The sequence below is a fragment of the Arctopsyche grandis genome, chromosome 2 (genome assembly GCF_051622035.1).
Source record: "Arctopsyche grandis isolate Sample6627 chromosome 2, ASM5162203v2, whole genome shotgun sequence".
Taxonomy (NCBI): Eukaryota; Metazoa; Arthropoda; class Insecta; order Trichoptera; family Hydropsychidae; genus Arctopsyche; species Arctopsyche grandis.
The window spans coordinates 29362739-29505946 of record NC_135356.1 but is presented as its reverse complement, the minus strand read 5'-3'; the positions used below and the strand labels follow the sequence as shown (position 1 = coordinate 29505946).

General features: G+C 34.1%; 7 protein-coding genes across 11 annotated transcripts; 5 read left to right on the top strand and 2 right to left on the bottom strand.

Moving 5' to 3' along the window:
• Positions 1-23075: 23075 nt before the first annotated feature.
• On the top strand, positions 23076-25945 carry LOC143922716 (5-hydroxyisourate hydrolase). Of its 2 annotated transcripts, none has more exons than XM_077446048.1 (3): positions 23076-23166; positions 23459-23724; positions 23907-24762. In XM_077446048.1, the coding sequence occupies exons 2-3, from the start codon at positions 23479-23481 to the stop codon at positions 23991-23993; spliced, it is 333 nt and encodes a 110-aa protein (XP_077302174.1). In that variant the 5' UTR covers positions 23076-23166; positions 23459-23478; the 3' UTR covers positions 23994-24762. The 2 variants fall into 2 exon arrangements, with proteins under 2 accessions (XP_077302174.1, XP_077302173.1); XM_077446047.1 differs by having other exon boundaries at positions 23118-23162; positions 23907-25945.
• Positions 25814-48743, top strand: Drat (Death resistor Adh domain containing target). 2 transcript variants are annotated; one of them, XM_077446042.1, is made up of 5 exons: positions 25814-25945; positions 42864-43606; positions 45775-45922; positions 45999-46151; positions 47239-48743. In XM_077446042.1, the coding sequence occupies exons 2-5, from the start codon at positions 42870-42872 to the stop codon at positions 47353-47355; spliced, it is 1155 nt and encodes a 384-aa protein (XP_077302168.1). In that variant the 5' UTR covers positions 25814-25945; positions 42864-42869; the 3' UTR covers positions 47356-48743. The 2 variants fall into 2 exon arrangements, with proteins under 2 accessions (XP_077302168.1, XP_077302167.1); XM_077446041.1 differs by lacking the exon at positions 25814-25945 and adding an exon at positions 42384-42787.
• Positions 48744-53606: 4863 nt separating this feature from the next.
• LOC143922713 (alpha-tocopherol transfer protein-like) lies at positions 53607-71138 on the top strand. The gene is made up of 7 exons (XM_077446045.1): positions 53607-53693; positions 53977-54151; positions 56044-56203; positions 57816-57877; positions 64202-64395; positions 70111-70227; positions 70309-71138. The coding sequence occupies exons 2-7, from the start codon at positions 54001-54003 to the stop codon at positions 70576-70578; spliced, it is 954 nt and encodes a 317-aa protein (XP_077302171.1). The 5' UTR covers positions 53607-53693; positions 53977-54000; the 3' UTR covers positions 70579-71138.
• Positions 71139-73642: 2504 nt separating this feature from the next.
• Positions 73643-80506, bottom strand: LOC143922714 (peptidoglycan-recognition protein 2-like). Its single transcript, XM_077446046.1, has 6 exons — positions 80305-80506; positions 78249-78437; positions 76768-76952; positions 76539-76692; positions 75516-75697; positions 73643-75067 (listed from the first exon to the last, which is right to left on the bottom strand). Exons 1-5 carry the CDS (start codon positions 80327-80329, stop codon positions 75516-75518), a joined length of 735 nt encoding a protein of 244 aa, XP_077302172.1. The 5' UTR covers positions 80330-80506; the 3' UTR covers positions 73643-75067.
• Positions 80507-83688: 3182 nt separating this feature from the next.
• Positions 83689-92616, top strand: LOC143922756 (sin3 histone deacetylase corepressor complex component SDS3-like). Of its 2 annotated transcripts, none has more exons than XM_077446093.1 (6): positions 83689-84001; positions 87621-87675; positions 87752-88067; positions 89148-89373; positions 89451-89620; positions 89985-92441. In XM_077446093.1, the coding sequence occupies exons 1-6, from the start codon at positions 83863-83865 to the stop codon at positions 90081-90083; spliced, it is 1005 nt and encodes a 334-aa protein (XP_077302219.1). In that variant the 5' UTR covers positions 83689-83862; the 3' UTR covers positions 90084-92441. The 2 variants fall into 2 exon arrangements, with proteins under 2 accessions (XP_077302219.1, XP_077302221.1); XM_077446095.1 differs by having other exon boundaries at positions 83697-84001; positions 89148-89343; positions 89985-92616.
• Positions 91379-99242, bottom strand: LOC143922757 (uncharacterized). Of its 2 annotated transcripts, none has more exons than XM_077446096.1 (3): positions 99130-99242; positions 94945-95281; positions 91379-94181 (listed from the first exon to the last, which is right to left on the bottom strand). In XM_077446096.1, exons 2-3 carry the CDS (start codon positions 95272-95274, stop codon positions 93804-93806), a joined length of 708 nt encoding a protein of 235 aa, XP_077302222.1. In that variant the 5' UTR covers positions 95275-95281; positions 99130-99242; the 3' UTR covers positions 91379-93803. The 2 variants fall into 2 exon arrangements, with proteins under 2 accessions (XP_077302222.1, XP_077302223.1); XM_077446097.1 differs by lacking the exon at positions 99130-99242 and adding an exon at positions 98410-98526 and having other exon boundaries at positions 91380-94181.
• Positions 99243-108248: 9006 nt separating this feature from the next.
• On the top strand, positions 108249-125041 carry Flo1 (flotillin-1). The gene is made up of 9 exons (XM_077444977.1): positions 108249-108392; positions 115132-115298; positions 117545-117724; positions 117807-117890; positions 122812-123030; positions 123101-123261; positions 123513-123747; positions 123824-123988; positions 124071-125041. The coding sequence occupies exons 1-9, from the start codon at positions 108341-108343 to the stop codon at positions 124086-124088; spliced, it is 1281 nt and encodes a 426-aa protein (XP_077301103.1). The 5' UTR covers positions 108249-108340; the 3' UTR covers positions 124089-125041.
• The last annotated feature ends 18167 nt before the right edge of the window (positions 125042-143208 follow it).

Below are 143208 nucleotides of genomic sequence, written 5' to 3'. Positions count from 1 at the left end.
TAAATTCAATTGTTTGATAGTCGAGATTCAAAAAATGTTTTATTTATACTGCTCACTATTGTGTCGCGATCATCATACACGAACAAAATGGAGTGAACAGAACCAGCTCGTAATGAAGCTTGGGGCAGTCGCCTACCTGGCATGATCTCGTGGTCACCATCGTCAATTTGCCTGCTACTCTGACAGTAGCAAATGGTCTGTTTGGTCGGTCATTGGAGGAAAAGAGAAAAGGTCGCTTTTAGTTCGCTGTGTAAAGCTCTCTTTGGGGCAGAAAACGTGTGCCCAGATCGTTTATATTCTCGATTTGATTCCAAAAGTACACGACACTGATAAAGTTTTTCGACATTTTGCAAGGTTTGTTTAATATCCAATCATAATCAAGTCTTCATTTTTATTGTTAAATATTTTTTATTAATCATATTTTTGCTTTTTTAGAACACAATGACCGAAGTCACAGTGAACGAACAAAGAAATGAACGAATTTGTTAAAAAAAAGTCATCTTCCTTTCATAAAATGTTACTAAACATATATTAAGTTCATTTTTTAGGAAAAAATAAATATTTAGGGGGAGAGGGCTTTAGCCCACTCGTGCCCTTACACACACACATTTCGTGACATTCGCATTTGGTGACATTTGATTATAGGATACTAGAGGTTTTACTCGGATTCGCTCGGTATTTGTAATATAAACCGATAAAAATGTTTAATCTTATAGTAAACATTCATTTGATTTTCAGAAATTGATTACACACCTGAACTGATCCGGAAGTAAAAAGGAATCCATATCCGGAAAAGAAACTGAAATCCGGAATCGGAACTGAAACAGGAAGGCGGAACCAGAAATGGAGAATAGAATTTCATTTCATCGTATATACCTACAAAATACAATCAATAAAAATATACTTGTTTATCCGGCCGACAACAGTATACATAAGTATGATTTTAATTTTCAATGTAGAAAATTTGAATAAATTAATTTTATCGATCGAAATGCATTTCATCGTATATACCTACAAAATACAATCGATAAAAATGTACTTGTTTATCCGGCCGACAACAGTAAAAGTATGATTTTAATTTTCAATGTAGAAAATTTGAATAAATGAATTTTATCGATCGAAATGCATTTCATCGTAAATACCTACAAAATACAATCAATAAAAATGTACTAGTTTATTCGGCCGACTGCAGTATAAGTATGATTTTAATTTTCAATGTAGAAAATTTGATTAAATTAATTTTATCGATCGAAATGCATTTCATCATATATACCCACAAAATACAATCGATAAAAATATTCTTGTTTATCCGGCCGACAATAGTATAAGTATGATTTTAATTTTCAATGTAGAAAATTTGAATAAATGAATTTTATCGATGTAGATGCATGTCATCGAATATACCTACAAAATACAATCGATAAAAATGTACTTGTATATCCGGCCGACAACAGTACAAGTATGATTTTAATTTTCAATATAGAAAATTTTAATAAATTAATTTTATCGATCGAAATGCATTTCATCGTATATACCTACATAATACAATCGATAAAAATGTACTTGTTTATCCTGCCGACAACAGTATAAGTATGATTTTTATTTTCAATGTAGAAAATTTGAGTTAATTAATTGTATCGATTGAAATGCATTTCATCATATATACCTACAAAATACAATCTATAAAAATATTCTTGTTTATCCGGCCGACAATAGAATAAGTATGATTTTAATTATCAATGTAGAAAATTTGAATAAATGAATTTTATCGATCGAAATGCATTTCATCGTATATACCCACAAAATACAATCGATAAAAAGGGAATTGTTTATCCGGCCGACGACAGTATAAGTATGATTTTAATATTAAATGAAGAAAACTTGAGTAAATTAATTTTAGCGATCAGATGGCATTTTATCATATATACCGACAAAATACAATCGATAAAAATATTCTGGTTTATCCGGCAGATAAAAGTATAAGTATGATTTTAATTTTCGATGTAGAAAATTTGAATAAATTAATTTTGTCGATCAAAATGCATTTCATCGTGTATACCTACAAAATACAATCAATAAAAATGTACTTGTTTATCCAGCCGACAATAGTATAAGTATGATTTTAATTATCAATGTAGAAAATTTGAATAAATTCATTTTATCGATCGAAATGCATTCATCGTATAAACCAAAAAAAAAAAAAATCGAATATATATTCTTGTTTATCCGGCCGACAATAGTATAAGTATGATTTTAATTTTCAATGTAGAAAACTTGAGAAAATTAATTTTATCGATCGAAATGCATTTCATCGTAAATACCTACATAATACAATCGATAAAAATGTACATGTTTATCCGGCCGACAACAGTATAAGTATGATTTTTATTATCAATGTAGAAAATTTGAGTTAATTAATTGTATCGATCGAAATGCATGTCATCATATATACCTACAAAATACAATCTATAAAAATATTCTGGTTTATCCGGCCGACAATAGTATAAGTATGATTTTAATTGTCAATGTAGAAAATTTGAATAAATGAATTTTATCGATCGAAATGCATTTCATCGTATATACCCACAAAATACAATCGATAAAAAGGGAATTGTTTATCCGGCCGACGACAGTATAAGTATGATTTTAATTTTAAATGAAGAAAACTTGAGTAAATTAATTTTAGCGATCAGACGGCATTTTATCATATATACCGACAAAATACAATCGATAAAAATATTTTGGTTTATCCGGCCGATAAAAGTATAAGTATGATTTTAATTTTCGATGTAGAAAATTTGAATAAATTAATTTTATCGATCGAAATGCATTTCATCGTATAAACCTACAAAATACAATTGATAAAAATATTCTTGTTTATCCGGCCGATAAAAGTATAAGTATGATTTTAATTTTCAATATAGAAAATTTTAATAAATTAATTTTATCGATCGAAATGCATTTCATCGTATATACCTACATAATACAATCGATAAAAATGTACTTGTTTATCCTGCCGACAACAGTATAAGTATGATTTTTATTTTCAATGTAGAAAATTTGAGTTAATTAATTGTATCGATTGAAATGCATTTCATCATATATACCTACAAAATACAATCTATAAAAATATTCTTGTTTATCCGGCCGACAATAGAATAAGTATGATTTTAATTATCAATGTAGAAAATTTGAATAAATGAATTTTATCGATCGAAATGCATTTCATCGTATATACCCACAAAATACAATCGATAAAAAGGGAATTGTTTATCCGGCCGACGACAGTATAAGTATGATTTTAATTTTAAATGAAGAAAACTTGAGTAAATTAATTTTAGCGATCAGACGGCATTTTATCATATATACCGACAAAATACAATCGATAAAAATATTCTGGTTTATCCGGCCGATAAAAGTATAAGTATGATTTTAATTTTCGATGTAGAAAATTTGAATAAATTAATTTTGTCGATCAAAATGCATTTCATCGAATATACCTACAAAATACAATCAATAAAAATGTACTTGTTTATCCAGCCGACAATAGTATAAGTATGATTTTAATTATCAATGTAGAAAATTTGAATAAATTCATTTTATCGATCGAAATGCATTTCATCGTATAAACCAAAAAAAAAAAAAAATCAAATATATATTCTTGTTTATCCGGCCGACAATAGTATAAGTATGATTTTAATTTTCAATGTAGAAAACTTGAGAAAATTAATTTTATCGATCGAAATGCATTTCATCGTAAATACCTACATAATACAATCGATAAAAATCTACATGTTTATCCGGCCGACAACAGTATAAGTATGATTTTTATTATCAATGTAGAAAATTTGAGTTAATTAATTGTATCGATCGAAATGCATGTCATCATATATACCTACAAAATACAATCTATAAAAATATTCTGGTTTATCCGGCCGACAATAGTATAAGTATGATTTTAATTATCAATGAAGAAAACTTGAGTAAATTAATTTTAGCGATCAGACGGCATTTTATCATATATACCGACAAAATACAATCGATAAAAATATTCTGGTTTATCCGGCCGATAAAAGTATAAGTATGATTTTAATTTTCAATATAGAAAATTTTAATAAATTAATTTTATCGATCGAAATGCATTTCATCGTATATACCTACATAATACAATCGATAAAAATATACTTGTTTATCCTGCCGACAACAGTATAAGTATGATTTTTATTTTCAATGTAGAAAATTTGAATAAATTAATTTTATCGATCGAAATGCATTTCATCGTATAAACCTACAAAATACAATTGATAAAAATATTCTTGTTTATCCGGCCGATAATAGTATAAGTATGATTTTAATTTTCGATGTAGAAAATTTGAATAAATTAATTTTGTCGATCAAAATGCATTTCATCGTATATACCTACAAAATACAATCAATAAAAATGTACTTGTTTATCCGGCCGACAATAGTATAAGTATGATTTTAATTATCAATGTAGAAAATTTGAATAAATGAATTTTATCGATCGAAATGCATTTCATCGTATATACCCACAAAATACAGTCGATAAAAATGTACTTGTTTATCCGGCCGACAACAGTATAAGTATGATTTTAATTTTCAATGTAGAAAATTTGAGTAATTTAATTTTATCGATCGAAATGCATTTCATCGTATATACCCACAAAATAAAATTGAAATTCATTTCGATCGATAAAATTAATATATTTAAATTTTCTACATTGAAAATTAAAATCATACTTAAACTGTTGTCGGCCGGATACACAAGTACATTTTTATCGATTGTATGTTGTAGGTATATATATATAAATACAAAATACAATTGATAAAAATATTCTTGTTTATCCGGCCGATAAAAGTATAAGTATGATTTTAATTTTCGATGTAGAAAATTTGAATAAATTAATTTTGTCGATCAAAATGCATTTCATCGTATATACCTACAAAATACAATCAATAAAAATGTACTTGTTTATCCGGCCGACAATTGTATAAGTATGATTTTAATTATCAATGTAGAAAATTTGAATAATATCATTTTATCGATCGAAATGCATTTCATCGTATAAACCAAAAAAAAAAATCGAATATATATTCTTGTTTATCCGGCCGACAATAGTATAAGTATGATTTTAATTTTAAAAGTAGAAAAATTGAGAAAATTAATTTTATCGATCGAAATGCATTTCATCGTAAATACCTACATAATAAAATCGATAAAAATGTACATGTTTATCCGGCCGACAACAGTATAAGTATGATTTTTATTTTCAATGTAGAAAATTTTAATAAATCAATTTTATCGATCGAAATGAATTTCATCGTATATACATACAAAATACAATCGATAAAAATATTCTTGTTTATCCGGCCGACAATAGTATAAGTATGATTTTAATTTTCAATGTAGAAAATTTGAGTAAATTAATTTTATCGATCGAAATGCATTTCATCATATATACCTACATAAAACAATCGATAAAAATATTCTGGTTTATCCGGCCGATAAAAGTATAAGTATGATTTTAATTTTCGATGTAGAAAATTTAAATAAATTAATTTTATCGATCGAAATGCATTTCATCGTATAAACTTACAAAATACAATCGATAAAAATGTACTTGTTTATCCGGCCGACAACAGTATAAGTATGATTTTAATTTTCAATGTAGAAAATTTGAGTAATTTAATTTTATCGATCGAAATGCATTTCATCGTATATACCCACAAAATACAATTGAAATTCATTTCGATCGATAAAATTAATATATTTAAATTTTCTACATTGAAAATTAAAATCATACTTAAACTGTTGTCGGCCGGATAAACAAGTACATTTTTATCGATTGTATGTTGTAGGTATATATGATGAAATGCATTTCGATAAATAAAATTAATTTACTCAAGTTTTCTACATTGGAAATTAAAATCATACTTATACTGTTGTCGGCCGGATAAACAAGAATATTTTAATTGATTGTTATTTGTAGGTATCATGTAGGTATCATTAATGCTCCATAGATGGCGCATTAAGTAGTTTAACTAATCACCCATAGATGGCACTATAAATTGTTTATCGAATCGCCCATAGATGGCGCTTTAAATAGTTTCATTATCCATAGATAGATGGCGCTTTAAATAGTTTCATTATCCATAGATAGATGGCGCTTTAAATAGTTTCATTATCCATAGATAGATGGCGCTTTAAATAGTTTATCTAATCGCCCATAGATGGCGCTTTAAATAGTTTCACTAATCGCCCATAGATGGCGCTTTAAATAGTTTCATTATCCATAGATAGATGGCGCTTTAAATAGTTTATCTAATCGCCCATAGATGGCGCTTTAAATAGTTTCATTATCCATAGATAGATTAAATAGTTTATCTAATCGCCCATAGATGGCGCTTTAAATAGTTTCATTATCCATATATAGATGGCGCTTTAAATAGTTTCACTAATCGCCCATAGATGGCGCTTTAAATAGTTTCACTAATCGCCCATAGATGGCGCTTTAAATAGTTTCACTAATCGCCCATAGATGGCGCTATATATAGTTTCATTATCCATAGATAGATGGCGCTTTAAATAGTTTATCTAATCGCCCATAGATGGCGCTTTAAATAGTTTCACTAATCGCCCATAGATAGCGCTTTAAATAGTTTCATTATCCATAGATAGATTAAATAGTTTATCTAATCGCCCATAGATGGCGCTTTAAATAGTTTCACTAATCGCCCATAGATGGCGCTTTATATAGTTTCATTATCCATAGATAGATGGCGCTTTAAATAGTTTATCTAATCGCCCATAGATGGCGCTTTAAATAGTTTCACTAATCGCCCATAGATAGCGCTTTAAATAGTTTCATTATCCATAGATAGATTAAATAGTTTATCTAATCGCCCATAGATGGCGCTTTAAATAGTTACACTATCCGTCGATACATGGCGCTTTAAATAGTTTCTCTAATCGCCCATAGATGTTGCTATAAATAGTTTCACTAATCGCCCATAGATGGCGCTTTAAATAGTTTCATTATCCATAGATAGATGGCGCTTTAAATAGTTTATCTAATCGCCCATAGATGGCGCTTTAAATAGTTTATCTAATCGCCCACAGATGGTCGCTTTAAATAGTTTCTCTAATCGCCCATAGATGTTGCTATAAATAGTTTCACTAATCGCCCATAGATGGCGCTTTAAATAGTTTCATTATCCATAGATAGATGGCGCTTTGAATAGTTTATCTAATCGCCCATAGATGGCGCTTTAAATAGTTTCATTATCCATAGATAGATGGCGCTTTAAATAGTTTATCTAATCGCCCATAGATGGCGCTTTAAATAGTTTCATTATCCATATATAGATGGCGCTTTAAATAGTTTATCTAATCGCCCATAGATGGCGCTTTAAATAGTTTCACTAATCGCCCATAGATGGCGCTTTAAATAGTTTATCTAATCGCCCACAGATGGTCGCTTTAAATAGTTTCTCTAATCGCCCATAGATGTTGCTATAAATAGTTTCACTAATCGCCCATAGATGGCGCTTTAAATAGTTTCATTATCCATAGATAGATGGCGCTTTGAATAGTTTATCTAATCGCCCATAGATGGCGCTTTAAATAGTTTCATTATCCATAGATAGATGGCGCTTTAAATAGTTTATCTAATCGCCCATAGATGGCGCTTTAAATAGTTTCATTATCCATATATAGATGGCGCTTTAAATAGTTTCACTAATCGCCCATAGATGGCGCTTTAAATAGTTTCACTAATCGCCCATAGATGTTGCAATAAATAGTTTCACTAATCGCCCATAGATGGCGCTTTAAATAGTTTCATTATCCATAGATAGATGGCGCTTTAAATAGTTTATCTAATCGCCCATAGATGGCGCTTTAAATAGTTTCATTATCCATAGATAGATGGCGCTTTAAATAGTTTCTCTAATCGCCCATAGATGTTGCAATAAATAGTTTCACTAATCGCCCATAGATGGCGCTTTAAATAGTTTCATTATCCATAGATAGATGGCGCTTTAAATAGTTTATCTAATCGCCCATAGATGGCGCTTTAAATAGTTTCATTATCCATAGATAGATGGCGCTTTAAATAGTTTCTCTAATCGCCCATAGATGGCGCATTAAGTAGTTTAACTAATCACCCATAGATGGCGCTATAAATTGTTTATCGAATCGCCCATAGGTGGCGCTTTAAATAGTTACACTATCCGTCGATACATGGCGCTTTAAATAGTTTCTCTAATCGCCCATAGATGTTGCTATAAATAGTTTCACTAATCGCCCATAGATGGCGCTTTAAATAGTTTCATTATCCATAGATAGATGGCGCTTTAAATAGTTTATCTAATCGCCCATAGATGGCGCTTTAAATAGTTTATCTAATCGCCCACAGATGGTCGCTTTAAATAGTTTCTCTAATCGCCCATAGATGTTGCTATAAATAGTTTCACTAATCGCCCATAGATGGCGCTTTAAATAGTTTCATTATCCATAGATAGATGGCGCTTTGAATAGTTTATCTAATCGCCCATAGATGGCGCTTTAAATAGTTTCATTATCCATAGATAGATGGCGCTTTAAATAGTTTATCTAATCGCCCATAGATGGCGCTTTAAATAGTTTCATTATCCATATATAGATGGCGCTTTAAATAGTTTATCTAATCGCCCATAGATGGCGCTTTAAATAGTTTCACTAATCGCCCATAGATGGCGCTTTAAATAGTTTCATTATCCATAGATAGATGGCGCTTTAAATAGTTTATCTAATCGCCCATAGATGGCGCTTTAAATAGTTTCACTAATCGCCCATAGATGGCGCTTTAAATAGTTTCATTATCCATAGATAGATGGCGCTTTAAATAGTTTATCTAATCGCCCATAGATGGCGCTTTAAATAGTTTCATTATCCATATATAGATGGCGCTTTAAATAGTTTATCTAATCGCCCATAGATGGCGCTTTAAATAGTTTCACTAATCGCCCATAGATGGCGCTTTAAATAGTTTCTTTATCCATAGATAGATGGCGCTTTAAATAGTTTATCTAATCGCCCATAGATGGCGCTTTAAATAGTTTCACTAATCGCCCATAGATGGCGCTTTAAATAGTTTTATTATCCATAGATAGATGGCGCTTTGAATAGTTTATCTAATCGCCCATAGATGGCGCTTTAAATAGTTTCATTATCCATAGATAGATGGCGCTTTAAATAGTTTATCTAATCGCCCACAGATGGTCGCTTTAAATAGTTTCTCTAATCGCCCATAGATGGCGCTTTAAATAGTTTCACTAATCGCCCATAGATGGCGCTTTAAATAGTTTCATTATCCATAGATAGATGGCGCTTTAAATAGTTTATCTAATCGCCCATAGATGGCGCTTTAAATAGTTTCATTATCCATAGATAGATGGCGTTTTAAATAGTTTCTCTAATCGCCCATAGATGGCGCATTAAGTAGTTTAACTAATCACTCATAGATGGCGCTATAAATAGTTTCTCTAATCGCCCATAGATGGCGCATTAAGTAGTTTAACTAATCACTCATAGATGGCGCTATAAATTGTTTATCGAATCGCCCATAGATGGCGCTTTAAATAGTTTCTCTAATCGCCCATAGATGTTGCTATAAATAGTTTCACTAATCGCCCATAGATGGCGCTTTAAACAGTTTCATTATCCATAGATAGATGGCGCTTTAAATAGTTTATCTTATCGCCCATAGATGGCGCATTGAGTAGTTTAACTAATCACTCATAGATGGCGCTATAAATTGTTTATCGAATCGCCCATAGATGGCGGTTTAAATAGTTTCTCTAATCGCCCATAGATGTTGCTATAAATAGTTTCACTAATCGCCCATAGATGGCGCTTTAAATAGTTTCATTATCCATAGATAGATGGCGCTTTAAATAGTTTATCTAATCGCCCATAGATGGCGCTTTAAATAGTTTCTCTAATCGCCCATAGATGGCGCATTAAGTAGTTTAACTAATCACCCATAGATGGCGCTATAAATTGTTTATCGAATCGCCCATAGATGGCGCTTTAAATAGTTACACTATCCATCAATACATGGCGCTTTAAATAGTTTCTCTAATCGCCCATAGATGGCGCTTTAAATAGTTTCATTATCCGTCGATACATGGCGCTTTAAATAGTTTCTCTAATCGCCCATAGATGGCGCATTAAGTAGTTTCACTAATCGCCCATAGATGGCGCTTTAAATAGTTTCTCTAATCGCCCATAGATGTTGCTATAAATAGTTTCATTAATCGCATATAGTTGGCGCTTTAAATAGTTTCATTATCCATAGATAGATGGCGCTTTAAATAGTTTTTCTAATCGCCCATAGATGGCGCTTTAAATAGTTTATCTAATCGCCCATAGATGGTCGCTTTAAATAGGTTCTCTAATCGCCCATAGATGGCGCTTTAAATAGTTGCACTATCCGTCGATAGAAGGCGCTTTAAATAGGTTCTCTCTTTTAATAGTTGCACTATCCATCGATAGATGGCGCTTTAAATAGTTTCTTTAATCGTTCATAGATGGCGCTATAAATAGTTTCACTAATCTCCCTAAGATGGCGCTTTAAATAGTTTATCTAATCTTCCATAGATGGCGCTTTAAATAGTTTCCTTTAAATAAAAAGGAGCTCCTAAAAAAACTACCTGCTTAGATAAGTATCGATATGGATGTTTCGTTAAAAACACTCGAAATTAAAAACATTCGGGTATATTACCAAGTTCAAGTGTGGCTTGGTTATCAGCTAGACCCAAAAGACTGGGGTTGGAAGTTGGTCAACAATACATTAGATCCAATTCAGACTTTACTCCCACTTGCGCCGGAAAAACTGCTGAACACTATTTTTCTGCAACTGTAAAAAGGGATGCAGTGCTAAATGTGGTTGCAAAAAAATTGGACTGTTTTGTTCTCTCGCATGTACAAATTGTCAAGGCCGGTCGTGTTCTAATGTTGAATCACCAACAGTAGAGGATTCGTTTGATATCAACGAGGAGACATACGATACATCACTTTTTGCGCAATTTACTTACACCCAGAATGAAGAAGAAGGAGAAGAGGAAAATCAAGAACAAGATCACGAAGAAGAACAAGAAGAAGTATTTGAAGGTTATGAATGAGATGAATAAATTTCTCTACCTTTTTTTAATTTCCATCGCTTTTATCATTTCCAACCCTTGCAAATATCTGTTATTATTCAATAGTTTCAAACTAAACAGAGTCACAATAAAGGCCTGTGGAAAAGGCCTACTGGGGAAACCACGTTTAAAAAAACGTGCTAAGTACACTACATCATAGGTGGCGTGGAGACGTGTACATATTATGACACGTCTTTCTTGAATCGTTATATCTCATAAACAATGGCTCTTAAGAAAAAATTATTAATACATTTTTTATATACAATTGTATGATCTACATGTTTTGTCTGAAGTAATTTTATGATTAAACTTACCGTTTTGCTGAAAATCGCGAAAAACGCATATTTTTGACCTTTGTCCTCGAGTTAATTTTTTTCCAAGTACCAGAATGATGACGAGTTTTGAAATGTCATTTATAATTATGTTTTGAACAATTTTACTCACTTTCAGCTTGTTGTAAATTTATGTATATTTGAATGTCTAAATTGACCGGACTATAAAACTACTTCATGAAAAATTCAACTACCATGCTACATATGTAAAACGTACATATGTAGCTGTCTATATAACATATAATATAATACAAGATTTGAATGTTTCTCATTTCAAATTGATCGATTTTGCGATTGCGAATCGGTTTAATTCGGTTTCGGAAAAATAATTCCGCGATGAATTTCGGCACGGACGCCCTTATCGGCTGGAATTTGCGGGGAATAATTGCTCTTGGAGCTTAGCAAACCCAAGAGGTAAACGGTATCAATTTATCAAAAGATCTTTTGTAAATTATTCGTGGATCGTTGGATTTTTAAGCAGCCATCCAATCCAATCTCGGTTAAGGTTTTGATGCTCTTAAAATCTTTTTCAGTCTTATCTTCAATTTCCCACAAAGTACATATGTATGTATGTAGATTATGATCGGATGCCACGTCTGCACCAGGGTAGGTTTTCACCGGTTTTATACTATTTTTAAATCTACTGTTTATCAAAATAAAGTCAATTTGGTTTCGCACAATAGTATCAGGACAGTCCACTGGGGATTTCCATGTGTATAATCTACTTTTAGGTAGCTTAAAGAAACTATTCAAGATAACATACTGCCCCTCCTAGCAAAACTGAACAACTAGTCTGTCTCCTCTCTCATTTCTTTCTCCAAGTCCGAAGCGACCAGTTTTAACCAATTGTTTCTTCGTCTCCAACTTTGGCGTTGAAATCTCCCATTATAATGTTTATATCATGTTTTTTCGTATATGTCATCAATTAGCCAGCAGCATAGCTCGGACGTCAAGCTTCTGCTTACCGTCAAGAAGGTGCCGGGTTCTATCCCTGAATGAAAATGAATTTTTCAGAGTATGCTGTTGGTCAGACCTGGATTTGTGACTCCAGGTTGATCGTTTCCTATCAGAGTTTGCCAATTTTCTCTGATTTCATTGTTGAAACGGTTCCCGGAAAAAAAATTGGCTAAAAATCCTTCCTACCTACTATGTCACCACTATTTGAAAAATTTGATTGATGTACAATAAAAATTTATGTACAATTCATAGATGTCTCGTTAATTTGCGAGTTTTTTCAGTGTCTCGCAATTCAACGACTTATAATAAAAATGCTGTATTTGTATTTGTAATTGGCCAGGAAGGCGCATTGGGATTTACCTGTAAGGCCTTCCTGGTATATATGTAAAAATAAAAATAAATAAATAAATTCTTTGATTTGTTGATAAAATTCTTCAATCTCATTTTCATCTTTAACGAAAGTGGGGGCGGGGCATATACTTGTACTATGTTAACATTTATAGGTTTTCGTGCTAATTGTATCATCATGACTCGTTCAGATAACGGAATAAAGTTTCTCACACTTTTACTGATCACCAGGTCTTCAAGAATCATAGCAACACCATTCTTATGAGTGCCGTCAAGCGATCCCGAGTAGTAAGTCGTATATCCATTGCAATGCGTCGTTTTTCCTGCTCCGGGCCATCTAGCTTCGCTTATGCCGAGCATCTGTATTTGATTTTTTTTTCATTTCTACGAAACTTACCACGGATTCACTCATCACCACTCTTAATAGGCTTTCAATAGGCCGCCAGCCAGCCAGCCAGCCAGTCACTCCATTGAAGTTTGTGAAAATCATGATTTTTACTGATTATCATGAAATTTACACACCCACCACAATAGTAGTTTATTTTTGTGTATTAACCCTTTTAATGTATGTAAACGGGGGGTAATTTCGAAGTAAAAATTCTTACGTGGGATATTTTTTCACATTGTGGTTAGAAAAAAAAAGCTGAAACTTTTTAAGCGCCAGTATCGACGCCTTTCTAACCCATTACCAATGTTCCTTAAACATTGTTTCTAACTTCTATTATTTACACTACCAGTTCCAGCATCTCCTCTCAAATAAATTTCATTAAATCAAGTCCACTTCGAGATCAAGTCACATTTTCGACAAATATGTGAGGAAAGCAAGGACGATTTTGGGTGCCTTCTATTTATTACACACAGAAGTTCGTTGGTTATCGAAGGGTAATTGTCTAAATCGTGTCGTTATATGTACATACTTTGGAACAGTATTGTGTCCCTTATGAGTGACAACCGATTTGGGGAAGAGATGGCTGGTGCAAAATGCGATGTATTTTATATGATCTTTACGTATACATATGTATGTATGTATGTATGTATGTACATATTGAGTATTCGAAGAAGCTTTTCTACATCTTGTCTCGTCGAATCTGGATTTAATCCAGTTCCAGCATCTCCTCTTAAAGGCTCGACTTGATGTTGTATGTAATTAAATATTGAAAAGCCTTGTAATAAAAAGAGACGATATATATATATATATATATATATATATATATATATATATATATATATATATATATATATATATATATGGAGTTCGGTCTTTCGTGTCATGCGGGGAATACGTGCTTTTGCGTACTCCCCGCTATTACTCGCTTAAACCCGGCTATTGCACGAAATTAAATCTAAAAACTTAACCATCTACTCACTTATTTTACTAATTGCATCCTAGTATAATTTAAGTGTAAAAATAAACAGCAAATCGGTCGTTAAAAGCGTTTTTATATCAGTGATTTCGAAAAATTTTGTGTTAATTTTTGTGTCGAATCTGAGCAAAAGCATATACGAACGAGATACATCTCCTTACCTGAATACAAAAAAACGGGTCCTTCGTCAGTCAATGGTCGGTCCCACAGAAGCAAAAAATCTTCCACATAATTGCTTTCAGCCAAAAATTTTTAACGAACTTTACTTAATAGAATAATAGCAAACAGAAACGGTGTTTCCCAACTGTCTATCAGTTCTTTTTCATATTTAAATTATATTAAAGTAATTCGTGTAATTTTATATTCTTTACTAAAGTTATTATTAAAATATTAAATTGCAAACCGCACTCACATATATAAATCCGTTGTCTCCAAAGAGGCGTCTCACGATAAAGATTTGTAAAAGTAGTATAACAATTGCTAATCTATTATTATCATAACTAACTACTTACACTTACAAAGTAACCCTGTTAAATGGCATGTAATAACTCATAAGTGATCCAAGTGATACCTAGGATGAAAATTCGACACCTGACCTGAATACAGAGAAGAGTCTACGGCGGTAATGACTCAATCCTTGAATGGAATTCTCTCTCAAGTACCGCCTTTTTCTCAACACATCTTGGATAAATGCGAGAAAAATAATATCCAAACCTCCAACAAGGTAAGAGTGACGATGGATGATAGCTTAGCTAATAGAAATCTGTATGTAGCTACATACAATGTAAGAACGTTATCGAGTGAAGGAAGTGTGCTTGCATTAGAGAATGAATTAGAAAATATCAAATGGGATATAGTAGGACTTAGTGAAGTAAGACGAAAACAGCAAAACCAAATAATCCTAAAAAGTGGTAACTGTCTCTACTGGAGAGGGCTACCAAATGGTAGAATAGGAGGAGTAGGGTTTCTTATCAATAAGAGAATAGAAAGAAATATTATAGAAATAAGCGACATATCGGAACGTATATGCTATATAATATTAAGAATCTCGAGCAGGTACACTTGTCAAATCTTCCAAGTGTACGCCCCCACATCTAGCCACCCAGACGAGGAAATAGAAGACTTCTACGAAAAAATACAAGGCGCATACGATAATAGCCGCCACCACTTTAAAATAATCATGGGCGACTTTAACGCAAAAATAGGACAAAAGGCAAATACAGAAAGAGCAGTAGGCAATTTTGGTACCGGCCAAAGAAACGACAGAGGCGATCGCCTCATAGAATTCGCAGAACACAACAGGCTCTTTATCACTAATTCATATTTCAGGAAAAACACCAACAATAAGTGGACTTGGGAGAGTCCTAAAGGAGACAGAAACGAAATCGATTTCATCCTAACAAATGCCCTGCACTCCGTTAAAGACGTTAGTGTTTTAAGTAAAGTAGATATAGGTAGCGATCACAGATTAGTCCGTGCCAAGATGGCCATTAATATAAATTGCGAACGTAGGAAATTAATAAAAGGATGCAGTAACTCTCCAGATTTCGCTCAACTAAGGTCTAGGAAAAAGGAATTCGAACTCGAACTTGGAAATCGATACGGGAAATTAAACCCAGAAGCAGACATCGAGGAATTGAACACTGTAATTAATTCGGTTCTAACCTCAACAGGTAAGAAATTAGTTGGACCCAGGAAGCAGATTAAGCTAAGCAAAATTTCAGACGAAACCAAAAATCTAATTAAGCATAAAAGGAAGTTAGATAGGGATAATAATAAGCAAGAATACAATCTAGTAAATAAGGAAATTAAGAAGAGAATAGTCAGGGATGTCAGGGATTTTAACAGCAAGCTAATAGAAAATACCATTAAGAATAACCGTAGCCTGAAAAAGTGCAAACAAGATCTTTTCTTAGGCAAAAACCAAATGATCGCAATCAGATCAGAGAGCGGAGTAATAATTAGGAATAGAGAAGAGATCATAGACAGAGTTTATACGTTCTATGCAAAACTTTACGAGAACAACAACGGTCAATTTCCCGCTCCGGAATCGACACACGGCCAAAGGGTTCCTGCAGTATTGCCTAGCGAAGTAGAGGCCGCGCTAAAAACTGCAAAGAACGGTAGAACCCCAGGGGAAGATAATATTCCCATTGACTTACTAAAATTTGGCGGCCCCCCCCCCCCCCCCTAATTAATATCTTAGCTAGGCTTTTCAGCAAATGCATCCAGAACCAAGCTATACCAGAAGGATGGAATAACGCAACTATCATTTTAATACACAAAAAAGGCGACAAAAGCGATATCAAGAACTACCGACCCATTAGTTTACTTTCAGCGGTCTACAAGCTCTTCACGAAGGTTATTACAGAAAGGCTGAAGAATATCCTCGACGAGAACCAACCTATAGAACAGGCAGGATTTAGGGCAAATTTCAGCACAATGGACCACCTCCAAGTAGTTGGCGAACTAATCGAGCGCGCCAACGAATATCAACGGCCATTGTGCCTAGGTTTCGTCGATTATGAGAAAGCCTTTGATACAGTTAATCGTAATGCAGTTCTTAACGCTCTACAAACACAGGGAGTGCCGGAACCCTATGTGGGACTGTTAGCTGCAATATATAAGAATGCCACAGCTTCGGTTAAAATTGTTTCAGGTACAGATAGATTTAGCATAGGAAAAGGAGTAAGACAAGGAGATACAATCTCGCCCAAGTTATTCAATGCGGTGCTTGAGGGAGTTTTCAGGAACTTGGATTGGGATACAGCCGGAGTAAGCATCAATGGTCGCTTCTTGAGTCACCTTCGGTTCGCAGACGATATAGTTTTAGTAGCTCGTGATTCAGATGACCTACTTATCAGACTAACACAGCTGGACAGGGAAAGTAGAAAAGTAGGATTAAAAATTAACGTAGATAAGACTAAACTAATGTTCAATAGTTATTGCATGCCTGATAGCATCCCCTTAGATGATAAACCAGTAGAAGTAGTAAATAATTATTTATATTTAGGTCAAATAATTGACATGTCTGGTAGTAAAGATGAAGAGATAAAGAGACGTATGAAATTAGGATGGAGTGCATTTGGACGGATGAATGCTGTTTTTAAATCAAAAATGCCACTCTGTCTGAAGAAAAGGATCTTTGATCAATGCGTTTTGCCAGTGATGACGTATGGATGTGAAACTTGGACACTGAACGCCAAGATGATAAATAAAATCCAATGCACTCAAAGAAGTATGGAACGCTGTATGCTTGGCATAACGAGGAAAGACAGAAAGCGGAACACGTGGGTGAGAAGTATGACGAGGGTAGTGGACATAGTGGATAGAGTGAAGAGATTGAAATGGCAATGGGCGGGTCACGTAGCTAGGAGGATGGACGAAAGGTGGACAAAAGAAGTGCTTGAATGGTACCCGAGAGAAGGCAAAAGAGTAAAAGGAAGACCGCAAGGAAGATGGGTGAACGAAATTAGGAAAATATATATATATATATATATATATATATATATATATATATATATATATATATATATATATATTTATATATATTTATATATATATATATATATTATATATATATATATATATATATATATATATATATATATATATATATATATATATATATATATATATATATGTATATGCGCCTACAGCCGACGCTAACGAAGAACAAATTGAAAAATTCTATGAAAATTTGAAAGAGGCAACAACTCATATTAAAAAACAGGAAATTTTATGTATATTGGGTGACTTCAATGCGAAGGTAGGAAACATGTCACTGGGAAATTTGAACAGATGTCACTGGGAAATTTGAATGAAAGAGGAGACCGTTTAATCGCATTTTGCCAAGAAAACAATCTTATCGTAACGAATACGTGGTTCGATCTTCCTAAACGGAGATTATATACGTGGAAGTCACCACAAGACGGTTACAATGACAGGATAATTCGTAACCAAATTGATTATATTACATATTGTTGCGTACGGGTGGGTGGAGGATCCAAGTAAAAGGCCAACCGTCGTTTCACAGCATTTATTGATGATTAAGGATATACAAGCACTCGCAGTGCTCAGTCCAGAATGACCTGATATCGCCTACGTGCCGCCTTATAAAGGGTAGATCTCTCAGGATGTCTTATCTGTTTACCTATTGTATAGTCACGTATTCGGATATGTATTCCCACGACATTGGGTCTCCCCGTACCGATTCTGAGAAAGGACTAATAACGGTCATTGTTTAGCCTAAATGCACTTAGAGTCCAAATATAATCCTGGAAGTAAGTGCAAGCACTTAGTTAATCCGTTAACAGATATCCGTTGGTCCTAAGCGCAAGCACTTAGTTAATCCGTTAACAGATAACCCTTGAACGGTCACATAGTCTCTGGGATTCTATTCGCTTAATCCGCGGCGTACGTAACAATATTATAAATAAAAGATTTCGCAACGCTATACATGCGGTGAAAACGTACCCTGGAGCGGATGCTAATTCAGATCATTGCTTATTGGGAGCAAAAATAAAGTTGCGCCCAAAAAAAAATATATGTACATAAAAAAAGGAAAAAAGGAATAAGCGCTTAAATCTTGAACTACTTAATATGCCAGAGACGTCAAAAAACCTTGCTCGTAATATTAACAACGGAATGAAAAATTTAGATTACAATACAATGACAGAAGACATATTAAAAAGGCTATCGATGAACCTAGTAAGGAAATATTAGTCAAAGATACCAATTTAACAAAAAAACATGAATGGATGACGAAAGAAATTCTAGACTTAATGGACCGCCGAAGAACACTTAAAAATACAAACAACGCTCGATATAAAGTTATCCACCGCTTGATTCGCAAAAAGATAAAAGAAGCGAAAGAGAAGTACTTGGAAGAAAAATGCCATGAAATAGAGACAACGTACTGAACCAGAAATATGGGAAGGATTTCAAACATCAAGTCTGAGTGTATTACAATCGGAGGTTGAAAATGCAATCAAAAAGGCCAAAAATAAAAAAAAAAGATCCAAAGACCCAAAATCAATGGTCATATGTAAAGAAAAGATGGATCCATTAAACCTTAGTGTGCGCGGGCAAATGATTGAACAGGTCGAACAATGCAAATACCTAGGAGCAATGGAGATAAGAAGAAGGATCGAAATAGCAAGAAATGTCTTCGGCAGCATGAAAAATGTTTTGTGTTGTCGAAGGTTGTCTACGAAATTGCGCTCAAGAGTCCTGCACTCGTATGTTTGGTCGGTGTTGCTGTATGGATGCGAAACGTGGACGCTGTTAGTGGCATCCATAAACAGGATAGAGTCCTTTGAAATGTGGTGTTACCGGTGCTAAAGATGTCGTGGAAGGAGTCCTCCAGCTTCTTCATAAAAAGAGAGAGCTTCTTGACACGGTGAAGCGCCGTAAGATGGAATACTTTAGCCACATTAATCGCGGCCCCAATCATAGAAGGCAAACGGTGGCTTGGGAGAAAGAAGCTCTCATGGCTCCTAAATTTAGATCAGGTCATGGATGGGACTCGCACGGGCCATAAACGATGTCTGCCCATGATAGTCGCCCACGTCCGAATACGGATTCGGCATTACATAGAAGAAGAAGAAGAAGAAGAAGAAAAGCTGTACATGTACCTGACTGCTGGAACGAGAACGAACGGTCACTATACGAAATACAAAAGGACAACGTCTCAATTCCAAATACATCAAACTAAAAAAAATAAAAAACGTAAAAAGAAAGCTCAAGCTTGTATATAAGCTTTATGTACATACATTGTATATACCTATGTAACAATTACCTACTGTAATAAAAATGTGAATAAACAAATTTCCGTGAATAATATAAACTGAATTGCTTAAAACAATTTTGATAGAACGATTCATCATCAACCTTCGATTTAAATTTACTTCATACTTTCAAAATAACATTTGATTATACTTCGACGATATAGTAAGATTTAAATATACAATTTAACAACAGTTTCCAAATATAAAATATATTCCTAATTTAGACACATCCATGTATATAGAAATATAGGATAGGGGCCCCCTCTCCAAAATCCCGATTTTCGATTAACATTAATTGAAAATATTATGCATCGTTTTCAGGGACGTAATTTGGGGGGGGGGCATAGGGGGGCACTCACCCCCCCTAAATTAAGGAATAGTGTGAATTTAGAAAATATTATGAATTTAATGATTAATGAGATACGATGGATCTATGAATGATACGTTTATTTCTTATGTATGTCACTTTTAGGTAACTAATAAAATAATCGCTATGTGCTTTGAAAAAAAAAGATTTTATTATTTCGAAGCAAGTATATTTTGGTCTTTAAGTGGTATGCCTTGGGTAAAAGTCTTAGAAATTGTTCATCCTGTGGAGCGAATCGTTAGAAAGGTCCCCTTTACTTTATTTTGTCTCAAAAACAGATGTATAACGTTTATTTTTCCGAAAGTTCGTATATTTTTTGTTTTCAAGAAAGGTTTTAAATTAATATTTTACTGAATCGGTTCAATCACAAATGATTTTATTTCTCGTATTTTTATTTTATTTGCAGACGTCCATTCTCTCACAAAACAACGAATGAGATGGATTTAAACTTCATATGTAACGAATTCGGTCCAAAAATAGTTTTAGTTATTTAATAAAATTGCTTTCTGACCAAAACCTTATCAAATTTGGTACATAAAGAATACAAATATAAATTTTCAGCTTGATACGTTCAGGGGTGTGGTAAAAAAACATTTTTGACTTTTGTAAGAGGAAAAAATCCCACTGGTTAATTAAATTTAATTATATTTTCATCATATTGATAGAAGGAATTATACATGAAATCGTGAAAAGCACACATATTTAAAGGGTCGATTAAATTAATTAAGTGGAAGAAAAATCCGGTAAACTGCCAACAGGAGTAAAATGTCACTTTCGGTTAACGGGTGTTTACAAAATATTATATGTAACTTGGCATTAGGTTTATAATCCTAGATATGAAATGTCAGTACGAAAAGTTTCCGAGAAAAACATAAAAATACCACGATCTTATAGGGTAAAAGTACTACTTCCGGTTGAGATAAAAATAATTTTATATATACATATATGTACATACATATATAAAATAATAAAAAGAGACACAGAAACACACACTCAGACACACAGAACGACACACATTTTTCTATATTATGTAAACGTGATCAGTGATCGATTCTGAGTTCGAATTTTTGCATGATCACAAAACATTTTTTATTGTTATTACGTATGTACATATAATTACGTAAATGGATAAAGTGAAAAAGCAGTCGGTAGAAATTAAGTTAATTGATAGTTTTTTAGTGACAGTTTGATGGTCGAGTTTTGTTGAAGATTTTTGGAAAAAAATTTTCGTCTGCGGCACTTTTTTGACTTTTATATATTTTTTTAATTATTTTTTCAAAAATAAGCTTATTTTTTTCATATTTTATAACTCAAGAAGGTGTATGCACATAATATTTTCCATTTTTATTCCGATATAAAAAAGATTTTTTGAAAAAAAATTCAATTTGACCAATCTTTGCCTGCCCCCCCCAAGAAAAAGCTGAAATAACGTCCCTGATTTTTTTCTATCGAAAGTAAAAGCCGCTTTTATGCCGCATTCTTTTATGATTCATTATATTTACCTAGGAAAAGGGTTAAAACGAAATATACCATATAATTTATGGATATATTTTGCTTTTGCCATTTTTCTAGTACCTAAATGTAATTTTGTAAATGTAAATGTAAATTTATTTATTCCCATTTTTGAAAATTTTATTTACTTTTTACCCTTGAATTTTATTGTGATGGAAAGAAGAAAATTTTGTTATATGGGGGGGGGGGGAGGACAAATTTTTTTAACCCTGGGTGGGCCCCCTTTGACTCCTGGCAAGCACTGATTTCAGTCCCAGTCCGCCACTGAGTGGTTTGTTTTATTCTAGAAATTAATTTTTACATGTGTGGGTGTATTAACTCTTGCTTTTCCGTACACAGGTGTTTGAATCGCGCACTTCTGATGCCAATGTATGCATAATGTGTTCATTGATATCTATGATATATAATGAGTCCATTGACAGCTCGCGAGCTTCACATATAACTGTATTTAAATCGAAATCATTAATAAAATCTTTGATTGCTAATTGTAAAGTATGTGCCACTCATTTTATTCCGATGAGTTGAGGGAAAGAACAATTCTCAATGGAAGGTAGCATATTTGCTTCATTATATCTTTCATAATTAATATTCTGGTTTTCTTCCTCTATTTCGGTTTCTAACAAGTCGACAAATTCGATTATATTAGCTCCATTATCTATTGTGACAAAGTAAATTTGTTTGATATTGTATTTTTCTAAAAGTTTCAAAAACATATTTTTAATATATGTACATTCCTGTTAGTTTGTCCATTAATTCTATCATTCCCAAAGTATATACACACATTTTACTGAACCGAAAAAAAATATCGGTTCGGTTTCGGTTTTCGTTCCGGAAAAAATAACGGTTAATCCGGTTTTTGGTTTTCGGTTCGGGTCACTGTTGAATTGTATAAAACCAAATAAAAAATTTTAATAAAATTTCTGCCATTTCTTAACATATATTTTACTGCCATCTATGAAAATAAATACAAACATTTACCCAATTTTTTATCATTAATAAGCATATGTAGACGTCTATGTTAACAGATGTTTAATTACTTTTAATGTTATTATATAGATGTCACTACACTTTCATAATTGATTTATAAACTCGGAGATATCTATGTTGATATGAACAACAAACAAACTGCTTGCGACTGATAAATGATTATTCATCTCTTTTTTACAAGCAAATTATACCGAAGTGCGAGCGATATGAAACTACTTTTCAAAATGAAATTCCTAACATGTGACAAACAACATTTAGTCTTGAATAGGTTGTTGCCGTACCACGTTGTGACGTCAAACCGGTTGGTAAAGAATTTTGTTATAAATCTATTTATTATTTATAAAATATTCATTCACGCGATTATTACACATAATATATATATTTTTTCATTTTATAGAAATTTCAATTGTATGTAAATTAAATTAAAAATGTTTTCCTCTACAACAATGTTAAATTTATGTGCTCATTTTCCTATGAGTACATAAATCAAGTTTCAATATTGAATATGTAATTCAAGATTGAAACCGTATCTATTAATGTTTTCGTTTAACTTCGTATTTAGATTAATATTAATGTGATTTGATTGACAATTTTCAGAAAAAATTAGAATATCAAAGATGATATCGACCCATGTCCTCGACACGGCAAATGGTGAAGCTGGATACGGAGTCAACGTGTCCCTGTACAGGTTGAGCGACACCAAAGAATGGCAATTCATCAATAAAGGCATCACAGGATCCGACGGTCGGTGTGCCTCATTCATAACGGAGGACAGATTTACAAAAGGGACTTATAAATTTATATTTCAAATCGGCGACTACTTCAGATCCAAACAGCAACATACGATATTTCCAACTGTCGACGTATGTACTAATTTCATATACTTATTATGAACAGTTTGGTTATACCAAAAAAAAAAACATAAAATAATAAGTCAAACGTTAAAATAGATAACTCAATTTTTCGATAAGCGGCACTTCATATAAACACTGTAAAGTTGTATTTCTGAATGCTAATTTTAAATATTACGTTTGGTTTGTTGCAGATAATATTCGAATGTGAAGCCGGTCAACATTATCATATTCCAGTTCTCGTTAGCAATTACAGTTACACCACTTACAAAGGAAAATGATCTCTATTTCTTGTTGTGAATAATATCAGGGCACAAATAAAGTACTATGCATGTTTGAATTGTGACATAATTATGTTTTTAATTTATTTCAATTTCGTATATTTAATACAAGCCTACTTTTGAAACTGATTGCAAAATGCTTACCAACAACCATGTTGACAACAGTTTTTCTTCACATTAAAGACAGGAAATTTTTACTTTGAACGTAGTAATTTGAATTGACATTTAATATGTATTGTTAGAACTTTTATCAATGGACCGGAACCGTTATTTTATTCGTTTTGGTTTAGATTGAAGTTCGGCAAAAAAAAATATATCAGTTCAGTTCCGGTTTTCGTTATTTTCTGGTATATAAATTTTAGCAAGTTAATTTAAATACACCCATACCGTCTGTACCTCTCTTTATACAGCTTTTTTTATAACTTATTGTGATCATATACATACATAATTAAATAGTCAAAGAAGAATATTTCGTAGCGTGTGCAACTTGAATAGAATGTAGATATGATTTAGCTAAAAATACATTTTTATATTCATACTTAATTGACTTTCTGTAGGCTCACCAACTTAAACATCGAGCATTGCTTTTAGGAAAAGTGCGACATTAGTTTAGAAAGAATCTAGTAGTTTGTTTTATTCTTAAAGTTAATTTTTACAGGTATGGGTGTATCTATTTTTAAAGTCTTGTAGTTTCAATTTTGCTTGAATTCAAATCCCGTTAAGATTTTCGTGAAAACTTCATTCGACTAATAAATTGAGTTAAAAAGTCACATCTTTGTTTTGAACATATTCTTAGAGCTATCGTAATAAAGTACTCATTACCTTTATTCGTAACATCGAATATTGAATTCTAAACCCTTCATAAAAGCAATCTGAGCTGTTTAAACTCAACTGTTATATTATAACTGGCGCACATTGTTGAAAGTGTATTTGCACTTGTAGAGATATTATTTACTAGTTGAATTGTATTCGAATATGAATCACCTAAAACGCCAGTTGAAATATATTACAACTGAAAATACACTTTGACTGTAGCATATACATACATTGACTAGTTAGTTTATACACTAACAATTCACACTGAACATATAAATATATTAATTTTACTAGTGAACAATAATTGTAAAAGCATTATGTACTAAATTGACAACATTTTTCCAGAGAAGAAAAAAACAACACTTTTTCCACTGGGAATTGTGAAATAAAATATGCCATCTTGAGATAAAAACAGTGCATATATTAGTCAACATAATAAATCCAGTTATTTTTTAAAGCTGCTGGTTTAATAAATTATTATTAATAATTTTTGACCAAACAAAACTTCATATCATATACATACATATGTAATATCGCTATTCTTTCTGTCTGTGTATCTGTGTAAGATAACGCTCGCCATACTATAATAATAATCGTTTCGATTCGACATACATATGTACGTCACAGCTAAAACACTGCCAAAAAACGTACGAGCGTAAGGTAATTGGATTATTAATCACATCACCAGTGCCCAAAAGACAATTTTTGCCATGAAAATCGCGAATACGGAATATTTTGCACTCGAGTTCACGTTAGTATGATAGTTATCGTTAGTATGATGGACTTTTCGGCTGCCAGATGTTCCGTTATAGAGATTTTAGTGACTTTTGGACGAGCGCTTTGTGACCAATAATCACCATATATATTATTGTAACACTGTCTTACACAGTTTCTCCATTGATTACCTGAATTTTATCTATCCACTTACATACATATGAGTATATGTCAATACTGGACAATTATTATTCGCCTGTCAAAACCATTTGCTGTCAAACGAGTTCGTCAGTCGCGTTTGGACGCCCACGGCAGCTGGTTATACACTCGTATGCTGATTGAATATATGTACATACATAATTGAAATCCTGAAAATCATTACTGCTCCGAATACTGAAGCTTTCAACGACACTGCCAAAGCGGTAAGGAACTCGTTTATTATTTTTCGTTTTTGTAAAAATAAAAAAAAAACAGCTAATGCGCTGTAAATCTTCACAATCAAAACAAAAACACAGGGTATAAATATTTAATCAATGTTCTTTGTATATGCTTAGCAGAATTCCTTTTTTTTTTTGTACACATACATATTGATTACAATTATTCTTTCAACATACTATATCTACATGTGTATAATACATACAATCATATACGTGTAAAGATTCCAAACGCATAGACGTGTATTCATTCCAAATTGACCCTTTTTCATTTAAAATTGACCCTTTTTCACTTAAAATTGACCCTTTTTCATTTAAAATTGACCCTTTTTCATTTAAAATTGTCCCTTTTTCATTTAAAATTGACCCTTTTTCATTTAAAATTGTCCCCTTTTCACATCAAATTGTCCCTTTTTCATTCAAAATTGACCCGTTTTTTATTTCAAATTGTCAATTCGAAATGAAAAAGGGTCAATTTTGAATGAAAAAAGGTCGATTTGAAACGAAAAACCGGTATAACAAGGCAGAGGTACATACTTTGCAATTTGAATACAGTTATTTAAAATTGAATATATTCGATATATTATGTTTCAACGTAATTAATGCGTAGATCTTTATAATTATTATTAATCTATACATGTATTGAAATGAAAATATGCTAAAATTTTAGCATTTTTCCCTTGGAATTTGGTGAATCAATAATCATTAGTAATGATTCATTACCACGTGCTCACTGTACATGGAAAATTATATTTTTATTTGTATTTATTATTTTTTTGTCTCACTATACTGCTTTCTTTTTTATATTTTATTCTGTATGTGTGCCAATTTAAATAAATAGATCACATTGGCGCATTACATTTTCAAATTTAAATTGAGTTATGAATCTCTCATTAAAAATATTTATAAATTTTAAACTAACGCTCACTTAATAAGACATTTTAATCAAAACGAAAAATATTGATATCGAAATTACATACATATGTACATGCATTCATACAAAAATAATGACCAATAAACAAATTTGTGATTTTATATAATTATTATTTTTTGACTACACATTTTATTTATTTTATTTTTACATAGATATATACTAGGAAGGCCTAACAGGTAAACCCCAATGCGCCTTCCTGGCCAATTACAAACAATGCAGCATTTTTATTACACAAGTTATATAAATAAATAAATAAATAAGTCGCTGAATTACGAGACACTGAAAACTCGAAAATTAACGCGACATCTATGAATTGTACATACATTTTATTGTACATTAATCATACTCAAATAGTGGTGACATAGTAGGTAGGAAGGTTTTTAGCCAATTTTAATCGGGAACCGTTTCAACAATGAAATCAGAGAAATTGGCAAACTCTGATAGGAAACGATCGACCTGGAGTCACAAATATCCAGGTCTGACCAGCAGCACTACAGATATACTCAGAAATATTCTTTTCAATCGAGGTCAGCTCATGGGATCGAACCCAGCGCCTCTCGGTGATAGGCAGAAGCTTATCGACCAACAATTTTGCATATGTTTAATATATTTTCAGTTAAATTTCTGTAAGATAACGCTCCCCGTACTATAATATTCGTTTCAATTCGACCCATGTATGTACGTACGACACAGTTAAACATTGCCAACAAAACGTATGAATATAATACGAAGATAACGGATTAACAAAAAACTTCTATATAAACTGTTTGCTACCAATGTTTCCTCTAGGCAAATTAGTCCGATCATTTAGCGCCATCTATTGAAAATTTATTTAATTAATTCATTTTTCTATTGGTGTTTTATATTGTTTATATGTAGGTAGGTAGCTAGTTTTTACCATTTTTTTTTAATATTAAACAATTATATGTATTTGAAAAAGATTCGATCGCGTGCGGAACGAACACAGGTCTGACCCATTTCTTTTAATTGAATAACTAAATATGCAAACACCCATGCGATGATATTTCGTCGGACACAACGGTTCGGTGATTATTGGTCACAAAGCGCTCGCCCAAAAGTCACTAAAATCTGTATAAGGGAACATATGAAAGCTGAAAAGTCCATCATACTAACGATAACTATTGTACTAACGAGAGCTCAAGTGCAAAATATTCCTTATTCGCGATTTTTATGGCAAAAATTGTCTTTTGGGTGATCGCAATGTGACTAATAATCCAATTACCGATTATGATAATCCAATTACGAATTATATACCGATTATAAAAATTATGCTAGTTTTTTTTTTAGTTATTGTAACACTATCTTACACAGTTACTAAACAATTAAATATAAATATTGACTTAAATATATTTAAAAGGTATTGGAAAAAAATACGACCGCATGCGGATCGAACGCAGGACCGACACATTTCTTTTAATTTTTAATTAATAGCTTAATATGCCATAAGCCATGCGATGATATTTCAACGGGTACAACACTAGTAATATAATACTATTAATATTTTTAATAATATCGAAAGCATACGAATATATACAATATCTATATTTACTCTCCGTAGCCGACACTTATTTTCAATTACATTCCATGCTTCACAATGTCTATTTACTGCATCAATTATAAATACACACATGCTATTTTTAAATTAGCAAACTAACTATGTACTTAACTTAAAACCTAGCAGTCGTGTTTTTAATTATATGTATGTACAAGTGTTAATGTTTAAAATAATGCTTAGAAAATAATCATTTTTGCCACATAATTTAAAAATTTTAATTAATGAAAATTTCACATTAAAGTAATTAAAGTAAATCTATATATACATATGTATATATAAAAATCAATGTTTGTCTGTCTGTCTATCTGTCACGTATGCGTTCCTATACCATTCAACCGATTGCCATCAAACTCACATAAGCTATTGTGTGTATGCCCGCGATGGTTTCTGTAAAAGAAATCGCCCCAAAACGGGAATGGAAATAGGAAAACAGGAACGAGTGGCATTGCAACGCTATAATTTCAAATTTGTTCGCGTCACCATCTGCGTTGTTAGTGTAAAATAAACAAACAATTGAATAATTTCAAATGTGTTCGCCGTCTGCGTTTTTCCTACAAATTCAAATTAATACTTAATAATTCAATTTGATTATTAAGTATTAATTTGAAACTGAAACATTTACTTGTTTGTACAAACACATCGAGAAACGGAAATTGGAAATGCGTTATTGCCGCATTTCAGCTAGTGTTTTATATTTTTATTGGAAAACTATTGGTTATTTATGAAATACATACATACATATATCCAGTAAGCTTTCGATTTTCTGTGTTTGTGATGGGAATGGTGGACACTAGAGCATTTTCTATAGGTGCATTCAAACAAGTTATTTGTGAATGGGCTTATAGAAAATGTACTATCGATATTTCCACGTCGTGCGTCTGCGAAAATTCGCTGTATAGATATAAATTGACCTCAATATGTATTATTTTTTATAGAAATCTGTAATGTTTCTTCTACGATATTCCTTCTTGAATGCAAATTTTCCTAAAAGCTATTATACTGCTATATCCAAAGATGCTTTTCGCACAATAAATAGTTCACTATTGTCAATTACTTCTGTCTTGCTTTGAACACTAATGGAGCGATCTATTATTAGTAGAAAAGCATCCATCGAACGCCTATATTTAGTTATACAATATAACTTATATCAACATCATTTACAGGCATTGGCCATCCAAGGCCTCTTCAACACTCTTCCATTCGTCTCGGTTTGGCGCAATTCTCATCCATCTCACCTCAAACATTTTTCTAATTTCGTCCACCCATCTTCCCTGCGGTCTTCCTTTTAACCTTTTGCATTCTCTCGGGTGCCATTCCAGCACTTCCCTTGTCTACCTTTCTTCAATTCTTCTAGCTACATTACCCGCCCATTGACTTTTCAATATATTCTCTCTATCCACTATATCCACTGCTTATGTATGTCATACTTCTCACCCACGTATCCCGTTTCCTATGCACATACATATATATCTTCGTTACGCCGAGCATACAGCGTCCCATCCTTATTTGTAACATTTTTGCGTTCTTTATAAAGGTAGACAAAGCAATGCCCAAGTTTCATATCCATACCTTATCAATGGCAAAACACATCGATCGATCTTTTTCTACAGGCAAAAAGAAAGATTTTTGGCATTGCTTCGCCCAAATACACTCCAGTCTATTTATTTCCTACTATACAATCTAATAAATTTCAATAAAAGTGATTGGTATGATTAGTCTTCGGCATTGGCTGGTTGCTTTTCAAATAACAATAGACCGCTTCATCAGTGTTCAAAGCAAGAGAGCAAAAAAGCATGGTTTACAAGAGCAATTGACACATGGTTGACCAAAGTGAATCATTTTTTGTGCGAAAACCATCGATCGAACACCGATCTTTGGTTATCATTAATTAAATCAATACTTTTTTCTCCATTTATACCAGTTCTCGAAGTTTTCTTAACCCTTTGAATGCTGATCAATTCCATGGGCCTGAAAAGCGCCGATAGGCGCTGTATATTGAGCATGTACCAATTAAACAAGAATACTACCCGCGAAACCTTTCCAGCTAGCATTGAATATGGGTCGTGTAATCCGTGCAATTGCTTTGTCTTTGTCTTATAAAGACTCGCTTACACCGGAATTTCTGAATGTACATATAATTGAATTACTCCATATATGTATGTGCCCAACATCAGTACAATAACGTTTTTTCATTGGAGAAATAAATCCTCAACCTTGGTTTAAATTAAGAATTGGTTATTCGCTCGATGTCAACATGCTTTGAATAAAACAAAAAAAACTGAATTCACGCATACATAGACAATCCGCATTGGAATGATCGAGTGTTTACTGTATTATAAGTATGAAAATTGTACAGCAATAAGAAATAAAAAATATAATAATATTAAACATGAAAGTTTCTCCATATTGCGCTGTACTAATCTAAAATGTATATGTATTATTTTTATCGATCATTATTTTTGAAACGCTATGTGGGTCACAGCTGAGTTACTATGCTGAGTTTACTGTTAGTCAGATATGAAAAACATCTTTTTATTTTAGATAACTGAAAATGTGCTTTGTTATTATTGTTATTGAACGTGCGACTGTTACCTAGCAATAGAACAAATTTTTATATTTGCTGTCTGTTGATCAAACTTTGATTTTTGATTAGGAATGCGTATCTTTTCTATTACACATGAGTATCTTCCAATTAATTAATAATTGCTCAATAACATTTGACAAATATTGATTTATTGGCAATCGAATGTACTACACTTAAACGATTTTTATCTAGTAGATAGTGTAATATTATATTTAGTCGTATTGTGATTTATTTATCTATAAGCGCGGGATTTATAAATTTTGATGTTGACGTTTGGTAGCTTGTAGGCTTATATCTTTGACTTTCCGCCACCCACTCGTCTTGTCAGATGTTAATTGTTTAAACGCCTATAAATCTATCTTTTTCACAGTGTATCCTATAAAATTCTCATTATTGTTACCAATGCATCGATGAGTAGCCGCCCTTTAGCCATAACGCCCTAAAGTAGATTGCCTTAATCATCCCCCGCTGTTTAATTCTATGTCTCGCTTCAATTACCCCCTACTGTGCCCATATAATTCTATTGTTTTGTGTCGTTAAATAAACGAAACATTTTTTTTTCCGAAAGTAAAACTTACATATGTAGTTTTTGACTTTCGTTTTCCTTTATTTTTTGTTCCTTATTATAAAAAAATGCTATAGTCTAAAAACCAACCCATCATTAACCCTTAGGGCCGGGCCGCACCGTGCGACTTGCGAGCGACTTGGTTGAGGACGACCAGACCAATGCAAGCAGGTAGATGGGACATGCCACACCCGTCAACTTGTTTGTCGCTCACATTTCCATACATTTTTTCTGGTCGCGCAACAAGTCGGCCGACAAAGTTGCCCAGTGTGGCCCGGGCTTAGAGTGCTGACGTCTTTTCTGTTGAAAGCCCGCAACGCTGAAAATTTCGCCAACATTTCCAACTAGAATTATTTATAAATCCAATAGAAAGCAGGTATAAAAATTGTAGGTAATCCTAAATCTAAACTAAAAGACTGCCGCCGAGGATTTCGAATTTTGTAAAGGTGTATTTAGACTTTCTAATATATCTTGCAATAATAAAAAATAAACAAAATAAGTCTTTATAAACATTGACACGGATTACACGACCCATGCTCAATGCTACCTGGAAAGGCTTAGCGGGTAGTATTCTTGTTTGTTTACATGCTCAAAATACAACACCCATCGGTGTTTTTCAGGCCCATGGACTTCTGGCAAAACGCCGATCGGCGTTGTTCAGCATTCAAAGGGTTAACCATAATATTCGTTCTATTTAATGGACTGGATATAACTCAAGTTTATAGTGCTAATTTGACACAACACACTTACAAAATATGCGAGCCGCAATCAGCTAGTGAATTGAGAAGAGTTGATTTTGTTACAAACCATAAATCTGGATTCCTTTTGGTCGAAAAACTTTGTTATGACTAGTCTTCGGCTTTGGCTGGTTGCTTGTCAAATAATAATAGACCGCTCCATTAGATTACTAAGCATGGTTGCCAATAGTAATTGAAAATACTGAACCATTTTTTTGTGCAAAAAGCATCGTCCCAACGCCGATCTTTGGTTATGACTAGAGGTTCGGCAAACCTTTAACAATGCATTTACAACCTTTGAACAATATGCGGCACCTTCTGGGTCCGGTGACTAGTTATGACTAGTCTACGGATAGAGACCGTGCTTTTTCCAGGAATCGGGGCGGTTTGGCTCTATTTACAAATCTAGAGTACACAAAAAAGGTTGGGCGAACCTTTTACAACAATGGAACAATAGCATTTATAACATTTGAACAATAAACGGCGCGTTGTGGATCCGGCCACTAGTTATGACTTTCTAACGGCGTTTCCTATTTATTAGTCAGAAAATTTTATCTGACCAAAACAACCGTGAAAAGTCATTTATACATATTGCGCTGCAGCTCGTTCTTAGTCGTATTGATCGGGCTCAGGTATTCAGATGTTTGTTTTTGTATCCTCGCGAATGCATACCACCGTTTTGTTTGGTAAACGGATTATTCAGCAAAAAGCGATCTCGCACAAGTCACTAAAAAACATCTAGCACTCTAGTTATCGTTGGTACAATATTTCGCTTGTATATTTCGAAGTAATTTTTGGGTTCCAGATGTTCCAGATTTAAGTGACTTGCGCGAGATCGCTTTTTGCGGAATAGTCACCGAACCGTTTTGTTTACCACCGAGTGTCATTGACTCTCACGTGAGTGTCGAGTGCTCATTCTTAGTAGACCAAAACAACGTTGTTTTTGTTAGTTTTTTTTTCATCCAAGTCTGTGCCAAACGGAAAACTACTCGATAGTGGATTTTCCCAAGAAAAAAAAAATAGTTTTCATCGTAGCCACGCTAGAGACACAAGTCAGTCTCGTGCCAAGCACGTGTAAAACCACGCGCCAGTACTTCTGGGAACAGAACACTCATCTGTTGCGTGTATAGTCGCAGATTGCACCTGTCCACTGTTTGAGATCGATTCTGCATATATTGTTACAAAAGGTATTTACTAGTTCATATTGTGTAGTGTTTTCACCTCAACAAGATATATTTTATTGTATTGTTACTGTATTGATAATGCTTTACTGTGGATTTGTAAACATGTTTATGTATTCAATACATTTATAGATGAAAAAAAATATGTTACCATTGCAAATCGTAATAATAATACGCCTTTGTGAGATAAAAACAGTTTAGTAAATAATTCCATTGTAGAATGTTAGATATACTCATGCCAAACCAATAACATTACACAACATACGCGAAGGTTCAGATTTTCTTTAAATACAACAGTAGCATAATCTTGAGTGCTGAAGGGGGGAATGTTCACTTCATTTACTATCCTCGAAACAACTTCATTATACAGCTCTAATAACGCTGAACAACAATAAATCTTCTAAATTTTTCATAAAAATCAAAAATTTTTTACCGGAGCTGAAACCAATCAATCTTTACTAAGTTTGATAATTTTTGTCGGTTTGCTCTTGTTTAACCCATTTGAACCCACGCGGTCAGTTATGAACTTACTCGATGTATGCCAGCGCGGTCATTCACGGCATTTTACAATTTTGCGTCGTAAAATAAAGGGATCACTCAGGCCGGCCGTAAAACCTTTCGTTACGCTTGGTTAGATGTTGGTGATGAATTTTAAGAAAGTCACACGAAATTAAATCAGTTCCTTTTGGAGTTTTGAGGGAATAACATCGAGCGCTTTTCGACTTGCAGATATGTCGAAGAGAAAACATACGTAAGTTTTTTATTTTTACATATTTTTTATTTATCTTTATGTTTCTAATACAGTAGGACTTATTGTATAATATGCATAAGAGAAATTGCGTTTATATATCTCATATTCCTGAAAAAAAAAATCAAAAGTCGACGGAGTCGTATATGACTCCTTGGGATAATGACACATATTTTTTTCCAGAGAATGCAATTTTACTACTGCAGAGATACGGGAAGAAATTGATAATTGGGACGAGTCTCAACTTCCGGATTCCACATACATACATATTACCACCCCTGGAAACTGATATTCGGTTAAAGAAAAAAGTAGGGTGGAAATCAATCAACCATTTGTATAAATATGTATAATAAATATATGGGTGGGGTTGATCAAATGGATAACCATATTTCTAACTATAACATAAGTATTAGAGGGAAAAAATGGTACATGCCTATTCTGTTTTGGAACATCGATGTAGCTGTGAATAACGCTTGGATTCTAAGCAAAAGTTTTGGTTGTAAATTTGATAAATTAGGATTTATCAGACAGGTAACAGAGACGTTGTGCAAGTGTTATGGTCAAAAACGAAAACAATTGGTCCCATTCAGACCCGGCAAAGTTAATCAAAATCAAAAGGAAGTTGGAAGACATTTGATATTGGTCAAACAGAAAAGGAGAAATTGTGGACACTGTAAAAATAAAACGTTTTCCGCTTGTGATAACTGTGAAATTCCATTGCATGACAAATGTTTTGTACCGTATCATAATAATTAATTATTTTGTCTTCTTGTATTTTGTTTTTACGACTTTTGAACCCAAAATCTCGTTTATGACATTTCTTCTTTTAAAAGGGTGCACCCTTTTTTTTGTTGACGATGTGTATATGTCACAATATATGTACCTACGTGTGTTATGTTATGCGATTTGAAAATATCATTTTATCGAAGAGATGCGTGTTTGTTATTTTTAAAATTAATTTTATAAATTTCTTAACAATAAAATTACAAATAACCAGTGAGAAAGTATTATAACTGATTATGTGACTCCATTGTGATTTTTGTTTTATTTTAAAAAACATGTTTCATTAGCCCCAAAGGTCGTTCACGACACCACCTTGAAAAAAATTAAAAATGTTGAAAAATCAATTAATTATCCATCCCTATCCTATAAAAAATATTTCCCATGAAATAACTCAAAGATTTTGGAAAATAAACGAAAAAATAGTCCTGGGCACATGGGACATGTGTTTTCACGCGAGCTCTGGGTTCAAATGGGTTAAAAGATACAGGTTTTTGTATTCTAAATTTACCCCTTTTCATTTCAAACTGACCCTTTTTGACTGGCACACTTGGGTCGAGTGTATATTTAAGGGCGAAATCACACAGCGGTGCATGTGGCACATGAGTTTTTTTTTTTTGCACAGTGATCTATACCAAAACGACCCTTTGGACCATTTTCGGTAAAATTGTATCCTTGCTTGACAGTGATCGATGACGGTGTATCCCAAATATGGGATATCGTTTTGGTATAGATCACTGTCAAGCAGGGATAAATACTACCATACAATTTCAACGAAATCGGTCGAAAGTGTCGTTTTGAGACGACGCATATCATGCATGTGTGCCATGAACGTTATATTTTTTCTAAATGTTTAAAACTATCTAAAAAAAAAACCCACGTGCCACATGCACCGCTGTGTCATTTCGCCCGAAGTTAGTATGCTGCGTGACGCCGCGACCAAACGAGAGTTCGTTTCGGCGCATTCAGAAACAAACATGTCTATACCGAGTTGACACGATGCGAGTAGCTTGGACGAAAGTGTAAACGTAGTCGACACGCAATCGTCAGTAGAACAATTTTAAAATGACGGATCTTGTACTGCAAGGTACATATATGTAGGAGCTGTCGCGAACATGTTGATAAATAACCAGAAATTTATCAAACTCTCTCCCGTTCAGCGAACAGAAAAATCTGGGCCCGCAAATGGATTTAAAGGCGCGATGAATTGTGTGCGTGTAATCATTTTCTTCGCAAGGTTCAGCAGGAAAATAAAGATACATCAAGATACTGCTCCACAACTTCTACTATGGGGCGAAAACACACAGCGATGCACGTGGCACGTGGTCTTTTTTTAGATACTTTTAAACGGGTGACCGTGAAAAAGTCGAAAATATTCGTTTATCATGCATACATATGAAAAGCGGTTAGTAAATATATCAGTGGCGTGCGGTAAAACTCTCTATCTCCCCGTCGTACATCCTCACTTCATTTGCACGAACAGGATACAACAGGAACAAGAGGAACAGGCTTTTCCTCCCGTATCCTGCGCGCACACATTAAACAAGGCTGTATGACAAAAAGAGAGATAATTACACCGCATCCCACTGATATATATATTATATGTATATACATAGTACCGTTTACCATGCACCCTTTTTTTGATCTTTCAAGATCTTTGCCTGCCGATATTTGCTTTTTCAACCTTTTCACTTTCGGTCCCGTGAGGTAGACCCCTTTTAAACATCCTAAAAAAAGGTCCGCGCCTTGTACATATTTATAGAACGCCCAGAACGCCCCGCCCCCCAAAATGACCCTCTGGAGTGTTTTCGGTAAAATCGTATCCTTGTATTTATCCTTTCTTGACAGTGATCGATAATGGTGTATCCCATATTTGAAGAAATGTATGAGACCACCCACAGCGGGGAGCCATACACCATGCACACGACGTGCAGTTCTTCCGTGTGTTTTCGCTCATATACATACTTCGACGGTCCGCTCTCCGCGGTCGTTTTGGAACGTTACTTGTAGACAGTTAAAATTGGCAAAGTTGAGCGTGGTGCAACTTACTTGGGCTGGATGTCAGCGTTGAAAAACGGTTAGATCACCTGTTGCCAGGCTGCGAGTAACGTTCAAGCTACTAGCATCGTGTCAAACTGGTATCAAAGCACTGAACGAGTCCATTAATCACCCGTCCCTTTACGAATTGAACAAAAACGATAACGTGTCATACATACATACATGTACATATATTCCACTGGTGTTTTTTGACGCTTATGATTTTCGGCCATAATTACAATATTATTAGGGTTGTCAGGCGTCCCGATTAATCGGGATTGTCACCAGTTTTAAGCCTCGTATCCCGGTGTCCCGAAAAAACCTCTCGGGACGCCCAAATGTCCCGGTTTACTACTTTTTAAATTCCTGCAGAAGTTTTTAACTCAGAATTAACATAAACTATAAACAATAAGTCGATGTCTGGACCAGACAGTCCGGTACAACACTGCAGCAATATTCAACAATGAACTATTTTTCTGTCTTATACTTTCTGGAGAACTATGTGTATGTGTAAAAAATATGTATCGGACATCAATCAATTTAACTTGAATCGATAATTTTCTCACACTCAGAATGATTTATCACACGCAGACGCGGAATAGACACTGTCAGAACAGAAAGACTAAGTGATTTTGCTATGTTATGTAGTGAATATCTTACAATCTATGTTCATATGTACTTATATTACTCTTTATTCTCGTTTGTTGTTTGATCTTGATTGTTTGAGCGCACGCTTAATTGATATTTTCCTTTAATTTTATTTATGAGACTTTCAAAATCTTTATTGCTTTAGCTGCATTTTTCTCACGAATTGTGTGTATCTACCCAACCATTTCTTGATACACTCAAGGTATACATATGCAAACACTAAATCTTAAAATATTGTTTTTAATTGATTTTATGGCTTTGCTACATTTTTCTCACGAATTGTGTTTCCCTCAAAATCTCTTTTAATCTGCGTGACCAATTGTGTGTATCCACGAAACCATTTCTTGATACACTCAAGGGATACATATGTCAAATACTAAAACTACCTTACGCATGAATGGCACTGTTAATCACCAGTTGTTTTACCAAACTGTGATTGGTCGAAATTGTTATCCTTATTGAATATATACTCATGTTAAATATATTTAAGACCACTTTGAGACTAGTAACTTGTAATACAAACTTGTACATTAATCTCGTGTATACTTACTGCTATTTAAAGAATATAACAATCTGATAAAATCTGTGACTATAACATTTTTACACCATCTCCTACTCGTCCCCATAACAGCTAATATTGAATAATAATAAAAATCTACTCTCACATTCAAAAACTAGGTGGGTCTCACTATTACCTGCAATAGAACGCACTCTAAGGCTATTAAGCTATAAAAGCTTTTTTTCAACTGAAGAAAAAGCACCAAAAACCTTATTAGATTTTTTCACAAATCCTCTCAGTGAAGTCTATCTTTGGTTTCTTCGTTGTAATTGTAGCACTTTTCATTTACATATGTATATTAAAAATAGATGTGACAAAAAATAAATTATAGATATTCTAAATATTATCACTTCGATTGAAAATATATCTATAGAAAAGGCAAAGATCTGATTTTTTTATAGTGGGGGGGGGGGGTGTCCCGGTTTGACTTGCATGCAATCTGACAACCCTAAATATTATTCATATGTATTTACTGCATGGGGGAAGGACAACGTGCTTCTAAATTAAGAATCGTTTTATTCTAGGTTGCAATAACTTACGCTTATTTACGATTCATCTCAAGGCGTCCCAAATTCAAAATCGCGTTCTAAACTGCATATGTGTGTGTTCAGAATGCTAATTGCGAGCCCAAAATACCCACTGTTTGTGACAAGAGCGTGCAAATCGATTTATACATCCGTGTATATAATGTTTTATGTACGTATAAGCGGGCTATTGTTTTCCCATTACAACAATGCAACCCTCGAGCTTTGTAAATTTTGCACCTGAATGAATTTCGCGTGCATTTGCATTGGCGATTCCTTGTCACTTTGCCACCGAGCGCATTTCGTGGTATGCTGCACGTCATCGTCATCGTCACATCTTGAAAAATAATCACGTCTATTACTGTCTCATCGTTGAAAATTAACCTTCAGTGACGTTGTCGTGTTCCGCAATTTCATACAATGTTGTTTACGCTTATTGAAAATATACATACATACATAAAGCTTTTACATTCAGCGGTGTCATCTGATTTCCGTAACAACAACGGGCTATGCAACAATACAAAAAAAATATTTCAATCCGATGTAGCATGAGACTTACGAGAACCGAGCATGCTATCACATTCTTGGAATGTGTTGTAACATTGAAAAGACATAAAATAGTTTCTTTATTTTTTTTTTCATTATTTCTTATTTAACTATATAATATTATTATAATATAATTCAATGCAAGGTCTTAAATAATGTTACTGTATGCTTTGCTGTCCATAACATGACGTTGACAATTACTTTTATCGTCTAAAAAATATAAATTTCCATTAATATAAAATATATACGTATTCCATAAATAAATTAATAAAATCAACAACTTGCGTATTTTATATTAATGTAAATATTTCAAAATATGAAACACGCACTCAAAACAAAAAATAAAAGTCAAATTCTAATGACCGCTATATGCACGAACAATGTTCTATTTCTTGTCCAAAATGAATTGCGAAACTGAAACGAAATGTAATTGGCCATTGCGAGTCGAGTGAGGGGTGAATACGATAGCATGTATGTACATACATTTTTCATAAGTGTCATCCTACATAGATCGGTTCGACCAAAGCTCCAGTGCAAATCAGTATAGAAAGCTACACATATTCTTGGCATTTGTTATTATTTTTTAAAAACTTTTTTGGTAACATATATTTATTTTAATTTCCATGATGTCAATTACGGGTTTTGCCCCTGGGTGACATATATTATATTAAACTTGTACATATATACATATGTATAAATTCACAGATTATAAATTTTTGAAATCATATTCAAATAGTGGTGACATAGTGGGTTGGATGGTTTTGGCCAATTTGATGGAGGAACCGTTTCAACAATGAAATCAGATAAATTGGCAATAAATTGATATGGAACGATTGACTTTCTCAAATATCTAATATCTAAGAGAGTCTCAAATATCTAAGTCTGACCAGCAGCACTACTGATTATACTCAGAATAAATTATTTTCAATCGAGGTCAGCTTACGGAATCGAACCCGGTGACCTATCAGTGCTTAGCATTAACGCAACCACCAAGCCATGCTGCTGGCTAATGTAATAATTCTGTTTTTAAAAATAAATATCGAGAAGATATATAATATAAATGACAAAGGGGGTTGATATAATGGTAAGAGTAAAAAGATTGAAAGTGAAATATAAAAAAAAAATCTGGTTTAAGTGCTAAAATAATAGCATATATGAAATGTTATTATTTTAGCACTTAAACCAGCTTGTTTTAAACATATCACTTATACCAGTCTGGTTTTCAGCCCGTCATATGTAGCCATGTAGTAGAACGGACGATAGAAGTGCTCGAATGGTACCCGAGGGAATGTAAAAGGTTGCAAGGATGGCAAAAGGGGAGATGGGTAGAAGAATTCAGAAAAATGAATGGGATGAGGTGGATGAAAGTTGCTCATAATAGAGACGAATGGAGGTGTGTTGGAGAGGTCTTCATCCAGCAATGGATGAATGGAAGAATGGCTGTGAATGATGATGATGATGAAGCTATGTAGCTACATAGATATGTTAAACTACGATCTATTCTCGTTTTACGAAAAATCATCATAAGAACTACACGAAGAGACAGACGATATGAATTTGAAGAAGTTTTCCATTTTGAAAAATCGTGTTAGATCACATTGTTTGATACACAAAAACGAGATACGGCACAGTAGCTAATTTTTGTTAACACATTATTAATAAAAAAACGATTGAAATATGTAGGTTTTGACTTTGTTAAAACTCATTTAGGTGCTTAAATTACTAAATTAAATCCCTCTATGCACTCCCACGCCGTTGCTTAGCTGGACGACTCATGTCAAAAGCGTAAACAAACCTTGAAGTAAAAATTAAAAATAAATGATTTTGACATTAGTGCAACTCCAAGAAAATATCGATTTGCACATTTCTGACCAGTTTTCATAAAAAAAATGCCATTACAAAGTAATTGTTATAAAATTTTGTATGCCTCCTTTACTGAGCGATGTTTAGTCTTCCAGGTTTATATAATACAACTTTGAAACGTCCTTGAAGTATATGTACATGCATATATACATAAAGTACGTCAGTCCGTTTAAAAAAAATACACTGCTTTAAAGTGCCTTTGAGAACGATTTGTTCATTCAACACCAGAATCAACATATTCGCCAAGTGAGACAAATATGTACATACATAAATGAAATTAGATTCTTTTGATAACATAAGTTATTGTGTCCGGTTCTAAGGATTGTCTTCAAAGCTAATAATTTACGACCATGTGCTATTGAATATTTTATTTACACACATATGTATATTTGGCATCGCGGAAATAAACAGTTTCCTTGCCCATGTGAACTACAGATAAAATTAGAAGACATGAAGTAATAAATGTAGGCACGGATGAAAATATTTATCAGCTGATAAGTCAACAAAATTTTCTGCCGTAGTAGTTTCTCATTGACCAGCAGCTTGTTAAATAAGATAGTCAAGTTCACAACAAAATATAATCAGTTATTTGTCTTCGTATCTGTCTTTGCTTGAGTCCTCAAAATATATAATACGTACAGGTCTTTCATTCCAAAGTACATACATTTCAAACATATTTTGCAAGATTTGTTTTATATCCAATCATAATCAAGTCTTCATTTTCATCATTAAATATTTTTTATTAATCACAGTCGATATCTTCCTTGCATAAAATGTTACTGAAAATATATCACGTTCATTTTTTTTTTGAAAAAAATAAATATGTAGGGGAGGGGAGGGGCTTTATCCTCCTCGTGCCCCACCTGTTTTTAAAATCACGAGCCGCCCCTGTAAAATACATAAATATATTAAGCAAAAATTTAAAATAGAGACAAATGAAAGCTGTTTATATGTAATAACAAAAGAAAATTACAAGAAAAACCAGCGCTTGTTCGGAATCGAAGTTTGTTTTGAGAAAATTTTAAATTATTACAAGTTCATTGTCCAATCTCCAACCAGTTTATTTGAATAAAAAAGGAATCGAAAGTGTTTATTGAACGGAAAAAAAAATCAGAAATAAAATCAATATATTTGTCTTTCATAGTGTCTTCAAACATATATCATAGTGAGTACTTGGAATTTTGACCCAAGAAAATATGGAGGACGCAAGCTAGGACAAGGAGAAATCCATAGGATATTCACTGCGTACGTCGGGCTTTTCTGCACCATTTCACCCGCCTCTCCTCTATTCGACCTTTATACAGTGGCGAGCTTTTCCACGAGTCGTCCACGTGAAGTACCCAAAACACAATACCCCACACTTGTGTGGACCGAAAATCTTACATCATAATTGGCAATCGTCTTTTGGGAGGGACACCCACACTTCGTTGCCAGTTTTACAATCTCTGGTCAGAGCTCGTCACCGGTGCACGTGATCCGATCCACGGTCTCCGGATCATCATTACGACACCCACCAGCCTCTGATGCACACGCATCACAATGCCTCAAGTAGGCTGAAAAATTCCAAACTTGTAAGTCTTTGCCGCTTTGGTTCCGTTTCAATGTGCTCTTTCGACTGTTTCAGAAGCCTATGATGAGCAAGCTGTGCCGGCAAGTGTCCATCGAGTCTCCGGGACCTCTGATCAAGGATAGCGTCTTCACCTTCGATGTCCCTGTTCCGGAAGTGCCGTCTGTGGGAGCCAGGATCCGGGTGGTCTGCGCTGGAGCCTGCTACAGAGCCAGCCGAGGAAGATCCATGTCCGTTTGCAGCACATCTTCAATATCTTCCCTGAACAGCTTGTCTGAACTGGCCGAAATGGGCACGGCCACGCACGCAGTTCCAACCCACGCAGGGATGAGAGATGGAGCCCTGTTCCCTGGATACGAGGTGGCCGGAATTGTGGACACGCTCGGAGACGAGATCGACGAGCACTCCAACTGCGGAATATCCGTCGGTCAAAGAATAGTATTGTTTCCGTACGAGGGTGTGCCCCATGGATACGCCGATTACATTGTAGTGCCAGAATTGAAGTACTTGGTTCCGATTCCAGACTCTTTGAAGTTGAGCGTGGCCGCCATGCTACCCACCGGTGCTTTGCTGGCGATGAACGCCGTGTATTCCGCACACGAATGCATCAAGAATGTCCTCCAGGGTCCGGATCACAGAACCGATTGTAAGATCCTGATCGTCGGCACTGGAGGTCTGGCCCTGTGGACCTTGCGCATTGCCGCAAACCTCTTCAAAAATCTCCCCTATGGTAATTCCGTCCAAATAACTGTGGCTTGTCTGAAGGACGAAGGGCTGGCTTTGGCGCACGACTCAGCCAAGTGAGTATTTTACGCTCCGTTCGAAATGTTGCGTGATGCGCGACCGTCATTTTAGCAATGCGATGTAGACTGATAAGTAGACACCGGATAGTCACAGTGCTATCCATTGCTACATTGTTGTAAATCATTTGTAAAAAAGGTTCGGCAAACCTTAAACAATGCATTTACAACCTTTGAACAATACGCGGCACCTTCTGGGTCCGGTGTCTACTGATAAGTGTGGGAAAACTACTTTTGGAATAGTCATTGAAGTACATATACATATGTAGAAGCAGCCTTTAACTTGTTATCGCCACTTCTGCAATGTAGGAATGGAAACACTACAGAACTACCACCGATTTTTTTAACAATCATTTATGATATATAACTATTTTGAAAGAAATGTGTCTATTCAAAAGTAGTCCCCCACACGGTTCGGTGATTCGCCCAAAAGTCACTAAAATCTCTATAACGGAACATCTGGCAGTCGAAAAGTCCATCATACTAACGAGAACTCGAGTGCCAAATATTCCGTATTCGCGATTTTTATATCAAAAATTGTCTTTTGGGCGGTCGCAATGTGCGTAATAATCCAATTACTCCCCCCCCCCTCCCCCATATATAATGCGACGCCATTTTTATTATATTTCATAATGCTGCGTTTAAATGTGTGCGTTCAATTAGGCTTACTATCTAATCATTAGAATAGAATCCCTCCCCCCCCCCCCCGATTTTTTATTGATTTTAGCGGCGTATAAAGAAATACATAATTATCTTTATGGAAATCCTTTTGTTTATAATATACATGTATGTATGTACCTACATAGAACTGGTGGGTCATTGTTTGTATTTTTGATTGGCTTTTTATGGAATTGTTCATGTTTTTTGCGCAGAATTTTGATTAATTGCAACGTTACGCTAACATTTCATAAAAGATGTTTTGAAAATAAAACTGGGATGTTTTACAAAAAAAAAGAGAGCATGTTCGATGAAAAGAGAACGTGCGTTAACTAAAGATGCGAGGTCGGAAAAATTAGAGGTTTTTCCCGTGAATTTTAGGAAATAAACTCTCCTTAGAAAAAAGGAATAATTGAATTGATTTGGTATCACTTATTTCGCAAAATACCATGATAAAGGGTTTTAAAATAAAATGTACCATTTCAAATTTCGGATTCTGGAGTTTTCATATCTAATAGAAACCCTAGTTGAGGTCAAGTTTGTTAGTTGAACTTCAATCTTAGTGTTTTTAACGCTTGTGAAATCGCCGTATGTATTCAATATATCTCAATCAAGATTAATTTCACCGTTTCATATCTAAAAACATCGTTTTTTTTTTATTACAAGGCTCTTTTTTATTATTGTATTGTTTACAGAAAATTATCTTAAAATCTTTTATTTTCTTTTTTCAATTTTAATTTTGTTGGAAAAAGAACCAAAATAAGTGAAAATTATATTATTGAATACAAAAATTGCACATTAATAATATAATACTATTATAAATGTCTTATTTTGACTATTCTCAAATAAAAAGGCCCTAGTGAATAATTGGTGCTTTTCCGGAAAGAAAATATTATTAAAGACATCTTATACATATATTTACTAAAACTAAATATAATTTTTCCGTACAAAAAAGTACCAATAATTCGCTTAACCTTTTTTGGCCGGGAATAAATAGTCAATATGAATAATCTCTAGTCTTTTTTTTTTAAGAATTAGAGTAACGCGAAAACTTACATATGTGAATGGACCAATATCTTATCATATTGAAAAATACAGATTACAATAACAAGCATCGGAATTTCAGCACTGTTAAAGAATATTTATTACTGAACTGAACTATGTCACTGAAATTGAATTTTTAAAACTGCTCGTAATTTTAAAATAACCATTTTTTTTACAAAAACTCATATTGCAGCGGCTCATACCAAAATCACACACGTTTCCATTTCTTCCATTCAGCTCTCCTCGACAAGTATAACTATACAATAATCATATATAGATATATAATATAACAATAATATATTGCACCTTATATCGAGTGTTTGTATGAGCCAGATTTTATCTGTAAATCTTTGCGACGTTACTTCAACTTTGGACTTTTGGCAAATTCTCAAATATGTATTTCGTATGGACTGTCAAGTTGAAATTATTTTGGCATCTGACTAATGAGCGTCCAATTCTATTTTTAGCCTGAACGTAGTTCAATGGTCAGAAGACCTGTACGAGAACCAATTGATCGAGCGGACCCAGGACTCGTGCAAAGGACCCGTCGACATCGTCCTTGACTTTGGAGCCACCTCGCGCAGCTTGAGACGCTCTCTGCGCTGCTTGGCCAAGGTTTTTATCCTCGTTTGTCTTCACATCCCACCATATGCATATGCGTTGGTGAGAAATTAACGAGCTTTGATTTCAGGGTGGGGTCGTGCTCCTGCCGGAAGACGTCGCCGAAAGATTGATTCCGAGGTTTGGACCGAGGGCCGAAGACATGGGCATGAAATTACGCGAAATACCCAGTGGAACGATCGATCAGCTCAAAGAACTGGTCAAATTGGTGAACTCTGGTGAAGTTAGTTGAACATTTATACGCTTTGAATAATATGTACATATGTATGCACATGTGATTGCGAGTCGGTGTTTCTTAGCTCGGCATTTGGGTACGACACACTACTACATTAATCTAAATAAAATAGCGTTTTGCGTGTTTTATTATATTTTTGATTGATTGATTTTTTGTTAGTGCATTAGTTTTACACCGTTATCAATTTGTAGATTTAATCTGTGGAGTAGACCTTGCAATGATAAGTGTCGAGATTAATATCTATTACTTTTAATAACATAATCTACCTTATTTCATGTTATGTATGTATGTATGTTGTGATTAAATATGTTGTCAATAACATATTAGATTGATCAATAATTTATGTATGACTAGGCTTTGCTCGGTATTTTTTAATATTTTAAGCCGCTTAAACATGGCTGATCTGATAGTTGACATTCATTTGTTTTTTCAGTAAATTTATTTGGATCCAAAAAAATGAATATTTAAACAAAAGCCAATCTGAAACGACAATTGTTATATACAATAAGAATATATAAAACGATCGATGTTTAAATACCTGTCAAATTACTAGTTTTGTTGTATTTTCAATGGGTCAGTTTTGGGAAAGAATTGTAATAAAAATATAATATGCTGGTGGTTTTACCCGGCTTGGCTCAGTGTTTGTTATATAAACAGCTTAAACATGGCTAATCTAGTAGTAAACATTCATTTGTTATTTTATTAAATTTATTTGAAGCGAATAAAATAATATTCAACGATATCGATATTGTCGTCATAGAAAATATAATTTTTTTTCGATCCTTGCAACCAAACCTTACATACATAGTTACATACAAAGCCTCTTTCGAAATTATATATTAGATAATATAAATTGCAATTTAAATAAAATATATGAATTTAATGCGTAGATGGTAGAATAAAAGGAAAAAATCGATGAATAAGTAACCATATTAATAATAATAATCTAAGTGAAAGTACATATCATAAGATAGTATACCAAATTTGGTGTTTGAAAACCGACAACTGTAGATTTTCATAGTAAATAAACATAAGTCTTTGTATCATTTATTAAAATATTGGTGTTATGTTTCAGATCGCCGCTCCCCCACACTCTGTCTTTCCGGCTGAAGAAGCGCAAGACGTCGTTCAGAAACTTTGCCAATCTGAAATAAAGGGACGTGCCATATTGCGGTTTTATGACGTTGACTGAATATTTTATTAGTATTTTTAAATTCCTTATATATTATATATTAATATTTATGTATGTATTGTATAATGTAAATTAATGCAAATCTTATTTCAAACATGCCATGTTAAATTTTACTAAAACGCGGGAAATAAATTGCCAATTATTTTGGTAATATGCCTGCTGTTTATAAATTAGAAATATCATTCTTGTCACCCAATCGAAGAAAAATCATTGGCTGATAAGATAAATCTTATTAAAGTAGCATTTTGTTGATTGAATAACAGTTCGTTCTATTTTTTTACTTAAAGCAAATATATTTTTTCTGTTATAAATCACACATCAAAAGATTGGAGTTATAGAATGTTCGAAAATTTATTTATTTTTTAATTTATCTGTTAAAGTGTCTTGAACATTGTCAAGTTTCGCTACAATTTGAAAATTGTATGTTCAGAGAGTGGACCATATACATATGTACATATATATATATATGTAGATGACTATGTATTATTTTGTGAAAGTGCATATTTATATTTATGTATGTGCGCATACATATGTATGTGTAATAAAATATATATTTTTAATTTATAAGTAATGAAATGTGATAATGAATATTTTTGCTTTCACGACAAAATTGAAGATTATTAATGTGAGCTTATTTTGCATAATTTTTTATGTACTGATTGAATGAAAATTGTGAAATTTATTTGTATACATTATGATGTAATTAGAATAATGATTTATTATAGTGATGAGTATTTTATTTCCATGATTGGTATATTAAAGTGTATGTAATATATATATGTAATTTCGATAGATACTTTGTAAGTTTTGGGTGGTAGAATCCGTGAAGTCATCGAAGAAATCAAAGTTCTATGCCGACGATATTGATATCATTTTCGATTTCGAATCCTTTATGAGTTCCGGATCCGGATTCGTCTTTCAGTTCCGCATCTGGATTCGTTTTTCATTTCCGGTTCTCGATTCCTGTTTCAGTTCCGGATCCCGATTTCATTTTTAGTTCCGGATCCCGGAAGCCGGGTACAACCACCAGTATTATATATTTAGATTTATTTCAATATTTGTGATATTGTGAGAAAATTTTTTAAAATATACCTACATATTAAAAACTCAAACATATATTCGATTTTTTTGTTATGATAATTATTCTTACTGTGACAGAAATGAGATGTAATTGTAATTGATGTTTTTGGAATATTATGTTTCACACTATTATTACTTGATTTATGTACATATGTACATATAAAAAATGTATATACATTTTCAGTTCAAATTATCCTAGGCATATTTTTCAATGCAGAAATTATGAGTATGAAAATATTATATCCAAGGAACTTCTTGATATATGTAATTAGAAAGCGAATGTTACAATAAATGAAACACTCCCTTTCTAGCTTTGTTTTATTTTTATTTTGCCTATTAGAATTATTGATTATATTATAAATGATTTCAAAAACAATTAAATTGCAACACATCTCTTCAACAATTGTTTTCCATTTTTAACACTGACTGTTTTCATACTAACTGGAAAATTTTCTTCCGAGTACGCAATGATATGGATTCATTATAAAATACAAATTCCATTAAGAGTACTTAGTTCCATTGTTAATAAATGGTATACATATATCCTTTCTTATCTCATATCAATTGCACAGCGTTCTGGCACCTATTTTCAACAGTTTTAATAATATTTTTTTTAAATTGCGCCATTTGTTGTCGCATTGATAAATTCAAAGAAGGGAGAGGGACATTTAAATAGCATTAAAATTTAAAAAGCGCGCTTAAGAGGGCTGGATACCCAAAACCTTAGTTTTGTTGCCGTCCCTTTATTCGATATATGTATATATTGAGTGAATGCGACAATATATATATATATATATATATATATATATATATATATATATATATATATATATATATATATATATATATATATATATATATATATATATATATATATATATATATATATATATATATATATATATATATTGAGTGAATGCGACAGTTGCCCTTTGACCAGATAATACCTATTTTAAATTGACAAAATCGAGTTTTCGTAGTTCGTAGTTTTTGGTCCAGTTTTCTCCTCCGAAACTGGACCAATTTTTAAAAAAACTTCATCATCGCTATGAGAATGATATTTTCTATGTTTGTGTGCTCGTATTTTTTTAAAAATCAACCGTTAAATAAGCACACTGGACTATTTTCGTGGGTGTAAAAAAGAGGTGATTTTATAGATGTTTGGCGGCTCCTAGCTCCTATAAAAAATAACTAATCAAAAAAATAAAACCACAGAAACATGCCTATGGTGGATATCAATAGCATATTAAAAAATAATTTCTCTAGTGCCATAATTGAGGAATACGTTTGTATGGACAAGGCGCTGGTGTCCAGCCCTCTTAATACTAAAGATACTGGACAAAAAAACATTGACCTGTAAACTCGATAACTCGAAAAGGAAAAATTATAAACATGTCAATAAAACCGCAACTAAATGAAAGAGAAATGATTCATTGAATAAATTCTCAAAAAGCATTTCAAGAAAACCGTTTCATTTGACAGACCTCTCACATTTCTGTAAGTGAATGTGAATGCAGTCTACATGATTATCTACATAATTATCACACTAACAGGAGCTTCACTAAAAACTACAAAAGCACTTTTGCTCATCAAACTTGTTATACAATTTTATTATAATATTTCATATTTTAAGTATTACAAGTGTAGTGGATATAGTGGATAGAGTAAAGACATTGAAATGACAATGGGCGGGCCACGTGGCTAGAAGAATGGATGAAAGGTGGACAAAAGAAGCGCTAGAATGGTACCCGAGAGAATGTAAAAGGGTAAAAGGAAGACCGCAGGGAAGATGGGTAGACGAAATGAGGAAAATGTGTGGGATGAGATGGATGAGAGTTGCGCAAGACGAGTGAAAGCGTATTGGAGAGACCTTCATCCAGCAGTGGATGGTGAGTGGCTGTAGATAATGGCGTTCAGTGTCCAAGTTTCACATCCATACGTCATCACTGGCAAATCCCATTGATCGAAGATCTTTTTCTTCAGTCAGAGACTGCATTTTTGATTTTAAAACAACATTAATTCGTTCAAATGTACTCCATCCTAATTTCATACGTCTATTTATGTCTTCATCTCATACTACCAGACATGTCAATTATTTGACCTAAATATAAATAATTATTTACTACTTCTACTGTTTTATCATCTAATGAGATGCTATCAGTCATGCAATAACTATTTAACACTAGTTTGGACTCATCTGTGCACGTTCATTTTTAATCCTAGTTTCCTTCTTTCCCTGTCCAGCTGTGTTAGTCTGTTAAGTAGGTCAGCTGGATCGCAGCAATTAAAATTATATATATATATATATATATATATATATATATATATATATATATATATATATATATATATATATATATATCATCATCATCATCATCATTTACAGCCATTCGCCATCCACTGCTGGATGAAGGCCTCTCCAACACGCTTCCACTCGTCTCTGTTTTGCGCAACACTCATCCATCTCATTCCGCACATTTTCCTAATTTCGTTCACCCATCTTCCTTGCGGTCTTCCTTTTACTCTTTTGCCTTCTCTCGGGTACCATTCAAGCACTTCTTTTGTCCACCTTTCGTCCATCCTCCTAGCTACGTGACCCGCCCATTGCCATTTCAATCTCTTCACTCTATCCACTATGTCCACTACCCTTGTCATATTTCTCACCCACGTGTTCCGCTTCCTGTCTTTCCTCGTTATGCCAAGCATACAGCGTTCCATACTTCTTTGAGTGCATTGGATTTTATTTTGCATCTTGGCGTTCAGTGTCCAAGTTTCACATCCATACGTCATCACTGGCAAAACGCATTGATCAAAGATCCTTTTCTTCAGGCAGAGTGGCATTTTTGATTTAAAAACAGCATTCATCCGTCCAAATGCACTCCACCCTAATTTCATACGTCTCTTTATCTCTTCATTTTTACTACCAGACATGTCAATTATTTGACCTAAATATAAATAATTATTTACTACTTCTACTGGTTTATCATCTAAGGGGATGCTATCAGGCATGCAATAACTATTGAACATTAGTTTAGTCTTATCTACGTTAATTTTTAATCCTACTTTTCTACTTTCCCTGTCCAGCTGTGTTAGTCTGATAAGTAGGTCAGCTGAATCACGAGCTACTAAAACTATATCGTCTGCGAACCGAAGGTGACTCAAAAAGCGACCATTGATGCTTACTCCGGCTGTATCCCAATCCAATTTCCTGAAAACTCCCTCAAGCACCGCATTGAATAACTTGGGCGAGATTGTATCTCCTTGTCTTACTCCTTTTCCTATGCTAAATCTATCTGTACCTGAAAAAATTTTAACCGAAGCTGTGGCATTCTTATATATTGCAGCTAACAGTCCCACATAGGGTTCCGGCACTCCCTGTGTTTTTAGAGCGTTAAGTACTGCATTATGACTAACTGTATCGAAGGCTTTCTCATAATCGACGAAACCTAGGCACAATGGCCGTTGATATTCGTTGGCGCGCTCGATTAGTTCGCCAACTACTTGGAGGTGGTCCATTGTGCTGAAATTTGCCCTAAACCCTGCCTGCTCTATAGGTTGGTTCTCGTCGAGGATATTCTTCAGCCTTTCTGTAATAACCTTCGTGAAGAGCTTGTAGACCGCTGAAAGTAGACTAATGGGTCGGTAGTTCTTGATATCGCTTTTGTCGCCTTTTTTGTGTATTAAAATGATAGTTGCGTTATTCCATCCTTCTGGTATAACTTGGTTCTGGATGCATTTGCTGAAAAGATATATATATATATATATATATATATATATATATATATATATATATATATATATATATATATATATATATAAATATATATATATATATATATATATATATATATATATATATATATATATATATATATATATATATATATATATATATATATATATATATATATATATATATATATATAGATTCAAGAAGCGACCGTTGATTTTTACTACTGCTATGTCCCATTCCAAGTCCTTGAAAACACACCAAAAGTACCGCATTGAATAACTTGGGCGAGATGGTATCTCCTTGTCTTACTCCTTTTCCTATGCTAAATTTACCAGTATCTGAAAAAAGTTTAACTGAAGTTGTGGCGTTCTTATATATTGCAGATAACAGCCCCACATAGGGTTCTGGAACTCCCTGTGTTTGTAGAGCGGTAAGTACTGCACTACGACTTAACTGTGTCGAAGGCTTTATTTTAATTACAATGATAGAGATTTTCTTGATTTACATTATATGTAGGTAGTTCATTTTATAAATACATTATATCCACCAATTTATTTGATTTTGGAAATTCAGCAACCAGCTAAGGTCGCTGACCTTAGGGCTACTATGTAGGAGTCAAAACTCAATTTTCAATGTCATTTTTCGAGATAAATTTCGAGAGTCACCGGATATTTTTTAAGTCGGCGAAAGTTTTAATTTGTCAGTACCTTTGATCACAATAATGATACGTTGATCATCATAATGAAACTTGTGATTCATCCAACGAATTAATGCATCGAATATACGGGTCTACCTCACGAGCCGTAATGTGAAACGCCCGAAAACGCAAATATCGGAAGGCAAAGATCGAAAATCGAAAGATCTTAAGTCGAAAGATCAAAAAAAAAGGGTGCATGGTAAACGGTACATACTCACTTAATTTGCGCGAGCAGGATACAACAGGAACAAGAGGAACAGGCTTTTTCTCCCGTATTCTGCGCTCGCACATTAATACGGGAGGAAAAGCCTGTTCCTCTTGTTCCTGTTGTATCCTGCTCGCGCAAATTAAGTGAGTATGTGCCGTTTACCATGCACCCTTTTTTTTGATCTTTCGACTTAAGATCTTTCGATTTTCGATATATGCCTTCCGATATTTGCGTTTTCGGTAATTTCACATTCCGGCCCGTCACGGAGACCGCGAATATACATATGTACATATACATATCTACATGCATACGCTCCATATGCTTTCTCTCATATATAAAAAGTCATGAATCTATACGTTTGTATCTTAAAAATTTCAACACAATGAAATTAAAATAAATACAACATGATTTGACTATATATTATGCGAACACATTCATGTGTACCATTTCCGTATATAAAAAGATCTCGCATTTCGTAACGCATATACTGTCTGTTTTCTTACTTCATAAGAAGTGGTATAGAAGAGAATCTTCCCATCGTGCGATCAGTTTCATTACGACTGCCAGTACAACGAGACGCTTCGTTTCAATATTTACACAGTTTTTGTGAATTTCATTAGGTAAGTACTTAATTGATTTATTTTTTAATACAACACTTGAATAACTCACAATACGATAAGTGAGACGTTTTATTTTATTTTAAAATACTTCAATTTTTCATATATGTAGTACTTATATATGTACATATGTACTTCATATTTGATATTTATACACATTTTTAATTTTTCAATTAAGTTTCGCTGGAAGACATATCCTGGTGAAAATTCAATTGTTCAATTAAAACAATGTTTTAGTCCAAGTCTATAGTTCTAGTATTGTTTTTAATGGTGTTGACAATTTCAGTTTAGCATTGATAGTGCAATAAAAATGCCATCGAATAGATCGGAAGAGGAAGCGGAATCTTTGGCCGAGTTGGCTAAAAGAGAACTTCGCGAAACCCCCGATGTCAAATTGCACGCCCTTGTTTTCATGAAAGGATGGATAAGACAAAACAGTGACATAGTCAACGTAAAAACTGGTACAGTTCAAATCTTTCCCTTTATATTCGAAATATTCGGTGAATCTGTGGCTAAGCTTAAAAATATATTTCTTCTGAAATAAATTCTGTATTACATATGTATATATGATTTTTACCAATGGGTAATAATTAGTAAAGAAAAACTTTAATTAATTTGGTGGGGAGGGAATGTAAGTGTATTTGTTAAATAACCTACATATAAGCTCAGTGGCGTCACTAAGGGTCGTGTCACCTAGAAAATATGTTTTATTAATTATTATTATTCGTTCATTGTTATGACTTACGAGAGAGAAGCGCCAAAAAAGAAGCTAAGTTGACACGTTGTTTCTGGATTGAGTCTCCGTCTGACTGAATCAGTTAACCTTCCTTTAGATTAGGGTTGCCATACGTCCCGGTAAACCAGGACATGTCCCAGTTCATAAATCTGTGTCCCAGTGCCCCGGTCCGTGAGTCAGTTGCAGGACAACTTAATAAAGAAAAAAACTATTAAATAAATCTACTAAAGAAAAACAGTTTCGAGTCGAATTACTTAATCGTATATACAGAGCTGTGCGAACGGTCCCTGACTTCAAAATCTAGGGGCAATCTAAATCATAAATTTCAATTTTGAATGCCAGTTTTAAATGAATGCGACAAATTTATTTATTTATTAATATACTTTTAGCTATCTTGGTAATTAAAAAATACATTCTTAATTACTTAACTCTAAAATTTTATATATATTTTTTATATGCCAGCTTCACAGAGGTGTCTCCTCACACCTCGCAAGAATGCATCCACGGTCTTTGCATTCAGGGAGGGCATTGTACATGAGCACACCCTTGTGAAAAACACCACCAGCCGTCTTCTTTTTCGTTACAATTATTATTAAATTACCGAATTTTAAAGTGAAATAATAAATGCAAAGATATCGTTCCCGTTTTTGAATGAAAACTTAAAAATAAATTACAATTTAGAAGTTCTTTTTATTAATTGACATATTCAATTTGACAGCAAATTATAAAAAAATGAATAAAAGTATTAACCTTTTTTTTCTGTAACCGCATCAGTTTGAAATGTCTTTCAGTAAACTTTAAATAATCAAAAGTCGTTTAAGATCTTCAATGGCTCAGATTTTTAATTTTACCGTTTGTCATTCAATTCCCAAATGTCCCGGTCCACGTCTCGACAATTATGGCAGCCCTACTTTAGGTACATACACTGATTTTTCAAGAATTCGAACAAAACCAATTATGGCTCATATTTGATGCTATATATATACGGATTTCGCGGTAGCTGTATAAATACAGAAAGCTGTATATATACAGAAATTGCAATGAGGCGTGTAGCCATTTGAAAACCGTCATACAACGAATATGTCAAATTAGCGTTTTTCAATTTGAATAACTCAATGCCACCCCAAAAATGGTATCACCTGGTGCAGACCACACTCCCCGCACGGGCCTAGCGACGCTACTGTAAGCTAACGGAACCATTTGCAGTCACGAAAATTTTATTCTTTAACTTAATCTCTCACATTGCAATAAATAGTAGATAGTGGAAGTAGTTGCCTTTTGAAGTTGAAAAATTGATGTTTAAAAATCCATTTTCCATATATTTCAAATTCCGATTACTCCCCCTACCTACTACTTATTGTATTGTAGCTAGTTTATAAATTAGCTCCAAGATATCTTCGATATCTACTACATATACATATATAACGACGAACCACTAATTTTGGTATACTATCTCACAAGTCACTGAAAACTGTATTTTTTCTAAAAAGTCTTGGTTAAATTGAGGTACATATTACAGTATTATCGATAAAAAAATAAGTTTTGCCACTTTTACCACCGTCTGTCGTATTTTGTAACTTCATCTCAAGTTTCAATCGTAATTTTTGTCACGTTCAGATGATGTCTTCTTACTTCGTTTCTTGCGCACAAAAAAGTACAGCCTGCCTATGACTCAACAGATGTTGCTCAAGTGGCTAAATCTTCGCAAGTGCTATCCGAATATGTGCAAGCATTTGGATTGCCTCGAAACCAATACTAGAGATTTAATCGACAATGGGTGAGTCAATCCACTATATGTGTATTATCTAATTACTGATGGGCTTTAAATTGCCATTGTACTAAGACCTGTTTTTGATTTGTATATAACTTTAAATACTTAAGCAATATTTCTTTGATAATATAAATACATATGAATGTAGGTTCCATAAACATTGGTCATTTCTCTAAGTTCTGTCTATTGTACATATATAGTACATACATAATGTATGTAAATATGTAATTAGAAAACCCGTAAACTCTTGTTGAAAATTTTAAATTTCCTGAAACCTATTCTTAAATGTCAAATAATTTTTTGCTTGCTAGAAAATATGTATATATTTTTTTAATTTTTATTATTGATTTATTTAAGAAAAAACTTAAGAAATTATTAAGAATTTATTTAAGAAATTATTGATCTATTTTATTTAAGAAAAAACAAAAGTTTATTAATAGTATGCTCTTAACTCTCAACGGCCGTAGATAAACTTGTAATAAATAGGACTCAACCAGCTCTAGCATTATTTGCAAAAAAAAAAAATAGATTTCTTAAAAATATAATTTTCCGCCACAATTTTCTTTCCAAAACTGATTTTTAGCTTATACACTTTTTTACCATATACAAAGTTAAAAATAAACTTAATCAAATGGAATATAGCTTGCATTAATTATGTGTCTATTGTGAGAACCAAGCATGCTGTCGCATTCGTGCAATGTGTTGTAACATTGAAAGGATGTAAAATAATTTCTTTATTTTTTTTTTAATTATTTCTCATTAAACTATATAATATTATTACAATATAATTCAACGCAAGGTCTTTAATAACATTACTGTAAGCTTTGCCGTCCATAACATGAGGTGGACAATTACAAATATAAAGTAAAAAATATAAATTTTCATTACTATAAAATATATACGTATTCCATAAATAAATTAATAATATCAACAACTTACGTATTTTATATTAAAATTTTATTAATGTAAATATTTCAAAACACGAAGCACAAACTCAAAACTAACAAAAAATAAAAGTCAAATTCTACCGAACGCTATATGCACGAACAATGTTGCATTTCTTGACCAAAATGCAATGCGAAACTGAAACGAAATGCAATTGGCCATCGCGGGTCGAGTGGGGGGGTGAATGCGATAGCAAGTCCATTTTACACAAGTCTCATGCTATGTAGCTCGATTCATGCTCGTAGCATTTGAAATATGTATATATTTTAATTTTTACAATATGAAATGGTAGATTTGTAAAGTGAAATGGTAGATGATAGTCATAGAAATCGAATGACAATGAAAAATATATATAATGTTTCCATACATATAATGTTTGTAACTCCCGCCATAATATGAAAACTTTATGGTGAAATAGCAACGCAAAATTAAGTAGAAATTAAACTGAATTAAAAGTTACGCAACACCCGCGCAAAATTGCATTTCGAGTGAATTGAATAAGAAGTAATTTATTCAATTAAAATACAGCAACTTCCGTATCATCGCTAAAAAAAAATATATTCAATATAATAATACGGAAACCGCAAACCATATAACGTTCTTAAGCAATGCAAAATACAGTGAGTATATATAATACAAATACATAACGCAACTGCAACTTTTAAACCTTCAGATACGTGTACGCTTCGCCATTCAGAGATGAAGCTGGAAGAAGAATCGTCCTTTACAATGCACGTGAGTATAATATTTTAAACGCTTTACAATAGCTTATATACAATTATGTATATACAATTCCATTTTTTCATCACCACATATTTATGAATATTTACATATAATATATTTCTGAAATACCTATAATATGATTTTTATTATGTTGTGCTATTGATATGATTTTATGTTAAGTTTTAAGGCGAATATTTGCGATTTTGCGATATAAATATATACCTATACATGCTCATTTGAAGTGTTATCGTATATAATAATCGTCTATTGCGTGCGTGCGTGCCTAGTATGTAGTAGTGCGTGTGAATGTTCGTTAACATGCTCCGTGTCTCTTTCTCCCATTGGAATCGTATATCGTGGAAAGAGACGTAGTTCGGTGAGTATTTCTCACCATGTAATCACTCACCATGCTCCGTCTCTCTTTTTCCCCTTGGAATCGTATATCGTAGAAAGAGACGCGGCATAATTTAGGCTTTGCGCATGTCACTTTGTTCACATAAACAAAAGAATAAGTTAAAAATACGATTTAAATTTTAAATTATTAATTCCGTTGATCCGAATTACGATATTTTACCGAGTGCAAAATTATGTGCACACAGGCCACTAGTATTTTATAAAGCAGAAAGTATGTATGTAATTCCATAAGTCAGCGGTTTCCAAACTTAATGCGACTACGCCTCTCTAAAAAGCCTTTCCGCGCCTCCCTTCATTTTATTTTTTAATAGATACAATAATATAGACACGTTTTAAATAATAAACTTTTATTTAAAAATAATGAACACTACAATAGACAGAATAATAAAAAGGTTTTGCTATAACATAAATTTATACGAATACGTATATTTATTTTTAAATTAAATTACTAATTAAACTACATCTAACACATAAAAATTTAATGCGAAGGGTGTTTTTGTTTATTGGCACAAAGTTTATCAAATCTTGGGGGCAATATGGAGAGTGCCACTCGTAATTCCTTTTCGACTATTAACCTGGCTCGATATTTGGTTTTCATTGCAGCTAGTGCCGAAAAGCCCGTTTCGCATAAATAAGACGTTACAAACGGTAGAAGCATTTGCATTGCTTTGCAATACAAAGATTCATACTCTCCACTAAGATTCATCCAAAATTTAATTATGGTTTCATTTTGAAACTTTCGTTTTAGTGAGCTATCGCTTTTTCTTTTTCGATGGTTGTCAGCTCGAATTCGTCTTCTTCATTGTACATAGTTAAATTGAATGGATGTCTTTGAAATAATTGGAAAAATGCAGCACTAAACCATCTAAGTGGTCAGTAAAAACATTTTTACTTGCTTCAATATTGGCTGTGGCCCAGAAATCTTTGGAAAGTGAAAACATATCCGACTCATTCTTTTGTAAATTTGATTTCCATAACTTCAACTTTTTAATGAAAGCTTTTACTTTGTCTTTTTTAAAAAGTGGATGTATTTGTGATCCCTGCATTGATTTATTTAAACCGCTTAATTTTCCAAAAATTTTAACCAAATTGGCAAATTTAACAATAAAATTATCGTTCGACCACAAATGTGCCTCTTCATGTTGCTTTTCTTCGAGAAAAATTGCTAATTAAATGTGTATATAAAAATGAAAGAAAAATAAATATTCATGCATTGAATTTTTACTGTTAAGCTACGATATAAAGTTTTATTTATTTGTAGATATTATGGTATGAAAATTATTTTTTTATTAAAAAGTTTTGGCGCCTCCCCTGGCAATAGTCCGCGCCTCCCCAGGGAGGCGCGCCTCTCAGTTTGGAAACCGCTGCCATAAGTAGCAAAATCATAATCCATTTTAATATTTGTTTTCATATCACGATATCACAGCTCACATACCATAGTTCGTAATAAATCATCAATATAACCCATTAATGTAGTTAATTTACTGTGCCGTAGCAACGCGTATACGTAATACGTAAATTACCTTGAAAGGAAAAACCTGAATTATTCAAGTATCTACAAAATTAAAATTCGATACCGATTCAAAAATGGACATACAATATCTTTGCACCAAGGGATCAATATGTACCCTATATATGGACATACATAGAATAATTCGTGATATAATAAACACTTATATACATATGAAGATTAGTTATAGTAAAAGTCTTTGTGTTTAAAAGTACAAATTGTTACGTAAAATACGTGGTTGTGAGATAAAATTACTATATATGTATAATACATATGTATTATATGTATATATTGACTTGAATTTACTTGCGCTTTATTGTTTACATAAAAATTGTATGCATTGAATGTTTTTTTAAGTACTATAATTACATAGAATGTGCACGAAAAAATTGTTTTTATTTTATTGCTCACTTTCACAGTAAATTCCACGTTGAAAAGTCTGATTATATTGCCGTTTGAATTTGTTTTCATTTATTTGATCGTATAATTTCTATTAGACAAAATAAGGATCCATTATCTTTATTAAATTAGTCATTGACCTAGCTTTTTTTTATATATGTACCTCTTTTGATATAATAGTTTTGGTTTTTTTGCTATTATTTAAAAAAAATTAACTCAATACTTACTTATTTAAGTTTATTTGGGTCGATTATGATAAGTTTTGACCGATTAACGAGAATTTAAAATCGCTGTTTCGCTTGAAACTCCCAATGCAAAGTACGCTGCGCTCGCAAGGGTTTTGTATGGGGATACTTTCAGAAAATCGTCATTTTTTTCATGTTTATGTGATTAGTTTGAAAACAAAAGTAGTTGGGAGTTACTTTAGTAATATATATATATATATATATATATATATATATATATATATATATATATATATATATATATATATATATATATATATATATATATATATATATATATATATATATATATATATATATATATATATATATATATATATATATATATATATATATATATATATATATATATATATATATATATATATATATATATATATATATATATATATATATATATATATTACTTTGGTTATATATTTGGTTATATATATACCTTTAAATTGAATACAAAAAATGCGAATTTTATGAAATATAAAGAAGCCAAAATGATCTTTTACCCTTTTTGTTTAAAAATAATTGTAATTTTTTTATAAAAAATAATAGGTTAGGTCGTTTCCCACGTGGTTCCGAAAATAACAGTTTAATTGTCATTTATATCGAAAGAGCGCAGTAATTGCAATGTACAGTAATTTGAATGTTTTTTTGTGGTCTAGTTTACGTATTATTATATTTGGGACCTTTTGTACATCGTGGTGTACATCTTATTCATTCAGTTAGCATTGACAGTGCTGACTGTTTATGACAATTTATGAGTTACATGACAGTTTGTCAACGATGTTACGATCCGAGCGCACGGATCCCGGTATGTCAGATTTGTTTTCGCTCTTTTGTTGCAAATAAATCAATTTTTTAGCATTATTTTGACATGATATCTATGTTTTATTTATTATTACTAAATAATTTTCATCTTAAGATTTTTATAAACTGCTTAAAATTTTTGGTAAGATAATTTGTACATTTATACAGACCATCTTTAAATTACAATGTTTGCTGTATTTTCCAAAAAAAACGGTCTAAAAAAAAAAAATATTTTTCTCATCTGTGTTGTTCCACTTAATAGAAATTAAATTTTTTTTTTTTCATCCAAAGATAAAAAGTCAGGTCTGTAAGGGTTAATACTCAAATTAATAACAAGTTTGATTCTTTGAATGACAAAACCAGAACCGATTATATTGCATTGTAAATTATAATATTTTAACAGAGAAGTTTCTTAAAGAAGAAAATTTCTTAAAAAGCACTGCGACAGACAAATCGTCTTTGAATGTCGAAAGCCGACACAACTAGGATCACCCGATCGATTCTATGCATTTTGACGGGTTTCTAGGTAATCTTACATAGGACAAATCTCAACTTGAATTAAGACAATATATAAAAAAACCTCATTGAGAAATCACCAATTCTCTCCGTAAACTTTGATCATAAGTATGGCAAAGTGCTCAATCTGCCATAGCGAGAGGAGGGGGGGGGGCGAAAAAGGAAAAAACTATCAGAACAGTGTGGACAAATGCGACAGTGTGGACGATATACGTCACAGTGAACGAAGATGCATTATTTTAAAACGTGTCTATTACGATTATTTTTCACCATGGCAATAGGGGACGTCATTTCCACTTATATTGATGACCAAACCTAGCAAAATGGCAAAGTTTGAAAACGATCGGATGAGAACCCAAACTTCGTCACACTACAAAATCATTTCCGAACTAAGAAGAGGTTAAAAATGAAATTGAATAATTGATTAGTCAATTTTTATCAAATGATTATAAATAATGATAGGCGCGTTCAAATTTATTACACCATAGTTATTACATCACATAGTACGTACAGATATGTAAGCGATAAGCGTTATTATTGTACTTTCGACATACGTCATCTTGGCGTGTCGTGCAAAATGTTTGACGCGTCTATTATTATTGATGCATTTATTATTTGTATATTATTCGAATAGTACACTACAATGAGAACATCATTCATACATATGTACATGTGTACGTATTTGCATCTTTCGAGATTTGTATCCGCCTAAGGGCCCGAAACGTTGCGAGGCTTTTTGAAAGAGTGGGTAAAATATAATATGTTTATTGCACGCAATCGCTTAACCCGATTTCGCATACGTTCAAACAAACAAATGTCGACTTTCACCTTCGAAATCCGATTTTTTTCTTCACTAAAAAGATCCACAGCACTGTAGTGTAAACAATCGACCGGCTGTCGGGTCATAGTCAACGTCGAGAAGAACCTTCGTCGGATAATGTAATCGGTTGAGGAAAAGGACGGGTAGTTTAAATTGTATTAAAAATCGGATACAGAATCATTGCATCAGTCAATGTGACGAAAGTCCATTAACGAAGACGAATTCTGCGTACTGCGCTGTCTATTTTGAATATAATAAGATGTCTTTCAATGGCCCTTATTGCATAAACTCGTTTAGGCAATGTACAATATGTGTATGAAATATATTGAAAATAAATCATTTTTTATATAAAAGATTTGTTTAAAAATCCGTATCATTTGTTTTTTTTTTTTTTCAATTTTATCGTCTTAAAACATTTGAATTTTGATATTTAATATATAATTTCGAAAGAGATGTATGTATGTAAGGTTTGTTGGGAGCAAGAAAACCAATCAAAGTTTATATAACCACGATTCGATATGGTTAAATATTTATTTTTTTCGTTTCAAATAAATTTAATAAAAAAACAACGTAATGTTTACTATTAGATTGTTTGCCATGTTTAAGCTGTTTATATTACAAATACTGAGCGAAGCCGGGCAAAACCACTAGTCTTTAATATATAATTTCGAAAGATAATTTGTATGTATGTATGTATTTATGTAAGTTTTGGTTCGTAGAATCCGTGACATTATCGAAAATATTAAATTTTCTATGACGACGATATCGATATCGATTTCGATTCCGTTTTTGATTTTGATCCTTTTTTCAGTTCAGAATTGCGCCACTTTTAAATATAACGTATCATATGTATATATATAATGAGCTGCTTTGCGATTTATTTCATTATGTATGTTTCCAATTTGTGCAATAAAAAGTGTAAAAGAAAAAAAATTCACCTCATTTTTTTGCTTTCTAATTGCCAAGCTTATTATACATATAAGAGAATATATATTTTGTTTCTGATATATAAATATGTATATGCTTATTAATCTGCAAAATAATATTTTATATGTATATACATATATAGAACGTAAGATATATATATACATATGTATGTTTTTATATATAATATATAAAAATCAATGTTTGTCTGTCTGTCACGTATTCGTTCCTATACCATTCAACCGATTGCGATGAAACTTACATGAGCTATTGTGTGTATATCCACGATGGTTTCTGTAAAAAAAATCACCCAAAAATGGGAACGGAAACGGGAATGAGTGGCATTGCAACGCAATAATTTCAATTTTCGCGTCGCCACCAGCGTTGTTAGGGTAAAATAAACAAACAATTGAATAATTTCAAATGCGTTTTTCCGCTGATAAACGCTGTATAAATCAGATTACCCCGACTTTAATTCGGGAACGTGAAAAACGGGAACGGGAACGGGAATTGCATGCGTTAATGTGGCATTGCAACGCACGCTGTGTTCAGCTTGTTTCATATAAAAATTGGTTTTATGGCCAAAATTCTAAGTGGCTCAAGACCTTGATGAGTTTAACATCCCTGGTATAAGTCTTTTAAATTCACCCCACTATAATACATTAACAATCTGATCGGTCTTTGGACGCTTCTCTTTTGTTTTTCAGAAAAATTTGACCCAATGAAATACACATGCGAAGACATGGCTCGAATCCACATACTAACGTACGAGGCCCTGTTGGAAGACGAAGAGAACCAAATCCGAGGTGTGGTCCACGTTGGAGATCTTCGCGGCTTGAGTGCTTCCCATATATCGTGCTGGTCGCCAGAACTATTCGCACGGATGATAAGATGGGGAGAGGTAATAAATAACTAATTCATAGCACATGTAAAATCAGTGGTCAGCAATCATATGATTAAATCGAATAGATAGTAATTTCCGTATTACAAAATACAGACCGAGAAATTTGATAAATACTAAGTCATCGCATTAACAAAGAATTCGGTTCTACACTTAAACTTTCGCCGCTTTTGCGCAACTGCGAAACGTGTGGTGCAATAAATAATAACAAATTAACAATTAAAAATCACATCTCCATGTACCGGGTTTAACCTCAAAAGCTTATGTTGAAATTTTTAACAAGTACAAAGTGTGACAAAAGTCTCTTTACTAAAAACTTCATATGCAGTGTATAGATGCGGTTTGGATAAAAGCCCAAGTATAAAACTTCGATCCGTAAAATTCTACGGTTTTTTCAACACTTTCCGATCTGGAAGACCTATCGAAAGGAACTGAAGTACGATACGAAATTCAAAAAGAGATTTTAAAGTTTCGATTGTTTTAAAAAAAATTACGAATTTCATAATTTAAAAGCAAGGGCATAAATTGTAGGCTGTTTCTTCTTTGTCATAACTCATAAGTCATAACTCATAGCCAGCAGCATAGCTTGGACGTTAAGCTTCTGCTTACCGTCAAGAAGGTGCCGGGTTCTATCCCTGAATGAAAATGAATTTTTCAGAGTATGCTGTTGGTCAGACCTGGATTTGTGACTCCAGGTTGATCGTTTCCTATCAGAGTTTGCCAATTTTCTCTGATTTCATTGTTGAAACGGTTCCCGGAAAAAAAAAATTGGCTAAAAATCCTTCCTACCTACTATGTCACCACTATTTGAAATTTGATGGATGTACAATAAGAATTTATGTACAATTCATAGATGTCTCGTTAATTTGCGAGTTTTTTCAGTGTCTCGCAATTCAACGAATTATAATAAAAAAAATGCTGCATTTTGTATTTGTAATTGGCCAGGAAGGCGCATTGGGATTTTCCTGTAAGGCCTTCCTGGTATATATGTAAAAATAAAAATAAAAAAATAAAATAACGATGTGTTTGCTTAAGCACGATCATAGTGAGTCATCGTGCGTACAGCGCACATAACACAAAACCGTGTTCCACTAGTACGAGTTTTTAGCTCGAAATTTTACCGATTTAAAATTCAGCACACTTCCAATTAACCCTTTTAAACGAAAACAAATAATAGTGTTGCCAGAACACTATCCCAATAAACATTTTTCAATAGAAAATACTCAATATAAAATAGTATTAACAGTGGGAAAAAATCCCAAGTGAAAATACGTACTTTTGACTTTTGATTTGAACTGGACGACTACTTAAGAGATATTTGAAAGCTGAAAAGTAATACAAATGAAAGATAAAATACCCCACTATAGATTCCAATATTCATTTTGAACAGGAATTTGACAGATTTTGAGACATCCACCGAACAACACGAAGATATAGAAAAATCGCGCGATTTAAAAAACACATATCTCCGAATTTCGAGCCAATCAACATTTTTTTATTACCAGATTCGTGTTCACTGGGCATAGATTTATAAGAAAAGTCATATCTCGTCTCTGAACCAAAAAAAAGTCGTCATTGGTCGAACAGTGTTATTGGTAGAGACCGGAATCTGAAGGGGCTGTTTATTGTTCAAAGATTGTAAATGCATTGTTAAAGGTTTGCCGAACCTTTTTTACAAAGGATTTACTACAATGGAACAATAGGCGGCACGTTTCCGGCCCCTTCAGATTCCGACCTCTAGTTATTGGTCACAAAGCGCTCGCCCAAAAGTCACTAAAATCTCTATAACGGAACATCTGGCAGCCGAATCCCCAGTCCCCATCATACTAACGAGAACTCGAGTGCCAAATATTCCGTGCGCATGCGCATATAAATATTTTCAGAAACGTCATATTGTGACAATACTAACTCGACGATACAGCGCAAGCAATTATGCCCTCTGTAATGTTGTATATGTATGCCGATTTTGTCTTGCACTTGGACAAAACGTGCCGGAATCGTGAGATCCTGGATAGTATGAATAGAAACTGCCGTTTACGTGAGCTACTGTGGTGTGCCGTGAATTTCTGTATAGTATGAATAGACCTTTAAGACGCAAACACACTGAATCGTATGGCATACGTATGACTCTGGCTTTGTTATTGTTAATTCGTACGATCTTTTATGAAAAACTATCTACTAAAAAAATAACACGTGCCGCATACGATCTTGTATGTTTGCGCCTTTAGCCCTCACCCAAAAAAGTGTATTTTACAGTTTAAAGTACACACTACAGAAGTAAAACATTACTACACCTTGACAAATGTACTCACAAGGAAATAGTTATACACAAATAATAAGGCAGACACACTGAATCATACGGCACGGCATGCCTAGATAGACTCCAGCTGTGATGGACGTATTCTTACGTCATTGTTAATTCGCACGATCTTATTATTTCGACAAGTTTCTCCTATATTTCTTCAAATATGGGAATATCCGTTATCGATTTCTGTCAAACCTATGTCAATACAAGGATAAAATATTACCGAAAACACTCCATAATGTGATTTTTGACCTAGATGCCATAGAAATAATCTGGCGTGCTTTACATGTGCTATATAAAAAAAGCACGTGCAATGTACATATTCGTATGTCTACGCCTCAATTCAAACCCCCTTAGAATATTTTTAAATTTCAAGAATAAAATCATACTATTTTTTTTTTTTTGGGAAATAGAGAACATATTATTCACGTCCTGTGAATATGTAATATAAAAAAATATGAATGAATTAAATAGTTGGTCCATTCATATAGGTCATTTATCCAACGTCGTAACTAAACAGCGGATGGTCATTAGGGCAATATACTTTTGGCTGTTGCTAACTTCCTGTAGAAAATCCTTTTTTTTTGCTCTCTTGCATTCAGCACTGTTGAGCCGTGTATTGTTATTTTCCATTGCCCTAATGAGTATCCATCCCTTGATCATGACTAGACATTGGATGGTCGTCGGGGCAGTTGCAAATAGCAATAGACCGTTACACCAGTGTTCGAAGCAAAAGAGCAAAAAAGGTTGTAATTATTTTTATTATTTTTCAACCAAACTAATAGCAAAACCCACTGCCCCGATCCCTAGCCTAAGTCTATTCATGACGGAACATATTATGGTCTTTTCTTTTCAATCTGCCTAAATATACAAAATTTCAATTCTCATTGTTTCGAAAAAGTTAGGAAGTGATATGTAAATATGTATATTTAAAGAGGTAAACGGATTATTCCGCAAAAAGCGATCTCGCTTAAGCCACCAAAATCTCGATCACGGAACATCTGGCACTCGAGTTCTTGTTAGTTTCGCAATATTTCGCATGGATACCTTTGAATTGATGGAGTTTTTGGGTGCCAGATGTTTTGTAATCGAGATTTTATTGACTTTCCCGAGATCGCTTTTTGCGGAATAATCACCGAACCATTTAAAGACCAACGTGAAAATCATTCTACGTATACATAATACCAATTTTTCAGCCAAAAATCTTTAATCGATTCTGAATCATCTGTTTCTAGTACTATTTTTATTCATCATTTACATAATTTAAGTCGGAGTTATGTAACTCGGAGGTAATTAAAAAAAAACGGTTAAAACTGTTTGAAAAGCATCGATGAGAAGTGCCTAGATTTTAAATATTCTATCGTTGCCAGGAGATTTTTTTTTATTTTAAAATCCACACACGCAGTAAAATTACAAAGCCGTCTAATGTGTTTTGAATTACGTGGATCAACGAAAGTGCGTGAATGGGACATAAATGTCCATATCGTGGATGATTGAACAAATAAAGCGAGCATTCCACGCATAAATCATCTCACTCATTGGAGAAAGTCAATAAACCCACGTCACAATAGCAAATTTTTTTCAACACACTTCGAATTGCCGATAATTATGAGAATTTCATTTTTTTAAAATAAAAAAGTACTATAGAATGATTTTATAACTATGAATTTTTATCGATTGTTTAGAATAATCACCCAAACCATGCTATATCATCATCAACATCATTTACAGCCATTCGCTATCCACTGCTGGATGAAGGTCTCTCCGACACGCTCTCATTCGTCTCTGTTTTGAACTCTCATCCATCTCATTCGACGCATTTTTCTGACTTCATCCACCCATCTTTTTTGTGACCTTTCTTGCACCCTTTTACATTCTCTCGGGTACCATTCGAGCCCTCCTTTCTTCCGTTCTTCTCGCTACGTGACTCACCCATTGCCATTTCAATTTCTTTACTCTCACCATTACATCAACCTCCTTTTTCATATTTCAAACCCACGTATTCCGCTATCTATCTCTTCTCGTTATGCCAAGCATACAGCGTTCAATGCCCAATTTTTGCATTTATACGTAATCACTAGCAACGCACATTGATCGAAGGGTAATTGGATTATTAGTCACATCACGATCGCCCAAAAGACAATTTTTGCCATGAAAATCGCGAATACGGAATATTCGGCACTCGAGTTCTCGTTAGTATTGTATCAGTATTAGTAGACTCGTCGCTTTGGATCAATTTGTATAGGCAAGTGTACATGTTCGATTGAAATAAAATAAAATAAAAAATGTCCAAGGTCTGACCAACGGAAATCGAACCTGTGACCACTTTCGAAAGCATTATATGCTAACCACTAGTCCAAGCTGCTCGTTAAGAATGATTTGAGCTAAATATAAATAGTTTTAAACTACTTCTACTGCCCTCTTGTCTATTCAGGCATGCAATATTCATTGTACATTAATTAAGTCTTATCTACATACGTTAATTTTTTTAAGTTAAATTTTTAGTCTTACTTTTCTACTTTCCCTGTCCAGCTGTGTTAGTCTGTTATTTAAGTCATCTGGATCGTGGGCTATTATATTAGTACGATGTCGTCTACAAACCGAAGGTACATACATAACTCTAGAGACAACCGCTGATGTTGCGATCTACTTTGTCCCATTCCAAGTTCCTGAAAACGTCTTTAGCCCTTTGAGTGCTAACGTCTTTCCTGTTGAAAGCCCGCCACGCTGAAAATTTCACCAACATTTCCAATTAGAATTATTATAAAAATTGTAGTTAATTCAAACAAATCCTAGATCACTACTCTAGATAGCTACCGCCGAGGATTTCGAGTTTTGTAAAGGTGTGTTTAGACTTTTTAATATATCTTGCAACAATATAAAATAAACAAAAGAAGTCTATTAATGAATGTATTTTTGCAAAACTAGTTCCATCTTCTTCATTGTTGTTAAAATGTAATGCTCGCAATATAAATGCCAAGCCACAATCTAAAATACTCAGCAGCTAGGGATTTCCATCGGGAAATTCTGCTATGGTTATAAATTATCTGCTATGACGACCCATGTTCAATGCTGCCTGGAAAGGCTTGACGGATAGTATTCTTGTTTACTTTGTACATGCTCAGGGTTAACCATAACAGTCGTTCTATTTAATGGACTGGATATAACTCAAGTTTATAGTGCAAAATATGCGAGCCACAATCGGCTGGTGAATTGAGAAGAGTTGATTTTGTTACAAACGACTCATTGCATAGACAAAAACCATAAATCTCGATTCCGGGCGTTAAGTACTGCATCATGACTAACTGCGTCGAAAGCTTTATAATAATATAAGCTATGTTATATATGTATATGAGTATATTAATACATGTTTAAATTGTACCAATGCATGATTTTCATTTCGGTTAAAGCAATCCATGCCGTTGAGACACAAAGAGATTCACCTGTTGAACGTTCCGTTCGCCCTAAAGTATGTGTACGACTTTGCCAAATCGATGATATCGCAAAAAATGGGCAGCAGAATAACAGTGAGTAGCCTTTCAACTACATTCGCAATATATAAGTAATGTATATATGTGTATCATAACACGTTCCTTTTCAAATCGCAGCTGCATAACACCATGCATTCGGTGTATTCGTCGATTCCGTCGAGATGTCTGCCGAAAGAGTACGGAGGAAATATGCCTATGGATGAGATGATTGCAAAGTGGAAAGGCGAACTGCTTCATCACCGTGCGACGATTCAATCCTTCGACAAAATGGACATATTGAACACGGACGGAATCAAATCGTCGAAGAGGACTGCAGATCTAAACAACAATATGGAATTACACTATAAGGGAATGTCTGGAAGTTTCAGAAAATTGGAAATAGATTAATCTTGAACAAATAATTTCATGTAAAATTATTTATTTTATTATGACTTTTGATTCGATCGTTCAATATTTTTCAAATAAAATGTAAAAAATAGTGTAAAATTTTAAAAATGTGCTAAAAAGCACTTTTAAGCAAATCTTTATAAATGCAATAACAAAACAATTTTACAGGAAGTATCTACATATGTATAATAGATACATATTCACTATATTTATCTATGTATGATACATACATATATACACGTATGTATGGCTAATATATTTAGACTGTTTACAATTACAAGTCTTCGATAGTGATAATTGAACTATGTATGTGACAAATTTTGCTATATTGAATTTATAATTATCCTTTAAATGAAATACAATATAAAGAAATTAATATATATACATATATACAGAGAGAATCGGCTTGTGAATTTTTGCGCTTTGGTGCCTAAACATAATCAAATACAATACAAAATAAAAATGCACAATACAATACAAAAAGAAATGCAATGCAAAATAAAAATACACAAAGGAAAATAGAGATCGAACAAAATTTTGTAAATTTGTTAAATTAACTGAAAAAGTATTGAAAATTACAAAAATTTTTAGCTTTTAGTAAAATGCTTTCTAAATATTATAAATCAGATGGTTATTCTAATAATAAGGCAAAAGCATGACGGTGTATGAAAAATTTTGTGTATTAATGTTTCGTTCTACGGTCATCGAAATATTTATAACATTTTTCGAAATATTTTAGGCGCCCTTTCTTTTACGACGCCTGTGTGTGCCAAACAACGAGCCAGCTCTGAATACATATGAAAAAATATTAAATCACTGCAAAGGTTAATACATATAATATTAATAAAATGTAAAACATATAAATCACTGAACTCATGTATAAATGTGCAATACCTAACTTTTGTACTGTTCATATGTATGTACTGGGGATATGAAATTTTTTTGAAATGTTGACTATAACTTAGTTATTTTCGTATTATATACATATAATCAATATTCTAGATTTGTTTAAAACTCCAAGTAATTATACGTATGTACATAGATGGATAGAAAATTAAAAATCTATTTTAAAATATCACCAAATCCATCGGTAAGTTATTATAAATTTTTGATAATACAATAGAATAAAATGTAAATATAATTATTATATCAATTTTAAGTTAAAAACAATATTATACGTACAATAGTTGAATATGTGCCACGAATAAGGTGGTAACTAATATTTGTTTCAAATGTCTACATGTCTAGAGAGGTCAACCTGTCCATATTCGTTAATGTTTGTATGTTTTATATAAGAATTGTGGAATAACGTTGTAACTGCATTCGAGGACCACGTTATTCCACAAGTTCATAGTGTTTTAAATATACTTTGGTAATTATTGATTTTTATAAAGTTATTTGTATGAAAATATATATTTTGATTTCAAAATAACTATTAAATATATCAACACTGAATGAACCTAGTGTTTTTATTGAATTCTGTAAAATACAACCTTTGTTAGTTACCACTTTATTCGCAGCACGTATTCAATTATGTATCAATATAGTAAGTTGCAATCAACAAATACGGTGAATGTATCCATTTTTGTAAAAATTATTAATTATTTGAGCTATTTAATGTTGAAACATTTTATTGATTCTGTTCTGAATCCATTGAATAATCCAGCAGGGCGATTTAGAAAAATAAAAATATATTATATGCATTTTTTAAGTCTTCCGTTGAACTAAAATTTTAAGTTGGTTCTGGATATCTGAGAATATATTTTCAGAGTAGTATTTAAAAACATATATTAATAAGAAATCAGTACACGCGTATTTTTATAACCAAATATAGAACTGAAAGGCTCATTTAGCCCGGTCGGAAATAAATTGGTTTTAAAAACGGTTTCGGTACAAGAGAAGCATTATTTAGAATACAGGTGCTAACGCAGCGATGTCTGGATATGAACGTCGATGTATATGCATGTTTCATAGACTACGAAAAGGCATTTGATAATGTGCGACATAATAAACTGATTGAAATACTATCACAGCTACGGTTAGACAAAAGAGATATTCGGCTAATTGGTAATCTCTACTGGTATCAGACGGCCGTAGTACGCGTCGACCGTGATACAACAGAGAGCGTAAGAATAATGAAGGGAGTCCGGCAAGGATGTGTGCTATCACCGCTACTGTTTAATTTATATTCAGAAAATATTATTGCTGAAGCCTTGGAAGAGATAGATTCCGGAATTACAATGAATGGCACAGTAATTAATAACATTTGGTATGCGGATGATACAGTACTACTGACCACGAACTTCAACGACTTACAGGCAACACTGGACGCAGTTTTTGTGCATAGCTCTAGGGCGGGGTTGAAGCTGAATACAAAAAAGACCAAATGGATGATATTCAGCAAGTCGTCGCACGATACGGTCAGCTCTCATTTACAGATCAATAACAGCGTGGTGGAGAGAGTGGATGGTTTTAGATATCTTGGGTGCTATCTGGGTGAAACGTGTGAAAGTGGAAAGGAATTTCGCGTTAGAGTGGAGCAAGCAAGAGCTACATTCTTGAAATTGAAAAAAGTCCTAACCACACGTGATCTCAGTATAGCACTCAGACTGAGACATCTACGATGCTACGTTTTCAGCATCCTTCTGTATGGGACAGAAGCATGGATCCTGACGGATGCCACATGCAAGAAACTAGAGGCATTTGAGATGTGGACATACAGAAGGATGCTGAGAATCTCATGGATGGCGCGTCGTACCGATGCCGAGGTGCTTGCCCTGACGGGAAAACATGTCGAAGTGCTCAAAAGTGTGAAAAGACGTAAATTGGAGTACTTCGGACACGTGATGCGGAACGAAAAATACGATCTCCTGCGCCTAATAATCCAGGGGAAAATCGTAGGCCAACGCAGTCGGGGCAGGAGGAAAACATCATGGCTAAAGAATCTTCGGCAGTGGTACGGCCTCAGCACCCGAGCACTATTCCGAGCAGCAATGGACAAAATAAGAAAGGGACATCTAGTTGCCTACGTTCTAGGCGGACATGGCACATGAAGAAGAAGAAGGAAATAAATGGCTTGTTTTATTACCTTACAAAATATTAAATTTTTAAGAAATATAATCAAATTAATATAAGACTATAATTGAAAACTATAAATTTGCATAGTGGACAAACAAATTAAAGAACAAACATTTATCTTTATATACATATGTACATAGTAGATGAGAACGGAATATTAATTAATTGATATTTGATAATAACTATACTACAAATAACGCATGCTTCAAACAAGGACAAACGACAAACCGGCTAAGACTTTGGAACCCATCTATTTGGAACTAATCAGGATGAGTAAAATTTTGCCCTATAGATAAGGAATAAAACAATAGCGAAGGATAAGATATGCACACCCATTAAAATTTGCAGTTTATTTATTTGTATGTTTTAAATGCTTTTTTTTTTGTAATACTTATTATACACTTACCGTATTATTTCATCGCATCTTTATACATATAGATATTGTTCTACAGAGAAAGCCCATACAAATATGTACAACAAGATTTAGTATAACAACATATAGTTGCAAATTTTGTTTGTATTATCAAACGTTATAAATTTGGTTTTACATTATACAAAAATAAAAATAAAAAGTTCATCAAAAATTGCTCATCAAAATATTACTTACAAAGGTTAGACTTATTTTGTAGAATTACTTTATATATATATATTTCATCAAAATTAAACATAGCAATCTGGTATAAAGCTCAAAAATTTACAGATTACAGTGATGAAATAATAAATTGAAAATTGAGATTCCTTTCATTGATAATAATATAAGGCATCCCGTATAATATTATAGGGCAATATAATTTCCCGAACTCAAGTACCGCATTATATCAAGGTCCATTTTTTGACTATTCTATCAATACATATTATATACAAGGTCAATTCAATCGATGCATACACATATGGACATATTTCACTTATATTTCATATACAAAGTCTGTATCTAAGTTCTTCTACTTCTCTAATATGGCTCTAAGTCTTGGGATATCGAGTTTCATAATAGACCCAATATCAATACGAGGTATATTTACATATAATAAGACCCGAGTGATGTCAGAATAAATACTAACAAGTGAATTTAAAATATAAGAAGGTACTATATTTAGTATCTTTTATGCCTTCGATGACACTCATGCTCAACAATATATAAATTCACCATCAATTCCAACAAAATAAATGCTTCGTCTAATTATCTCGTGCAAATTCTCGTATGCGATTGTATTTTAATATTAACAATATGTTGTGCGTAGATTATTTACATTCTCAATTTTAAAAAAATTAGTTTAGGTCACATATTCTATTATATAATATAACATTTTGTATAAAAATGGTAACTTATTTATTTCACACTCTTCCTTAAAATAGATTAAAAATAATATAATAACTTTTGGCACACGTTCTGTCTTCGTTGCATTGCAAGATACTGTAAAATATACATAAAATTAAGAAAACAACAAACAATTAACCCTTTTTCATCTCAAATTGACGCTTTTTCATTTCAAATTGACCTTTTTTTCATTTCAAATTGACATTGAAAAGGGGTCATGAAAGGGGAAATGAAAAAGGTTTAATTTGAAATGAAAAAGGGGTGATTTGGAATGAAAAACATACATATATACAATTTATAAGACATGCACACTCAACATACATAGTAAATATGTACATACAACAACAGGTCATCGCAAAGTTTGGTCTGAAATTTCAAACAATTCAATTTGACACGCTTCGCAACACAATACAACATCTCGTGGATATATTATATAACAACACTTGCAGCAAATAAGTGTAATATTTATGCATAAAAACAGCAAATTCATCATATTTTGGCGCATATTATTAAATATCGGATCGTATAATGTATTCAGTAATACCTAGTCGTCATGCCAATGTGTCCATTTTGAAACAACGTCGAATAGATTTGTAGGCGTGCCGTTAAACGATCGTCCTATGAGATTGTATGTCGCTGATAATTTTCTACGTCGAATAGATTCGTCAATGAAGGCTTTCACCTCCTTCAGTTGCTTCGGCGATGGATACGATTCGACGAAATTGCCTGGAAAAAATGAATTTAATTTATGAGATCATTTTCCTTTTGCGGCTTTGTTTATAAAGCATGGTTTATAAAGCTTGGTGCAGAATCAGTGATTGAAATCTTTTAAATGAGAACGCCAATACTTCGCTTTACGACCGATATATGTTTTATAAAGTATATTCATGAAAAGATTGCCGTAAAACGAATTCTATATTATTCATTTCATACAAATTCCAAGGGTCAGTTTCAATTTTAGATAAAATTTAGAAAATCTGCTTTGCCTTGTAGCAGTTAATGATTGATTAAATTGGTCAGTTTAGTTTTAAATGAGAAAACCTTTCTGACAAATCTTGTAAAGTTAACTGTCGATGTTAAGAGGGCTGTACACCCGAAACCCTATTTTTGTTGCCATTCCTTTCTTCGATATATGTATATATTGAGTGAATGCGACAATATATATCATATATATAATGAGTGAATGCGACAGTTGCGCTTCGACCAGATAATACGTATTTTAAATTGACAAAATCGAGGTATCGTATTCTCCAATTTTATCCTCAGAAACTATAACCGCAGTTGTTACCAGGTTTGATGGAATATATTCCAACTAGACACAATATATTACAACTGGAAGATACACTTCAACTGTAACATATACATTTTTTTTTCAATGGTAGCACAGCCAATGGACTACTCCCAACTTAATAATAGACCATTAAAAATCCATCGTAAAGTGAGGTACTGACGTATTAACAATACCCGATAACGTTGTGCAGTGACTGAATACTTTTCTAGTGCAAAATATGTATATGAATAATTTGATAAATTACCTAAATATGCCGTGTAATAATTTGACAATTACCTATTACACCTAAACAAATTGATTTATTATTAATGGCAGGATCGATTTCACCAGCATAACTCCACCCTCGGCCTTCGTACGTTTCACCGTCGTTTCCAAATAAAAAATTGAACGGCAAATCGGACATATTTTTCGGAAGATTTTGATATGTATCCTAAAACAATACACACACACACACGTATTATTATATTTTGAAATATAAACATATCGAACAGCAACAACAACGTACCTGCATATCTAATAGAATCTTTTGACACTCTACAAAGTTTCCACAACTTTCGGTATTAGAATGACTTATCACGACGTGAGTTGCGGGTTGAACGGAGAGTAATTCTAAGGCCCTTTTCGGTGATCTAGCACTCCAACCGGTTCTTGATATCATATCGAAAGCTATGTTCACAGGCCATTCTTTATCTGAAACCAAATAGATGTTGCTCGTCTACAAGTTTCGTTACGTATTACTTACATATAATACATACAGAGCGAAAAATATTCATATATGCGAAGGATCTTTTAGGTAAGAATCTTCTGCATATATATGTACGTACATACGTATGTAAAAACTACGAATTTTTTAACGCAAATTGTCAAAATTTCGCCATCGGTAGTTACCGGTAAATTTTCCTCTTTTTCATTTAAGCTCGAATTAAGTTCATATCATCATCGTCATCATTATTTACAGCCGCTCACCATCCACCGCTGGATGAAGGCCTCTCCAACACGCATCAAGTCGTCTATGTTTTGCGAAAATCTCATCCATCTCACCTCACACATTTTCCTAACTTCGTCTACCCATCTTCTCTGCGGTCTTCCTTTTACCCCTTTGCATTCTCTCGGGTACCATTCAAGCACTTATTTTGTCCACCTTTCATCACGTCCACGTGACCCGCCCATTGCCATTTCGATCTCTTTTCTCTATTGACTATGTCCACTACCTTTGTCATACATCTCACCCACGTGTTCCACTTCCTGTCTTTCCTCGGTATACTGGGCATACAACATTCCATAATTCTTTGAGTACATTGGACTTTGTGTAGCATCTTGGCGTTCAGTGTCCAAGTTTCACATTCATACGTCATCGCTGGCAAAACGCATTGATCGAAGATCTTTTTCTTCAGACAGAGCAGCATTTTTGATTTAAAAACAACATTCATTCGTCCAAATGCACTCCATCCTAATTGCATACGTCTCTCTATCTCTTCGTCTTTACTACCGGACATGTCAATTATTTGACCTAAATATTAATAATTATTTACTACTTCTACTGGTTTATTATCTAATGAGATGCTATCAGGCATGCAATAACTATTGAACATTGGTTTGGTCTTATCTACGATAATTTTTAATCCTACTTTCCTACTTTCCCTGTCCAGCTGTGTTATGCTGTCTAAGTAGATCAGCTGGATCGCGAGCTATTAAAACTATATCGTCTGCGAACCGAAGATGATTCAAGAAACGACTGTTGATTTTACTCCTGCTGTATCTCATTCCAAGTTCCTGAAAACTCCCACAAGTACCGCATTGAATAACTTGGGTGAGATGGTATCTCCTTGCCTTACTTCTTTTCCTAATATTATTAGTAGAGTATTGCGGATTAGGCAGCCTGAAATTTGAGTATCGAATGTCCAAAATGACGAGTCTATGACGAGACGATTCTTACTTAAAAAATTAAAAAATAACGCCCGTACATTTACACCGTGAACTTTATACCTTCTTCAATGAGTAAATATATTCCAATTATTGCTCCCAGCAAGAAGATCATAAGCATGATGCAGACAAATACCGGTTGCCATGTTCTCGACCTCGTCCGATTATATCTCGGCAATAGTGGTGTGTATTCTTGGGGACTCGTCGGCGCTTCATCTTCACTTTGTAAACAACGGTATATTGAGTCGTGATCTGTCAAATTAAATATTTGCAATTAACAATATATAATGCAATTAAAGTTCATGATATTATATTTGTCTGTACACATTATGTATTATATTTGGGTAATCAGTGTGTACATATGTAAATAGAATTCACATTGGGTTTTTTTTTTGACACACAAACACACAAACGTTTCTTCGTATCTAAATGAGATAATAGTAGACTTATTTATCAAATAATTAATCAACGAATATTTGGACTAGAATGATATGCAATACTAACCTACATTGTATTAATTTGGGATATAATTAATTGTTTGTTACCAATTCGTTATCAATTATGTGCTCTTGAAAAATGTACATGTGATTTCTCACATTTTGTAAACATCTCTAGAAATGAAAAATATGATCTATCAAATATAGTCTCCTTTTTCATTAAATTTTAAATATTTATGAGAAATATTAATATATGAACATTATTATACACGTTCACACATACCGATTATGAGAGCATTTTCGATACAAATTGAGCTCAAAGGTAGGGAAACTTACACAAGACAAAAGTTCTACTTCCGGTTGTCGGATTTTGTTCGAAATTTTTTTATTACTTAAAATCACTATAATTATTATACACATTAAATATCAAGAAAATAAAAATAATTTAAAAGGTCAAAATAAAATAATGAAATATTGTTTAAAAAAAAATACTACTTCCGGTTTACGAATTCTGACCAAAACCTTATCAGGTCTAAGTTAGTACAAAAAGAATACAAATATAAATTATCAGCTTGATACGTTCAGGGGTGTGGAAATAATAGTGGCCACAACACTTTTGACCTTTCTAAGAGGAAAAAATCCCTCTTCCGGTTTATTAAATTTAGTGATTTTTTTTTTATTTTCATCACATTGATACAAGAATTATACTTGAATTTTTTCGTGACGAGCACACATGTTTAAGGGGTCGAAAAAAATAGTGGAAGAAAAATGGAACAAGAGTAAACTGCCACTTCCGGTTGCCGGATGCTTACCAAATTTTATACATAACTTGGTATTAAGCTTAAACTTCTAGATATGAATATTATATGTAAAAAAATTCTGAGTCTGATTCGGTTAGCGGTTTGGGAGATGATTGAATTCAAAAACATATAAAAAGAGGACACCTATAAGGGGAGGTACCATTTCCGTTCAACTTAAAAATTTGAAAAAAATTTACATAGTATCGATAAGAATTTCAGTAACCGATACTAAGTTTCAGTTCGATAGGACTAACAGTGTTCAAAAAATCCCCAAAATACACAGACACCGACACACACATTTTTTTTAGATCATGAAAACGTGATCAGTGATCGATTCTGAGTGCGAATCAGTCAAAATCACGAGTTCGAATTTTCACATGATCACAAAACATCATCTATTGTTACTACGTACATACATAGATAAAGTAAAAATTATACTCATTCTACGTTCCTAAGAGAAGAATAAAGAATAATCAAATAAAATAAACAAAATTTAAAATAATCATATTGCAGTCTCCCTCTTATTAATTTACATATATATATACTTAATTGCAGAACGCTTCAAATGCACAATCTTGTTTCTGCAAAATAATCAATGTATCGATAAAACACACTAAAATTTTTAAACATTAAAATTGCACAATTTGTATGGACAATTTATGGACTAGCGAACGGATTTTAACAGTATGCATCAGTTGGAGATAAGAACCGCACATAAAGACCTTGAATGATGTCACAAGAAAAATTAAGAATAGTAACGGAAGATTATTTGTTGTATACTTTATAAAAATAGATTGTGACTGGACTTTTTCCACACATTGTATAATTGTATATGAGAACAATGAAAAGAATGAGAAAACAATGAAGTTGGATTTTACTAACCGGCGGGAGATGTCAGAGGCTGCATTGCTCAAGAGGAACGAAGCCCTTATAGTTGATGGTTGAGGATCATGTGGAATACAAGTGGATATACGCGTGTGGTCATTTGACAGCTGACATTTTGGGGCATAGGTGCACTCACACAACCTAAAGTCGACAACTCTACGATTATAATGTGAAACGTCAAATGACCAATTACAGTGTTGCCATTCGTAATAATTTAAATTCGAGATCTATAAGGTTCGGTGATTACTAGTCAAATGTGAACCGGTCACAGGACAACCGGTCGCTCTAGATCGGTCACACGTGATCACCCGTCACACTAAAACTGGTCACACCCTAAAACTGGTCACGAGAAAACTGGTCACACCCCCAAAATAAAAAAAAATTGGTCGAATTTTTGGGTGTGACCAGTTTTAGTGTGACGGGCATAGAAATAGAATGCATAGAATCGCTCTCAGCCTCCAAAAATGTTACTATAAAAACTCTGCGCGGCTGAGTGTGTTCATTGTTTGCTAAACTTCGTCTCTCTCTCTCTCTCTCTCTCTCTCTTGTCTCTCTTCTGACTTTCCGTCTCTCTCTTCGATGGCTCGCTTTAGACGATACTTTTGTTAACAATGACCATTCTATGTATTCTATTTCTATGGTGACGGGTGATCACGTGTGACCGATCTAGAGCGACCGGTTGTCCTGTGACTGGTTCACATGTGACTAGTAGTCCGTTTACCATTATTCTACTCTACACTCTATTCACTCACTCAAATCGAGTATGTAATGTCTTTACATACAGGGCCGCGCCTACCATATGTACAAATGCGTGTAATGCACACAGGAGGCCAAAATATAAAGGTGGCCGAAATAAATGAGATTCGAAAAAATTATATACCTTAAAAAATACGAAACAAGACATCGTATTTTTTTTTAATTTATTTAGGTTGTCTTGTTGTGTACTTGTGGATTGCTGTTGCAAATTATAACTTGTAACATACCGGAACTATAATTGGGGGGAAATAACGGGATAGCAGGTATAGCTTCGGTCCGCATATAGCTAGATCTTTTATGTTATCTTTATAATCTTAGCGACTTCTAGATGTATTTCTTTAAGGATGTTGAGTAATGATTGGCCATCGAAAGATCAAAATCCTAAACACTATATTTGCATGAATGAACTTAAAAACGTCCAGTCTCACTTGTAGTCTGGTCCTATTCAGAACCAAACGTTTTGGTTTTTTGGTTAATTTTTATTGTGATTAAAATTTTCTACACTATGCTTTTCTCACAATATTTATCACAAGGTAAGATTTTTGCAACGGCCGATTTAAATTTGCACACAGGTAGCTACATATAATAGTTTTGGTTTCGTGATCCAAGACAATATCAATTAAATAACACGTACGTACAATCAAGAATAATTTTATTTTAATAATTCGAACTACAATATTGGTAAACATTATTAGATATTATTCATGTGAAATTTGGCTTTGGATCCGTTTTGAGATATGGTCAAATTTTGGTATTATATTAAATGGGCTGCACCCAGTGGCGTAACTACTATGTAGCGGGGGTTAGCAATGCTTACGGGCCCACGGAGATAGGGGGCCATAAATCAACAAAATAGCTGTTCAAATTAAGAGACGTTTTGCGGGAATTCAGGTAGTGAAAAACTATTTCGGTTTTCATTACCTGCTTTTAAAACTATTGTTTGAATCTCAGAGAAAAATATCCAGAAGTTTTCTCAGATCAATTCGAATCTCAATTTACACAAGTACTTTTATTAATAGAGAAAGATCTCTCTGAAACAATAATCATAAGGCAATTTTCAGAATTACTTTTTACCAAGTACAGTTGTTTGGAGAGTGATTTTTCAGAAGTATATACCACATTCATATTATTTTTTACTCTTCCGGTAACTGTGGTTAGTGTAGAAAGAACATTCAATAAATTAAAAATAATTAAAGATTACAAAATAAATTCGATCCGTCAAACCAGACTCAATGGCTACGTCCACACTACCGATATGTACACCTGATATTTTCCAATTTTCCATATCCAGTTCCCATATTGCAACCTGTGGTTGCTATTTAGGAACTGGCTATGGAAAATTTCGTAAATATCGGGTGTAGATATCCAGTGCCGGCCTTAAACCCAGTGGCGCCCTCGGGCAATTTTTTCTCAACACCCTTAGAAAAAAATTTCGCCTTTGGCGCTCTAATCTAAAATTTTGTATGGCTTTTGGCACTCTAATTTTAAATTTTAAAGCGCATTTGGCGCATCGAGTGGCACCCTAATTTATTTGGCGCCCTCGGGCTCCGCCCGACCCAGCCCCCCCCCCTAAAACCGGCACTGTAGATATCGGTAGTGTGGACGTAGCCAATGAACTATCTTTGCTTACAATTGAGGACAAAGAAGTAGCCAAAATGAACCTCAAACAATTAATTCATGATTTTGCAAACAGTAAGGTTCGAAAGAGGAAATTTTAAAATAGGTGAGTTAAATTAAGAAAATCATATTATGTACTTGCATATTAACAATAATTATATTTATATTAATACTGCGTTGCGAAACCAAAAGTTTGGTATTTCGATTTAAAAATTCGAGGGGGGGGGGCCTTGATGATTTTTTGCTTACGGGTCCAAAATTCCTAGTTACGCCACTGGCTGCACCTTAGGTTTTCTCCAGGCAGCAGTCTGTTTCGAAATTTGGTTTTCATTGTAATAATGAGGAATCAATAGTCATCACTGGAGATCGGTGGTCAGGATTCTGGCCACCGATCTCTGGTCATCATACACGTACCCAACTTATACATATGCAGAGACACGGTCTTTGCTTTAATAATTTGACATGCCCGACAATGACCAAATGGAACAAGTGTTTTCCACAAAAATGTAGACAAAGAACGACAACCACTATGCACCAGATGTTCTCCTCATTCAATGAGAGTTTCTATTCAACCACCAGTCAAACAATCCGCCAACACAGTTACTAGATTAAAGTCAAACCTACCGTTCTACATACATTACTTGTCCAGCTTATATAATTTATATTATATAATATTAGAAAAATAAATAATATTTCGTTACAAACGCAACTGAATATATCATCCTTTTCAGCACACACATATACCTATACTTCCTTTATCTATAACTGGCAGCAAGCAGTCTCCAATTACAATTTCTATACACACATACAATCTCTATAATCTCAAAAATATTTTGCAACCCATTAAATACATGTGTCAATCAACCTTTTTCTGGGTCAAGACCCATAAGCTAAGCATCATCCGCAAAAGCCTTATTTACTTTCAGTTCCTTAAAAGAGATACGGTCAAAAAACTCCGATAATTCGAAATTTCCAACAATTGCATTTTTTATATGAATCGGAATATTTAGTGATACAATCAGCAAAGATCTGTTACTTTTATGCTATTTACAAGCAATTAACTATATATCTTTAATTTAAATTTTAATCCATGGCAGAAAATACCAAATCTTTGTTTGAATAAGAAGCCAGCTGTTGGTACTTTGGCACATTTATGTAGATGTACGTTTTCATGAGAACACAATGGTCTTGCCGGTACCTTTTGATCGCGATATGTCCTATCAAGATTCTTCAAGTTCTGTGGATGATGGAGAACTCGCAGACGATGACCTTGACGAGATGGATGACTACAGAGACGATGACGACAATGGGAGCGATGAAGGTATACATTTTACCCGAGAACGTTCCATCTAGTCATCTAGTCATTATATCCCAACAGTGGCGGCTCGTGAGAATTCAGTGGCAAGGCTGTAGAGATGAATCGTCGGGCTGTAGAAGCTCGTTGATCATATCAGTGGCCGAATGCAAACAAAACATATGGACTAGCTGTCATTGTCCTGACATTATATTCTAATTATTTGATTATTGGTATCTTCGAAAAAATTTTCCAAATGCAATTGAATTAAAATATTTAAGCTGTTTTCAAGTAGAACAATCAGGTATCGGCTTTTCATATGGAGTCGCAGTTTCAACACCTCGCAGAGCTGGCTCAAAGGTGTAGCAGACTAGGCACGTGTCTAGGGCGCTGCACATGCGTAGATATCGACGATTTAGGCGGCCAAAAACATTTTTTGGCTTATTTTGGTTCCAAATACAAGAAATATTTAAAAAAATGTCATTTCTATAAAAACAAATATTTATTTCATCTATACCTACACATTACATAGCATATTTACTGAAAAGGAGCAACTTATAGGACAAGTACAAAAACAACATTTAAAATACAAAGGTAATAAACACAAAGTAATACAATTTGCATGTTATAGCAGTGAATGTATTATTATATATATATATATATATATATATATATATATATATATATATATATATATATATATATATATATATATATATATATATATATATATATATATATATATATATATATATATGTATATTATTTTCATCTTCAGAGCACTCCTCCATTGGCTCAGTGTTTGGTTCAGCCGGCATCAAAAGTTCTATGGTCTCTTGCATAAAAGCTCTGAGTGACGGTTTCTTTATTTGTCGCATGCTGCTGATGAGGGGATCGGAACTCAATAAGAGTCTATTATATATATATCTAAATTACATTCCTCTCTAGAAAACTTTCTGGCAAAGTTCAGCCGATATGTCCGAAAATGTTTATTCCGGGCTTCTGCTGCCTCTTCCGAGAGTTGGCCAATAGGAAGCAATGAATTCCGTATTATTTGTCCTCCATGCATCAGTATTTTATGCATAGTGGGAGTCATTGGATGCCATCCATATAGCTCCACGTACAATTTCGCAGTGTCAAACGCATATTGGTCATATTTTTCTACGTTAATTTCATGACCACTGGAAATTGTCTCTAAAATTACTTTGAATCGTTTAATCAACCCCAAGCTTATTCCTGTAATCTCTGAAGCTAGTTCAGGCTGTTCGAAGAATCTCCTGCTTGTATTTCCATCATTTGTATTGCCAAAGTTGGCTTTTGGCATATCAATTAAAAGTCCAGTTTCATTGCGAAACCTCTCTTGGATTTCTGATTTTCTTTTTGCTTCCAAGGTCTTTTCTTCTTCAGTTTTCCTCTCTCTGTATTTTTTAACAGGCAATTTATACGCTAGGTGGATTACACTTTCAAATAGCCGAATTCTGGCGTGTAATACAGACAAACCAAATTCAAGAGCTTGAGGGCTAACATCATTTTTATTGCTCAAATCGTTGAAACTCTTTGATGTTGCCCCACAGATGTAGCACTGGGAGGTTGATTTTGTGTTACACACCTTTCCATCCACCATTGTCATTTTTAGTTTGTGCCCAAATATAAATTCCTTGTCCTGTAATGTGAGATTGGTGTTCTTCAGCGACTTTACAGACTCTTGTACATAACTGATCTCTTCTTTCGTTACATCTGTAGTTTCTTTCAAATACCGAAATCGGATAGGACGACAAAATCGCGAAGATGAAGGTGTTGGATTTTGCCAAACTGTTTTATTGCCTTTATTACCAAAAACTTGTTAGCTTTCAACCATCTTTGTTTTATTTGAGATTTCACATAATAAAATCTTTGTTTCAAACACTTTTTAGCATTTTCGTTATTTCCATAACGGTTCAAGAGATGATTCTCATAATAATTCAGTTTTTCACTGAGAGTTGGTAAATTTTGCATTTGTATCTGGTCATACAGATATTTTCGAGTCACTACTTTAGCGCCTGAAGCACTAGATGTGCCTAAAACAAAAAGAAAAAAAATCGTCAAAAAGAAAAAACTTTACATTTAAAACTATTTTTAACTTCAAAGTTTCAAACGCTCTAAACTTGGAAACGGCTAATTTTTCTAGCGTTATATAGCTTTTTATGTAAAATATTGAGTACCAAAGAAATTATTACAGGGACGAACCCTGAAGTACTTTGAAATAGCTTTTAGAATGAAATTATACTAAAAAAAAACATTTTTAAAGGGGCTTTCTTTTATAGGTCGTAAGTATACGAAGGAAAGTAAAAAATTAACACAATAATAACAAAATACGTTGCTTCTTACCTGAATTTTTGCAATCCATCACTTTCACTTTGAAACTATCACTTGGAAAATAATTATGAACTTTGGAAAAGTTGTAAGTTTGGGAGCGCCGAGAACAGACATGTGCACGTTAAGCAACGATCGAATTCCGACAACCCGAAAGTGGTCTCTAGCTCATCGATGACGCATGGAAGGGATGGAATGTTCTACCTGGAACTGTGTACTTATTCTAGTAATTTTTTATTTACCGTTACATTGTATTTTAAAAATTGGCTTTTGGCCGCCTAAATCGTTGATATCTACGTATGTGCGCTGCAAGGCGCCCCTATTTTTCTTTTTTTGATTATAAAAATGAAAAAAAAAAATAGGATTTCTTTGAAATTAAAACATTCTATATTCAATTTAATTTTTCTACTCGAAGTAATAATACTGATTGTTAAATATTATAATTTACGAGGAACGCAGGAAGTTGACTGTCTAATATCGACGATTCACGAATAAAACTTATAAAACAGCAAACTTTCGTCGGTACAAATGGTAATTTGGAATTGGATTTTATATAAAATACCGCTGATACATATGTATGTATGTATATATAGATATATATCAGGAATGGATTTGCTTCGCGAAATTAAATATCTTAACCAATTATATTCGAAAGAAGAAATTTCACTATAAAATTCTTCGATTCATTGTTGAATATAATTTAATGTCTTCATTACCGAATTTATTCATAGTTATCCGTATTTTATTTTATATATTTTTTTCAACATAAAATTTTATGAAATTTATTGTTTAAATATTTAAAGGGGGGGGGGGGGCTGAAACCAATCTACCTAGGGGCGCCATATACACTCGGGCCAGATCTGGCTCCAGGTTTTCTGATAAGAAATTAAATTAACTCCGAATAAAAGTAATGTCTGCATTAAGATATGTATGTAAAATGAGGGAAAGACTAATCATTGGTCATTTGGATTTTAAAGCTACGATTTGGAGAACTCTATAAATATTTTTCTATGATAATTATCAAAGAAAACTAGGTCTGTTCTAGTTTATTAGACCATTTTTTTATTTTACACATTTTTTGTTGTTAATATTTAAGGCACACCCTAATATATCCAACAGCTTTTCATTAAAATATGATTTTTTATTATTTGTTTTCAACTTTTATTTTAATTTATTTGTATTTTCTGAACCACTTTTCTATATTACATAGCATTGAATTTTTCACGTAGGCACTATTTATTTGTTTATACAATCAGGTAATCTACCAATAAATATGTGTTTTTCATGATTTTAGATACTGAAGAAGCTAGTGAAACTGATATGAAAGAGTCGCCTGAGATAAAAGAAATGTTAGTGAAATGGTTCCACTTTGATATAGGTATGAGTATTGAACGAGAGTTTTCAACATTGTTTTTTCGTTTTCAGGGTTTATCAGGATAAACTAGAAAGAATAAATTTCCAAATCAGCCAACTCAGCTCGAACAGTCACCCGGAACTTTTGCGACGCTTTCAAAAGATCGAAAATGACTATTTAGAGCGCAACACTTTTAACAAAATGAGCCGCGACTATCTGCTAGAAAGGGTGCAGCATGATTTCGTAGCTGAAAAGAAGGCAGCCGCCAAAGAATTCGAGGAAAAGAAAATTGAACTCAAGGACAATCTCATAGCTGATCTTGAAGATAAGAAAAAACACGTTGAGAGTGAACGACACAATATGGAACTGAATGGAGATTCAATGGAGGTTATATATATATTTTTTTTATAAATCTTTTAACTCGTTTGCTCAATGCTGAGCATCGTGGTCATTTCTATCATCTGGAATCCGGTGGACGATCCACCTCCCCTCCCCCCGGTTTTGTGCCAAGTTGAAAGCAACACTGAGGAACAATCCTGTCAATTCTTTGATTTGTTCTGACCATCTTATGGGAAACCGTCTTCTCGCTCGCTTACCTTCTAGTGTTCTGATGACTACCAGCTTCTCTAAACTCTCCACATTTCTCCTGAAACTATGGCCAAAGTAGGAAAGAATCCTTTTTCTATGTGGAGAGTCAATCTGAAACTGTCATCTCTTTGAAGATGGAGATGTTCTTGCGTCTTGTGGTCCGAAAAATGCACAGCATCCGCCTCCATTACCACATTTCGAAGGCATCTAACATATCTCATTCTCTCTACTTAAGCGTCCATGTCTCGACTCCATACAATTCAATGGGGATCATGCGATATATTTTTATTAGTACATATACATAGTAAAAACCGGACTATCAAGGTTAATGATGATTACTCATTTAATCCATATTATTTATAAATAAAACTGATTTTGGTATTTTTGAGTCTTTTCCTTGACGATTTTCTCATATCAATACAAATTTTCTAAGAGCCGTTATATTTGAATCACTATTTGTCGATTTACTCTAACAAATTATCAACGGAAGTCAGTGTTATTTGTAACTAATATAATTGATAATTTGTTCTTCATTTGTATCTCATTCTAAACACTTCCATGTAGATGTTTTCTTTATCGACATTTTTACAGCCTTGTAAATTTGTCATTAATTCAGATATTTCTCTTGTATTTAGATATATAATATCTTTTTTTACATCTCGAAAAGTTTTCATCCATAATACAATGAGACTACGATTGATTTGCTTTATATAATGTTTGATTAAATAGCTCTTCGAACCTCGATTTTGATTAAAGATCATTTCTGACATGCTTTTATTTTTAAAAATAGGATACACACAGAGATAATTCATATTCGGATAATCGAGAATCGACACTGGGTTTCATAATTTTTACTGGAAAATACTTTATTAATTTCAGATGAAACCAGCTATGACTCGTAAGTTGAGACGTCGACCCAACGATCCTCCACCAGTACCTGACAAAAGACGAAAACCCATCACGACTACTCTCACGTTTACTTTAGATGACAGAGACATAGATAGCGATTTGAAAATGATCACTCGAGCGCGTGCACCAACTACAAGTCAGCCTCGAAAAAATCAAGCACCTCCAAGTTTGTCTTCTCCATATCCGTTGGAAGCTGGTGCTTATTTCATTTGCATGTAGATTTTTGTTTTCATAAATAAATTTTATAATTCGTGTTTTTTTTTGTAACTTTAGAACCAATTCCGACCGAAAATAAAGTCGCTTCACCACATACCGAGGCTCGAGTTGAAGATGGAAAGTTGTTGTATGAAAAGCGGTGGTATCACAGAGGCCAGAGTATTTTCGTTGAGGGTAGAGATCATCCAAGGTTTCCAGCTCATATCACTGCCATTGGTTCTGACTGCGTAAGATTTATATCTCTATTTATATACCGATAGGCCTTTTCGGCCAGAATTATTCCAGACTTTGACCTTCTCCAATCATTGTCGAGATATTTTTCTAAATCAGGAATCAATATTTTTACTGCTCGTTTCTTTTTAGTTGTATGTATTACAAGTACACGTGATAAATTAAAATTCCTTTATTTTATGTTGATACATTCAATTAATTGGAATGTATTTTTTACTTTTGATTTTAAAACTTACCATTGTTTGTATATTATATTCGAAATAATTAGTTTTTTCAAAAATATTTAAATGGATATATGATCCCTATTTACCCATACTATATACTTATATCATAATACTTGACTTAAAAATTTTTTTTCAGATTTGGGTAAAGAAAACTACACCGGATGGAAATAAATTACGAATCTACACAGCACTATTGGCTAGAGGAAGAATTACAATAAAAAGAAGAGCTCCGTAACTTAAACCACACTAAAATTCCCAAGTGCGTTGAGTTCGTCTCACATTTTACTTTATATGCATTTTTTTTTTGTTTTATGATTTTGATTTCAAAAGGCTGATTGATTGGTTTTGAAACTTTTTTGAACTTTTATTTAAATTCTATTTATATGAATAATGACGCTTTTTCTTGGCTAAAGCGAACCTTACATAGTTGATTGATTTATTTTTTATTTGTCTATATAAATAATGTGTTGCATTTAATAAACTATACTTTTAATTGTAGATAAATTTGTCAGCGTTTACCAAAGGCAAAAGGCAATTTTTATATTGAAATCTTATTGTTTTGTATAACTATACTTGAAAGGTTGAGGATCCTCACCAAATTTATCAAAAATGAATTAATTATGTGTATGCACCATTTCATATGAATTCTTAAGATTTGTTGGAAGTTAATATCGATAATATCTATGTATATCTAGAGTAAGTATAATACATAGGCTTACAAGAACATATTGCTACGTATTATCATTAGATAATACCTACTTAGTATTACATAATGATAATATGTACATTTCCTCTGGATATATGATACTTTTTCTCACTGATGAGTACAGCATTCTTAATTACTGGCTTTTACAAAAGGAGGTTGTAAACCTATGCATTAACCTCTCAAATGCAGATAGATATGTGTCAGTAGACCTGATTTCGCCAACTCTCGTTGAATGAACTCTCCGTTTCTATACTTGAATCATCAATTTTGAATAAGATTAATAATTTTATGTTTATTACAGTTATATGCATATGTATGTATGTATTTCATTAATTTCTATTAATTCAAGATTTTTTTATATACTCCTAGTACCAAGACAAGTGTATAAATGGAGATTTCATTTAACGACAATTGATATACCAATATATGTATACATACAGTGGCAGATTAAGCACTTTGGAGGTTCCAAGTGCAATGTAATCCGAATCCCCCTCTCCTAATCATGACGTAATAGTGGAAAGTTGCATGTGTTGTTTTTTTGATAGTTTTACTCATGTGAAAAAAACTTCACTTCATGGAGTGTTTTTGGTGATGTATTTTCCTTTTATTGACATAGATTTGGCAGTAATTGATAATGGTGATTATGTGAAGAAATTTTGTTGACAGTCCGAGTCTACCTAGGCATGCCATGCCGTACGATTCTGTGTGTCTGCACATTAAGTGTATATTGATATGTCCAATAATTGATAATCGTTTTTGAAAAGGTAACATTGATTTAAAATGAGCTGGGGAAGATTCGTGTTCATTTAAACGACTTATGTTTTTCCAATCGTTGTATTTTATTGACAATTTAGTTTTGTTTGTGAAAATAGTTAACATCTAGCAATAGAAGTATTTACTCTTAGAGTTTGTTTACCATTTGCTTTGGCATAGTAAAATTTTGGTTCAGAAATATCTTGGATATGAGATTCGGATTCTGCTGTGCCTTAATCTCCCACTGCATATGTATACAAAGTTATTTCAACCATTTGTTTATTTATTTACTTCAACCAGGATGGATATATGTTTTCTTCATAGCATATAAAATGCTTATCAAAACAGTTATGAAATTTTGATTAATTAATGACGTTATTGATTTGATTTTTTGTATGATGGGTTTAATACTACTTAATATAATATTAATTTTTTGCGCGATACTTGCGTATGTATGTGTATGTAGTATAGTATAGTATATAATCAAATCATTTAAGCTTTTTCTGCTTTAATCAAATGATTTTGTTTTTGCTGCTTCAATCAAATCAAACACTACCATTACTGTTTGGAATTGATTTTAGTTTTACAAGATCTATGCCTAAATACGGATATTATTCCAAGTCTGAAAATGCAATTGGCTATAGCTATGACAATGCGGCCTGGCTTGAATGCATTTTAGATTGAAATATAATATACTACTTTGGCTAGTGACATTTTTCTGCTTACTATTGGTGTTTTAATAGTTTTTAAACATGCATATGTATGTATATTTTAATCTAGTATATAGGTTTCATCTAAATTGGACATACATAAACATGTCAAAAATCTTGTTAGTGTTAGTTTTGATTAAAATCAATCGATTTAATGTGATTTATAAAGTACATCACTAAGATATTTGGAATTTATAGTCTTTAGTCATTGCTTAAAAACTGGTCAACCGCTTTTACACCTTTGTTATATGTGATTTTCGTTAATTTAAAAATCAATGTTTATCAATGTTGTATTGTCGTAATATTAACACATCTTCTTCGGGGGATTCTAGAATAGTATCTCAAGTTATAATACTCTTCTAACTTTACTTATAATACATTCTAATTATACGGTGAATCAATAAAAATTTCTTGTCATACATTTATTTCATTTATGTTCGCTTGCGCAATGAAAATTAGAGTTTTCAAAAAGCAAATCTACCTTTTAAAAGCCGCTTTTCAGAATTTAATAACTGTCGACGAATAAATCAACCAGCAATTGATATCTGAAGTCCAAATAATCAGCAATGCACAATGTGAGTATAATAAATACAAAGTTTTGGATATAAATATTTTATTTGTCGTATTAAAAACGTATATTATACATGTATTTTTTTGCAGTTGCAGTTGCGCTTTTAAATGATGCATCGTCATAGACTTACATAACGTGTCGCCATTATTTTACAACAAAGTCAACGAGTAATAATTAAAAAAAAATGCACATGGTAATCGCGGTCTGTATTTTCATAATAATATACGCAAATGTGTGAATACTGACTTTTTGAAATGCATTATTTATAATCATGTCTATTAAAACGAATATGGTGACCGCCTAAATGCACTGTACATATGTACAATATCTCCCTACCTGTTGCTTATTTTTATTTATTATTTTTAATAAATAGCTAATTTCATTTATCTTAAGTTGAAGCTTCCAACAGTTTACTCGATCACAATGCAATGAGCTTTTTATAGATACATTATGTATGTAAGATCTATTTGAAAAGCACTTTTCTAATTGATTTTTTCTTATAGTGTTAAAAACATTGTTGCCAAGTAGAAAGTTGTCAAATATGAATAGTAATACAAATCAGACGAGTGAGAATTTTTGGCTAATTCGATTGGAATGCACCAAATGCAGTCTGGCGAAAATGATCTTAATCATCCCGAGCTGCAATTTTGGCAACCAAAAGAGATCGCACTCAATTAGTCACCCGAGTATGTATTAAAATACTCAGTGACAACTTTAGTCTTGGATTATGTACCTTATACTAAACGTACTACTATTCATACTTATTTTAAAATTCATAATTTCGTGTCTTTTTTAACTTGCATAATTGCAGTGTTTATAGATGACTTTTATATACACTGAATTGAAATTGAAAAGTTGTTCTCTTTAAAAAAGTGTGCACATACATATATACAATTCACAACAAGAATGTATAATAATTGACTATGTTTCATGTTTATAAAACTTGATGATACACAAATGTTAAGACTTGTTGCGTCCGTGTGTAATCTGAGCTCAAACTTTGAGATGACTATTCCAACTTTTCACTGAGCTTAATACTCTGAGGTGTTTCCATGTATATCAAAAATGGGTTCTAAAGAAACAGAAATACTGATTAGGTCTTAAATGATCCTATTGTGATTTCAGATGTAGACGACAACAATGTAATGGGGTGGATAAGGTTGGTGTGAATTGACGTTAGATATGGTCGGTGGTTTTATGAGTGCGATGATTGATTTAGTCGGCATCGGCGGCGACTATGTAGGCCCTATAGTCGGCTGCGCGACTTTCCCGTGCTGCCTGACGCTTCTGCATGATATTGCTCTCCTCCTCGAGATCTGAGAGACGAGCTCTGGATGCCCTGGCGCGCGACGCTGCACTGGAAGATGTCTCGTCTACGGCTGTCCAGCGTGCGGTTGTTGTGCTGTCGTCCACGCGAGTTACCCTCCGTCTCGTTCCGGAACTCTCGCCGACTCCGGCAGATTCCAGAATCTTCTCGGCGAGTCCCAGCCGGGAACGGCTGTGCAAGTTAGACACTGTCGATTCCATGTCCACGTCATCCATGAACACAGACTTCTTCTTGTTGGCGCGAAGGCGACGTAGAGAGTTCGAAACCTGCAATCAATAAATTAATAATCAATTCTTTTCAATGCTGTTTAATTGCAGTTTATAATCCATATAAAAAATTGAAAATGTGTTTGTATATTTATCTAGTTTGAACTATCCAAACGTGAAGAAGGTGATCTTTCCACAATATAAAATTACTAAATTGACCTTTTCAAAATGTACATAACTTGCATAAAATTGAAAGACAGGTAAATGGTTTAAGTTTCTCTGATTTTTGACATATATAATTCGATCCTGACTAATCGAATTTAAGAAGGAAGAATGCGACATACATATGCAAGAGATTTTCGATATTTTAATGAGTTATGATTAGACACCGGATAGTCACAGTGCTATCCATTGTTGTAAATCCTTTGTAAAAAAGGTTCGGCAAATCTTTAACAATGCATTTACAACCTTTGAACAATACGCGGCACCTTCCGGTCCGGTTACTAGTTATGATACTACTCAACGATAAGATGGTAAACAGATTATTTTTTAAATGTTTTTCTTACTTTTACCCATTGAGAATCTTCGGACAATTAAGCTACGTTTGGAAATGTATTTAAAATGAAAAGTTTCTTACCAAACGTATTTTTATATCGAATTTGCTTCTAAATAAAATCTAACTTAAGATCTATATATACTATATTTGATATACATATATAAATTTAATAATTTGAATTTAGGACTAATAAAAAGAGTATATTTTCACCATCATGTTAGTTAACATGTGTGATTTAGATAAAAATTGATGTAGTTAAATAATAACCTCCTCATCGAACTCGTTGTCGTCATCGATAGCAGCGCTGAGTGGCCTTCCTCGGGCTGCCCGTCCTCCGCGTGAGTCGAAGAGAGAGTCTTCGCTGATGACCTTTTCAGCGCGGCGCCTGGCTCCGGTGAGGTCTTCGTTGGCGAACGCGCGGCCGTAACGTTCTTCGATGTCCCTGGCTACAGATGGGGTGGCCTCGGCAACCTCTGGCCTGCCGCTGTTCTTACGGTCAAGCTTGTCGAGTGCTGACCGATAGTAGCTCTCGCCCATGTTGTAGTTGCAGTCATAGACGCGAGTGCGCCTGCTCCTTACTCCTGGGCGGCTGGACATCTTTCACCTGAACACACATCATACACCTGAAAAATCTCATTTACACAAAAACAAATCTCACCACGCCACGCTGCCACACATTTTATTATAATTGCAGTCGCAGTAAAATGTTAGAAAACATGGTTCATAACACTATTGAACCTTTACTCTTAGACTTTTAAATTTTGAAGAATATTTTTCAGGATATGGGATCATCATTGGATCAGGATCAGATTCATATTATAAAAAATTTCTTTCTAGAATCTAGAAAGAACTCTAGGCCAAATTTCAAAAAAGAAATTCTTGTATTACACAATCGTTCAAATCCATAATTAGAAGCTTAGTTACCATATAATAACAGTAAATAAAAAAATAATTTGGCCATTTTGTACAATGAAAACCTTGTACTGGCATAATAGTCTTTCTATGTAATTGAAAGCGATATATGACTACTCGATAATTAATGTGGTTTCTTCCAACTATGTATATGTACATACTTTAAGTATGTAACATGTTAACTAAAAAAATTGAAATAACTTGAAATTTGGTCTGCATCATGTGTGTATGCATAATTAAATGTAATACATTTGAATTTCTTTTTTAATCTATCAATCTAAAATAAGGAAAGAAAAACAACGGCATTTAGTTGTAAAAATCGATTTATTTTAGTTGGCTCCTCGTTTTAAAATATTTCATGGATTTTTGTGAGTGTAATATAAATCGAAAAATTCATAATGACCGCTGCTGTGCGAGCGCATTTGACAGTTCTATTTTTGGTTGCAACTCTAATTTTGAACGGCCATAGTTCGATGTCGATGCAAATATTTAAAACTGTTTTTCTCACTTAAAATACACTTTCCTGTGATTCTTAAATAGTGAAGATGTAAACGATCACAAATTTAAATACAGTCTTAAATAATATGAATATCATGCACGACCACCGTAGTTGTTCGACAATTACGAATACGTACCTATTATAAATTGCAAATGTTAATGAAAAATATTAAAACGCAATATTGTAATAGTTAAAATAAATCGCAAAAACAATGCAAAATCAAAATCGCTGCAAAATGATTAAGAGGAAAAACGACACTATTTTTCAGTTTATACAAATTGTACAACTAGTAAATAAGAATTTAGACATTATGTCCTAAGAATCTGTTGTCTCCTAGTTAATAACAATACATAATTTTGGTGTTAGTATATTGCTATAGTTCAAATGATCAATAACTTCGTCTAGATAGACAATCGTAGCGTTTACCTCATCTACTTATAATACTATTTACACACAGGATAATAGGGTAGTTTGTAATCCAAGGCAGGCATAAGTTTTCGTTTGTTGGTTTCAACTAAAACTAAAACAGATTTCAAAATATAATTGTTCTAGAAATGAATCGATAGAAAGTTAGAAATATACACAACTATTAGTACCTATGTATGTGTATTCTATTTGGCTATTTATAAAATCATTCGATATTGGTAACCATCCAACACTTTCATTGTTCTTTGATGCTAATTTTATTTTATTTTTATGGCCCCATTATTTTTACGTTTAGCAATTTAAATCTCCCGGGAATGCCTCTCGTTTTTAATTATTTAAAAAAAAAGTAATGATTGAATCGGTATTTATTTAAATTAACCCAATTTCTCTAATAATAATATATCTGAAATATACTATAGTTAATAAAATACAAGCTACCTTGTACGTAAATCGAAGAATGGTTAGCATTTAGCCATCTATAGACGCAAAGGCATCAAAGAACCTCAATTTAAAATTTTAAAAAGGAGGATGGTTTGTTTTCCTGACGGATCAAATTTATCTAATAATGGACGATAACTGAGTTGGTGTGACATGGAATGCTCGTATTTGGCCAGCTCGGAAAAACAGAAGCGAAATCCAGAATAAACAATTGCGCACGCGGAATGGACAACGTTCGCAACATCCTAAAATAAACAGACAGCTATAAATAGCAGACTTGAATCATGAGCCACAAAACAGCACCCGTCAAATTTTACCCGGTCAATTTTCGATGCGAATTTGAACAAAGTTAAGCCCGCAAACTTTCAACAATGAACGCTTGTCGGAAGTATGTCGAGTATGTATGCGAGAAAGGCTAGGGAAGAGTTCGCAAATAGAGTAGGAGATATATTTAGAAAGAAAAAATATAGGCCACGGTGATTGTGATCGGTGGGACTTGCGAAAGTCTAAAATTAAAGCTACAAAACGACGCTTAGGTCGAAATTAGACGCGTCACATTAACTGATTTTAATCCTCGTCAACGTCATTCCGAAAATATTCACCAGCTTACATCTCAAAACCATACTAAGGCTATTTGTAACTAATATATGCAAATGTGCCTTTTCAGTGAATAAAATGCTCAAAATCAGCTGATTTTTTTTATAGTTATTTGTGGTATTTGATATTTAGATCAAGTTAAGTTATTTTCATAGTATTTAGGTTAGTTACAATGTAGGTATTTGAATATTGCAAAACAAAAAAAAGACTAACTAATTAATCGTGCTTAGATTGTGCACTAAACTAAGCCATTTACCTAATTACTTGTTTAATATATATATATATATATATATATATATATATATATATATATATATATATATATATATATATATATTTTTTTTTTTTTTTTTAAACAAATGGTCAGTATGTTATGTATATTGAAGTGAAGTTAGATTGTATCGAAAGTTTATTTCATAATGATCCTGATCACATATTTAAATAAAATTATAAAGTCTTATTATTTTGATGACAAAATATTTAACCAAATTTAACGATTACATTTGTACATTGTAAGAATAATATTGACTTATATGTATAAGTTTTAGGTAGAATGTGCTAAAAAATATATATTGAAATGTCAATATTGTCAAATATATTGAGACGCTATTTTGAATATTATAACTAGAGGTCGGAATCTGAAGGGGCCGGAAACGTGCCACCTATTGTTCCATTGTTGTAAATCCTTTGAACAATAAACAGCCCCTTCAGATTCCGGTCTCTAATTATAACCAACCAAAGGTTGGTTAGGTCCTAAGTCGACTTTATACACGTATTCTGTTGTATCGAATAATGTGAAATATAATTTCCCCCCCTGTATGTATACCGGAAATCGGATTGGCCAAAGAAGTTCCGCTTACTTGGTCAGGTTGATCGAATCACTTGACGCCGTCTAAAAATATTCGACATCTGATACGCGACGCACGCTCAAAAGCTGCTATGTTGAGACGTTTCGTTTTATTCGATGGCGAGTGATTAGCTGGGAGTTTAGAAGGAGGGGTTTGGAAGCCGCATGGCAATAATACAGAGCATTTCGCGCCAAATTCGCAAGTTCCATATAGTGCAAGCTGACCGATTACTGAGACGCTATTTTTTATATCATAACCTTATCCAAATGAAGTCGTCGATTGTATTGTAATTACCTTATTTCAATTCGTTAAAGGGATAATAGTTTTAATGTGATCTGAGCTGTATATTTGGTCATTTTCAATACGGAAAATTTAATGACTGGGGGGGACAGTACACAAGCTGTAAATCAACTCGTTTGTGGCAGCAAATGCTTCCCAAAAAACCACTTTTTGTTTCACATTAGATTTCAGCACCCACTTAAAAAAAAAGTTCTTTTGAACATTCAGCGTGAAAACAAGCGGCTGAAAAGATGGTCTGTGGAGTGTAGTTAAAAAGACATTGAAAAGTGTTAAGGCTCCTGAACAGGCCTGTTCTACGCGATTTCTTGATGCTTTGATCCTGATCGGAGTAGCCAAGTGGTAATCGGCAAAGGTCGCATGACTGTTTTACTCTTTTTTGAGGGTCTGGCCCTCCTCCATGTGATGTTGTAGTGTTTGGGGTGTGGTGCTCACCTCTGGTGCGTGTTCAGCGTTCGGTGGCGACAACGGCACTGGACCTGGCAGCTGAGCCCCAGCATCAGGGTATTAATACCCAGTGACCCTTCCGCAATACCGCTAGCCAAATCATCGGAACAACTCACATACACACACACCTTTACCTAACAAATTTAACGGCTTGGTATATTTGCGTTTTACGTCACAATCGAACCAGGAACCTGGCGTGATGATGTCGCAGGGGGTTTTTCATAGGTTCGTAAATTACCTCAATACCTACCTAGTGCCTCGACTAGGCAGATACAATAGATACACTTGCACGTGAAAAAAAGGGCTCCAAATGAGCTAATAGTCTGTCAAATATAAATAAGTCAAAAAAGATTATATAATGAACCACTTATATGGTGTATACAGAGAAATTTGTATTTTTTTATGTAACCATTGTCAACAAACTTTGTTATGGTTTGCGTTTCATGAGTTGTACATACATATGTATTTTTACGGTCTCCGTGACGAGCCAGAATGTTAAATTACAGAAAACGCAAATATCGGAAGGCAAAGATCGAAAATCGAAAGATCTTAAGTCGAAAGATCAAAAAAAAGGGTGCATGGTAAACGGTACATACTCACTTAATTTGCGCGAGCAGGATACAACAGGAACAAGAGGAACAGGCTTTTCCTCCCGTATTCTGCGCGCGCACATTAATACGGGAGGAAAAGCCTGTTCCTCGACTTAAGATCTTTCGACTTTCGATCTTTGCCTTCCGATATTTGTGTTTTCTGTAATTTAACATTCTGGCTCGTCACGTAGACCCGTATTTTTACGGTCTCCGTGACGGGCCCGAATGTGAAACACTCGATCTTTACGTTTTCGGGCGTTTCACATTCGGGCCCGTGAGGTAGACCCGTATTTTTATTATTTTCAATTATGTTTCGGGAAACATGAAAGAGACTCTTTATACGCTAAATATTTGTATTATGCTTGTATACATACACTTTAGTGTATTCGAATACACTTGAACTTCAGCTTCTAAACTTTGAGAACTATGAACCAGTGGCGTAACAAGAAAAATTAGGCCTGCATGCAAATGTTAGAAAAAGGTCCCCATTAGTATTTTTGTTATTAAAATTAAATTGGTAATTAACTCACATAATTTAAATATTCTTTTTCCTCCACTTCAAAGTCGCAAATTATGCAATTACATATTTCAAAGACTTTTTTTTTTAACATCGTTTTTATAGATAATTACAGACAATTATTGTTACTCTACCATTACGGAAAACTATTGAATGTCGTGAGAAGGAGAACAGATGGGTGAAAATTCAACACGCAATGTGTTGCGTATCAAATTTGGAGCATAAAATTTTAAATAAATAGTGTTTCCTATTAGTCATATGAATAGTTTTAAGAAGGCTTTCAAGATTTTTATTTGAAAAATGTCTAGTATTTTTATTTTAAAACCTTTTGGGCCCCTAAATCTAAAAGGCCCGCACGCACCGCACGCCCATGCGACATAGTATGTAGTTACGCGCCTGCTTGAGACGATATCACGTAGTAGATTATGTATTGAATGGGCTGGTGTGATGTTCTGACCATACTGTACTGGGTTTATTATACGCTAATTATGAGCTCACGCTCATACTGATCTAACTGATCATATATTATACCGAACTAGACTGATCTTATCGGTAGTGGCTCGTCCATATGGACTGCGGACTGCAGCCCTGCCAGTATGCATGCTATTTTTGTTTTCATTCAGTCACGGGTATGGTCAACGTGGTACTACAGTCCGATTCATCTTCGCAGTCCACCCCTGTGAATTTTCACAAGCCGCCACTGGATATTATACTATTGTTAGCTTATACTGACTAAGGAAAGGCGGTCAGGATACTCTTATCCAGAAAAAGGGTCCACCATTATCAACCTTTTTTTGCTCTCTAGCTATGTAGGACAATAGCAATTAACAATAATTAACCCCCCCTTTCTTGGGAAATGGAAACTCCACCGCCCAAGACTAATACTGACTCTCGTTCTGTCTACGATTTATGTAGTGCTGCATATGGGTGGGTTCATGATCCAAATTTAGGACCAAAGTCGCTTCACAGCATTTATTCAATGATTCAAGAGGTCCACATGGAACCACAACTCACTCCAGAATATCTGATCTAATGTGTGTATCTCATTTTAAAGAACACTTTGCACAACATAGCCTCTGCGATTCATTAGCGTGTCTATTTTATAGACGCGTACGGGTCCTATTAATCTCCTCTAGCTTACCTATTGTTTACGCAGGAGCTCAACCAGGTCTGTGAGAACTCCAGCGTGTCCATTATCTGGACACGCTGGACAGTTAGCCTAACCTGGGGGGCGTCTATTGTCTACGCACGAATTCCATTAGGTTTGGAAATCCTCTCCTATTTTCCCACATAACAATAGCAATGGTTTGCTGATGTCAATGTTTTATGTAGGTTGTGAGAACTAAGAACCGACACTTGAGCTTAGTAGCGCTTTGTGGTATTCATTGATTATATGCTGATGTCATCGTTGGCGTTCCTGCGTTAATGCATTATTGCATTTATGTACACAAGTCTCATATTATATTCATCTAGACTTCGCGTTCCCACGGAATTTGATGAAGTCAACATTTTGCATTATTGTATTATATTGGTCTCATCTTACTTTAAGTTAGATCGTGAGAATTTAAATAATGTCAGTATTTGAAATTCTATTCTAGTTACATTTGCACTAATATTATATTACTGTGAGAATTTAATAATTCGTGTGGCGTCTATAGTAACGGGATATCGATAAAATTAATACACATTATTGAAATGTCTATTTAGTCAAATTTACTATAGATCAAACTTACTATTTCGGTAAAATTGCATTTTTGTTGCTAATTCTACTTGTGCGCAAAGTAGTCCGAAGTCCGATAATCAATTTTGCGAAATACATAGTAGCTATACCAATGTTCGAAAAAAGGGATTCTGATTACGTTCGTAACAATTTAATTTAATTTAAGTTTATAACAATTTAATCTCGTTGATGAAATTATTGGGTATTAACAGTTATTTATCTTTAAAATTCACTTCATAAACAGATTCCAAATGTATTGATTATTTCTCTAAATCTTCTGCAATATCATCATGATAAAAATCATATAATTGTTTTGTTGGAATCCTAAAGTCATCTTCATTTATTGATGGACAGTTCCAGGTGAATTTATTTTATTTGCTGCATGAAATCTAGTTGTTATATTTGCAATTACAGTATCAATAATATTAAAATATATATCATGTTTAAAATTTCCTTCTGGCGTGATACTTACATCATCAGTTGAATTTTTACTTTATTTTTCTTTCTGCCCATGTCTCGGCTGGGAAACCTACTTTGATTACGATATTAATCGATTTCGCCTCTCAAAAATTGCTTCCCAATTATTCCTATTTTTTTTAACTATTCATAAGACTTAAAAGATAGTTTATCTTTATGTTGATGTTAATTTCTCTTCCTTATAAGATGGTACTTTATTTTAATATTTTCATAGAATACGTGGTTTCATGATCACATCACTTACTAAAGAACAGGGTGTCGTAATCCAGAATGGCAGCGAGACATCCATATTTTGTACGGCCATATGGATCATATAATATGGTGGAAGATGTTGTGCGAAACAAGCTTTTTCTCCAAATCTAATCAAGAGTTTTTCTTTACCAGATCACTAGATGAAATTTTTTCTATTGGAGGCAGCGACTGGTAGCGTTAACACTAGCGGTATCTACCGCGGTATTTGATAGATCTATCAAATACCGCAGATCATATGCATGAGTAATAGCGTTCGAACACGCGGTATTTGATAGTTCTATCAAATACCGCGGTAGATACCGCTAGTATTAACGCTACCAATGAGATTTAACTCGTCTTTTTTCCTGATATTTAAGTTCGTGCATATTAAAGTCGAACGGGGAAAATTTTTATAGGCATATATATTTTCTGAAACGTACCTGTCCCTGACACGTGTATATGTATAACTTTTGAGAACACGTGTGATTCCCTACAATGCTATGGTGAAAATGAAATATCTTAAGCTTCACTATGATGGAAATAAAGACAATTTTTGATATTTGAAAACCACTGAGTATGTATTTCAACAATAAAAAAAAATTCGCATATGACCAACCCATGACTTTATCTGTTTAGATATTTGAAGAATATAAGAAATCTAAAAAATAAAATTCGACAGAGACGCACACAACGGAATCATAACATTTTCGATACAAATTGAGGGCTAATGTAGAGAAAATCACATAAGACAAAAGTTCTACTTCCGGCTATCGGATTATGTTCAAATTTTTTTAAATTAATTTATATACTTTCAAATATATAAGCATAAAATATCAAAAAGATAGAATTAGTTCAAAAGGTAAAAATCAAATAATGAAATATTAAGATGACTAAAAGAAGCAACAGGATCATTCAGAAAAAAAGATTTCATACTCCTTAGGAATAAAAATGGAAAAATCATTTTAAATATGGATGAGAAGAAATCAGAATGGACCGAGTACACAAAATTGCTCTTTAAAGACAATAGAGAAACCGGAGGGCATATTGAAGATCCAGAAACGGGACCATATACAGTCACGAAAATGGAAAGTGGAACAAGGAGATTATGCGTAAAATTTCAGCTTTAAATGTTTAAAACCAACACCCAAAGTCGTTAAAATAGTAGATAATATCGTAGTGCACTATTTAAAAAAGAGAAGTGTTAAAAATATATAACAGAAAGGGGGCGAGAAAAGTTTTATGGCTGATTGGTTTTAACGACGGTGTGTCGATGTCGCGCAAGAATGATATTTGGGATTAAAATAACAGTTTAAATGTACATTTTTCATTTTATTTCAGTCATATAAACTATTTACAAATTAATAAAAAAGAAATTAATATTTGGTTGTGGCTCCTTTTGCTTTTATCACAGCTTTTATTCTACTAGGCATGGAATCTATCAAAATTCTCGGAATTTCAATCGATTCATCGTACCACAATTTTTCTATTATTTCCTTTAATGAGTGTACAGATGTGATGTTATATTTATTAATTCGGCACTTAATGGCCATCCAGAGTCTTTCTATCGGGTTCAAATCGGGACTATTTCCTGACCATGTTAGTGTGGAAACTCCCAATTTCTGCAAATAATCCCGTACCTGCAGAAAATTCATGAAAATACTTCAATTTTTTGCTCGAAATCTTATTAATGACATTCAACAGCATTAAAAGAATAATGATAATTACTGTTTTAGCTCTATGACAAAGCGCGGAGTCATCTTGAAAAATAACATCATCAAAATTTGAAAGGTGGTTTTCCATCGATGGAATGAAACTTTCTTCCAAAATTTTTTTATACATTTATTCCGTTTACAAATCCTTCGACAAACTTCATGCGACCAATTCCAGAATAAGAAAAGCATCCCCAGACCATTTGACTTGGAGGATGCTTCACTATTTTCTGGGTGCAATTTTGTTTGTATTTTTCTCCAACTTTGCGTCGAACATATTGATATCCATCAGAGCTGAACAGGTTAAATTTGGATTCATCCGAAAACATGACTCGTTGCCAATCCAATGACATCCAATTTTCATGCCTTTTTGCCCATTCTAATCGAGTCAGCATCATTTTTATCGTTAGAAGTGGTTTTTTCGCAGGTCTCCGAGCGTAAAGTCCTGCTTCTCGAAGTCGATTTTTTATAATTTGGGCACATACTTTGATTGAAAATTCACTGGAGAGGTCTATTCTTATCTCTACAGCAGTTTTAAATCGCTGCTGTAAAGATAAACGATGAAATTCTGAGAGTTTTGATAGATTTCATGCCTAGTAGAATAAAAGCTGTGATAAAAGCAAAAGGAGCCGCAACCAAATATTAATTTCTTTTTTATTAATTTGTAGATAGTTTATATGATCGAAATAAAATGAAAAATGTACATGTAAACTGTTATTTTAATCCCAAATATCATTTTTGCGCGACATCGACACACCGTCGTTAAAGCCAATCAGCCATAAAACTTGTCTCGCCCCCTTTCTGTTATATAATTTTAACACTTCTCTTCTTTAAATATTGCATTACGATATCGTCTACTATTTTAACGACTTTGGGTGTTGGTTTTAAACATTTTAAGGTGAAATTTTACGCATAATCTCCTTGTTCCACTTTCCATTTTCGTGACTGTATATTGAAATCCGAAGTGGAACATGCTATAAAACTAGCAAAGAGTCTGTAGGAATCTCGTCGTCGTCATCGTCATCGAAACATTCGAGAATATTCCGCAACAACAAACTACATTCCCGAAAACCAGACGTCGTACACCTGCAGTCATTATATTAAACTCAAGCGGAACGCCCCTACCAGTCGAGTGGAACCAAAACGGTCGAAACACGCCGCCACCATTAAACCACATCGAGCGGAACGGCGCCAATCATTCCAGAAAATTCTACGCCTCGACAAAAGTGCATTCCTCGTTCACGCATCAACAAGCACATGCGCTTACGCATCAACAACCACTTCCATCAATCGTTCCAGAAAATTCTACGCCTCGACAAAAGTGCATTCCTTTCTTACGCATCAACAAACCACCACCATCGGTCAGGCGATTCCAGAAACACTATAAAAGGAGGTACAACCCAAACAACGCCAGTCGACCCACAGCAGCAAGCGTCGACATACAGCTCCTGACCAGCCACCACTACACTACGCGGACTTGGAAGATCAACCAGCCGGACGAGCCAGCAACACACTGCCGTATCCAGAGACCTTCCGAACATAGCCGAACAACGAGCCAGCAACACACTGCCGCATCCAGAGACCTTCTGAACATAGCTGAATGCCGAGCCAGCGACACTCTACCATATCCAGAGACCGCTGAACGACATACTTTTGCCCACAAATACCATACCTTTGTACAACCATAGGCAAACAATAAAACTTTATAAAACTAGCACAACAGTGTTTCGTTAGGCCGGGATACGGTCAACACACATGTACAACCGCCTACATTGGTGACCCCGACGTGATCTACGCAACCTTCTGATCATCCAACAGCGCTGTCAACACATCGCTACCCCGCCTACAAGTCGGAAAGCTACTGGACCGGATCTGATTCCTGCCGAATTTCTCAAGTTATTGGACGACGATAACATAGAAGATCTAACAAAACTCTTCAATAAAATATATTTATCAGGCGAAGTACCTAGCGATTGGTTACAATCCATATTTATCCCGTTGCCCAAAAAGAGTAACGCGAGGACGTGTAGCGACTTCAGAATAATTAGCCTAATGAGTCACACATTGAAGATCCTACTAAAGATAATACAGGGCAGAATTTACTCACGGTGTGAAGAGGCGATTAGCAGAGAGCAGTTTGGGTTCAGACAAGGCTTGGGTACCCGAGAGGCCCTTTTCTGTATGAAAACACTACTCCAAAGATGCAGAGAAGCCCGTAAACCTGTGTACATCTGCTTTATAGACTTTGAAAAGGCCTTTGACCGTGTCCAACACGCTCGCCTGATGGAAACATTAAAAAATATTGGCCTGGATGACAGAGATGTCAGATTGCTACGAAATATTTATTGGAATCAGACTGCAGTAGTACGTGTCGATGATCAATTCACTGATGAGATTCCTATAGAACGGGGCGTCAGGCAAGGATGCATCCTATCACCTACTCTTTTTAACACCTACACCGAATCCATCTTCCACGATGCTCTCCAAGAGGCGGAGGGCATCAAGGTGGGTGGCGAGACGATCACCAATTAAGATATGCTGATGACACGGCACTAGTCGCTGAAAATTTAGCAGACCTGCAAAGATCTCTAGACCGTGTACATCAAGAAAGCAATCGAAGAGGTCTGCGCATAAATCTAAAGAAGACAAAATTTATGATAGTGGATAGAATGCAAACAGACACCGGGAATCTAACCTTGGATGGAGAGGTGATAGAAAGAGTAAAAAGATTCAAATACCTGGGTACCTGGCTGAATGAAGAGATGGACCCAGATGAAGATCTAAGAATCCGCATCGAGATGGCTAGAACAGCATTTGTAAAAATGAAGGCGGCGCTTACAAACAAGCATCTCAATCTTCATACGCGGTTGAGATTCGCGAAGAGCTACGTCTGGACAGTATTACTACACGGATGTGAGACGTGGACTCTGAAAACCAAGATGATCAGCCGCATTGAAGCTTTTGAGATGTGGGTCTATAGGCGTATGCTGAAGATTCCGTGGACCAAAAAGATATCAAATGAAGCTGTCCTCGGCATGATGGGGAGAGGCAGGGAACTTGTTTCTGTCATCAAGCGGAGAAAGATGGAATACCTCGGACACATGATACGGGGTCCAAAATACGAATTTCTCCGTTTGATAACCATGGGGAAAATAGAAGGAAAAAAATGGATTGGCAGGAAAAAGTTATCTTGGCTTCGAAACATGCGCATGTGGACCGATCTGAGCGCCGAAGAGCTGTTCCGAGCCGCTGAAGACCGATGTGGATATATTCAAATAATCGACGAGGTGGTCGCCAACGTCTGGATGCGGACAAAGCATTAACAAGAAGAAGAAGAATGGTATAAAATCTCTAAAATACACAGACACTCATACTAACACACACACACATTTTTTTCTAAGTCATGAAAACGTTATTAGTGATTGATTTTGAAGTCGGATCTACCAAGTACTAAGTAAGAACTATCATATTAACAAGAACTCGAGTTCCACATTATTCGATATTTGTGATTTTCGTAGAGATAAAACGCACATGCTGTCCATTTACCGTAAAGGGCAGCATGTGCGTTTTATCTGTCTCTTCCTACACTGGATGGTCTATAGCACTCGAGACATATTTTGATATATGTATGTACGTATGTATAGTTGAAACATGATTTTACAGCGAAATGTGATAATTAAGTAATAAAACAAGTATCAAAAATATAATTAGCTTATAAAACAATGCATAATTCCATAAAACATTCATTAAAGATAAAAACAAGCACCCACATACCAATGTTAGACACGACGCTATGGCCAAAACTCATATCGATTAAAGACAGTTGGCAGCCGTGACTACATACTCTCCTCGAATATGCGCTCAGTAGAGGCCGGTCTTCGGCGGTGACCGACGTGTCTCGATCGCGTTTTTTTTTTAACTTGCCGCCTTCTTTCCTGCCTTTTGGCCGACAATCATGGGGTGGGGTTTCGTCACGTGCGGTCCCAACGAAGCCTTGGTGGTGTCAGGTAACACTTTTTGCCAATTAGCGCTTGCGAATAATACTAACAACCACTAACTGTCAAATGTGCGCGCGCTTATCGATTTCGCACGATGGCGTCATCAACCCACATTGTATATATACTTTAAATGTATTTGCGTCATCATTTGTATGTTTCTATAATGTGATTCTGTTCGCTTTTGCGTTATGCCAATTGTATGTCAGTGGTTTCTTTTCATATATGCGATGTTGCGACCTCGCGCTATAATTTAATGCGCGTGATGTTATAGCGCGTGAGCTACATTTTGATAAGAGATTCTGTGTTTCTTGGCCATCTCGAATCCCATGGTTTAATATTTATATTTATTGCTATAACAATTAGTATCCACTGTTAACGACTATTACTTTAATGCGTCTCATAAACAAACTTTCACGAAGCTGATCAATCCCTCAAACACAACAATTGAACAAGCTCGGATTCTTTTATATCATTTCGAGAAACCGGACAACTTCTACGAGAGACGAGTTGCTGAAATAGTTTAAAAAGCCAACGATAACGCATAGCTGTAACACATTCAGGAGCCCACATAAAATTAAAGGATTAGCTGTACTTCCCTTTATACCGAATTGACATGGTGCGAGTAACTTGGACTTCTGAATGACTTGTAAACGTAATAGACATGTAATCAGCACTTGTACAATTTTAAAATGATAAATCTGGTACTTCAAGGTATAGGAGCTGTTGCAGACATTCATCGAACAGAAGAATCTGGATTTAAATACGGATGTGTGTAATCATTTTCTTCGTGAGGTTTAGCAGGAAGATAAAGATACATACAAAAAGCACACATTAATATACTGCTCCACAGATCGTATTGTCTCCGGCTCTGACTATTTTTTCCTATATACTTTGAAGCTGTGCTGGAGGTGGAGAATCTTCGGAAGACAGCCTACAGTCCGAACTGCAGGGTAGTGCCGGATTTTTACCGGCTAAACTACACCCCCAACCTCCACTCTCTGGGACTTCTGTGTACTACTTCAAAGAGTGGGGGTCCATTCATTCATCGTCGTTCATTCTTTGTTTTTCGTCGTTCTTTCTTTCTTTCTTCCATTCATCTCGCATGCATTCTTCTCTCGTTCGTGCGCCTCCTTCTTGCGAATTACCGTTGACGCAAACGTGTCGATGATTACCCAATCTTCCATCTTCTCTATTAGCTTCTTGCCCAGGTTTTCGGGTGAGGTCATTCCGATTTCCTCCATTTTTTCTCTTTCTTCCGCCCAAGCTGGGCACCCGAAAAGGGTATGCTCGGCGTCGTCCACTTCAGCTTCGCAGTGGTAGCGTTTTGTTTCGGCCACTTCTCTGATCCTGTGGAGGTACTTGCCAAAGTAGCCGTGGTCCATCAGCAGCTGTGTCAAGTGGAAACTGGTATCACCGTGTTTCCTCTCAACCCAGTCGCCCACGGACGGGATGATCCTGTAGGTCCAGCGTCCCTTACATTCTTCGTCCCACTGCCTCTGCCAGCAACTCATCAGCTTTTGCCGTATCTCCTTCCGCCTGCGTGTCGCTACTTCTCGGGATTCCGATGCATTGCCTCTCGAGCCGTCGAAGAGTTGCTTCCGCTCCTTCGCGAGCAGATCGATCGGGATGATTCCTGCAACTACCAGAACAGCGTTCTCGGAGACAGTCGAGTACGCCGTGGCTACTCTGAATGCGCTCCTCCGCTGTACTGAGGCATACTTTTTCCTCGTCCTTTCTATTTCCATGGAATCCGCCCAGATCGGTGCTGCGTAGAAAAGCGTCGAATGGACAACGCTGTTCAGCAGATTCCTTTTTTTTTGGTTTCGGCCCTTCGAGGCTTGGCATCAGTCGTCCCAGCGCCGCTGTTACTGTTGCCGCTTTTTCGACCACCCTTGTTGCATGCTCCCGGAAATTGAGTTTTTTGACGGGTGAAAAAGATCTCCTCCGGCTTCTGCCTTGCAAGTGACAGTCCCGCTCCGTCTATCCAAATGAATACCCTTTTGAGTGCCTCGTTAGTGTGCAGCTCCAGCCACTCGGGTTTCCTTGCCAACACCAGGATTCCGATGTCGTCCGCGAACTCCACCACATACATATATACTCTGAAGCTGGACTCTTTAAGATTGCCACTTATATACGCTAAGTGCAGTCCAACTTGAGTCGGATCTCAGCGTTCAAAAACGCTTGGATCACCTGTTTTTGAGCAATTTCCAAGTTACTCGTAACGTTACAAAAGGTGATCCGAGCATTTGTAGATCCTGAAATCCAACCCAAGTAAGTTGGATTGCTCTCAACTTTGCCGATTGTATCCGTATACTAGTGGTGTTTCAAAATGAAGGCGGAGAGTAGAGCGTCAAATGTATATAGGAAAAAATGGTTGGAATCAAAAACAATACAGTTTGTGGAGCGGTATGTTAATCTTTTGTACTTATCTTTATCTTCCTGCTAAGCCATATAAAGGAAATGATTAAATAATTCATCGCGGCTTCAAATCCATTTTGCGGTTCTAGATCTTTCTGTTCACTGAACGGGGAAGATTCTGATGAATTCCTAGTTCTTTGTCGACATATCCGCGACAGCTCCTATATGTACCTTGCAGTACGAGATCCGTCATTTTAAAATTGTACAAGTCCGAGTGACTGTCTGGGTTTACTTGTATCGTGTCAGAGCCGAGACACATTGGTCGCTCAATTCAGAAGACCAAAAGCAACCAAAAATCCGCTCAATATATTACGATGCAGCCACACATGCTAATAGTTTTTTAACTGTAGAGTTTTCAATATGTAACAATACAGTCAACGACTAATCGCCGAGTGTGGCACCCTCCAATACAGCGCCATACATTCTGAGGGATCGTATTGCTCAGAACGCCTGTGACCAATCTCGCTGGTCGGTGGATTTTATTGCTCGAGAGACCAGTGAGTTACACGGTGTGGCATGCTTCATACAGCTGCATACATTTGATCTGGTCGCGCAACTAGTCGGCCGACAAAGTTGCCCTTTGTCTGTCGACTCTTTCAATTAACTTTCCTTCAGGCGCAATGTACACCGTCTTGTCCCCAAAGATCCGATTTTCTCTGTATGCTCTTGCAAGATACAGCAATTTAATTTTAGCTCTTATTTCGACTATATCCGTGGGTTTTATGTCCCTCTCTTTGTCCCTGATGGTTTCCATATACTGGTCGGTGTACTTTACTATCATGTTTAACATGTCTTCGGTAAATAGACAGTTCCAACAATCAACAGTAGTGTTAGCAGCACTCGCGTTCCCCCTGACTCCAGATTTATAAGCAATCAAGTTGGAAGATCCCCTACGTACACTTCTCGGAGTACCTTAAAAAATGTGACGAGTTTTGTAAACCGCCGCTGGTTAAGAGAGAAGATTTTGTTTCACTTGAATTCCATATGACATACATATATAGTAGATACTAGTCGAATTGCCCTTCTTTGCTCAGGCGTAATTTGTATAAAATTATGTACTGCCTTCCAAAAAAGCATAGATTCTTTCCGCAAAACTGACTACAGTCTGTGGCTTGATCATCGGCTAGAACGGTTTCAAAGAGTGCATAAAGTTAATCGCCATCGACCCAATTAATGATGAAGATTTATTGAGTTTCATTTCTCATTTGCCTGTTACATAATATGACGAAATATTTTCTGTGTGTATTGTAGCGACACCAATTAAAAGGCAATCACCATCGATTCCGTAATCGATTTGATTGTTTCGAGTTCTTTGTATTTTGACATGGTTACTCATCATATTTTCGCGTAAGGGTGGGTTTAGGAGGTTTACACGGAACCGATGCTCGAGAGTCCCTCATTTACCATGTGTACATCCTTTTAAAGGACAAATACAGCACAGCCTTTGCGATCTGTCAGCGTGTCCATTGTCTAGGCACTAACGGATCCCGTTAGCCTAATCCAGAGTGTCTGTTAGAATTCTATTAGGTCAGGACATCCTCTCTCATGGTCACGTTACAATATTTTTAAGTTGCTCTATTTTTTTGTCGCTTTTTTTTATTAATAACTCGCTGAACCCGGCATGCGTTGCAATGCCCGTTCCTGTTCCTGTTCCCATTTCAAATTAATACTTATTGCGTTTCAGAATTATTGAATGTTTCAAGTTCAAATTAATACTTATTGCGTTGCAATGTCACTCATTCCTATTTTTCCCGTTCCCGTTTTTGGGCGATTTTTCGGCCAATATATCAGTTGATTAATTCATATGTAAAAGTTTAATTATTATTTGCTTGTTTTCACTGGGCGATGGAACATTTTTATAAATATATACCTTAAATAAAATGTCATAATTCTCAAAGCGGATTTTTGCCTATGTGGAACTAATATAAAAAGACTTCTTTTTTATGCGGGTGAGGTGGAAAAAATTGGACGATTAGCAACTTCAAAGTGGATATTAAAAAGCTTACATTCACTATCTGCAGGAAAAAAATAACTACACATACTAGAACAAAGTCGTTTTTTGAAGATGGTTCCAGTTAAATATGTGCCACACTAGGCGACTTGCGAGCGACTTTCGGGAGACCAAAAGTGGTGACTTTGGTCAGCTGATTAGTTGCGCGGCCAGAACAAATGTATGCATTGAAATGGAGCGTGCCACACCCAGCAACTCCTTGGTCGCTCACATTTCCATACATTTGGTCTGGTCGCGCAACTAATCGTCCAACCAAAGTCGGCCAGTGTGGCCTGGGGCTATGTGGCTACACAGCCACAGCTAAGAGCGAAATCACACAAAGCGGGATGTGGTGTGTGGGAAGTCGTCAAGTTCTCCTACATTTCTTAAAACCGTTATCGATCACTGTTAAGCATGGATAAATACAAGGATACAATACACCCAGGGGGTCTATTTTTTGGACGTTTTGAAAGGATACCTTATATACCTTGTACGCATCCCATGAACGCGACATTTTTTCTATATGTTTAAAACTATCTAAAAAAAACCCACGTCCCACATTCACCGCTGTGTGATTTCGCCCTAATAGTTTTTTCACTATGTAGTCGCTGACGACTAATCGTCCAGTGTGGCACCTCTCAATACAATGCTACACATTTTGAGAGTTGTATCAAGCAATAAAATCGTCGAGAGCAGACCGATCCTGCTGGTTAGCTGATATTATTGCTTGAGAGACCGGTGAGTTGCACAATGTGGTATGCTCTATACAGCTGCATACATTTGATCTGGTCGCGCAACTAGTGTGGTCCGACTCAACACATTGTTTATCACTTTCCTCAGTGTAATCTCTGAAACCCGATGAATTTTCAATCGATTATCATCCTTCAACTCCTGGCAGTTGGAAAAGATTCGCTTTCTCTTTCAACTACATTGCTTCACAGAAAGAAATTGAATCGGGCAAACACGGAAGCAAGCAATATCTCCAAAACGAGAAACAACTTGTAAGGAATTTTGTGCAGTATAAATCCATTTATTGTTCAGACGATCTGTCAATCAGCTTTCCTTGACGCCTGCCATTTCTTATTATTTGGCGGGATGTGCTAGAAAGCAGCATTCCCAGTTCAGTTTGGGTAGTTTTGGCGGGCAGAGCCCAAGCTTGATATTAGCCCTACTCCTGATTCAGCTCATCAGCTCTCGCCTGATGCAGCTCCAGATGAGCTTGGAAACTTTTCTGTGATCCGGCAGGATCATACTCCGAAGCAGTATCTCCGTGAATCCTTCTCCAGATAAGGTTGACTGGTTTCTAACCTCAACCACAGGGCATACCGTCATCAGCTCACCTCACCTTCTCTTTGTACACCCCCCCTTATTTATACCTGATGGAGAATAAACGTTATATATAACAAACAACCTTAAAAACTTTTTTCATTGGGTTTACCTTCTCCCGCACACCATACACACTCACGCGCACGAGAAGTGCAGTTACAGCCAAACACAATCGCTGCAACCGAGACGGTAAACGGATTATTCCCCAAAAAGCGATCTCGCGCACGTCACTAAAATCTCGATCACTGAACATGTGGCACTGGAGTTCACGTTAGTACAATATTTCTCGTGGGTAGCTTTCGATTGATGGAGTTTTTAGGTACCAGATGTTCTGTGATCGAGATTTTAGTGACGTGCGTGAGATCCCTTTTTACGGAATAATCACCGAACCAACCGAGACGTAGATATACTCCGGCACTGCAGCTCTTCGTTCAATTATCTGGTTCACAAACTGGATGCGCACTTTAGTTCCTGAGCTGGTTCGAATTTCCATCCTATCGGATACCATTTAAGAATTTCCATCAGGGATTATGCTGAAGAAACTCATGAACAATGTTCAAACACATAGAGCTTACCAAAGTAATAACTTTGTATAAAATTGGTTTTATTTAGGTAGTGAACTTGTTAACTAGCTTCAAATCTTTCAATCGTTTTCACCTTATATTTTATGCACATACATACATTTCTAGATTTAATGATTCACTATGATTGCGAAACAGACCGGAATATCCAATAAGTACATACGATATCTTCAGAATGTTAATTTTATTTCTGCTTTATAAATTGGCTTTATCTGCTTTATAAAAACGCCACTAATGATCAAGTATATACATACATACATACAGACCAAGATATACCTCATCTACTGCTTTTGTATAAATATGATAGTATTGCTTACAATTTTATTACCGAAATGAGCAAAAACACATTTAACACATTGTATTTGCAAGTGTTGCGCTTTAAAGGTCTTAAGCATAATAGTTACCGTTGTTAAAAAATACAATTAATGCACAGGATGCTGCTACTCGAAGCCTCTACTCGTTCCCGGCGGTCGAGCATTTGTATGGCCTATCCTCCAAAGGGTCCAGAGAATATCTCTCAACACCATGACCCTGCAAGTGGAAAGTCCGACAGTTTACACCAGCCAAGGAGTGCCTATTTCGGTGACAGGGATAGCCCAGGTATAAAATGTCTCTAATCAAAATGTATATACTACTGTTTTTTTCATTAAGGACTTTACAACACTTTGACTTTGACCAGTGTCCCGGCCTATAGAAACTCGGTTGAGTATAGTAGAGGATCTTTTATTTGTTCAGTATGCAAAGTTTTATTGTATGTAAGCTAAAGTAGCTATTTGCTTTGGTTTGGAGGAGTGGCTGGCTGAACTCCAAAGGCTTCACTGACGTTTGTGGTTGCTGTTCTGGTTTATATTACAGGGGATGAACGAATGAGACGACTGGCATGTTGATGCACGTGCTTTTATTATGGAAGCCAGATACGGAGTGCGGTAGCGACTCTGAACACGGGACAGTTGGTTCCAACTCGCAGGAAGGTGACCGAACTCGACCATGTCATATAGCGAGCCGCCACAATATCCTGGTTGGTTGTGCAATGTGCAGCTGTGTAATGTGATCATTCTCTCAGGTTCCTACAGGATCGAGATCGTTTATGTGCAGTGAGTCGATCTGTGCCCTTGGCGTGAGCGAATGCATTTCGGTTAAGGCCCTTTGACCCTGCTTGCTCGTACAGGAGTGCGATGATGTAATCGTGCGACTTGTCTTTTTTAGGGAAGTGGATGAGGTCAACAACCCGACTCGTGCAATCTGTATTGCATTCTTACAAAGCTATGTAAAGTATAATAGGCGATTTGAGATTGCGATGAGTGACTGTTGCGTTTGAGTAATCTTTTGTATATTGATATATGAGGGATAGATGAATCATGTGTTAGTATGGCGTAATTGGCAGTGGACGGTTTGGGTTGATAATATTGTAACGTAGAGATTAGGTGGGTGGCGCTCGTGGACCGTGGATCTCTCGTTCGCGCCAAAATGTCCTCGCCGAATGAATAAGCCGTATGTAACGGCCAATGGGATTGCCCCACTCATCGACCAATAGTTTACATGTGTATGTATTTGTGTTGAGCCTAACGGGTATAAATATGGGGCGCTCTCGGCTTGGAAAACATTCCGACCTGGAGCGCCGACGAGAGCTGACGAATAAACGACTTCTACAACCCTCCTGCGTCTTTCTCTCCGATCCTGGAAGCCCCCTCTTCACGTCCACGCAACAATATGTACATCTGAGATAATTTAGCGTGAGACTTACGAAAACCGAGAATGCTGTCGCATTCGTGCAATGTGTTGCAACATAAAATAGGACGTAAAATATATTTTTTAAATTATTTCTTATTGAACTACATATATAATATTATTACAATATAATTCAATGCAAGGTCTTTAATATTATAGTATTACTGAAAGTTTCGCTGTCCATAACATGACGTTGACAATTACTTTTATCGTCTAAAAAATATAAATGTCCATTAATATAAAAAAAAACACATACGTATTCCATGAATAAATGAATAATGTCGGCAACTTACGTATATTATATTAAAATTTGTGACGTAACGTTTTTACACGGGAATACAACTCTCTCGCTGGGAGAGTTACTGGCCTACAGGGATACGTTTGTTCGTCCTTCCGGGTGCGTTCGTTCCTTGGTGGGCGTCAAAGGGAACAGAAATGGCTAACCTGGGATGTCTTATAGTAGTCGTGAAGTTCCTGATTATAATTCTCGTCTCGTCTATAGATTCGGCAGCTGTAGTGAAGCTGGCTCTTGGGTCACCTGGTCCGTGTTCCAGCGGCTGATGCTTCCAGGGCTTTCCGGAGCGCTTGGCTGCTACAGAAAGGTTAGGTAGGAAGCTGCGTGGATATATAGGTGACGAGCTCGTTGGAACTCGGGGAGGAAGTTATGATAACTCAACCGTCCCGCGGTTCTGTACGCCTGTACCCGGGGACGACCGAAATGCGAATGGACGAGTCTCCGGCCTCGTCTCCTTTCCCGCGGCAGGAGTGTTTCCACTCTAAAATAAGGGCTAGTGTTGCCCTGATGGGACGGCTGGGAGAACGTCACGTTACAAATTTTATTAATGTAAATATTTCAAAACAACGAAACACGAACTCAAAACTAACAAAAAATAAAAGTCAAATTCTACCGACCGCTATATGCACGAATAATGCTATATTTCTTGACCAAAATGAAATGCGAAACTGAAACGTAATGTAATTGGCCGTCGCGGGTATAGTGAGGGGTGAATGCACTAGCATATATGTAGATTGTACGTAAGTCTCGTGCTAGAACAGTTCGCCTATAGTTGATGTCAGTGTATGATTGATGATGCTAATTGCGAATATTTTATTTTCAGGTTAAGATTCAAGGCCAGAACTCAGAAATGTTGCTGGCAGCTTGCGAACAATTCCTCAGCAAGAGTGAGTCTGAAATTCAACATATTGCTCTTGTGACGTTGGAAGGACACCAACGAGCAATCATGGGCTCGATGACCGTCGAAGAAATATATAAAGATAGGAAGAAGTTCTCCAAACAAGTAGCTTCCGAATTGTATATTTTTCTATTTTTTTTTTTTGTGTCTTAATGTATTTTACGGTGAATTTCTTGTTTGTTTTAAGGTTTTCGAAGTCGCTTCGAGCGATCTTGTCAATATGGGCATCACCGTTGTGTCTTACACTTTGAAGGATATCAGAGACGAGGAGGTAAAAACACCAATTTATCTTTCTAATATATTAAACAATTCCAAAATATACAAACTCATTATGAATTATGAATATATAATTTATCCTTTTCGAATTTTCTAATGCTTAATTGAAAATTTTTCTCTTACATTATTATCTCTAAACTACAATATGTATTTATTGTATAGATAAAATATTTTACTTCATTTTAAGTCGATTTTTGTATGTAAAATTTAACGAATGAGTAAATTTAGGACTACGCTTCTCCCTCGCTATTTGATCAAAAATTTTAATTCAATTTATTGCAAATGCTTAGAAACAATATAGATTCTTATATTGGTTGTGTATGTGTTGTTCTTGCGAACGGTAGCCGTACGAATAGCGAAGGATTATTGTATTTTAAGCTTTTTATTTATTTAAGTATTTCGTTGGTTTTGTATGAAGCTTGTTTACGTGGTGTAATATAAAAGAAATATGCATCACACGTTATATAAAAATAATGAGATATTTACTATAAGTACATATTGAATTGAACTATAGTAATGTGCCAATATATAATATTGTAACTGTAATTGCATATCAGAAGTATATGCACTGTCAGCATATATAATATATAATTTTCTTTTCTTTTTTTTTTTGCAACAGGGGGCCAAGGTATGTCTTTAGTTTTTGACATTTTCCTCTTCTCGCTTTAAGTATTTTTGTTTAGCCTTTTTTGTTCAGCTGTTTAAACTTGGCCTTGCTTGTATTTTCATTATATTCGAATATTGTTACGTTTATCACTGATAAGTTTAATTGTTTTTGGTAGAATCGGCATGATTGTTGTTAGTTATGTTTACAAGGCTATTCTTAGTTCCTTCCTATCGAACATACAATGCGAAAAAATACAGTTTGAATCGTCCCGATACCCTATACTTCTCTTAGTGTTTAAACAATAAACAGATCATTGGGCCAGATGCAAAATTTTGATAGATTTATGTCTCTTAATCTGTACTAATACTGGGTTGACATGATGCGAGTAGCTCGGATGGTACTCGCAACGTCAAGGTTACTCGCTGCGTGTAAACAGGTGAACAGGCATCAAGGTGGGCGGCGAGACGATCACCAATATAAGATATGCTGATGACACGGCGCTAGTCGCTGAAAATTTAGCAGACCTGCAAAGATCTCTAGACCGTGTACATCAAGAAAACAATCGAAGAAGTCTGCGCATAAATCTGAAGAAGACAAAATTTATGATAGTAGATAGAATGTAAACAGACGCCGGTGATCTAACGTTGGATGAAGAGGTGATAGAAAGAGTAAAAAGATTCAAATACCTGGGTACCTGGCTGAATGAAGAGATGGACCCAGATGAAGATCAAAGAATCCGCATCGAGATGGCTAGAACAGCATTTATAAAAATGAAGGCGGCGCTTACAAACAAGCATCTCAATCTTCATACGCGGTTGAGATTCGCGAAGAGCTACGTCTGGATAGTATTACTACACGGATGTGAGACGTGGACTCTGAAGACCAAGATGATCAGCCGCATCGAAGCTTTTGAGATGTGGATCTACAGGCGTATGCTGAAGATTCCGTGGACCAAAAAGATATCAAACGAAGCTATTCTCGGCATGATGGGGAGAAGCAGGGAACTTGTTTCTGTTTCCCCACTGTTTGATAACAGTGGGGAAAATAGAAGGAAAAAAATGGATTGGAAGGAAAAAGTTATCTTGGCTTCGAAACATGCGCATGTGGACCGATATGAGCGCCGAAGAGCTGTTCCAAGCCGCTGAAGACCGATGCGGATATCTTCAAATAATCGACGAGGTGGTCGCCAACGTCCGGATGCGGACAAGGCATTAACAAGAAGAAGAAGAAGGATATGTTCGACCAACTCGACATAACTGGCATTGAAGAGATCCAAGGAATGTGCCAGAAAGTTGAGGAGTCGAACATCTTTCGAGGGGAGGGAGTTCTTAAGCACGTTTGTTTTAGTCTTAATTGGCAACAAGATATCATGCTTTCGCAAAACCCTATGATTTTCCGGGGCCAAAAATTTAAGCTTCTCCAGGATAGCGGGATCCGTCATTTCGAAATTGTCCAAGTGGCGATTACGCATCAACGTCACTCGGACGTCCAAGCTACTCGCATTGGTAAAACTTTAAACCCGGTATTAGTATAAGGGTAGCTAAAAGAAATGTCTCGTTTTCTTACAATACAAAAAAAAAAAGATTCTTTTTTTCACCAATTCCGCTTTTAATCGTAAATTTGCAGCATTGTATACAGCGAAATTCGAGATTTTGCAAGACAATGGGTAAGCTTGCCGATTTGTTGGAGCCGTTTCAATGAAAATCAGATAAATTGGCAAACTCTGATAAAAACGATCGACCTAGAGTCACAAATCCAAGGTCTGGTGAGCAGAAACCAGTGGGATTTGAACCCGTGACCACTCTGTTCAAAGCATTATATGCCAACCACTAGTATATTCTGCTGGTTAAATGATCCTTTACTGGGGGACCAGGGACGGCGATCTCTAGTAACAATTCTGAACTGGTTTTGAAACGTCACCAAAAAAACGCAACATTTATTTTGGCTACTCTTAATATATGTAAATACAAACCGGCTTTGAACCAAAATCAAGCCATCTCTGCTTGATTGATATATGTATGATGAATTTTTTTTAAATTGCATTGTTTTTTCTAATAGAATTTAAGTCAAAACGCACAAATACATACATTTATTACTATAAATAAGATTTCTATAAAATATGCAATGTAAATATTTAATGTGAATTTATCAAATCGAAATGAAACTGGATGGTTAAATTATTATATAATAATATACCTATGTGCATACATATGTTATAATATTAACTGACTGTCATACAGTTGTCTTTATTAACATATATATTTTATGTTAGAAGGTCTATGTACATACGTATGAGCTTTTTGCATGACGCATACATTGCCATATTCTACAGGTGGTTCACGATAAACGGATGGTTATAAATTAAACAGTACTTCGTCAATAGTTGAAGTGTCTATTTCATGAACACACGAATGGAGCCTCCACTCTTTCCAGTGTTTCTATTTGTTCAATTCGGTTTTGTATTGTGAATATTCAGTTCTTCCAGTGTGCGTGGCTTTCCTTCGTACACGTGTGCTTTAACCCTTTGAGTGCCGACGTCTTTTCTGTTGAAAGCCCGCCACGCTGAAAATTTCGCCAACATTTCCAACTAGAATTACTTAGAAATCCAATAGATAGCAGGTATAAAAATTGTAGCTAATCCAAACAAATCCTAGATAACTACCGCTGAGGATTTCGAGTTTTTTAAAGGTGTGTTTAGACTCTCTATATCTTGCAACAATATAAAATAAACAAAAGAAGTCTATTAATGGCTGTATTTTTCCAAAACTAGTTCCATCTTCTTCATTGTTGTTAAAATGTAATGCTCACAATCTAAATGCCAGTTAGGGATTTCTATCGGGAAATTCGGCTATGGTTATAAATTCAGAAATTCCGGTGTAAACCAGTTTTAACCCTTTGCCCGCTGCAATAAATATAGGGAACAAGCCCCGTACGCGGCACCTTTTTCGCGAATTTTACAATCGAGTTTTCGACCTTAAATACAGATTTTAATATTTACTCAAGTAGCCAGATAGTTAATTAACACAAAGTATTATTTTAAACAATAAAATACATAATATATCTCGTAGTTTTGGCTTAATTGTCAAATAATCATTCTTCATACAATTGAGACGTATCGTCGCCATTGTTCGACAGACGTGACGTTACATAAACGAGGTTTCAGTATGGTTCCACAAAAAACTAATTTTGACTGGTATATATTCATTTTAAGCAAATTGAATAGATGGAATTCAACTCTCAGTAATGTATTCAACCAATTTCGAACCTTAAAACAGTTGAAATAGGCGCATATAAGGCTCAAAATCCCGTGCAATATTCAGAAATTCTATGGAAGACAGCCGCGCTACAGACTAGTCGCGCAAAGCTTCCATAGAAGACGGCCGCGGGCAAACGGTTAATAAACAGTTACACGGATTATACGACCCATGTTTAATGCATTTTTTTTCAATGCTACCTGGAGAGGCTTAGCTGGTAGTATTCTTGTTTACTTTGTACATGCTCAAAATACAACGCTTATCGGCGTTTTTAAGATAGCTCCACAAATAAAAATCACACATGGAAAGATCAGGTGAACAGGCTAGTCAGGGGACATTTCCAAAGCATGAAATTAGCTGATTAGGGAACAACGCTCGAACTACAGCCAGTGAAAGTCTGGCCGTATGGGCAGTATGCAATTCATTTTCCCTGTTGATTCCTGGTCTTCGAAGTTCTAGCTATATTTATGATTAATAGCTTGACGACTAAATGGCATAGAGTAAGGAGTTGAACAACCTTCACCACAGGTTCCTCCTCTCCAGATGCTCGGTACTATTCATTACAAGAAACGTCCGTCACTCACGAACCACCTGTATTATAATATGTATATGTATTATAGATTCATGAACGCATATACGTATTAAAATTTTCTGTATTACTTTTTGCACACATTAAAAGTAATTTTAATAGCTAACACGGTGCTTTTCACGAATTGAATCTGATGTTTAGAAAATACATACACACACACACACACACACAAACAAACAAACACACTGGATTAACAATTGTAAGTATTTAGCATTGATTATTTTTTTAAATATTAGAAGTATATTCTTGTTTGTTTCTTTAAGAGTGATAATACATTTAAGCAGAACAATATAATCATCTTTGGTTGTATGTGATATTCATTGATTACAATAAACGCACATGCAATTATGTAGTGTATGGATTTATATTTTGCAATTTTTTGATACACACAATTTGGTATTTGCCGATTTAATTGCGGCTTAGACTCGGGTCAGAGTTTTAATTACATAACCCGTCATTCTTACAGGGGTATCTGAAATCTTTGGGTATGGCTCGTACGGCCGAGGTTAAGCGCGATGCTCGCATCGGAGAGGCTGAAGCCAGGTGCGATGCTCAGATCAAGGAGGCCATCGCCGAAGAGCAACGCATGGCCGCCAGGTTCTTGAACGACACTGAAATTGCCAAAGCGCAGCGAGACTTTGAGCTCAAGAAGGCCGCTTACGACGTCGAAGTTCACACGAAGAAAGTACGTTCCGTTGTATTTTTAAACGCATTTCTGCTTGGGTTTGGTTGGTAAATTTTTTGTTTTGTTTCAGGCTGAAGCTGAGATGGCTTATGAACTTCAAGCAGCCAAGACCAAGCAGAGGATCAAGGAAGAGCAGATGCAAATTAAGGTCGTTGAGCGCACTCAAGAGATTGCAGTACAGCTTCAAGAAGTCCAACGCCGAGAGCAGGAATTGGAGGCTACAGTCCGACAGTGCGTTTTTTTTTATTTATTTAAAATAGAAACGTACAGTATTTCAATATTTTTACAACACATTAAATAAAATGCCACTTTCGATTGACGGATGCTTAAAAAATATTCGATTTTCGATCTTTGCCTTCCGATATTTGCGTTTTCCGACGTTTTCATTCGGGCTCGTCACGGAGACCGATTGTTAATATACGTAATGAATAAAACATTTGAGTATCGAACTGTATTATCAATTGATTTTGTATAATTTCAAGGCCCGCCGAAGCTGAAAAGTACAGGCTAGAGAAGATAGCCGAGGCGCATAAAATCCGCACAGTGTTGGAGGCCGAGGGTCAAGCTGAAGCAATCCGCACCCGCGGAGAAGCAGAAGCCTTCGCAGCTAGCGCCAAGGCTAAGGCCGAGGCCGAGCAGGCCGCCAAGAAAGCCGAAGCTTGGAACGAATACAAAGACGCCGCCATGTTGGAAATGTTCCTCGAGACCCTACCAAAGGTAATTTTCAACATCTGTAGTACTGTCGTATTATTATATCCGCCGATCGTTACTGACCCTGTAACGGCTGATGTAGGTTGCGGCTGAAGTGGCGGCGCCTCTGTCTCAGGCCCGTAAAGTCACCATGGTGTCATGCGGAGGCGGCGAGATCGGTGCGGCCAAGCTAACCGGTGAGGTCCTGGCCATTGTGCAGCGTATGCCCGAAGTTGTGAGGAATCTCACCGGCGTTGATATCTCCAAGGTAATGTCTGGTCTGACCACCGGGCTAAATTAGCATCAATTACATTGAACAATAATGATATATTTTCGTATTTTTATTTCAGTCCGTACGCGCTGCATAATTGATTAAAATTTTCAGCATTTATACTTTTCTCCTTTCTCGTAGCTTCGTGTCAAATATATATATATATGTGTATATGCATATATACATACATATATTTTTTAGTACGTATAATATTATTAAGATGTTTGTGTTGAATTTTGATGTGAATTTTTATTGTTATGTATTGTATGGCAATTCCTCACTTGTGGAAATGTTTCTATGTATGTGTCGTTGTACTGACTTGTAAACCTTGTAAATCGGAAATTTCACCATTTTTTCACGGAAAAATTGAAAATGTTTTGAATAGTTCTTAAAGATAAAATAAAAAGAAACATATATTTGACCAAGTTTTCGAAGTTTATAAGTTAGAATATATACTTCATATATGTACGTACTTTCTTTCAATCATTCGACAGCTTTCGCTGTCGATCTATACCAGTAGGACTCAAACTTAATCTATTTACGGTGTTTGAAAATAATTATAATAAAGTAAATTAATACATGTGTACATTGAAAATTGCAAAAAACTCCGTAGTGCCTTTATATAATATATACATACATACATACATGATGTAAATGATTTCGATTGTAGTTTTGATCTAAAATTGATATACTGGTAATTGCGAGGGATTGTCATAATTTTATTTGGTAATACTTGTTGTATTTAACAATTTAGTTTTAGTTCTATATCATATACTATAGTATACTAAATTTCATATAATCACGGTTTAAATAAAAATGATACATGTATAAGGAAATTTGGAAGAGGTCCCCTTTGTGATTTAATGATTTTAGTACAGTTTTATTCATTAGATTTTTATATAGAATAGCGTTTCATGTCTTCACCTTAAATAATACACACCCATTCTAAAATACATTTAATTGTTGTTAATGTTTTTGATTAAATTTTTTATTTATAATGAAGGGGATTTTTAATAAAGATATATTTTTTCTTAGTGATATGCTTCCACCAAAATTAAAAATTAGTTTTTTATCTGACTGCTTTTGAGCAAGTATATATATATATATATATATATATATATATATATATATATATATATATATATATATATATTTATATACATAAATATATATACAAGGGTAGTGTCTAGTATATTAGACAAAAGTCGATTTGACTTTTACAAGTTGAGCCATGAAATAACCTCATAAGGAGATGGCAAATCCGCTTCTTCCATACAAGTAGTTGTCATCTCCATGTTGAAATTAGTATAATATATCATATATATATATATATATATATATATATATATATATAATATTTAAGATTTTTATGTATGAAAAATAATGTGATTTGTTATAACATATGTATGTATTGTCTTTTTGACCACAAATATGACACCTTTACCATCAGTTTGTCAGCTATCGGGTCCCAGACAGTGTATATGTTGTATTGATACATCAAATAACCTCATAAGGAGATGGAAAATCCACTTCTTTCAAACAAGTAGCTGTCATCTCCACTGGAACTAGCATAATATATTATATGTAATACTTAAGATTTTTCCTTGTTAACAATGTAATCAATTATAACATATTCATTGCTGCTTCGATTTGTACTATTGAACCCAAAGATGACGCTTTTACCATAATTTTGTCAGCTATGGGATCCCAGACAGTGTATATGTTGTATTGGAACATCAAATAACCTCATAAGAAGATGACGAATCCGTTTATTTCATACAAGTAGTTGTCCGTTTATTACATAATTCCACCTACAGATATTATTTTGATCAAAATTATTAGTTTTATTTAGTTTTATTTAGATTTATTTAGATTTATTTATTTTATAGGCATGAAAGCGAGTCCTTTTTGAAGTTGTACTCTTTTTAAAGTTGAACTCCTTTCAAATAAATAAACGCCAACCCCAATGAATAATGTTAAGTGTTGAATAGTTCAGTGTTGAAATATCCGCTGCTATTCATAATTCATGCTAATAACAATGTAATCAATTATAAGATATTCATTGCCGCTTCGATTTGTCCTTTTGACACCAAACATGACGCTTTTACCATCATTTTGTCAGCTATGGGGTCCCTGACAGTGTCTATGTTGTATTGGAACATCAAATAACCTCATATGGATCACATGACGAATCCGTTTATTTCATACAAGTAGTTGTCATCTCCATTGTAATAGCACAATATATTATATGTAATACTTGAGATTTTTCCTTGTTTACAATGTAATCAATTATAACATATTCATTGCTGCTTCGATTTGTCCTATTGAACCCAAACATGACGCTTTTACCATCAGCTCGTCGGCTCTCGGGTTCCGGACACTGTATGTATTGTATTGGAACATCAAATAACATCATAAGGATCAAATTTACCATCAGTTTGTCAGCTATCGGGTTCCTGACAGTGTATATGTTGTATTGGAACATCAAATAACCTTATATGGATCACATGGCAAATCCGTTTCTTTCATACAAGTAGTTGTCATCTCCACTGGACCTAGCATAATATATTATATGTAATACTTAAGATTTTTCCTTGTTAATGACAATCTAATCAATTATAACATATTCATTGCTGCTTCGATTTGTACTATTGAACCCAAACATGACGCTTTTACCATCATTTTGTCAGCTATGGGATCCCAGACAGTGTATATGTTGTATTGGAACATCAAATTACCTCATAAGAAGATGACGAATCCGTTTATTTCATACAAGTAGTTGTCATCTCCACTGGAATAGCACAATATATTATATGTAATACTTGAGAAGATTTTTACATGTCAATAACAATGTAATCAATTATAAGATATTCATTGTCGCTTCGATTTGTCATTTTGACCCCAAACATGACGCTATTACCATCAGCTTGTCGGCTATCGGGTCCTGGACAGTGTATATGTTATATTGGAACATCAAATAACCTCATAAGAAGATAGGAAATCTGCTTATTTCATACAAATAGTTGTCATCTCCACATTGGAATTAGCATAATATATTATTATACATAACAATTTAAGGTTTTTACGTATTTACATTTCAATATTTTACAAAATCTATAGTTAACTCACAACGAAAATCAGTTCACTGCACGAGTAAAATCATTCTATTCAACCTGATCCTTTTTTTGTAAAAAAATAAAATGGTATGCATGTAGTTCGTACAAAATTTCAATTTTGAAAAACGTGTCGGTTAATGGATTTTCGTTATGGGCTGATCATGTTTATTAATCTATGAAAGGAATTGTTTCAAATATTTACATTTTCTAAATCAATATTATTCATAGTTCTGCCAATTGGGCTTAGCTAATTATATGCAATTTTTATTTTATACGATAGTTTTTTCTAAAACTCTTTTTTTTTTCATATATATATATTGTGCAACTCGGTTGCCAATAATTAATTCGATATTATTTTCTAATTTCAATGAAAAGTCTGTGGAACTATTGTGCAGTTCTACTTATTATATTATATATACATAATTCCACCTACAGATATTATTTTGATCAAAATTTTTAGTTTTATTTAGATTTATTTATTTTATAGGCATGAAAGCGAGTCCTTTTTTAAGTTCTACTCTTTTTGAAATTGAACTGTTTTTAAAGTTGAACTCCTTTCAAATAAATAAACGCCAACCCCAATGATTAATGTTAAGTGTTGAATAGTTCAGTGTTGAAAAATCCACTTCTTTCAAACAAGTAGCTGTCATCTTTACGTTGAAATTAGCATAATATATTATATAAAATATTTAAGATTACTATGTATGAAAAATAATGTAATTTGTTACATCGTATTCATTGCCGCTTCGATTTGTCCTTTTGATCCCAAATATGATGCTTTTACCATCAATTTGTCAGCTATCGGGTCCCTGACAGTATATATGTTGTATTGGAATATCAAATAACCTCATATGGTTCACAATGGCAAATCCGTTTCTTTCATACAAGTAGTTGTCATCTCCACTGGAACTAGCATAATATATTATATGTAATACTTAAGATTTTTCCTTGTTAATGACAATCTAATCAATTATAACATATTCATTGCTGCTTCGATTTGTACTATTGAACCCAAACATGATGCTTTTACCATCAGCTCGTCGGTTCTCGGGTTCCGGACACTGTATGTATTGTATTGGAACATCAAATAACATCATAAGGATCAAATTTACCATCAGTTTGTCAGCTATCGGGTTCCTGACAGTGTATATGTTGTATTGGAACATCAAATAACCTCATATGGATCACATGGCAAATCTGTTTCTTTCATACAAGTAGTTGTCATCTCCACTGGAACTAGCATAATATATTATATGTAATACTTAAGATTTTTCCTTGTTAATGACAATATAATCAATTATAACATATTCCTTGCTGCTTCGATTTGTACTATTGAACCCAAACATGACGCTTTTACCATCATTTTGTCAGCTATGGGATCCCAGACAGTGTATATGTTGTATTGGAACATCAAATAACCACATAAGAAGATGACGAATCCGTTTATTTCATACAAGTAGTTGTCCGTTTATTACATAATTCCACCTACAGATATTATTTTGATCAAAATTTTTAGTTTTATTTAGATTTATTTATTTTATAGGCATGAAAGCGAGTCCTTTTTGAAGTTGTACTCTTTTTAAAATTGAACTCTTTTTAAAGTTGAACCCTTTCAAATAAATGAACGCCAACCCCAATGAATAATGTTAAGTGTTGAATAGTTCAGTGTTGAAATATCCGCTGCTATTCATATTGCTATACCTTTGTGTCACTTACAACTATGTATTAGAATAAAATTGACAGTTTGTATGTAAAAATAATAATACACTTCAGAATTTCAACAGTTTTCATATTTTTTAATAACAATCATATATTATATAGTATACCGAGATCGTATGTGTTGTGATCTGAAATGTGAAGCTATTTTTGGGTATCGCTTTTGATTGATTGTGAACGATTGCACCACGTACGCTTCTCAATATTATTGTTAGTAAGATTTTTTTTATATGCATAATACATTCTATTCTTAAAGTTATTGCAGTGTGCAGTTTTAAATTGTATTTAAAGTAGTAAAATTTCTATCACTGCGGAGGATAATCTCTTATTATAAAAAGTGTTCGTATTTTTAATATTCCACGTTCTTTAAATGTAAAATTTGATGAGCAATTGTGATGAATTTTGCATTTGTAAACGTTTTTACCATTATTTTAAAAGGATTGAAATATTTTTAAATAAATTACTTGCTGAAATATATTGAATAATTTTCTATATACAAAATGTTTTTTTTTTATTATTTTTATTTTCTCCTCGGTGTACAACACCAATTGACACTATAGTAATCATACAACTTCAACATAAAGCAATTTACAAATTTCCAATTTTAAAATTGTACATTACATTTTTATATTTACATTATTGCCCTTTTCAAATATTTGGAACTACTCTCAAACGAATCCGAAGATAAAAAGTGAACTAACTTTTCATAAGAGTCTATTGTAAATATAAGTTTGCTTCAAAGCGAACTCAAAAATTGACTACCTTACTTGTTGACAAACTTTTCGCCTTTTTTATTACAAATACACATGTCTACTATGACTTAATAATAATGACTCTCATTCAAAGCGGAAAATAGCCCCTCGAATTGTCGCCAAACGAGGGGTAGAACAATATGATGTACAAACGTATGAATGCAATTGTGCCAGGGATTGGTAATATTTTTTTCAATGATCATTTGTATTGTGTATACATACGTATATAGGGGAGGTAAATATAAAAAATTTAACTTTCCCACCATAGATCAAGTATAATAGAAACTGAAAATAGTGATGATACTGTTGGAAATTTTTTTAAATTATTAGATTAAACATGTTGAAATATAAATTTGAAACTCACTCCCGATGTTTTATATGAAAAGTTTCATACTTAATATTTATATTTAAATATTCATTTACTTTAAGACATGAAACAAATCGGGTTTATATAATAAGGTACATAAATGTGGAGTATTTTTCATATATTTTGTGTTAATTGCTTAGTGACATCTATATATAATTAAAATTATGACAGAATGATAATTACATTAATTAAGTTGAAGACGGATAAGACAGATGGCGCGATTTGTAATTTTTTAATTAATAAAATCAATTAAAATATTTACGTATGTGCATATATACATATGTACGTAATTAAATGGTTCTAGAATTCTAGAATATTTTAGGGTTTCCAATAGGTCTGTTTTCATGAGAACATGTCCTCTTTTTTTTGACAAAATTGTTTTATTTCTGATGTGACCAATCCATGACTTTATATATTTGGGAAATATAAGAAGTGACAAAGATAAAATTCGATAATGACGCACACATACCGGCTATGAGAACATTTTCGATACAGGTTTGCGCGCTAATATAGGGAAATACACATTTTGAATTTTCAGCAAGACAAAAGTTCTACTTATAGTTATTTTTATTTTAATTTAAAGTTTTATTATGTAATATCACTATAAATAATATAGGCATAAAATATCAAGAAGATGGAAATAATTTAAATGGTCAAAAGAAAATAGTGAAATATTGTTTAAAAAAAAAAATACTTCTTCCAGATTACAAATTCTAAACAAAACCTTATCAATTCTATGTTAGTAAAAAAAGAGGAAAACATCCCATTTCCGGTTTATAACATTTTTTTATACCTATGTACATATCTATTGTATTGACATGTATACAAGGAATATCCCGTTATTTTCTCGAGAAGAGTACACATATTTAAAGGGTCGAAAAAAATAGTGGAAGAAAAATCGAACAAGAGTAAACTGCCACTTCCAGTAGATGGGTCTTCACTAAATTTTATATATAACTTGGCAGTAAGCTTAAACTTTTAGATATGAAATTTTAGTCCAATACACCCAAAGGATTCTGAGAAAAACATAATATACCTCGATTCTCTACAGTAAAAGTACTACTTCCGGTTGAGGTAAAACTATTAGTCTATAGAATTTATAATCTCTATTACATGCAATTTTTTCGAGAAGACATAGTACACATAGTTAACTATGCCGGGTCTATAATAGGGTCGAAAAAAATATTAGAAGATATGCTTAAACGTTTCGAAGAACAACTCAAGAAATCTCGAAGCCCTGGAGTAAAAGTACTACTTCCGGTTGAGGTAAAAATATTCAAAAAATACTAGTGTATGAATTTGTGTATACTTATTACATGAAAAAAACTTCAGCCCAATCTGTTTAGCAGCTTAGGCGATAAATGATTCCAAAAAATAATAAAAAGAGTAAACCTATAAGGGGAAGTGACATTTATGGTCAACTTTTTATTATACAACAATTGTTATTATATAAATTTGAAATGATATTCAAATAATTGAGACAAATGAGGATAGGTTGCCAATTTCAACCGTTCAACGATCAAAATATTTGCAAACTCTGATGGGAAACGATCAACCTGGAGTCACATATCCAGGTCTGGCCAGCAGCGCCCGGCCATGGATTGAACCCATGATCTGTCAGTTGATAGCATAATACGCTATACATAATATATCGAGCTCGTTACCTGTACTTTCAGAGAAAATTAAAAAAATAAAGAAAAGTCCAATTGTAATAGTGATTGTGAAACGCAATTATATTTTCGTTCATAAAAATACACATACCCAAAGTTTGGCCAGCAACATAGACCGGAATAGAACCCGTGACCACACAATCGAAAGTATTACATGCTATAGTCGATCCGATATGTCGTGAGACTTACGAGAACCGAGCTGGCTGTCGCATTCGTGCAATGTATTGTAACATTGTAAGGACGTAAAATAATTTCTTTATTTTTATCAAATTATTTCTTATTTAAGTATATAATATTATTACAGAACAATTCAATGCCAGGTCTTTAATAATATTACTGTAAGCTTTGCTGTCCATAAGATGACGTTGACAATTACTTTTATCGTCTAAAAAATATAAACTTCTTTTAATATAAAATATTAGTGGTTTTATAAACCGCTTTAACATGACTAATCTGATAGTAAACATTTTATTAAATTTATTTGAATAATCATTTGTTTTTTTTATTAAATTGACTGCTACGAACAAACAAACATATATACTGTCTCTTTCGAAATTATATGTATACCAGAATCTGGCGGCCCCCCCGGCGCGAAGGCGCCTTCGCCCTCGGCGCTTTCGCCCCCAGCACCGCTCGGGACTTCACCCCCTGGGCCTTCGCCCCCAGGGCTTTCGAATCCTTTGAATCGAAAAAAAATCAAATCAGCCTATTTATAGGTTTTTGAGCTCTTTTTCCTATTATGCTGTAGAATGATTAACATTAGAATAATATAATACTATGATTACTAACGAAATTAAATTAAATTGTAAAATAGAAAATGATCAGTAGATCAGTAGCTATTAAAATAGATATAAGATGTATTGTGAACATAATTTCGTAATAATAAAAAGCATTTAAAAATCAAAAAATCAAATCGGCGCCTATGAATCGAAAAAAAAAATCGAATGTGTTGTCTACGAACGAACCAACGAAGGTTACATATATGCAAAGTCTCTTTCGTAATTATATATTAGATATACGTATTCTGTAAATAAATTAATAATATCAACAACTTGTATTAAAACTTTATTTTTAATATAAAACGTATTTTATATTAAAATTTTATTAATGTAAATATTTCAAAACACGAAACACGAACTCAAAACTAACGTAAAATAAAAGTCAAATTCTACCGACCGCTATACGCACGAACAATGTTGTATGTCTTGACCAAAATACAACGCGAAACTGAAACGAAATGTAACTGGCCAACTCGGTCGAGTGGGGGGGTGAATACGATAGCACGTGAATTGTACATAAGTCTCGTGATAGATCGGTTCGAATATATAACTTAAAGAAGGGCTAATCTATTTGATATGGAATATGAAAGAAATTTAAAGGTCGAAAGGTCGAATAAACGAAAGAATTTTAAACCCGAGTAAAAGTCGAGAAAACGAATGTCGGAAAATTTCAAGTCGTTAAAACGGAGTAGTACATAGACTCATTATGTACGTAATATAATCCGCAAACAGAATGTATTCAGGTAGAACAAAACATCGGAATCCTGCACCTGACTATATTCAAATTAGACAAGTCTGCTCTGGACAGGCGACAATATCCCAGATTCTATTATATTTCAAATATAATATTAGTGTACATACATATAATCCCCGCATATTCAGCGACGTGATTTAAAACGAATGCACTTGCATTTCTGCACCTGTCATGTAAAAAGAAAACAGTGTATTGAATACTTTTCATAATAAAAAATAAAAAAAATCAAACGTTAAAAGTTGTATCCGGTGTGGAAAGACTTCATTTGCATACGAAAACGAATTTTCTTTTTAGTCTGCATATTGTACGGAGGAGTTAATCATGCATACATAAAATACTGTATTTTATTTTATTTTATTTTTACATAGATATATGTATACCAGGAAGGCTTGACGGGAAGACCCCAATGCGCCTTCCTGGACAATTAATTACAAACAATGCAGCATTTTATTACTACATAAATCACTGTGTTTCCAGAAGCTGAAGAACTCGAAATAACAATTAATTAATTAATTAATTAATCCATTGAGATCTATGGTCAGATATTACAAACATCGTATTAATACGATAAATAACGATGAATATCTTTCATGTAACAATACCAATTTTATATTCGATAAACAACCACAGAGATATCTATGGTGAGCAATATGGCGAATCCTAAGATATAACAATAACTAAAGGTTCGCAACAGAAAATTGGGAAGGAAACGCCAATTTTACAGGAATCGTTTCAATGAAAATCAGAAATATTGGCAAATGCTGATAAGAAACGATCGACCTCGACAAACCAAGGTCTGGCCAACAGCGAGACTTAGCGGGAATCGAGCTCGTAACATCAAGTACGAAATAATTCAACATTCACCACTAGACGACGCTGCTGGTTGAGCTGACCTCGATTGAAAAGAATTTTTCTGAGTACATCTGTAGTGCTGCTGGTTAGACCTGGATATTTGTGACTCCAGGTCGATCGTTTCCTATCAGACTTTGCCAATTTCTCTGATTTCATTGTTGAAATTCTATTTTTGCTACCGAATTGATTTGATTCGCAAACCGAATCTGTTGTGCGCGCTATTTTAAAAAGGGGCATTGTTTTTATTTGCCTGCCCGATAAATGGTATCCTTATAATAATGCTATTTACATATAACAAGTCCTATAACTGAATTTTGAAATATATGTATATACATATAATAAAACAATAGACAAAAAAAAAGCAAATGAAATTATTAAATTAGAGAAAAATAATTTGAAATTTTTATATACATATGCGAATCGCTTTGCAATTTTAACCCCCTGTATCCTTAAACTATGTATGTGTGTATGTATGTACGTAGTATATCTTCACGTCTATGTCTAAAATATATACATATGTATGTACATATAATGCTGTGAAATTGTAATATTTTTCAATACATATGTCCGTTCAGTTTGTTCGGACAGCTTCAGTGTGCTCTCGTTGTTTGCAACTCTAATTTACGATACTGAAAGTACACATTTTCATAGACAAAAAGTCTTAGATAAGTGAAATTTGAAAGATTGTGTTTCCGGTGTTTGAAGTGTTTGAAGATTTTGACAACTCGTAAAACGGTTTGATTTTGTATTTTTCTTATTCACATTTGTGCGTATCTATTTATTGTAGAAAATCACAATTTTTTTTTGTTCGTAATGAAATGATGATTTTATATCTTTACTGTCGTAATTACAGTCCCTGGTCAGTGAATTGGGGACAACGCGCAAATTTCACGTATTCTATATTTAATGGTGTATTATCAGAAGTACGGTAACGAATTTAAAACAAATAGGTATTTTTGTTGTTACATAGTTTATTGAAAATATAAATATACAAAAAAATAATACATAAATTAATATTTAGTGATGCCACCGTCATTTTTAAGGCAAAGAGATACTCTTTGAGGCATGCTCTCAATGCAAGCTGTGATGGTATTTTTAATATCAGAGTCTCCCAGCCACACTGACAGGTTATTTTCTTTTAGGGTGGTTAAATTAGAACATGGAAGTTTATTTAATTTAGATTTTAGAATGTGTCGAACGTTTTCTATTGGATTTAAGTCGGGAGAATTACCAGGCCAGGGAAGAAGTGGAATTTGTTGATCGGACATAATTTTTTTAATTAATTTAGCTGTGTGGCAAGGAGTATTATTTTGCATGAAGTGCCAACTATCGCCATTATTTATTTTAGTTTGAATTGAGGGTAAATAAGTATCTTTTAAGACCTTTAGGTACTGCTCTTTGTTCATGGAACCGTTCACACAATAGAGGGGACCCGGACCTTCGACGCTAATTGAAGCCCACACCATGATTGATGGGGGTTGTTTCGTAGTTTTTATAAGTGCATCCTTCTTTATACCTCTCTCCGACCCTTTTTCGAATGTATTGACGGTCTTTCTTTGTCATACGAATAGAAGATTCATCCGAAAAGTGTACCTTGAAATTTGCATACATATTAACTATTTTTCTAATATACAATAATTTCACAATAATCTTATTTATAATTAAATTAGCGTTTTCCATTCTTCCAAAGTAAAGTGCCGATGTTGTTTAACCCACTTAAGACGTGATTTTATCATTTGTTTGGTCAACATTGGCTTTTTCGCCGGTCGCCTTGCGCTAAGCCCGACTTCTTTGAGGCGTCGTCGAATTGTTCTGGCCGATATATCAATTTGATCGCCTTTTAATTTGTCTCGAATCATTTTATTTGTGGCAAAGCGATCCCTGGTTACCAGTCTGACGATCTTTCGATCCACACGTGAGCCAAATTTTCGTCTGCTGCCACAATGACCGCGCATATCAGTCATCGGATCGACGCCACTTTGAATTCGGAGATTTATTCTCCCCACAGAAATTTTCCCCACTCCCTCCATTGTTGCGATTTCGCGGATGGAGTTCTTCTGGGCTTTTAATAATGCAACAATAGCAGCTTTTTTTTCGCTAGGTAGATCTTTTTTTCCACCCATCTAAAATAAAAGAAACAAAATGTTTGGGAGGCTATTTAAATAAGTAAAATAAGTATTTTTTTAAGTAATAAAAGTTCAACTTACTTGAAAATACAGTATGATTGCAGCAAAAAAAATAATCGCGATATTGTTAAAGAAATAACTGAAAATATCCAAAAAAACGCACGTCTCACTAGTCGAAATTCCAGAGCAAACTGTCCTCTTACATTTCAACATTTTTTCTTTCTTTCTTTCAATGATTGCTGTTGCACAAATCAATATGCATGTATAGAGTAGATCATAGGATGGAGTATACAAAAAAAATTAACCCGAAAGGGGCTGCAGTGAGTTATTTATGACGGTTCGTATTGCGAGCAAAAGATGCAAACCGCTTGTCCCCAATTCACCGACCAACGACTGTATGTTGAGAGTTTTTTCGAGATATTTTTTATATTTAATTCCATTGTTTTTTGTAACTGTATGTTTATGCATATGTTCACATTTTGATTTTTAAATGCTTTTTATTATTACTAAATTATATTCATAATACATTTTATATCTATTTTAATAGCTACTGATCTACTGATCATTTCCTATTTTACAATTTTAATTTAATTTTGTTACTAGTCATAGTATTATATTATTCTAATGTTAATGTATAGCATAATAGGAAAAACAGCTCAAAAAACTTTTTACACTTATGTATATTTAAATGCTCATAATACATCCAATACATAATATTAATTAAAGACTCTTTCAAGTCGATGATATAAAGCAGATTCTTTTTAGGTAATATGTATTAATGTATTATGTTCTTATGTATATGTATGTATGTACGTATGTACATATATAACATCCCAGTCCAAGTGTAAATTTCGTTCGTTCATGAACATACTAGCATTATAGATCAATGATTAGTAATAAATTAAGTAATGGTAAATCAATTAAGACTGTATTGATTAACTTCAATTTATTTTTAGAATTTGGTGTGCTATATAATTGTCATAGGGGGGGGGGGGGCAATAAGATTTTTGAGGCATTGAAGTGAGGCGAAGCATAAAAAAGGTTAGGAAACACTGATTAAATTGATTTTGATGACTAAAGATAGGCGTTGGGATGAAGCTTTTTGCACAAAAAAAGATTATCAACTATTATCAATTACTATCTTCAACCATGTATTTTTGCTTTCTCGCTTAATGCATTAATGGAGCGGTCTATTGTTATTTAAAAACGTAAAGGAGGTTTGTAAAAACAACCAAGCTTAATGCCTTGGTCTATCGATTACGAGTCTTAGGCGGTCGATGGATGCTTTTCGCACAAAAAATAGTTCACTATTGTCAATTTCTTAGAAAAACCATGATTTTTTACTCTCTTGCTTTGAACACTAATTGGGCGGTTTATTGTTATTTAACCTTATTTGAATAGCATCCGCGTAAAGCCGTCCTCAGTTTAGACGATTTTTATAATAGTACATATAATACTTTATAAAAAATTAAAACTTATTCATTTCAACTTAAACTTTCATTTGTTTATTTTATTTATTTTTCAAATTTCATTTATTTCATAAAAGCGTATACGTAATTTTTTTATAACCGACATCAATAGTATATTTTTTATCTTTTAGTTTAATTTTTTGCATTTAAAACTATCGAATCACAGTCATATATATGTATGTATGTATGTATGTTCATATATTTCTTTATTACAATAGAAAGGTTCTATTTTATATTTTAATATAATATTTTTATTTATGAAACGATGTATACAATAATAATCATACAATACACATTCTATCACAATTACATATTATATTAGTATTTAAATATCTCTACGGCATTTTTCCAGGGGCGGTGGGGGGAGAGAGAAGTTAGACAGTTTGTAGTTGTTTTTTTATGCTTATACACAAATAGCTTCGGATCTATGTATGTACATACATACATGATTAAAGGGCGCAGACACACAGTGTGGTAAGTGGAACTTATTTTTTTAGATAGTTTTGCACATGTAAAAAGAAACGCCAGCACGCCTTATCTATGGCAAGCCAAAGTTCACCCCCTGGAGTGTCTTTGGTAATACAATTTCCTTGTATTGACAGTGGTCGATTACGGTGATATCATCTCATATTTGATGAAAAGTAAGAGAAAATAAGATCGTATGTATTAACAATGACATAAGACACGCCTATTCACAACAGGAGTATACCTAGGCATGCCGTGCCGTACTATTATCTTAGCCTGCGCCTAAAATGTTTCTGCTGGCATAAGGTTTTAGTAACGAATAATTGATTTGATTAAAATTCATAGTACATACATACAAATGTATTTCACCAAATGACATGCATGTTCCTGACCTGGCCAAATCGAAAGGGGAAAATTTATTTTGATTTTTAAATGCTTTTTATTATTACGAAATTATGTTCACAATACATCTTATATCTATTTTAATAGCTACCGATCTACTGAAAATTTTCTATTTTACAATTTAAATTTAATTTTGATAGTCGTCATAGTATTATATTATTCTAATGTTAATGTAATACTATGTTAATGTTAATGTATTACTATGTTAATGTTAATGAATATACTCTAAAGTCGATGACCTAAAGCAGATTGTGTTTAGGTAATCTGTGTGTTATACCTGAAGGGTATAGACATTTAGTTGTAACCACCGAGACTCTTCACAAGTGTGTTAGTATGGTTATCAGTGATTCTGTCATAGAATCTACTGGTTAGTTTGTTAGTAATGTCTGTAACAAACGGAATATTATATATGGCATGCAGTTTTTTCAAGTTAGTATATATGGGTGTATTATAAATTATTTTTAGGGATTTTTTTTGTATTACTTGGAGCTTGGAAAGGTTAGTATTCGAGGCGTTATTCCATACAGGTGAAGCATAGGTTAATAATGGTAATATGCGCGCGATATAATTTTATTTTATATTTTATTGGCGATTAAATATTGGGTATATTGAGGATATACCCCGCATCGCCTTGCATTTCGCTCCCTCGATGTGAGGTGCCCAACTCATTATTTTATCGAACGTTACTCCTTAATATTTTATTACTGACTGCCATTTCAGACTGCCTCCAGAGGCGATTTTCAGATCTTGAAACTTGGCTTATGCTTTCTAACACTAAAGAATATGGCGTCTGTTTTGGTTTGATTACTTTGAATTTTTCACTTAGTGAAGTTTTCCGTCATTGTTTTAATTGCAAATTCAAGATTTTTAAGAATAGTGTCTGGTTTTTTGATACTTGTGAAACAAGCGGAATCATCTGCATATAGGGCTATGTGACAGTTTTTTGGAATAGGTATGTCATTGATATATATGGAGAACAAGAGTGGGCCAAGCAAGCTCCCCTTTACAAAGACAAGAATTTAATTTACAAAAAAAAATTAAATAGTGAAGAAAAGCTTTCCGGGAAGTATTAAAAGCCCATTGGATGAGACTTACGTAAAAATGTACGTGCTATCGCATTCACCCCCCACTCAACCCGTGACGGCCAATTACATTTCGTTTCAGTTTCGCATTGCATTTTGGTCAAGAAATACAACATTGTTCGTGCGTATAGCGATCGGTAGAATTTTACTTTTATTTTTTGTTAGTTTTGAGTTTGTTTTGAAATATTTACAATAATAAAATTTTAATATAAAACACACAAGTTGTTGATATTATTAATTTATTTATGGAATGCGTATATATTTTATAATAATGGAAATTTATATTTTTTAGATAATAAAAGTAATTCAGTCAACGTCATGTTATAGACAGCAAAACTTACAGTACTATTATTAAAGACCCTGCATTGAATTATAGTGTAATACTATTATATAGTTAAATAAGAAATAATAAAAAAAAATAAAGAAATTATTTTACGTCCTTACAATGTTACAACACATTGCACAAATGCGACAGCATGCTCGGTTCTCACAATAAATAAGCTACATAAGCTAAATAAGCTACATCGGATCAACTATAATAAATAGAGTGCGGATACAAAGCGCTCCGTTTATTGTTCAATTATTTGAAAATGCTTTGTTAAAGGTTTGCCGAACCTTTTTTTTCCCACTAGCTTTGTAACTAGAGCCAAACCGCCGTCTAATAAAAAGGCTTTCTTTTTAATAAAATATATTTAAAACGACCTTTCTTTTCGCTATTACAACAAAAAAAATTGCATACTCCAGTTATATTATGTAAGTAAAGAGCGGACCCACTTTGCGCCTTTCATTGATCCATTGTTCGCCGTGCATTGTTCATTTTTATGATGAACCTTCTTTTTATGCTCTCTAGCTTTGTAGTTTGCATTGTTTCCTGGAAAATAGACCCAAAATGCCCTCCTTCCTGGAAAAAGCACGCTGGACCTCCGTCCTTCAGTTATAAGATCTTTTAAACTTCAAACTCGTTTTTTTTGGAACAACCAAATTGCACTTTTGGTTGTCTTGCACTACATGATCGATATGAAAACTTCAACAGGCAATTTCACGGTTAGAAAACTTTCCCCCAAGAGATGCAATATGAAAGTTTTCGAGTGCGTTATCAAACATACATAAGAGCCAAAGGATGAGTAAACACAAAAAGACTTCGATATATAAAATTCATATTACACATGCATTCATAAATATGGACATTTCACATGTCAAAAGCATGCACACGTCTCTTGTTTCGGTTGGGAATCCCCCCGCTAATATTCACCGTATATACATATATATATACATATGTATATGTACTAAAATATAATATAATACGCATGTTTGGATACAAACGAGTGTACAGTTATATGTACATATATACGGTTTCGTTAAATTGAAGGTAACGAAGTTAAGCTGGAGTTTGAAGGGTTTCCCCCGATCGATATGCATATGGGTTTTGTGTCCGACTAACCTTGTTCGAAACGATGCAACAAGTTTGTGATTTTTTTTCGTTGTTTGGATATATGATCATCTGCTTTAATGACTAGCCATTATTGAGTGTTTTTTTACTTTATCTATGTATGTTGTTTGTATGTGTCGATGTGGAATTTTTATAAATAATCTCGACGAAAAGCCAAAACAATGACAAGAGTTGGAAGTGCCGAATAATTCAATTAGTTCTGAAATTTGATATTGTGTAACCGATGCTTTCGTCGGTGATTCGGAATATCGCGGAAATTAGTTTTCTCCCTGGAAATCGCAGATCGCCAAAGTGGACCAAGTCCGATCCCGTAGTTGCGAATTGTATTATTATATGGGTGTTTAGTATTGTTAAACCCTTTTAGTGCTGACGTCTTTTTTCTGGTGAAAGTCCACCACGCTGAAAATTTCATCAACATTTCCAAATAGAATTATTCATAAATCCAATAGAAAGCAGGTTTAAAAATTGTAGCTTATCAAAACAAACCCTAGACAACTACTGCCGAGTATTTCGAGTTTTGTAAAGGTCAGTTTAGACTCTCTATATATCTTGCATCAATATAAAATAAGCCTAATGATGAATGTATTTTCCAAAATCAGTTCCATCTTCTTCATTGTTGTTAAAATGTAATGCTCACAATTTAACAGTTAGGGATTTCCATTGGGTAATTCTGCTATGGTTATAAATTCAGAAATTTCGGTGTAAACCAGTCTTTATATACATTGACATGGATTACACGACCCATGTTCAATGCACGTTTTTTTCAATGCTACCTGGAAAGGCTTAGCGGGTAGTGTTCTTGTTTACTTTGTTCATGCTCAAAATACAACGCCTATCGGCGATTTTCAAGCCCATGGCAATTCAAAGGTAAAGTAAAAATAAATCGGTCTAAATTTGAATATTGTACTGTAACGTGGGAACATGAGAGAGAGAGTATCCGTTGTCTAAGTTCATTCGTGGGTGAACAATAGAGACTCAGTAAGTGCCCGAACAAAGGTTACGCTAGAGTTCTCAGAACCGGGTGAGTGCGTGCCAGGGTAGACCTATGTATGTATGTGCCTAGACAATTGACACGCCAACGAATCGGGGATGCTATGCTGGGCAACTTGTCCTTACACACGGTAGATCAAGTATTCTGGAGTGAGCGGTGATCTCGTGTGGACCTCCTGAATCGTTGAATAAATGCTGTGAAACCTACCCCTACGCAACAGTACTACAGTTCAAGCATGCTGTCTTAACAAAATATGTACATAGATGCACAGGAGTGTATATTTGTATATACATACATAAATACACATCGTCCTGTATAAACATTGGCGAAGGATAGTTTATGAAATTAGCATCACTTTCAAGATGAGAAGTTTGCTTGCATGCAAAAGAGATTAAACGGCATTAGCCGTAGGGCAAGAGGGAAGATCTTGAGGGTGGCCATCGTCACCGCAACATCCGGTAATTGTTGACAATGGCCATTTTTGTGAGGGGGAGACTTCGAAATTAATATCCAACCCTCGGCCGAGGCATTACCTCAATTTCCAAATCCGATTATTTAAAATTATATTATTGATACTTCATATATATGTATTTATGTACGTATATTCCTTCAAGTAAAAATAGACATTTACGTATTGAAACATCAAAAAAATATATACATATTTAATATTTTTTATTTTATTCAATCTATCTATGTTCGTACAATCGTCATTAAAGATCACTCCAATGCGACGAGTGTACTATAGAGATCAAGTAACACACCAAATTATATACATAATTCTAAATTATACATGACATTTATGGTCAAACATAGCAAAGTGCATTGCAAACATCGTATACAATACGACGAAAAAATTTTTATACAATAATCATCCACACTATGGAGTGAAACCCGGCGAACATTGCAATATAACACAATAACTCAAGATTTTGCGAGAGAAATGGGGAGGGAAAGCCAATTTTGCAGGAAGTGTTTCAATGAAAATCAGAAAAATTGGCAAACTCTGATATGAAACGACTGACCTAGTCACAAACCAAGGTCTATCCAGCAGCAACCAGTGTGACTCGAACTCGTAAACACACACATATATATATATATATATATATATATATATATATATATATATATATATATATATATATATATATATATATATATATATATATATATATATATATATATATATATATATATATATATATATATATATATATATATATATATAT

Bases quoted from the DNA above. Each gene is read 5' to 3' on its own strand.
- LOC143922757 (XM_077446096.1), bottom strand. From the start codon at position 95,274: ATGTCCAGCCGCCCAGGAGTAAGGAGCAGGCGCACTCGCGTCTATGAC. The intron at 94,182-94,944 runs GTTATTATTTAA...TATTGATTGCAG, and splicing joins ACAACGAGTTCGATGAGGAG to GTTTCGAACTCTCTACGTCG.
- Drat (XM_077446041.1), top strand. The intron at 43,607-45,774 runs GTGAGTATTTTA...TTCTATTTTTAG, and splicing joins TTGGCGCACGACTCAGCCAA to CCTGAACGTAGTTCAATGGT. The intron at 46,152-47,238 runs GTTAGTTGAACA...GTTATGTTTCAG, and splicing joins AATTGGTGAACTCTGGTGAA to ATCGCCGCTCCCCCACACTC.
- Flo1 (XM_077444977.1), top strand. From the start codon at position 108,341: ATGGGGTGGGGTTTCGTCACGTGCGGTCCCAACGAAGCCTTGGTGGTG. The intron at 108,393-115,131 runs GTAACACTTTTT...ATTAATGCACAG, and splicing joins CGAAGCCTTGGTGGTGTCAG to GATGCTGCTACTCGAAGCCT. The intron at 123,748-123,823 runs GTAATTTTCAAC...CGGCTGATGTAG, and splicing joins TCCTCGAGACCCTACCAAAG to GTTGCGGCTGAAGTGGCGGC.
- LOC143922713 (XM_077446045.1), top strand. From the start codon at position 54,001: ATGCCATCGAATAGATCGGAAGAGGAAGCGGAATCTTTGGCCGAGTTG. The intron at 64,396-70,110 runs GTAATAAATAAC...TTTCGGTTAAAG, and splicing joins GGATGATAAGATGGGGAGAG to CAATCCATGCCGTTGAGACA. The intron at 70,228-70,308 runs GTGAGTAGCCTT...TTCAAATCGCAG, and splicing joins AAATGGGCAGCAGAATAACA to CTGCATAACACCATGCATTC.
- LOC143922756 (XM_077446093.1), top strand. From the start codon at position 83,863: ATGGTCTTGCCGGTACCTTTTGATCGCGATATGTCCTATCAAGATTCT. The intron at 89,374-89,450 runs GTGCTTATTTCA...TTGTAACTTTAG, and splicing joins TCCATATCCGTTGGAAGCTG to AACCAATTCCGACCGAAAAT. The intron at 89,621-89,984 runs GTAAGATTTATA...ATTTTTTTTCAG, and splicing joins CTGCCATTGGTTCTGACTGC to ATTTGGGTAAAGAAAACTAC.
- LOC143922714 (XM_077446046.1), bottom strand. From the start codon at position 80,329: ATGCAGCCTCTGACATCTCCCGCCG. The intron at 78,438-80,304 runs GTTAGTAAAATC...TTAATTTGACAG, and splicing joins GCCTCTGACATCTCCCGCCG to ATCACGACTCAATATACCGT. The intron at 75,698-76,538 runs GTAATTGTCAAA...CATTTTTTCCAG, and splicing joins AATTTGTTTAGGTGTAATAG to GCAATTTCGTCGAATCGTAT.
- LOC143922716 (XM_077446047.1), top strand. From the start codon at position 23,479: ATGATATCGACCCATGTCCTCGACACGGCAAATGGTGAAGCTGGATAC. The intron at 23,725-23,906 runs GTATGTACTAAT...GGTTTGTTGCAG, and splicing joins CGATATTTCCAACTGTCGAC to ATAATATTCGAATGTGAAGC.